This window comes from Somniosus microcephalus, chromosome 5 (assembly GCF_052327205.1).
Source record: "Somniosus microcephalus isolate GS21.2 chromosome 5, FLI_Smic_1.0, whole genome shotgun sequence".
Taxonomy (NCBI): domain Eukaryota; kingdom Metazoa; phylum Chordata; class Chondrichthyes; order Squaliformes; family Somniosidae; genus Somniosus; species Somniosus microcephalus.
Genome location: NC_140991.1, coordinates 4,614,601 through 4,736,272, shown reverse-complemented (window position 1 = coordinate 4,736,272; position 121,672 = coordinate 4,614,601). Strand labels below are relative to the sequence as shown.

The window sequence follows — 121,672 nt, the reverse complement described above, 5'->3', positions numbered from 1 at the left end:
TAAAATGATTGCTGATCTGATCTGGTGTAACAAGGAAACGATCAACAAGGACCAAAGAGCCACCTGCAGCCCATCCAATGGACAATATCCCAGAGAGACAGGTGAATGGCAACAGGTGAAGCAGCGCCATCCTGTGGAGAGAACAAACAATGCAATCAGTGCCCCTCACCACAGTTGGTGGAAGGATTGGCCAGGTACTATTCCCAGCATCGTGCACTCTCACCAAACTCTTTCATCTTCTCGGAAGGGCAATGAATAAAGCAGGAAAGCTTCCAGGATGATCTTGTGTACTCTTTTTGGAGGGTGGACAAACAAATTGACTGTACATTTAGTACTGTAGATTTAGGAACAGCTTCTTTCCCAGGGCTGTCATCCTACTGAACTCCACAATAAACTCTAAAGCCTGCACATCTGCCAATGCACTTTATTATGGTTATATTTATGTTAATGTATTACAAGCCAAATGTATGTTGAATGTTTAAATGTCTTAATCTAAATGTACACTCTCGGGAGCTGCAAGCTTACATTTCGTTGTACTGCACTTGTGCACTAACAATGACAATAAAAGTTGATTTGATTTGATTAATAAAACTTTAAAGAAAATTTAACAAATTAAATTATAATTCTGTTCTCCGAATTGAAAATGCACTCCAGTCCCCGTGGCGCCCACCGGTCGCGGAAGAACTTAAGCGTGCCGGCGGAGACCGCGTGCTCCATCCCCAGGGCCACGCTGGCACGAACATAGCCGCGGAAGAGAGGCAGGCAATCGGGCCAAACGACCCCCTTGACCACCCGCTGCCTGGACCAATTGATGGATTTTTTAGCCAGGCCCAGGAGCAGTCCCACGAGGAGGTCCTCCGACCCACCCTCTCCCCTCTGCACCGGGTGACAAAGATCAGGAGCGTGGGACTGAAGTGCAGCCAAAAATCGAGGAGCAGCCCCTTCAAGTCGTGAAAGCGGGGCTGCAACCCCTCACACTCCAGGCAAACGTGAAACACGGACTCCTCCAGGCCGCAGAAAAGGCAGGCAGCCTGGGAGTACGTGAACCTATTTAAAACCATGTTTCACGGGTCTGCTCTGTGCAACACCCTCCAGGCCAAGTCCCCAATAGAACAAGGGAGGACTCCCGCATAGAGAGCCCTCCATTGGGGACCTCCACCTCTGCCAGACGGCAAGATGGCATGCCAAGGCGTGTCCGGATGGCAGGCGAAGATGGCAAAGTGGTGATTGTGCAGGAGCAGCCTATACAGGAAACGCGTCCGTGCGGAATGAAAAGGCACGGAGGGCATTTCCCCGAGACGGCTCAAGTTGTGAGGCGCCGGTTCCCAAGAGGGGTTTCGGGGCCGGGCACTGATGAGGAATTCCGTCCGAACGGGGGTCAGTTCAGACGGGATCACCCCACATGCTTGAGCCTCCTCGATACACCTAGTGGAGTCGGGGCCCAGTGCCACTTTCAGCGACTCGATGGCTTTGACCGCGAGCCGGACGTTGGCCCAAGACAGGCACTGCGCCAGCTGCTCCGGCGCCATACAGCCCGCTCTTCTGCCATCGAGCAGGTCCCCGACTCTAGTCACCTTGCCAGGCACAGCTCTGCCCTCTGCCAGCCACCCGAATCCGCGGTCGTGGAGGTGTGGATTCCTGAGCAGCGGCTCCCGGAGGAGAGCCGCCACTCCTGACGGGGGAGAACTGCGCCTGGAGGCGACGCTGTTCCAGACCCATAGCAGTTCCTCGTAGAAGACAGGTAGCTCCCGCAGGCAGGCACGCGCACCGCCCACTTTCACAAACAGGAGCTGCGTGTCGTAGTTGAGGCCGTGCAGCTGACGGAAGAAATACGTCACCAGCGCACACCATCGCGGAGGATTATTGACATACAGGTATCTCTGCAGCGTCTGAAGACGGAGAGTCGCAGCCTGGCTGCGAAGGCACACCAGTGCCTGACCACCCTCCCTAAGTGGGAGACACAGAACCGCGGCAGAGACCCAGTGCTTCCTTTTGTCCCAGAAGAAGTCGATGAGCTTCTTCTGCATCTTGGCGACAAACGCAGGGGGAGGGATCAAAGTGACCAACCGGTACCACAACATGGCGGCCACCAGCTGGTTTATGACCAGCGCTCGACCCCTATAGGACAACACTCGGAGCAGTCCTGTCCAGCGTCCTAGGCGAGCGGTGACTTTGGCCTCCAGCTCTTGCCAGTTCGCCGGCCAGGCGTCCTCGGCAGGGCTAAGGTAACTCCCAAATATAGGAGGTGCATGGTGCTCCAGGCGAAGGGCCTGAACTCCTCCGGCAGGGAGTCCACCCGCGACTGGCCCACCAGGAGTCCGGAACATTTCTCCCAGTTGATCTTGGCGGATGATGCATCCGAGTAAATCTGCTGGCATTCCCGCATCCTCCGCAAGTCAGCGGGATCCATGACCGTGAGGAGCACGTCATCTGCGTAAGCCGAGAGGACCACCTCCACGCTCAGCCCTTGCAGAGCCAGTCCCATCAACCTCTTCCGCAAGAGGCGCAGGAAAGGCTCCACGCAGACGGCGTATAACTGGGGCATGGGGCATCCCTGACGCACCCCCCTCCCGAAGCGAAGGGGCACCGTCAAAGACCCGTTAACTTTAATCAGACACTCTGCGGCGGCGTACAGAAGTCGGATCCGGGCGATGAAATGCGTCCCGAACCCGAACGCGCGCAGAGTCCCGAAGAGATACTCGTGATCCACCCTGTCGAACGCCTTCTCCTGATCCAGGGAAAGGAAGGCGACCGACAGACCAGCCTTCTGGGAATGGTGGACCAGGTCCCGGACCAGATGGATGTTATCATGGATGGTCCGGCCCGGGACCGTGTAGGACTGGTCGGGGTGGATCATGTGGGCCAGCACGGCGCCAAGGCGAGCAGACATGGCCCTGGCAAAGATTTGATAGTCCGTGCTGAGGAGGGAGACCGGGCGCCAGTTCTTAAGGAGGCAGAGATCGCCCTTCTTAGGCAGCAGGACAATAACCGCCCTGCGCCAAGAGAGGGGCATCTCCCCGGTCGCCAGACTTTCCCCCAGGACCCGCGCGTAGTCGCCCCCCAAGACATCCCAGAATGCCCTGTGGAACTCCAGGGTCAGCCCGTCCAGCCCCGGGGACTTTCCCCTCGAGAGCTGGCTGAGGGCGCCGGCCAGCTCCACCGAGCTTAGCGGAGCGTCCAATTTTTCGGCGCCCTCCAGGCCGACCTTCAGCAGGTCCTCCCACAAAACTCTGCACGCATCCTCACTGGACGGATCCGGAGAGAACAGAGCCCCGTAATAGGCGCGGGCCTCCGCGCTGATCCCCTCTGGATCCGAGACCAGAGATCCGTCGTCGGCCAGCAGCCCCAAGAGCTGCTTACGGACCCCCCGTCTTTTCTCCAGCGAGTAGAAGAAGGGGGAGCCGCGATCCAGGTCCCGGAGGATCTGGATCCGTGACCTCACGTACACACCTCGGGACCCGACGAGCTGCAGGTCCTTCAGCGCGCCCTTCTTCTCTTCATATACATTCCGCAGGGCCGGGTCCTCGACGACTTGACCGAGACAGGACTCCAGGTCGAGCACCTCCCTCTCCAACCGCCCGACCTGGGCCTCCCGCTTCTTGGTCGACCCCCTCGCGTACTCCTGACAGAAGAGATGGACGTGAGCCTTGCCCACATCCCACCATAGCCTCAAGGAGGGGAAGTCCCTCCGCTTCCTTCTCCAGTCGGCCCAGAACTGACGAAACGAATCCCGGAACCACGCGTCCTCCAGCAGCAGGTTGTTAAAATGCCAGTACGCGGACCCCCCCCCACCCCGCGCGCGCAGCGGAATGAGCTCCGCCCACACCAGGTGGTGGTCCGTGCACGGCACCGGCCGCATGGAAGCCGCCAGAACGCAGGAGACATACGTCCGGGAAATGTAATGGCGGTCGATTCTGGACCTTCCTCCTCCAGACCTCACGCTAGTGAAGGCGCTGGAGTCGGGATGGAGATTTCGCCAGACGTCCACCAAGTCGAAGGACCCGACCAGGTCCCTCAACTTCTCCATCACCGCCGGGCATCGCGGGGGACCCGAACGGTCCCTCGCCTCGAGGGTGCAGTTAAAGTCCCCCCCGAGGATGACGCACTCGCCCACATCGACGGAGCCCAGAAGAGCGGACACTTCTTCAAAGAAGCACACTTGCTGCGCAGCGATCTGGGGGCCGTACACGTTCACTAAATGGAGCGGCACGCCCCCCAGGCGAACAGTGACCTGGAGCAAGCAGCCTGGCACGTGCTCCTTGACCCCCAAGATCTCCGGCTGAAAATGTGGGGCCAGCAAGATGGCCACCCCGCTGGACCTACTAGAGAGGTGACTCATGCTGACCCCTCCTTGCCACTCCAGGAGCCACGTGGCCTCGTCCTCTGAAGCGGTGTGGGTTTCTTGCAGGAAGCACACCACATACCTCCCAGCCCGGAGGACAGAGAAGTTATAAAATCTACGGCGTGCTTCATTGCTGCCATTGATGTTGAGGCTGGCTATGGTTATCTTCAGGTCAGAAGCATAGTGCAGCCTCTACATTAACCTAATGGGAGGAGGCAGCGCGGCCGCTAGTTGACATCCACTCCCTTCGCAACCCAGCGAGGAACTTCTGGATCCAACACCGCTCGGCCGGGCTCCCGCCCTCGCCTGCGCCCATGGTTTTGACGACAGCGCGGACGGAGTTGACCAGCAGCGCCAGATCCGACCACCTGTCGAGGGCCAGCCGAACTATGTCTTGGCGACCCTGGCACATGGCCACAAAGTCCCGGAGTTCCACAACGGGGATGAGGGGGGCCCGCAGGGGGGCACAAGGATATCCGCCTCCTCACTGGCGACGGAGTCCGACTCATCCTCCATGCCTTCCGCCGGGTCCCCGTCCTCCTCCGAGAGGTCACCGCCAGCCGGCCCCGCCTCTGCCCCGATCCCACCCCCAGGATCGGCGGCAGAGGGTTCCTCCCTGGGTGCCTCCGGGGGCGCTGGGTCAGGAGGTGGCGGCGGTTCGGGGCCCCCCTCCGCCCCAGGCACCGGGGTGCACGGGGAAACCGGGGAGAACACTATGCCCAGTTCCCCCAACACCTCCGGCGCCAGTGCTGAGGACGGAGTCAGGGGGCTTTCCCCTTCATCGCCACCAGCCACCGACCCAGCAGACTGGGGAGTTGAGTCAGAAATTCGACCATGTCGAGCAGCTCCTGGGAAAAGTCCTGATCGATTTGGGCAGGCTCAGCCTCAATGGCCTCGCTCGCCCCAGTCTCCAGGGCGCTCGACATGGCGGGACATAAAAGTGACCCTTCGGAGGTCGCGTCTGCGGGTAGTTCCGCAGCCCCCCCCGCGAGCAGGGCCTCTTCCCCGTCCTCAGGAGGCACAGACCGGACAGACTCTTTCGTCGTTCCCTCCAGAGGGACAGGCGGCTCCTGCCGGATGTCGATGGAGACGACCGTGGGGGGGGGTGCGCAGCCCCCACGGCGGACGACGATCCCCCCGCGAGGAGGGACCTCGTCTCTCGTGCCCCTCCTCTTCTCCCAGGGACTCGCGCCTCCTTTTTGGTATGGTGGGACACGAAGGCTGGGAGACCTCCATACCTACCGAGGCCTCCTCCTCCGCTCCCTCTCATCGCGCGGGTTGCTCGGGTCCCTCGAGCCCGTGCCCGGTCGCAGGTCTGGATTCCCCCACCTCAGCGGTTGCGATCACGGGCCCGGGCACGAGGCCCCCCAAACTCTGAGACTCCGCCACCACCTGCGCAAGGTAAGCGGGCGTAAGTTCCACCAGATCATCTGTATCTGTGCGCTCACCAAGGGGACCCACCCCAAGGTGCTTCGTCTTCTTCCGCACCTTCCCTCCATGCAGAAGCTCTCCCTCCCCCCACCGGAGGGGTGATGGCGTTGGCCTCCGACGTCGATCACGCATCAGGTGTTGAGGACGTGCGAACAGGATCGGGGGGAGGAGCAGCAGCGGCGCCAGCCTTGGCCGCCTCCGATGTTCTGGCGGCCTTGAAGACAGGGCAGTTCTTCTGTACGTGCCCCACCTCCTTACAGGCGTGGCACCGCACACCGTCCGACGTCAAAAGACGCGGTGGGCAGCCCCCTCGTGCCACACGACAAAAGTGCCCTCGGTGTCCTCCTCCCGCGCCAGCTGAACAAAAAGCTGGCGCCGGAAGGAGAAGACGTGCCGGAGACTGGCCTCCCTGCAGCTGAGCGGGATGTGCGTGATCCCCGACCTCACCTCCCCCAGTTGACGTAGGTGGGGGAGGAAGAGCTCAGCCGAAACAAAGGGCGGGACATTTGATAGGACGATCTCTGCACAGTTGCCTCGAGAGGATCCACTGGCAGGAAGGTCCCGCCCACAGTGAGCCCCTCTGTGATGGTCAGGGACACCACCCGCTCTGACCCCAGGAAGAACACCGACTTTCTGTACATTTTTGAGGCGGCGATGATGGCTGAAGGGCTGACAACCACAGCCATGGCCCTCACGCATGCCTCGATGGTCATGTTGGGGAGAGTGTAGCTCTTCACCCCGTGTTTCTGGTGATGAGGCGGAACGGTGACGGGGCAGCAGAAGCAGTGGGATGAGCTGGAGCCGTGACTGCCACACTGGCATACGATCTCGCTTGCCCCGTCACCGGCGATGATGAACTCGCTGTCATGGGGTGCTTTTATGAAAGACTACACTCACCCCTGGTCTCAGGCCTAATGTTGGTAATAGCCTCGGTGGGTTTCTTTGTTTTCCCTGAGCAGAGGGAGCTTGTTATAAATGAAGGCTCACCTCTCCCCTTGTGGACTGAAATTGGGAGAGGGGCCTTCTCCCCTCTGCTCAACGGACAATTAGTATAAAGGAGTTGCCTGTTTAAAGAAAGAGGCAGAGAGAGAAAAAGAGAGGGAGAAAGCGGGTGAGAAGGAGGGAGGCCGCAGCAGCGGGGTCGCTACCCTCCGATGGTTGGTGGGTGGGTGATGTCAGGGGGTGCACTCTCCTGGTGGTAAAGAATGCAAAGTCTCTGATGGCGGTCTCCTCTTCTGGTTGGGGGAGAAGATGTCTTCACCTGGGGATAGCTGGAGATGCCCAGGCACAGTCCCACACCAGGAGAGGCCCAGGCACAGTCCCCCACCAGGAGAGGCCCAGGCACCGTCCCCCACCAGGAGAGGCCCAGGCACAGTCCCCCACCAGGAGAGGCCCAGGCACCGCCACCACCAGGAGAGGCCCAGGCACCGTCCCCCACCAGCAGAGGCCCAGGCACCGTCCCCCACCAGGAGACGCCCAGGCACCGTCCCCCACCAGGAGAGGCCCAGGCTCAGTCCCCCACCAGGAGAGGCCCAGGCACCGTCCCCCACCAGGAGATGCCCAGGCACTGTCCCCCACCAGGAGAGGCCCAGGCTCAGTCCCCCACCAGGAGAGGCCCAGGCACCGTCCCCCACCAGGAGAGGCCCAGGCACCGTCCCCCACCAGGAGAGGCCCAGGCACCGTCCCCCACCAGGAGAGGCCCAGGCACCGTCCCCCACCAGGAGAGGCCCAGGCACAGTCCCCCACCAGGAGAGGCCCAGGCACCGTCCCCCACCAGGAGAGGCCCAGGCACAGTCCCCCACCAGGAGAGGCCCAGGCACCGTCCCCCACCAGGAGAGGCCCAGGCACCGTCCCCCACCAGGAGAGGCCCAGGCACCGTCCCCCACCCGGAGAGGCCCAGGCACAGTCCCCCACCAGGAGAGGCCCAGGCACAGTCCCCCACCAGGAGACACCCAGGCACTGTCCCCCACCAGGAGACACCCAGGCACAGTCCCCCACCAGGAGACACCCAGGCACCGTCCCCCACCAGGAGACACCCAGGCACCGTCCCCCACCAGGAGAGGTCCAGGCACTGTCCCCCACCAGGAGACGCCCAGGCACCGTCCCCCACCAGGAGAGGCCCAGGCACCGTCCCCCACCAGGAGAGGCCCAGGCACCGTCCCCCACCAGGTCTTAAGGATGTGTTTAAATGAGGACTTCACCTGGGCAGCTCCGGCTATCCCGGGCCAGGCAATGGGGGGGCTCCCGGGAGTGGTGTGTGCTGCCCAGTTGCTGGCAAGGCCACACACACTCACAGGAACCCCCGTACGGTGCTCCCGCCTTTCCTTCTTTCCTCCCCCCACCTACAGTAACACAAAGGGGTGAAATTGGGTATAGCCCCGCTTGGGGTGCTAGAATTGGCGCTGCGCAAATTCTATCGCCAGGCGCAACTTATCGCCACCTCGAGCGATATTGGGTTGCATCGCCCCTAAAGGTGATTGCAGCGTAAAATCAGGCGCTGCACGGGACTCCTAAGGCACTAACCTGGTGGCGCTACTCAATATCTGGGCGGCCGGGCGCAGCGCAGGTGCTGTCAATAATCGATTACCCCGAGACATGCTGGCGCCGGCCAGCTCTTAAAGGGGCGGGTCATTTAGGATCAGCAGCCACACTCATGCCCTGTAGGCCTCAAAATCGGCGCTGTGCATTCTGTGGCGTTACAAACTTTGACCAGATGGAGAGGGTGAGGCAGAGAGCGGAACGCTTTACCGATGGGGCATTGGATGCTTTGGTTGGCGCAGTGGAGCGCTGGCGAGCAGTGCTGTACCCTGACAATGGCAGGAGGCCTCATCAGAACGAGTACTGCAGAGCTTGGAGGGAAGTTTCGCAAATAGTCAAATCCAGCAGCGTGGTGGCCAGGACTCCTGTGCAATGCAGGAAGAAGTTCAACGATCTCACTCGGGTCGTTAGGGTGAGTGGCTTTTTGGCAATCTTCTTCATCCCTCCATCTGCACCTGACTTTATGGCCAGAGGGTGTGCGATGCCCCAATGGCCATCTGTCAGCCAGCACCCATGGCCCTTTCTGGGAACGCACATGCACATTCAACTCAGGGCATAATGTAAGGGCTGTTCCACCATGGGGGGCATGAGATGACAACTCAGGGCATACTGTAAGGGCTGTTCCACCATGGGGGGCATGAGATGACAACTCAGGGCATACTGTAAGGGCTGTTCCACCATGGGGGGCATGAGATGACAACTCAGGGCAGCATGTTTCATCACTTCCCGTCCTTTCTCCTGCAGGCCAAGCTGGCCAAGAACCGGAGGGAACAGATTCGGACCGGAGGAGGCCCTCCTCAGCTGCAGACACTGACGGACCTGGAGGAAAGAGTCCAGCAGATTGTTGGAGGCCGGATGAGTGGTCCTGTCACCACTGGAGCTGCCGACCCCATTGTGCACAGCGATGGTAAGGTCATCACCTTTTTGAACTGCCTCCTTCCACTTGTTCCCCCAACCAGCATGCTTTTCCACTCTGGACCCATGTCAGAGCATTGCAGCACTCTTGCATCCCTTGCTGCCACCCTGTCCTTTCGCTAAAGCCAGTCTTCAACCTCCCTGCTTTCAGATGCTGCATCACCAGCTCGGGAGCCGGGCCATGAAGCTGCCAGGGACACTGACCCCGGAGGCGACGAGCAGGAGGAAGCCGGACCATCCGTACTACCCTCAGGCGAGCCAGCCCATCTGCAGACTGGGGATAGTGCTTCCCTGGAGGGGAGCGGGGGGGGATGACTCTGAGGAGGAACCAGTTGCAGGAACCAGCGGGCTCCAGCAACGCAAGGGGGGTAGGAAAGCTCGGGAGCCATCTCCCCGGAGGGGGAGTCAGGCCATGATGACTGCTGCACAGAGCGCAGAAGAGGTGCGTTCCCTCACAGAAATGAGTGCCCAGGCTCGGCTCAGGCACACTGAGTTGATGGCTGCAGTGGCAAGGATGCCTGAATCCATCGAGACACTGGCAAGGAGTGTGCAAGACTTCGGGGCAGCACAGTCGAGGAGTGTACAAGACTTCGGGGCAGCACTGGAAAGGAGTGCCCAGGGCTTCGGTACATCACTGGAAAGGACTGTCCAGGGCTTCGGTGCATCACTGGAAAGGACTGTCCAGGGCTTCACCGAAGCATTGGCACCTGCCACGCAAGTGCTGAGTGCTGCCATGCCGTCACTCGCTGGCCTCATGCAGAGGCAGATTGAGGCCACGCAAGCACTGACTGCTGCCACCCTCGATAGATCAGGCAGGATTACCCGGGGTCCTTGCAGCACCACAGCAGGTCAGCAATCTGTGGACCAACCGATTGGTTCGCATGCTGCGGTGCTGCCCCGTCAGAGTGCCAGTGTGTCGGCCGACCACGGAGCAGGTGTCCACTCTCAGGATGTCTGTATTCCTGATGCCACCGCTGGCACGTCTCCACTGCAGCTGCCATCACCTGCAGGACAGACTGCTTCCACCCATGCCCAGTTGGAGCAGTCAGCAACCGGGCCCTCCAAGCCCAGAGTCCATCCAGGCCGTCCCTCAGGGGCTTCAGTGCTTTCGGACAGTCAGCAGGCGTCCCCCAGCCTTCATGCAGCCACTGGGGTCCCATTACGGAGGAGCTGCAGGGAGGGAAGGGGCCGTTCTCGCAAGAGAAGTAGATCACCATCAAAGAGGAAAGAGTAGAAGGTGCTGCTGAGATGTCTTATTTCTAGAAATCAAGGCCGTGGATGCTGGTCTGAATGTTAGTAATGTTTTGGATAGTCTCCCGGGTGTGCATGTCACTTGGTCTGAATGTTAGTAATGATTTGGATAGTCTCCCGGGTGTGCAAGTCACTTATGTGTTAGTTTGTTAGTTAAGCTTTCTGGTGCCATTGCTTTGTCATGTTGGAAGGAAGCACATTTTTCAAAATAAACAAATTATTTTATTGACATTGGCCATGTCTGCTATTTACATTCATACTGGCCTTCATAGGCTTTGGGTTATCCGAATGGTTCCATTCCTGGTCTTTGATTGGCACCAAGCATTCCGTGAGAGGGGCCTAGAACCGACTCCTTATCAGCCTCTGACGGACGGCCCTTCCAGTTTCTGGGACCCTCCCAGCTTGGTCTTCCTCCTCCTCCTCCTCCTGCTGCTCCTCCTCCTCCTGCTCCTCCTCCTGCTGCTCCTCCTCCTGCTGCTCCTCCTCCTGCTCTGCTGGTCCTTCAATGTCTGCTGGCATTGGCTGGGTGCGCAGGGTGGCGAGGTTATGGAGCATGCAGCAGACAATGACGAAGTGGGAGACTCTCTCTGGTGAGTACTGCAAGGCTCCTCCCGAATGGTCCAAACAGCGGAACTGTTGCTTCAGCATGCCGATTGTGTGCTCCACAATGTTCCTCATCGCCTGATGGCTGATGTTGTAGTGCTCTTCTGCAGGGGTGCTGGGCGAACGGAGCGGGGTCATCAGCCATGGGCACAGAGGATAGCCCTTGTCACCGAGAAGCCAACCTTCTGGGTGAGCCGGGGCCTCGAAAAGGTCTGCTACTGAAGTCTGGCACAGGATGAATGCGTCGTGGCTGCTGCCTGGGAACTGAGCATTGACTGCCAGGATCAGCTGCCGGTGGTCACAGACCAGCTGCACATTCAAGGAGTGGAACCGCTTGCGGTTGCGGAAGTCCTCAGGATTCAAAACAGGCACCCGCAAAACCACATGCATGCAGTCAATGGCGCCCTGCGCCATGGGGAAGTCCGCTATTGCCGCAAAGCCCTCTGCGCGCTCCCGCTGCTCTTCCGATGTCGCAGTGAAAGAGATGTACTGCTGTCGTCTTTTAAACAGGGCATCTGTTACTTGCTGGATGCAGCTATGCACCGCAAACTGGGAGATATTGGCAATGTCCCCAGTTACTGCCTGAAAGGAGCCGGTCGCATAGAAATTCAGTGCTACTGTAATCTTGACAGCCACCGACAGAGAGGTCCTGCACCTTATCTGTGGCTGAAGATCTGCCTGAAGCAGGTGGCACAGCTCAGTCACCACCTCCTTTCTGAATCGCAGCCTCCTAAGACACTGCTCCTCCGACATGTTGAGGTAAGAGAACTGCTGCCTGAATACCCTGGCAGCGTAAGGTCTGGTGTGGCGACGTCTGTTGGCCCTCCTCCGTCTGGCCATTCCTGGCCCTCTCTCCCTCCGTCTCTGTGCCCTTTCCAGATGGTCGAGCAGCAGGACGTTCCCCTCCAAAGCAGCCCCCATAATAATAGGCAACAAGAAATTATACAGGGTGTAAACACTCACCAGCAGCAGGGTGATGGTCTGAAGGTCCTCTGGCAGCACTGGGTCACTAGTGATATGGCTCTCAGAGTGCAACTCTGTGAAAATCTCAAAGAAGTTGTGCTCCCAAAATGGCTGCTGCATTTATACCAGTGCAGTCCCCGTTAAAGAGCGCCCCCCTAAGCCCGAGAGTGACTGGGGAACATTCCAGTAAGCTGTCCTTATTAGCGCCAGGCGGAACGAAGGGGCGCACCACTGAATTTCCGGTCCGGGGCGCCAAAAAGGCGTTGCACACTGAAATTATGTCATGATCTGGCTGCGCCCACGAGCGGACGCTAAGATTTAGCGCCGGCACTAAAACCCACTCAATATGACAAGAGGCGCTGTGTTCACTGCGCCCGGCCAAAAATTGGCTAACGCCCCACTTCTCGGCCTCTTTAGGCGCTAATCGCTGGCGCTATCAACCGAATTTCTCCCCCAAAGTCTCTTATGGAGAGTTCACCAGAACCAGCCACCTGTTGCTTGTAGATGGCCGTCCCTCCTTCCAAACAGATGGTTGGACAGAAACGAATGGTGGGGGAGCCAGTTGGTTGATGCTCCCCTCTGATGTTTCTCCTCCCTCCCCTCTCTCTCTCTCTCTCTGTCTCCAACAGCAGCGCCTGTAGAGTAAAGAAACAAGACAAGTCCCTAACACACTGAGGGAGCTCCTCTCCAAGGGCAACTGCTCCAGAGCTCTGCAGCCAGGAGATGGACAGCCAACAAGGCCTCCTCCAGACCCCAATATCTCCGTGTGTCCCGTGGGAATGCGGGTTGACATGGGGAGCCCGTGGGCCAATGAGACCATTCATTCCCAGGTGCTGCTCGACCTCGTCGAGGGGTTAACTGAAATTACCCCATCCGCTGGGTCGGAGGCCGGTGGCGCGGAAGAGGAGGGCCCTCTGTCTCTGTCTCCGGCGCCGGGCGGCATGGAGCAGTTCGTTTTTACGTACTCTCTGATCTCTCCGGTCGTTCTGGCGCCTGGGGCGGAGGGGGGCTCTGAACTGCCGCCGTCTTCTGGCCCGGCGCCCCTAGAGGAGCCCAGGGAGGAATCCTCCGCTACCGATCCTGGGGGTGGGATCCGGGCGGAGGCGGGGCCGGCCGTCGCGGCCGAGCCGCTCGCTGCGCTCCGCGTGGCGGACGGGTCGGCCGCCGGTGGCGACCCCCCGGAGGAGGAGGGGGACTCGGTGGTGGGGGCGGAGGAGGAATGCGATTCCATCGCTGATGAGGAGATGGAGGACCTCGCGCCCCTCGCCGGGACCCCCCTCATTCCCATTGAGGATCTCCGGGACTTTGTGGCCACGTGCCAGGGTCGTCAAAAGACCCGGCTGGCCCTCGATAGATGGTCGGGGCTGGCGCTGCTCGTCGGGTCGGCCCGCGTCGCCTTCAAGACCATGGTCGCGGACGCGGGCGTGGACCCGCTCGAGCTGCGTCAGTTCCGGTCCTTCCTCACTGGGCTGCAAAGGGAGTGGCGGTCGACTAGCGGCCGCCCTCCCTTCCCCCGTTAGTGTTAAGTAGGGGTTGGATTATGCTTCTGAAATGAAGATAACCATAGCCAGCCTCAACATCAACGGCAGCAGGGAAGCTATCCGCAGATTTAATAACTTTTCGGTCCTTCGGGACGGGAAGTATGCGGTGTGCTTCCTGCAAGAAACCCACACCGTTCCGGGAGACGAGGCCACGTGGCTCCTGGAGTGGCAAGGAGGGGTCAGCATGAGTCACCTCTCCAATGTTTCCAGTGGGGTGGCTATTTTGCTGGCCCCGCATTTTCAGCCGGAGATATTGGGGGTCAAGGAGCTCGTGCCGGGCCGCTTGCTCCAGGTCACTGTTCGCCTGGGGGGCGTGCCGCTCCATTTAGTGAACGTGTACGCCCCTGGGGCCGGTGCGCAGCAAGCGCGCTTCTTTGAAGAAGTGTCCACTCTTCTGGGCTCCATCGACGCGGGCGAGTGCGTCGTCCTCGGGGGGGATTTTAACTGCACCCTCGAGGCAAGGGACCGCACCGGCCGCCTGCGATGCCCGGCGGTGGTGGAGAAGTTGAGGGACCTGGTCGGGTCCCTCGACTTGGTGGACGTCTGGCGAAATCTCCATCCCGACTCCAGCGCTTTCACTTGCGTGAGGCCTGGGAGAGGAGCGTCCAGAATCGACCGCCTCTACATTTCCAGGGCATACGTTTCCTGCGTTCCGGCGGCTTCCATGCGGCCGGTGCCGTGCGCGGACCACCACCTGGTGTGGGCGGAGCTCGTTCCGCTGCGCGCGGGGGGGGGGTCCGCGTACTGGCACTTTAACAACCTGCTGCTGGAGGACGCGTGGTTCCAGGATTCATTTCGTCGGTTCTGGGCCGGCTGGAGAAGGAAGCAGGGGGGCTTCCCCTCCTTGAGGCTATGGTGGGACGTGGGCAAGGCTCACGTCCGTCTCTTCTGTCAGGAGTATGCGAGGGGGTCGACCAAGAGGCGGGAAGCCAGGGTCGGGCGGTTGGAGAAGGAGGTGCTCGACCTGGAGTCCCGTCTCGGTCAAGTCGTCGAGGACCCGGCCCTGCGGTTGGTGTACGAAGAGAAGAAGGGCGCGCTGAAGGACCTGCAGCTCATCGGGTCCCGAGGCGCGTTCGTGAGGTCGCGGATCCAGTTCCTGCGGGACCTGGACCGCGGCTCCACCTTCTTCTACTCGCTGGAAAAAAGACGGGGGGTCCGTAAGCAGCTCCTGGAGCTGCTGGCCGACGACGGATCTCCGGTCTCGGATCCGGAGGGAATCCGCGCGGAGACCCGCGCCTATTACGGGGCTCTGTTCTCTCCGGATCCGTCCAGCGAGGACGCGCGCAGAGTTTTGTGGGAGGACCTGCCGAAGGTCGGCCTGGAGGGCGCCGAAAAATTGGATGCTCCTCTGTGTCTGGAGGAGCTGACCGGCGCCCTCCGCCAGCTCTCTAGGGGGAAGTCCCCGGGGCTGGACGGGCTGACCGTGGAGTTCCACAGGGCGTTCTGGGATGTCCTGGGAGGCGACTACGCGCGGGTCCGGGGGAAAGTTTGGCGACCGGGGAGATGCCCCTCTCGTGGCGCAGGGCGGTGATTGTCCTGCTGCCTAAGAGGGGCGATCTCTGCCTTCTTAAGAACTGGTGCCCGGTCTCCCTCCTCAGCACGGTGATACGCTTATCAATTACTTCATAAAAGGTGATGAGTCGAAGAAGAGATGATGAGTCGAAAGAAGAGATGAATAAGGCTTTTATTAGCTAAGAAGAGACCATGCTTCTTCGTGAGTGACTGAACAAGTCTGAACGAAACCCACACAGTGGTGGGTGGAGTCAGCTGAGGCATGCCTCCATACATAGCGCCACCCAGAGGTGGCAATATACAATACAGTGGTTTACCACATTCACCCCTTGTTTAATGTGAAGTCCGGCGGGGTGAAGGGTACTACAAGTTAAGTCTATCAGGAGGCCTTGTCTGACGTCCTGATCGTCGTGGTGGCGGCGGTGGTGTTGCAGCATCCGACGTCGGGTCTGGTGTCTGGGTGGTTGGCGAAGATTCCTGGGGCTTTGGCATGCCGTCTGCAGGGGTTGGGTTGGGAGGGGTGGTGGGGGATAACAGTGGTAAGGGGGATAACGGTGGTAAGGGGGATAACGGTGGTAATTCAGGGGTACCCGAGGGTGCGAGATCTCGTATGGAGACCGTGTCCTCCCGCCCGTCTGGGTATGTCACCCAGGCATACTGGGGGTTGGCGTGTAGGAGGTGCACCCGCTCGACCAGGGGGTCCATTTTATGCGTCCTCACGTGCCTCCGCAGTAGGACGGGCCCAGGAGAAGTCAACCATGCCGGTAGCGAGGTTCCCGATGTAGACTTCCGGGGGAAAACGAACATTTTCTCATGAGGGGTCGCATTAGTGGCAGTACAAAGCAGTGACCGAATGGAGTGAAGCGCTGCAGGGAGGACCTCCTGCCAGCGGGAGGTCGGAAGGCCCTTAGATTTTAGTGCTAAGAGGACTGCCTTCCAAACCGTCGCGTTCTCCCTTTCCACCTGGCCGTTCCCCCGGGGGTTGTAACTGGTGGTCCTGCTCGTGGCGATACCTCTTGTTAGCAGGTACTGCCGAAGTTCGTCGCTCATGAACGATGAGCCCCTGTCGCTATGTATATAGCTGGGGAACCCGAACAGAGCGAAGATGTCATTCAGACACTTGATGACCGTGGTACTGGTCATGTCTGGGCAAGGGATGGCAAAGGGGAAACGGGAGTACTCATCAACTATGTTGAGGAAGTACACATTGCGGTCAGCGGAGGGGAGGGGCCCTTTAAAATCGACGCTCAGGCGTTCGAAGGGGCGGGTGGCCTTGATCAGGCTTGCTCTGTCCGGCCTATAGAAGTGCGGTTTGCACTCGGCGCAGATTTGGCAGCTCTTGGTCATGGTCCTGACCTCCTCGATGGAGTAGGGCAGGTTACGGGATTTGATAAAATGGAAAAACCTGGTGACCCCCGGGTGGCAGAGGTCATTGTGGAGGGACTGCAGCCTATCACTCTGCGCGTTGGCGCATGTACCACGTGATAGGGCATCTGGGGGCTCATTGAGTTTCCCTGGCCGATACAAGATATCATAATTGTAGGTGGAGAGTTCGATTCTCCACCTCAAGATCTTGTCATTCTTGATTTTACCCCTCTGCTTATTATTAAACATAAAAGCTACTGAACGCTGGTCAGTGAGCAGGGTAAATCGTTTCCCGGCCAGGTAATGCCTCCAGTGACGCATCGCTTCTACAATAGCCTGGGCCTCCTTTTCGACGGAGGAGTGTCTCGTCTCGGGGCCCTGGAGGGTCCTTGAGAAAAAGGCCACGGGTCTGCCCGCCTGGTTAAGGGTCGCGGCTAGGGCGAAGTCGGAGGCATCGCTCTCCACTTGGAAGGGGATGGACTCATCCACCGCGTGCATTGCGGCCTTCGCGATATCGTTCTTGATAAGAGTGAAGGCTGCACACGCCTCTGGTGTCAGGGGGAAGGAGGTGGCTTTGATGAGGGGCCTGGCTTTGTCTGCATAGAGGGGCACCCACTGGGCGTAGTAGGAGAAAAACCCCAGGCATCTCTTCAGTGCTTTTTGGCAGTGGGGAAGGGGTAGCTCCATTAGGGGGCGCATTCTGTCGGGGTCGGGCCCGATGACTCCGTTCTCCACCACGCAGCCGAGGATGGCCAGGCGCTTGGTGTGAAACATACATTTTTCCTTATTGTACGTTAGGTTCAGCCGTTGGGCCGTACGGAGGAAATTTGCTAGATTAACGTCGTGGTCCTGCTGGTCGTGGCCGCAGATGGTGACGTTATCCAAATAGGGGAAGGTTGCCCGCAGCGCGTTCTGGTCAACCATTCGGTCCATTTCCCTTTGGAAGACCGAAACCCCGTTGGTGACGCCGAAGGGGACCCTAAGGAAGTGGTAGAGGCGGCCGTTTGCCTCGAAGGCAGTATACTGGCGGTCCTCATGGCGGATGGGCAGCTGGTGGTACGCTGACTTAAGGTCGATGGTGGAGAATACTTTGTATTGCGCAATCTGATTGACCATATCAGATATGCGAGGGAGGGGGTACGCGTCCAGCTGGGTGTACCGGTTTATGGTTTGGCTGTAGTCGATTACCATGCGGCGTTTTGCAGTGGTTTTAACGACTACAACCTGGGCTCGCCAGGGGCTAGTGCTACCTTCGATAATGCCCTCCTTCAAGAGCCGCTCCACCTCAGAGCTGATAAAAGCTCTGTCCCCGGCACTGTACCGCCTGCTTTTGGTAGCGATGGGTTTACAGTCGCGGGTGAGGTTAGCGAACAGGGGAGGGGGGGGGACTTTTAATGTGGAAAGGCTGCAGGTGGTTTGCAGCGGGCGATTTAAAAGTTGTTGGTTGCAGACTGTGAGTGGGGGGAGGGGTCCACCGTATGCTAGTGTGACACTCTTAAGGTGGCACTGAAAATCCAACCCTAGCAGGACGGCAGCGCAAAGACGGGGCAGGACTAGCAGTTTAAATTTTTGATATTCAGTGCCCCCTACTGACAGGGTCACCACACAGTAGCCGCTGATGTCCATTGACTGGGACTTGGACGCCATAGAAATGCGATGGTGCGTTGGCAGAATCGTGAGGGAGTGGCTACGTACCGTGTCGGGGTGGACGAAACTCTCTGTGCTCCCGCTGTCGATCAGGCAACTGGTGGCGCGGCCGTTTACCGCGATATCCATCATGGAGCTGGATAGATGGTGAGGGTGGCCTTGATCCAGCGTCACGGAGGCCAGTATGTGGCTTAGTGAGTCGCTATAGTCATCCGCCGAGACGGTGGTCGGTTCCGGTGACGAAATGGCGGTTGAGTGCGTTGGATACGATGGCGGCGGATGCCATGCGGCCGGGGGTACACAAAATGGCGGATAAGATGGCTGCTCTCACGGCCCGCACGCTGCGCTGCTGGCTGGCTTCCCCTTGCAGGCGTTAGCGTAATGGCCTTTCTTCCCGCAGCCCGAGCAGGTAGCTGTCTTAGCTGGGCAGTGCGCTCTGGGATGTTTTAACTGGCCACAGAAATAGCATTTTTGGGCCTGGTTACTGGGCATCGAAGCAGTTCTTACCCGAGGCTGCTGTCTCGGTTGGGTCGCTGCAGCGGTTGGTGCCGGGGGCGGCGGTCCCGTGTCCCATGGTTTCGATTGCCATGTCTCGGCGCCGTTACGGGGGTATGCCTCGAGGTTTCGGTGGGCCTCCTCTAACGAGAGCGCAAGGGCAATGGCCGTCTTCAGGTCGGGTTCCTTGCTTTCTAGCAGTCTCTGCCGGGTGTGGTCTGACTGGAGGCCCCTGACGAAGGCATCACAGGCGAGTCCCTGCGCGTGCTCCACAGCCGTTACCGCTTTACAATCGCAGTCTCTGCAGAGTGCCAGTAGCGCCCGTGCAAATGCCCCTACCGATTCTCCCGGTTGCTGCCTGCGGGATCCCAAGAGGTGTTGGGCGTAAATTGTGTTCACTGGGCGCGTATATTGCCCTTTTAGTAGCTCGAGGGCCGCCACGTACGTATTAGAGTCCCGGATTAGCATATATACTTGATGGCTTACCTGGGCGGTCAAAATTTTCAGTTTGTGATCCTCCTCTGTAACCTGTGAGATTGCGAGGAAGGATTCAAAGCAGCTCAGCCAGTGTTCAAACTTGGCTGATGCACCCACATCTTGAGGGTCGAGGTCCAGGCGTGGTGGTCTGAGGGCTCTCAGCAATGTCTGCTGTATCCGTTGCTGTTGTTGCTCCTCAGGTGTCGCCATTTAACTTTTAGCTAATAAAATTGATACGCTTATCAATTACTTCATAAAAGGTGATGAGTCGAAGAAGAGATGATGAGTCGAAAGAAGAGATGAATAAGGCTTTTATTAGCTAAGAAGAGACCATGCTTCTTCGTGAGTGACTGAACAAGTCTGAACGAAACCCACACAGTGGTGGGTGGAGTCAGCTGAGGCATGCCTCCATACACAGCGCCACCCAGAGGTGGCAATATACAATACAGTGGTTTACCACACACGGATTATAAAATTTTTGCCAGGGCCATGTCTGCTCGCCTTGGCGCCGTGCTGGCCCACATGATCCACCCCGACCAGTCCTACATGGTCCAGGGCCGGTCTATTCATGATAACATCCATCTGGTCCGGGACCTGGTCCACCATTCCCAGAGGGCTTGTCTGTCGGTCGCCTTCCTTTCCCTGGATCAGGAGAAGGCGTTCGACAGGGTGGATCACGAGTATCTTTTCGGGACTATGCGCGCATTTGGGTTCGGGACGCATTTTGTCGCCCGGATCCGACTTCTGTACGCTGCCGTGGAGTGTCTGATTAAAGTTAACGGGTCCTTGACGGCGCCCCTTCGCTTCGGGAGGGGGGTGCGTCAGGGATGCCCCATGTCCGGCCAGTTATATGCCATTTGCGTGGAGCCTTTCCTGCGCCTCTTGCGGAAGAGGTTGACGGGACTGGCTCTGCAAGGGCCGGGCGTGGAGGTGGTCCTCTCGGCTTACGCCGATGACGTGCTCCTCATGGTCACAGATCCCGTTGACTTGCGGAGGATGCGGGAATGCCAGCAGATTTACTCGGACGCATCCTCCGCCAGGATCAACTGGGGGAAATGTTCTGGACTCCTGGTGGGTCAGTGGCAGGTGGACTCCCTGCCGGAGGAGTTCAGGCCCTTCGCCTGGAGCACTACGCACCTCCTCTGCTTGGGAGTCTACCTCAGCCCGGCCGAGGACGCCTGGCCGGCGAACTGGCACGAGTTGGAGGCCAAAGTCGCCACTCGCTTAGGACGCTGGACGGGATTGCTCCGAGTGTTGTCCTACAGGGGTTGGGCGTTGGTCATAAACCAACTGGTGGCCGCCATGTTGTGGTACCGGTTGGTTACTCTGATCCCTCCCGCTGCGTTTGTCGCCAAGATACAGAAGAAGCTCGTCGACTTCTTCTGGAACAACAGGATGCACTGGGTCTCTGTCGCGGTTCTGAGTCTCCCGCTTAGGAAGGGCGGTCAGGCGCTGGTGCGCCTTCGCACCCAGGCTGCGACTTTCCATCTTCAGACGCTGCAGAGATACATGTACGTTGAGATTCCTCCAAGATGGTGCGCGCTGGCGACGTATTTTTTCCGCCAGCTGCGCGGCCTCAATTATGACACGCAGCTCCTGTTTGTGGAAGTGGGTGGCACGCGTGCCAGCCTGCGAGAGCTGCCTGTCTTCTACCAGGAACTGCTATGGGTTTGGAACCGGGTCGCTTCCAGGCGCAGCTCTTCCCCGACAGCAATGGTGGCTGTCCTTCGGGAGCCACTGTTCAGGAATCCACACCTCCACGTCCGCAGGTTCGGGTGGCTGGTGGAGCGCAGAGCTGTGGCTGGTAAGGTGACTCGAGTCGGGGACCTGCTCGATGGCGGAGGAGTGGGCTGGATGGCGCCGGAGGAGCTGGCGAGGCGCATGTCTTGGGTAAACGTTCAGCTCGCGGCCGATGCCATTGAGTCGATAAAGGCGAAAGTGCGCCCCGGCACCACTAGGTGTATCGAGGCGGCTCAAGCGTGTGGGGCGATCCCGTCTGAGCTTTCCCCCGTTCGGACGGAATTCCTTGTCGGCGCCCAGCCCCGAACCCCCCCTCGGGAGCCGGCGCCTCACAACTTGAGCCGTCTCGAGGAAATACCCTCCGTGCCTTTTCATTCCGCACGGAGGGGTTTCCTGTACGGGCTGCTCCTGCACACCTTCCACTTTGCCATCTTCGCCTGCCGTCCGGACACGCCGTGGCGTGCCGTTTTACCTTCAGACGGAGGCGGAGGTCCCCAATGGGGGGCTCTCTATGCGGGAGTCCTCCCTTGTTCTATTGGGGACTTGGCCTGGAGGGTGTTGCACAGGGCAGTCCCGTGCAATAGGTATTTAAGTAGGTTCATGGACTCCCAGACCGCATGTTTGTTCTGCGGTCTGGAGGAGTCCGTATTTCATATTTATATCGAATGTGAGAGGTTGCAGCCCCTCTTTCATTATTTGAAGGGGCTGCTCCTCAAGTTTTGGTTGCACTTCAGTCCCACGCTCTTGATCTACGGTCACCCGGTGCGGAGGGGAGCGGACAGGTCGGAGGAACTCCTCGTGGGTCTGCTCCTGGGCCTGGCCAAGAAGGCCATTAATTGGTCCAGGCAGCGGGCGGTCGAGGGGGTCGTCCGGCCGGATTGCCTCCCTCTCTTCCGTGGCCATGTTCGCGCCTGGGTGGCCCTGGAGCTGGAGCACGCGGTGTCCGCCGGCGCGCTAGATCACTTTCGTGACCGGTGGGCGCCGCGGGGACTGGAGTGCATAATTGGGCTGGAGAACCAAATTTTAATTTGATTATTAAGGTTTATTTGAAGTTTTATTGGTTTATTACAGTTTTATTGGTTTATTTACAGTTTTAATGGTTTATTTACAGTTTTTATGTGTCTAAATTTATGGTTTCACCAAAAGAGGATGAGACCATTAATTTACTGCGGGTTAAACAGGGGATAAAAAGGGGGAGTCGGCTCTACAGCCTCACTTACCTGGGAGCCTCGCTTGTTAGAATGGAGGGGCTGCAGGTTCTGGGCTTGTTCTTTGTTACAATCTGTTCATCTCAGCCGCCCTCTCTCCTTCTCCCCGCCGATCAATGTTGGCTGTCTCCCAAATTCCGCCAAGACTGCGGGTTTGGGGGAATTGAAGGCAGTGAGTGTGTGCGGAGAGGCTGCTGCTTTGATGCCGGGAGCCGGGATGTGCCGCCGTGTTTCTATTCACTCCACAATCTGCCAGGTGGGTGTATTCTCGGCTCGCCTATATTCTGGGCCAGGGCTTCCCAGGACCAGCCGCAATCCAACTGCACTGGGGATTCCATGGACAGTATCCTCTCTCTCCTCCTGTCCTGAAACATCAGCTGGAGTCTCCAACCTCTCCAGTCCGGGAGCTGGCGGGTTTAGGAACTGTGTTCAGTTCTACAGTTTGAAAGTCTGATCATTGAGATCCTGACCCAGGATCTCTCCTTCCTTCTCTATGCGACTTGGGACTTCTGATGGTTGAATTGCGCCCCAGGATAGGAGGGCAGAGTGAAGATCAGTCCCTGGCTGGCACTGACCGGACAGGCTGTGGATTTGATGCCGGTCTTGTGTATCCAGTCCAGTAGGGATGGAGTTGGTGACCCGTCTCCATTAGATGGAGAATTGGGGTGTGGACGGGGAGAGAAGGAAACTAGAAGCTGGTGCTGAGCTGGGCGGAGTTTCTCCCCCTCCCGGTAACGGTTCCCTTGCCATTCCCCGTGCATCAACTAACCGCCTTTCATTGACTCTCTCCTGCAGTGTGCACCAAGGATGGGCGGGTCCTGATCGCCATCTCCAAGGATTTGACGCTGCCTCCTGTAAACCTGACAACGGTCCATCTGAAGGATGGACACGGAGCGGAGTGCAGTCCGACCGTGGCCTCTGCAGACACTGTGCTCTTTCAGTTCGCAGTCACTGAGTGTGGCACTACTCAGCGGGTAGGTATTGTGGGCTGGGAGCCCCATCAATGGCTGTCAGTCGGGTGGGAAAGAGGGGGTCTAAAGGGCAATGGGGGCCCTTAAAGACACTACATGTGATAAGGCAATGGCAGACTTGCTCAATTTCTCTGTAATGATGGTCTTCTGTCTCTTGTAGCTGGACGGGGTGAACGCCGTCTATGAAACGGATGTGTTGGGTCAGTTTGAGATCTTGGATGGAGCTTTGGGATCGGTGACCCGGGACAGCCCCTTCAGGTGAGACTGGGAGCACATGGAGCGGGTAGAGAAGGTGAGGAGCTGAATTCTCCAGCCGTGTCCGTTCTCTTGCAGGCTCCATGTCCAGTGCAGTTACAAGGGGAGCCAGGAGTCTGACCTGCAGGTGAAGCCCAGAGTTTACAGCCTTTCTCCGCCACTGCCTGCCACTGAGGCCGGGATCCTGGTTCTGGAGCTGAGAATAGCGAGAGGTAGCGAGTGCTGCTGATGGTTAGTGTCCAACTTCAGGCTCTCTCTCCAAATAGTGGCCGTCCTTCATCGTCTTCTCTTTCCAGATGGTGGCTACCGGAGCTGGTACGTGGCCAGTGACTACCCGATCCTGAGTGTGCTCCGGGACCCCGTGTTTGTGGAGGTTCGAGTCCTGAACCGGAACGATCCATCCCTTGTGCTGGTGCTCAATGACTGCTGGGCGACCCCCACCCCCGAGCCGCATTCGGGGCTCCGATGGGACCTCCTGGTGGGCAGGTAAGGCAGCGAGTGAGGGACCTTGGGGCAGGCTGGTGATCGGGGAGGGGGGCGACATGGACTGGGTGAAGGAACGGCCAATAATCAAACCAATCTGAGCTCCAGTTGACGATTGGTGACTTGAATGGACTGGTTTCTTTATCTAGTCTAATCTCGGGACTTTGCTTTGATGTGCCGCTGTAACTCTGTAGTTGGGAGTTCCAGGTGCCCTCTCCATATAACCCGCTCTTTCTCTGTTCCAGGTGCCCCTTTACTGGAGACAATTACAAAACCCGCCTCCTCCCGGTAGACGCCGCTTCCCATTCGCCGTTCCCAACTCACCATAATCGGTTTGTAGTCAGCACTTTCGCTTTCTGGGACCGAGTTTCGGGCCGGGCTCTGAGCGGGGAGGTGAGTTTCCTTCAGTCTTTCTCTCTGGCTCTCTTGGTTGAACTTGTTCCCTGGGTCTTGCTCACAGTGAGGAGGCCCCTGTTGACCCTTTGACTGGGAGCTGTGGCACTGACCAGACCGCACTGTCTCTTTCCAGGTTCACTTCCACTGCAGTGCTGAGGTTTGCTTCCCTTCCACCCGAGAGAACTGCACGGCTCCCTGCAGCCCCAGTAAGTAGCTGGGATCTGACTAGAAACTGAACCCTGATGGGGAAGGGTGGGTGTGGGGCATCTGGACACTGGGCCCAACACTGGGCACAGGAGCAGTGTCCTCAATCTGCCCGCTCAACTCTATCCCAGTTAGTCTACAGCAGAATAGCAATCTGGCTCAGCGGCTCTGAGCACATCTTGCACTGGTTCTGAATGGACATCACCTCTGGCCTTGAACATTGATCTAGCATCCTGCTGTCACCAGGAGTTCCAGGCTGGAACCGAACCGATATCTGGGGGCGGGGGAGACCTAGGGTATGTATGTCCAGTGTAACCGCTGGTCAAACTAGTGCTTAAAACTGGTCTCTTCCACCCAGGAGACCAGCCTGGCCATTGGACCCATCAACGACTGCAAACTTTGCTGTGTTGAAGCGGGTCCTTCTGAGAATAGGGAGTGAATCTTAGTCTGACAGTGAGGGAACCGTATTTAACTACAGTCCAATCTCTCTTCAGTACTCACTGCCCGAGGGTTTTTGCATTGGGCCATCGGATTGACCACCTGATTTGGGGCTTCAGACAGCTGCACATTGAATTGCCCACCTTTAACTCTTGTCTCTGTCTCTTGTCTCCCCCAGAGAGGCGAAGAAGTGCCGATGACCGGGCTGGGTCCTTGGTGACCGCTGATGGCGCCATCATTTTCCTGGAAGATGAGGAGACATTGGCTGCTGGGATCCACCAGGAAGAGAAAGGTAAAGGAGGCCCCTGCCACTGTCTAGTGATGGAGTAACTGGTGCCCATCTAACCCTCCCTTCTCCCCACAGATGCTGCTGCTGATTCCCCCTCCCGTGTTCTTCCTGGAGTAGCGGTTGGGGTAGCTCTGCTCTCCGTGGCCCTGTTGGTCGGGACTGTTGCCATGTGGAAAATGGACCATCGCCGCGGGGTGGGCTCCGAGTGCAGCTCCATGGAACGGTAGATGTGTCTGTTGGACAATAAACCCCTGTTATACATGAACCCTGGTCTCGTTATGTTCCAAATTCTGGGTGGATTTCACTGTCCTTTCCTGTGTTAATTGAGTATCTGTTTTGCGAATCTATTAGGCTGCTTCTCACAGCAGCCTCCGCAATTGTGCCTCCCAAAGAAAATCAGCCAAATTTGTGAGTTCCAGAGCAGTTTTGTATTCACTCCTGGGATGTGGGTGTCACTGGCAAGGCCAGTGTTTATTCTCCATCCCTGATTGCCCTTGAGAAGGAGGTGGTGAGCTGCTGCCTTGAACCGTTGCAGTCAGTGTGGTGAAGGTAGTCCTACAGCACTGTTAAGGAGGGAGTTCCAGGACCTTGACCCAGTGACTGAAGGATCGATAATATATTTCCAAGTCGGGGTAGTGTAACTTGGAGGGGGTGGTGGTCCCATGTGCCTGCTGCCCTTGTCCTTCTCGGTGGAAGAGGTCGTGGGTTTGGGAGGTGCTGTCAAAGAAGCCTTGGTGAGTTGCTGCAATGCATCTTGTAGATGGTACACACTGCAGGCACGGTACGCTGGTTTCAGCCCAATAACCTCTCTACACTGTCCCATCAGTCACTTCCAGGTGGAGTATGGCACAGGGCTTTGTACCTTGGACTTGCTGTCCATTGTGTCCAGTGGATGGGAAATCTGCTTTCAAGCTCCCTCTTCAGCATCATCTACCCTCCTTTCCATTTCCCACACCAGCGTTCCTAGTGGTCTCCCTAAGGGAGGATTGTAGTGCCACCAGGTTTTTGCTGCACCCATTGGGACAGGCTCCAAATCCCTGATCTTTCTCATGGGACCTGTGTAAGTAGTGGAGAGAAGCTACACGCCCCTACACGTGGGCAAGGGGGAGCTCTTGTGAGAAGCGCAGAGAGAATGCTGTTAATGCAAAGAATGTGTGAAATTTAAAAGTGCAAGCTGAGAATTTGACCTTGTTTGTCCATGTGCAGGGGCTTCAGCCTCACTGCTGTATAATTCAGGAACCAACTCCCTCAGAGCTCTGCTGGTGAGTGTCCGGGGCCCCCAAGAGAAAGCTAGGTGTGTTAACTCATTGACCCCTGCCCGCTGCTCCCTAAACCCCCCCCCCCACCCCTCCAGTCTGCTAATCATCCAAGTTACTGCTGGAGACCCCAGCCTGGGGCTACCTGAGGCTGCAGGGTGAAGGACTGATGCTGGTCTCACTCTGACTGGTGAACAATAAGGGTCCTTGCAGGAAAGGGGCAGACTTGCATTTCTACAGCACCTTTTGCAATGTCCCAAGTGATTTACAGCCAAGAGAAGTACTTTTATTTTACAAGTGTTGTCACTGTTGAAGTGTAGGTAACGCAGCTTCCAATTTGTGCACAGCAAGCTGCCACACACAGCAATGAGAGAATCTGCTTTCACAATGTAGGTCGAGGGGGTAAATGTGTGGCCAGCACACCTGGGTGAACTCCCCTGCTTTTGGTTGAAACAGTGCCCTGGGATCTTTTATGTCTACCTGAGAGGGCACCATCAGAGAGATGGCCCTTCCCACAGTGCAGCACACCCTCAGTACTGCCCTGAAGTGTTAGTCTGGATTATAGGCTTCAGTCTCTGGAGTGGGGCTTGAACCCGCAACACTCTGACTCAGGGGTGAGGGAGCTACTCACTGAACCAAGGCTGACAATAGGGGTACTTGGGACTCGATGGGATTATACCAGGGAAAAGTGTTCCTTTGTTTGTGGATATTTGAACCTTATAGACTTAATGATAAAACTATTAGGACACGATTGGTCTGGTACAGCACATTCAAGATGTTTATTTTGGATTAGTTTAGAGTCAGTCAGTGTTACACTAAATTATTTAAATGCAGCTGCTGTTAATGGTCTTTCCAACGCAAGCCAATCAGCTGCCTGTGAGAAATCGCACCCCGAGATCTGAAATGAACAAATAGAGCATTATAATTGGCTTCCTCAATTCCAGAAGAAAGAACAGACATGCAGTGATGCAGGATTTCACCAGCATCGCCCAACATCGCAACCACTGGCTCACTTTGGAAGTATTTACACTGGTGCAGTTAAACCTGGCAGTCATTGGTGCACAGCAAGATCCCAAAGATAACAAAGTGATGTAAAACGAGTTGGTCTGTATTTGCTTTGTGGTAATGGAGAGCAGAATGTTCCCTATCCTTCCAATAGTGACCTTTACCTGAACCATAAATGGAACCTTCGGCTACGGTCTCATCAAAGAGATAGCACCTCCGACAATGCAGCAGTCCCTCAGTGCTGCCTCTTCTGAAAGTGCAGTGCTCCCTCAGTACTGATTCGCCGACAGTGCAGCGCTCCCTCTGTACTGACTCTCTGACAGTGCAGCGCTCCCTCAGCACTGACCCTCTGACAGTGCGGTGCTCCTTCAGTGCTGACCCTCTGACAGTGCGGTGCTCCCTCAGTAATGTACTGGTGTGGTAGCTTGTATTATGGGCTCTCGACTCTGGAGTGGGACTTGAACCCACGACGTTCTGACTGAGGTGCTGAAGACTGAGGCAAGCTGCCACTTTACCTCTGACCAAGCTTTCAGTCCCCCTCCTAATATGATCTTCTTTGGCTCAGTGAACATTGGTTTGATTCTGCAATGAGCCATGGGATAATTCTCTACATTAAAGGCACTATATAAAGGCAAGTTGTTGAATTGGACGCAGAGGATAAATGTAATACGATGAACAATAAAAATGGGACGTACCAGAAATGATTCACTAACAATGTCCGCTCACTGGGACCTTCGACCCATAGACCTCAACCTCACAAAGGGTCAGAATTTTTCTATTTCCTGGGATGACGATAAACACATATTGACCCTCCATTCCATTGCAGGAAAAAGAAAATGTTTTTATCTCTAAACTGGAGCTGATCGTTCCACATCTGAAAGAGATGAAGTTAAGCACTATTAGCAGTCAAATGCACCTGGAGTTCCAGATTTTTAAGAAAATCCATTCTCGGGCTATGGGCGTCGCTGGCAAGGCCGGCGTTTATTGGCCGTCCCTTGTGCTGAGAAGGTGGTGGTGGGCCGCCTTCTTGAACCATTGCTGTGCAGTTTGATCCAAACTGAGGGCTCGCTGGGTTACTTCAGAGGGCAGTTAAGAGTCAACCAGACAAAAAGAAAATACTGCAGCTGCTGGAAATCTGAAATAAAAACAGACAATGCTGGAGATACTCAGCAGGTCAGGCAGCATCTGTGAAGAGAGAAACAGAGTTAACGTTTCAGGTCGATGACCTTTCGTCAGAACTGGAAAAAAGCAGGAAATGGAACAGATTTTTAAGCAAGGGTAGGGGCTGGAAAATGGGGGAGGGGATGAAAGAACAAAAAGGAAGGTCTGTGATAGGATAGAAGGCAGGAGAAGTTAAGAGACATTAAGAGATATTCAAGGCAAGAGGAGATGGTAATGGGGCAGGTTAAGAAACAAAGGATGGCTTGAGATGAAGTATAAATTGCGCTGGTAGAATGAAAGACAGCTGCCATGTGGGAGAGAAGAATAAGAGGCACAAACAAAAAGTGAGGATAATAAATATATATATGATAGGGGCCGGGGTTATGATCTGAAATTGTTGAACTCTATGTTGAGTCCAGAAGGCTGTAAAGTGCCTAATCAAAAGCTAAGGTGCTGTTCCTCGAGCTTACGCTGAGCTTCCGTGGAACAATGCAAGAGGCCGAGGGCGGTGAGGTCTGAGTGGGAATGGGGCGGTGAATTAAAGTGACAGGTGACCGGAAGCTCGGGGTCCCCCTTACGGACTGAACGGAGGTGTTCCCCAATGCGGTCACCCAATCTGCGTTTGGTCTCCCCAATGTAGAGGGGACCACATTGTGAGCAGCGAATACATTTCACTAAATGGCAAGAAGTACAAGTAAATCGCTGTTTCACCTGGAAGGGGTGTTTGGGGCCCTGGACAGTGGGAAGGGCGGAGGTATAAGGGCACGTGTTGCATCTCCTGCGTTTGCACGGGAAGGTGCCGGGCGAAGGGGAAGGGGTGTTGGGGGTGATAGAGGAGTGGACTAGGGTGTCATGGAGGGAGCGGTCCCTACAGAATTCTGAAAGGGGAGGTGAGGGGAAGATGCATTTGGTGGTGGGATCATGCTGGAGGTGGCGGAAATGGTGGAGGATGATCCGTTGAATGTGGAGGCTGGTGGGGTGAAAGGTGAGGACAAGTGGAACTCTATCGTGGTTCTGGGAGGGAGGGGCAGGGGTGAAGGCAGAAGTGCAGGAGATAGAACGGGCACGGTCAAGGGCCATGTCAACCACTGTAGAGGGGAATCCTCGGTAGAGGAAAAAGGAAGACATGCCGGAAGCACTGGTATGGAAGGTGTCATCGTCAGAGCAGATTCGGCGGAGATGGAGAAACTGGGAGAATGGAATAGAGTCCTTACAGGAAGCGGGGTGGGAGGAAGTGTAGTCCAGGTAGCTATGGGAGTCAGTGGGCTTATAGTGAATGTTTGTCAGTAGCCTATCCCCAGCGATGGAGACGGAGAAGTCGAGGAAGGGAAGGGAAGAGTGGGAGATGGACCATGTGAGGGTGAGGGAAGGGTGGAAATTGGAAACAAAGTGAATGAAATTGTCTATTTCAGGGCGAGAGCAGGAAATGGCACTGATACAGTCATCAATGTACCGGAAAAAGAAGTGAGGGAGGGGACCCGAGTAGGACTGGAACAAAGAGCGTTCCACATATCCCACAAAAAGGCCGGCATAGCTCGGGCCCATGCGGGTTCCCATAGCAACACCTTTGATTTGGAGGCAGTGAGTGGAGAGCAGGGCTGGGGAGGCAGTGGGTGGAGAGCAGGGCTGGGGAGGCAGTGGGTGGAGAGCAGGGCTGGGGAGGCAGTGAGTGGAGAGCAGGGCTGGGGAGGCAGTGGGTGGAGAGCAGGGCTGGGGAGGCAGTGAGTGGAGAGCAGGGCTGGGGAGGCAGTGAGTGGAGAGCAGGGCTGGGGAGGCAGTGAGTGGAGAGCGGGGCTGGGGAGGCAGTGAGTGGAGAGCAGGGCTGGGGAGGCAGTGAGTGGAGAGCAGGGCTGGGGAGGCAGTGGGTGGAGAGCAGGGCTGGGGAGGCAGTGGGTGGAGAGCAGGGCTGGGGAGGCAGTGAGTGGAGAGCGGGGCTGGGGAGGCAGTGGGTGGAGAGCAGGGCTGGGGAGGCAGTGGGTGGAGAGCAGGGCTGGGGAGGCAGTGGGTGGAGAGCGGGGCTGGGGAGGCAGTGGGTGGAGAGCGGGGCTGGGTAGGCAGTGGGTGGAGAGCGGGGCTGGGTAGGCAGTGGGTGGAGAGCAGGGCTGGGGAGGCAGTGGGTGGAGAGCGGGGCTGGGTAGGCAGTGGGTGGAGAGCAGGGCTGGGGAGGCAGTGGGTGGAGAGCAGGGCTGGGGAGGCAGTGGGTGGAGAGCGGGGCTGGGGAGGCAGTGGGTGGAGAGCGGGGCTGGGGAGGCAGTGGGTGGAGAGCAGGGCTGGGGAGGCAGTGAGTGGAGAGCGGGGCTGGGGAGGCAGTGAGTGGAGAGCGGGGCTGGGGAGGCAGTGGGTGGAGAGCGGGGCTGGGGAGGCAGTGGGTGGAGAGCGGGGCTGGGGAGGCAGTGGGTGGAGAGCGGGGCTGGGGAGGCAGTGGGTGGAGAGCAGGGCTGGGGAGGCAGTGGGTGGAGAGCAGGGCTGGGGAGGCAGTGAGTGGAGAGCGGGGCTGGGGAGGCAGTGGGTGGAGAGCAGGGCTGGGGAGGCAGTGGGTGGAGAGCAGGGCTGGGGAGGCAGTGAGTGGAGAGCGGGGCTGGGGAGGCAGTGAGTGGAGAGCGGGGCTGGGGAGGCAGTGGGTGGAGAGCGGGGCTGGGGAGGCAGTGGGTGGAGAGCGGGGCTGGGGAGGCAGTGGGTGGAGAGCGGGGCTGGGGAGGCAGTGGGTGGAGAGCAGGGCTGGGGAGGCAGTGGGTGGAGAGCAGGGCTGGGGAGGCAGTGGGTGGAGAGCAGGGCTGGGGAGGCAGTGGGTGGAGAGCGGGGCTGGGTAGGCAGTGGGTGGAGAGCAGGGCTGGGGAGGCAGTGGGTGGAGAGCAGGGCTGGGGAGGCAGTGGGTGGAGAGCAGGGCTGGGGAGGCAGTGAGTGGAGAGCGGGGCTGGGGAGGCAGTGAGTGGAGAGCGGGGCTGGGGAGGCAGTGGGTGGAGAGCGGGGCTGGGGAGGCAGTGGGTGGAGAGCGGGGCTGGGGAGGCAGTGGGTGGAGAGCGGGGCTGGGGAGGCAGTGGGTGGAGAGCAGGGCTGGGGAGGCAGTGAGTGGGAGAGTTAACCATGTTGGTGTGGGACTGGAATCACACGAAGGCCCAGACCGGGTAAGGACGGCAGGTTTCCTTCCCTAAAGGACATTCGTGAACCAGTTGGGTTTTTATGACAATCCGACAGTTTCAAGGTCACTTTTACTGATCCCAGCTTTTTATTTCAAATTCAATTCAAATTCTCAGTGTCACGGTGATATTTGAGCTCACGTCCTCTGGATTATTAGTCCTGGCCTGTGGCTGTAAAGGATTCCTGGTAACAAACTCTCTGGTCCTAATAAAGGGAGCTCGGGGCAAAGTCCATAAACATAGTGGGACCACATTTTAGGAATGATGTCCAGGTCTTGGAGAAGGTGTGGAGGAGATTTACTAGAATGGTACCAGGAATGAGGAACGTCAGCTATGTGGAGAAGCTGGGATTGTTCTCACTAGTGCAGAGAAGGTTAAAGGGAAATTTAATAGAGGTTTTCCAAACCTTGAAGGGTTTTGATAGAGTAAATAGGGAGAAACTGTTTCCACTGGCAGAAGGGTGGGGACGGTATGACCAGAGGACAGAGCAGGAATTTGATAGAAATCAGAAGGCAGATTTCCCACCCTCTATCGTCCTGCTAGTGCCCCAAATGTTGGAAGATGGAAATCTAACTATCGATCTAATCTATGAACAAAGACAGGTGGCCACAGCATTCTATTGGCATTGCGCCTGTAGGTGTTACTCTAAGGGTAACGTTATGTGACTCATTAAAGTGCCCTCCCCCCGCCAATTCTTACGTGACCGTCAATCAACTGATGTTACCCCGTTTATTCGAAGCTTCCTGGCAGTTTCAATATTTGCCCCAGGGTGGCGCTGCTCTGATACATTTGCTGGATTATGCTGGACACCTTGGTAAAGGAGAGTAACTAAGGGCTAGATTTTCAGTATAGGCAGTTTTGGGGCGCTAACCTTAGCGCCCGCCCGAAGTTAGCGCCCGCCCCAAAGTAGCGCCCCGTTGCCGGGAATTCAGTGGCTTCGCCCTAAGAGGTTGGTGGAGCGCTAAAAGAGGCGTTCCACTACTCTCTTTAGGCGCTAAGCCGGCGGTCCAGAGGGATAGCGCCCAGGCGGGGCGCAGCACGGGTGCGGTCATTTTTGCACTGACAGCAGACCCCGTGGTGCCAACCAGCTCTTAAAGGGGGAAGGGACGAATTGGTCTGCTGCCACGCCCTGCACACTGCAGCCTTGCAAAGAGGCCTCAACACTACTGCTCAGCCCCAGGGAGTCATGGCAACGCCAGAGAAGGCCCGTCAGCATGCCCTGCGCTTCTCAGAGGGTGATCTGGACATCATGGTCACAGCTCTGGAGGTGAGGCGCAAGATCTTGTTTCCAGACAGTGGGAGGAATCCAACCCACCACGACTACACCAAAGCCTGGAAGCAGATCGCCCAGAGGGTGACGTTCACCGGCGAGGCCCCCAGGACCCACACACAATGCCGTAAGAAATACAACGATCTGACCAGGATTGTGAGGGTGAGTAGCCTTTCCAGTCTCCTCCTCATTCTTGCATGTACACCTGACATGATGGGCAAAGGGACCTGAAAGTCCTTTTGGCCAGCCCTCAGCCAGCAGCATTGGGACAGTCATGAGCATCAAATGGCCATTCGGCACTCTACACTTTGGCCAAGCTATTCCACCATGGGAGGCAGTGGACAGTACATCAGGGCTTCACTCTGTCCAAGCTATTCCACCATGGGAGGCAGTGCACACTACATCAGGGCTTCACTGCGCACTTACAGCCCGTCCTTTCTCTTGCAGGCTAAAGTAGCGTTTAATCGCCAGGCCCGTGCCAGGGGTGGCCGCGCCAAGCTGCAGAAGCTCACTCGGCTGGAGGAGCGCGTGTGTGTGCTCATGGGAGCACGTGTGATTGTCCCCACAGCGTGCGGTGTATCCGACCCTCCACTGCCCGGCAATGGTAAGGACCTCGCCTTTTGGCCCTCTCGCGTCGCACTGGCCCATCCGAGCTACCTCCTTTGCCACTGTCCCACCAATGCGCTGAATCCCACCAGTCCTAACTCCCTCGCTGACGCCGTCTCCTCACTCTGAAGCTACTCTTGTGCATTCCTGCTTTCAGCTGGTGACGACCAGGACCCTGAGGCTGCCAGTGACAGCACCTCCAACCAGGAGGAGGAGGAGGAGCAAGCCGGACCTTCGGGGGAACAGTCACGTCCCGCAGGAGAGGAGGAAATGCTCGACACCTCCTCACTGGACGAGTGCCTGGAGGAACTGTCGCAGGGCAATGCAGCTTCTGGGACCAGTGGCGTCCAGCCACCCAGCAGCCGTGCGCGTGGCCCGCGGCCTTCCCCCCAAAGGGGGGAAGGATCAGAGGGGAGTGCTGCTGCTCGGCACACTCGCCGTCACCAACGCGGCAAGGGTCCCCTAGTTCGGCCCCCTCCTCCCCAGCGGGAGAGTCGCGACTCCAGTCCGGACACCTTCACTTCGGAGGAGGTGCGGAAGCTCGATCAGATGGCCGACGACTCGGACCGGCGCCACACGGAGCTCATGAGCGTGGTGGGGCGCATGCCTGAGGCCATCGAGTCGCTGGCGACCAGTGTGCGCGAGTTCGGGGCAGCAACTGCCGCGACTGGCCGCATGCTAACTGATGCCGTCAAGACCCTGGCGGATGTGATGCGCGCGCACACCAGGACCACAGGGCCACTCACTGCTGCCACACGCGCTGTCTCAGGCAGGCATCGCCAGGGCAGGCGCCGCGCTGGACCATCCCAGCAAGCCGGCCGTCGGCTGATTGCTGCGGATCCTGCAGTGCGGGCCCGGCCGAGTGCCACCGCGCCACAGCACCAGCCAGCGCATCCCAGACGCCTGCTGGCCCACATTGCGCCATCCGTCGCCGCCATTCCCCCTCTGGGCCGTCAAGGGCAAGCGGCTGCAGCTGATGGTGGCCAGGCTCAGGTGCGCCACTCAGGAGACGGCCCCTCGAGGCCCAAACGCCGTGTAGGCCGCCCCCCAGCGGCATCTGGCGGAAGGGCATCTGAGCCTCAGGCGCCTTCCCCCAGCCTCGCAGCAGCCACTGGGCAGAGCTTGCGAAGGAGCAGCAGGCAGGGCAGGGGAGGCAAAATGCTGGCCAAGGTCTCGCCCTCGCGGGCCACTCAGTAGAGGGTGTGGCCAGCTTTCCTTTAATATGGCGGTGGCCATCTTTATTTTGCCCATGGTTGTGCTTTTGGAGGGCTTTTTTTTTGCGTTAGGCCGACGTTGAGGCCCGGTTTCAATAAAGGTGGAGTGGCTCCTCCCCAGTTTGTGGGAGTGAGTCGTTTGTTGGGCTTTTTGTGGGGCCCGTTTATTGTTTTTGGGGATTCATGTGGGAAGGGCTTTTCATTTTTGTTTAATAAAAAATTATCTTTATTCATGCAGTCTCCATGGTTGTTCTTCTTAGTGTTTGTTGGCTTCGCCGGCTGAGGGCTTGCGGAGCGGCTGCATTCATCTTCCCTCATGGCCCCTGGCCATTCCCTGACAGGGGGCTTAGAAGTACCGTGTAATAAGGTGGCGTCGTGCGGCCCTTGGCCCTGGTCGCTCCCTCCTGGGAACGTACACCTGCTCCTCCTCCTCCTCCTCCTCCTCCTCCTCATGCTCCTCCTGCTCCTCCTCCTGAGGTGCTGGTCCAACGTCAGGTGGCAGTGCCTGAGTCCTGCGGATAGCCAGGTTGTGTAGCATGCAGCAAACCACCACAAATTGGGAGACCCGGTCCGGCGAATACTGGAGAGCTCCTCCGGAGCGATCAAGGCAGCGGAACCGCTGCTTGAGGACCCCAATAGTTAGCTCGATGATGTTGCGGGTGGTTTGATGGCTCTCGTTGTAGGCCTCTTCAGCAGCGGTCCTGGGCGCGCGGAGCGGGGTCATGAGCCAGGTGCACAAAGGATAGCCTTTGTCCCCGAGTAGCCATCCTCTTGGGGGAGGCTGTGCCTGGAACATGTCATGCACAGTACTCTGCCGCAGGATAAAGGCATCGTGGCTGCTGCCTGGGAAGCTGGCATTGACTGCCATGATGCGCTGCTTGTGGTCACAGACCAGCTGCACATTCAGAGAATGGTAGCCCTTCCTGTTGCGATACTGCTCGCCATGCTCCAGAGGGGCCCGCAAAGCCACATGCGTACAGTCAATGGCGCCCTGCACCAAGGGGAATTCCCCGAGTCTGGAAAATCCCAATGCGCGCTGATGCTGGCTCTCCAGGGCCATGGGGAAGGAGATGAATTGGCTTCTCCTTCTGAACAGTGCTTCGGTCACCTGGCGGATGCAGCGATGCGCGCCGTACTGGGAGATGTTTGCTATGTCCCCAGCAGCGTATTGGAAGGAGCCGGTGGCATAGAAGTTCAATGCCACTGTCACCTTCACTTCCACCGACAGAGACGTCCTGCACCTGAGCTTTGGCCGCAGATCTCGGCGAAGCAGGTGGCAGATCTCTGCAATCACCCCCTTCCGGAATCGGAGCCTTTTAACACATCGCGCGGCACTCATGTTTAGGTAGGAGCGCTGCTGGCGGTATAGCCTGACTGGGTAAGGCCTACGTGGCCGACGCCTGTAGCCCCCTCTGCCTCTAGCCAGGGCTGCCCCTCTCACAATGCGTCTGCGAGCCCTACGGACATGGAGCTGCAGCTCCGCGTTGGCACCCCATGCAACCCCCATCAAATCCTGGCAAACACTCTAATTTCCAAATGGCCACTTGCAGCGCTGTTGCCTGAGTCCAAAAATACCTGGCTCTTGCTGCTTGAAACCAGTTAGCTATCCTCCTTGTTGTGTCTCCAGAAATGCGTTGCACAAGACTGTTTTCTGAAATAATGGATGGCCTTTATACTGGAGAGGACGTTCCCTTTAATTAGCGCCCCCCGGGGCCCGCGCTGGTTGTGTTGCGTTCCTTTTTCCAAACGCTCCGGCCGCCCGCCGCACAATGGGGCGGTCCGACTGAAGTTTGCAATCGGGGCGGCCAAAGGGCGTTGCACGAGGATGTGACTTCATTTTCTGCGCGCGCATCCGGGCGGGCGCTAAACTTTGCGCCGGCGCTAACGGGCAACTTAATTTGGGGCGGGGCGCAAACTGCGCTGCGCCCGGGCGCTACACGCATAGCGCCCGGAAATCACTTCTCTTAAGGCGCTAACTGCTGGCGCAAGCAACTGAAAATCTAGCCCTGAGTGTTTTTACTCTTTCTACCCAGCCCTGCTGTCCACACGCCCACCCGGACCCCAAAAATATTACTGCTCCACTGCTCTTCACCCTGACCTGTCTCCCAGCAGCATTGAGAAAATTCCTTCCCTCCATTGAGAGATTATGTGGTTGGAATCTCTCTCACTTCATCTCCTCCCCTCCCTCTCTCCCCTTCTCGTGCTCTCCAACTCGTCCTCTTCCCTCTCTCCCCCTCGCTCGCCCTCTTCCCTCTCTCCCCCTCGCTCGTCCTCTTCCCTCTCTCCCCCTCACTCGTCCTCTTCCCTCTCTCCCTCTCACTCGGCCTCTTCCCCTCTCCCCCTCGCTTGTCTTCTCCCCCCTCTCCCCCTCGCTTGTCCTCTCCCCCCTCTCCCCCTCGCTCGGCCTCTTCCCCCTCTCCCCCTCGCTTGTCCTCTCCCCTCTCTCCCCCTCGCTCGTCCTCTCCCCCCCTCTCCCCCTCGCTCGTCCTCTCCCCTCGCTCCCCCTCTCCCCCTCGCTCGTCCTCTCCCCCTCGCTCGCCCTCTCCCCCTCGCTCGTCCTCTCCCCCCTCTCCCCCTCTCCCCCTCGCTCGTCCTCTCCCCCCTCTCCCCCCTCTCCCCCTCACTCGTCCTCTCCCCCCTCTCCCCCTCGCTCGTCCTCTCCTCCCTCTCCCCCTCGCTCATCCTCTCCCCCCTCTCCCCCCTCTCCCCCCTCTCTCGTCCTCTCCCCCTCGCTCGTCCTCTCCCCCCTTGTGGTAAACCACTTTTATACCTGTCTGTATGTGTATGTGTATTCCACTAGGTACAGGTCTGGACATGCCTCGGCTGACTCCTCCCACTATTCCAGGTATATAAGTGACTACCTCCCAGTCCCTTAGTATTCTGGACGGGTCGACCACTCGAGACTAGACCTTCATTCTTTAGTTTATAAAAGCCTGGTTGTTACTCGCTTAACCTCAGTCTTTTGAGTAATTGATGGCGCATCAATTTTATTAACTAAATTTTTTATAATGGAGAAGATCCTCACACCAGCATGCTTGGACCTGGACAGTCGGGAAGCGGACGCTTCCACCAAGTTTGCTCACTGGCTCATGTGCTTCGAGGCATTCCTGACTGCCTCCACTGCGGTCGTAACGGATGCGAACAAACTGTCTGTCCTGATCTCCAAGGTGAACCACCGAGTGTACTCAGTCATCCGGGACGCGACCTCGTACACAGCCGCCCTCCAGCTCCTCAAGACCCAGTACACGCGCCCTGTGAACAAAGTTTACGCCAGGCACCTCCTGGGGAGTCGCAAGCAACATCCTGGGGAATCGACTGAGGAATACCTCCAAGCACTGTCCGTGCTTGGTCGGGCCTGTGGGTGTAAGGCGGTAACGCCCACTAAGTACACGGAGAAACTGATCCGGGATGCCTTCGTAGCGGGCCACAGGTCCAACTACACCCAACAGCGACTGCTGGAGCAGAGTGACCTCACCCTCGACAAAGCCTCCGAAATCGCACTAACGCTGGATGCAGCCTACCGGGGCATGGATGCCTACTCCTCTGCACCGTGGACACCGCGGAGAACGACAACCTGGGACACGGTAGGACAGCCCCATAGCACCGTGCCACCCCAGCCACAGCCCAACAATGGCCCAACCACCGCAGCAGTGTCCCAAAGCCAGACAGCTGTATCCCAAGGCCAGAAATGCTACTTCTGTGGCCAGGCCAAACACCCCAGAGCGCGCTGCCCGGCGAAGAATGCGACCTGCTCGGGCTGCGGGAAAAAGGGAAACTACGCTAGCGTCTGCAAGGCCAAAGCCACCCCGAACGCCAGCAGCGCCGCGTGTGGGCCGTGCGAGCCGCCATCTTGGGCCCCCAACAGCGCCGCGTGTGGGCCGTGCGGGCCGCCATCTTGGGCCTCCCCAGCCATGTGCGAACCACCGCAGCAGCAGCCATCTTGGACAACTCCAGCCACATGGGAATCATGGATGCCACCATCTTGGACACCAGCCGGGACGCAGCAGGCCGCCAACCCCCCCCCATCTGATACCCGCAACGACACACCGACCCCTACGCTGGCCTCTGTTACGCTGGACCAAATGAGACCGCACCAACTAGCTCGGTCCAAAATGGACGTTAAGGTAAACGGCCATGCAATAAACTGCCTTTTTGACTCCGGGAGCACAGAGAGCTTCATCCACCCCGACACGGTGCGGCGTTGGTCTCTCCCAGTCCTGCCTGCGCACCAGCGGATTTCTATGGCCGCCGAGTCCCAGTCAGCGGACATTGGTGGCTACTGCGTGGTGACACTAGTAGTAGACGGGACTGTGTTCAATAATTTTAAACTCCTGGTCCTGCCCCAACTTTGCGCTGCCGTTTTACTGGGGTTGGATTTCCAGTGCCACCTCAAAAGCGTTATTACGATGGCGTACGGTGGCCCCCTCCCCCCACTCACAGTCCGCAGCCAGCAGCCTCCAAATTGCCCGCCGCGCACCAGATGCAACCTCTCCACACTCAGAGTCCCACCCCCCCCACTGTTTGCTAACCTCACCCCCAACTGTAAGCCCATCGCCACAAAGAGCAGGCGATACAGTGCCGGGGACAGGGTTTTCATCAAAACCGAAGTGGAGCGGCTCCTGAAGGAGGGGATTATTGAGGGCAGCTCCAGCCCCTGGCGAGCCCAGGTTGTGGTCGTTAAGACCGGCGAGAAACAACGCCTGGTCATCGACTACAGCCAAACAATAAACCGCTACACCCTGCTGGACGCCTACCCACTCCCCCGCATAGCTGACATGGTCAACCAGATCGCGCAGTATCGCGTCTTTTCGACCATTGACCTGAAATCAGCGTACCACCAGCTCCCCATCCACCCCGAAGACCGCCAGTATACTGCTTTTGAGGCAAACGGCCGCCTCTATCACTTCCTTTGGGTTCCCTTTGGCGTTACCAATGGGGTCTCCGTCTTCCAAAGGGAGATGGACCGGATGGTCGATCAAAACGCGCTGCAGGCCACTTTTCCTTACCTAGACAATGTGACCATCTGCGGCCATGACTTGCAGGACCATGACGCAAACCTCGAGAAATTCCTCCGCACCGCCCAACTCCTGAACCTGACATATAACAAGGAGAAGTGCATATTCCGCACAGACCGCCTCGCCATCCTTGGCTGTGTTGTGGAACACGGGGTCATCGGTCCCGACCCGGACCGGATGCGTCCCCTTATGGAACTCCCACTGCCCCACTGCCTAAAAACTCTGAAGAGGTGCCTAGGGTTTTTTTCCTACTACGCCCAGTGGGTCCCCTACTATGCAGACAAAGCCCGTCTGCTGATCAAATCCACCTCTTTTCCCCTGATGGCAGAGGCCCGCTCAGCCTTCCACCGTATCAAGGAGGACATTGCCAAAGCCACCATGCACGCAGTGGACGAATCCATCCCCTTCCAGGTGGAAAGCGATGCGTCCGACTTCGCTCTGGCCGCCACCCTTAATCAGGCGGGGAGACCTGTGGCATTCTTCTCACGAACCCTCCAGGGCCCGGAGACCAGACACTCCGCGGTCGAGAAGGAGGCCCAGGCTATTGTGGAGGCTGTGCGTCTTTGGAGGCACTACCTGGCCGGAAAACGATTTACCCTGCTCACTGACCAGCGTTCAGTTGCTTTTATGTTCAACAACAAGCAGAGGGGCAAAATCAAAAATGACAAGATCTTGAGGTGGAGAATCGAACTTTCCACCTACAATTATGAGATCTTGTACCGGCCTGGGAAGCTCAATGAACCTCCAGATGCCCTATCGCGTGGCACCTGCGCCAGCGCGCAGATCGATAGGCTGAGGGCCCTCCACAATGACCTCTGCCACCCGGGGGTCACCAGGTTCTTCCACTTCATCAAGGCCCGCAACCTGCCTTACTCCATCGAGGAAGTCAGGACCATGACCAAGAACTGCCAAGTCTGTGCTGAGTGCAAACCGCACTTTTATAGACCAGACAGAGCCCACCTGATAAAAGCCACTCGCCCTTTCGAACGCCTGAGCGTCGATTTTAAAGGGCCTCTCCCCTCCTCCGACCGCAATGTGTACTTCCTCAATATCATTGACGAGTACTCCCGTTTCCCGTTCGCTATCCCCTGCCCGGACATGACCAGTGCCACGGTCATTAAATGTCTGAACAGCCTCTTCACCCTGTTCGGTTTCCCCAGCTATATCCATAGCGACCGGGGCTCATCGTTTATGAGCGACGAACTCCGCCAGTACCTGCTCGCTAGGGGTATAGCCACAAGCAGGACCACCAGTTACAACCCCCGGGGGAACGGACAGGTGAAAAGAGAGAATGCAACAGTTTGGAGGGCCGCCCTACTAGCCTTAAAGTCTAGGGGCCTTCTGACCTCCCGCTGGTAGGAGGTGCTCCCCGATGCGCTCCACTCGATTCAGTCACTGCTCTGCACTGCCACCAATGCCACCCCTCGCGAGAAAATGTTTGTCTTCCCAAGGAAGTCCACATCGGGGACAGCGTTACCGCCATGGTTGACATCCCCAGGGCCGGTACTACTGAGAAGACACGTGAGGACCAATAAAACGGACCCCCTGGTCGAGAGGGTCGACCTCCTCCACGCCAACCCCCAGTACGCTTACATTGCGTACCCGGACGGGCTGGAGGACACAGTCTCCATACGAGACCTCGCACCCTCGGGGACCGCTGTAACCCACTACCCATTACCACCCCCCCCCCCACGACACCCTCGGGGACCGCTGTAACCCACTACCCATTACCACTCCCCCATGACCCGATATCCAACCCCAGCAGCCGGCACGCCTGAGCCCGTCACCCACGAGGACTACACTCCAGGGCCCCAGCCTACACGGGACGCGACACCGGAAGCTCCACCACCCCTGCCGTCGCCACGTCGATCACAGCGGCAGACAAGACCTCCGGAGAGACTCCAATACACGAACTTTTAAATAAACTTCACCCCGCCGGACTCATTTTTAAACAAGGGGTGAATGTGGTAAACCACTGTTATACCTGTCTGTATGTGTATGTGTATTCCACTAGGTACAGGTCTGGACATGCCTCGGCTGACTCCTCCCACTATTCCAGGTATATAAGTGACTACCTCCCAGTCCCTTAGTATTCTGGACGGGTCGACCACTCGAGGCTAGACCTTCATTCTTTAGTTAATAAAAGCCTGGTTGTTACTCGCTTAACCTCAGTCTTTTGAGTACTTGATGGCGCATCACCCCTCTCCCCCTTTCCCCCTCACTCATCCTCTCCCCTTCGCTCGTCCTCTCCCCCTCGCTCGTCCTCTCCCCCCTGTCCGCCTTGCTCGTCCTCTCCCCCTCGCTCGTCCTCTCCCCCTCGCTCGTCCTCTCCCCCTGTCCGCCTTGCTCGTCCTCTCCCCCTCGCTCGTCCTCTCCCCACTCGCTCGTCCTCTCCCCCCACTCCGCCTCGCTCGTCCTCTCCCCCCTCTCCCCCTCGCTCGTCCTCTCTCCCTCACTCGTCCTCTCCCCCCTCTCCGCCTTGCTCGTCCTCTCCCCCTCGCTTGTCCTCTCCCCCCTCTCCCCCTCGCTCGTCCTCTCCCCCTCGCTCGTCCTCTCCCCCTCGCTTGTCCTCTCCCCCCTCTCCGCCTTGCTCGTCCTCTCCCCATCGCTCGTCCTCTCCCCCTCGCTCGTCCTCTCCCCCTCGCTCATCCTCTCCCCCCGTCCGCCTTGCTCGTCCTCTCCCCCTCGCTCGTCCTCTCCCCCCTTGCTCGTCCTCTCCCCCCACTCCGCCTCGCTCGTCCTCTCCCCCTCGCTCGTCCTCTCCCCCCTCTCCCCCTTGCTTGTCCTCTCTCCCTCACTCGTCCTCTCCCCCCTCTCCGCCTTGCTCGTCCACTCCCCCTCGCTCGTCCTCTCCCCCCTCGCTCGTCCTCTCCCCCTCGCTCGTCCTCTCCCCCCTCTCCCCCTCGCTCGCCCTCTCTCCCTCGCTCGTCCTCTCCCCCCTCGCTCATCCTCTCCCCCTCGCTCGTCCTCTCTCCCCCTCGCTCGTCCTCTCCCCCCTCGCTCGTCCTCTCCCCCTCGCTCGTCCTCTCCCCCTCGCTCGTCCTCTCCCTCTCACTCGTCCTCTCCCCCCTCGCTCATCCTCTCCCCCTCTCCCCCCTCGCTCGTCCTCTCCCCCCTCTCCCCTCACTCGTACTCTCCCCCTCGCTCGTCCTCTCCCCCCTCTCCCCCCTCGCTCGTCCTCTCCCCCCTCTCCCCCCTCGCTCGTCCTCTCCTCCCTCTCCCCCCTCGCTCGTCCTCTCCCCCTCTCCCCCTCGCTCGTCCTCTCCTCCCTCTCCCCCTCGCTTGTCCTCTCCCCCCTCGCTCGTCCTCTCCCCCCTCGCTCGTCCTCTCCCCCCTCGCTCGTCCTCTCCCACCCGCTCGTCCTCTCCCCCCCTCGCTCATCCTCTCCCCCCTCTCCGCCTCGCTTTTCCTCTTCCCCCTCGCTCGTCCTCTCCCCCCTCTCCGCCTCGCTCGTCCTCTCCCCCTCGCTCGTCCTCTCCCCTCTTGCTCGTCCTCTCCCCCCCCGCTCGTCCTCTCCCCCCTCGCTCGTCCTCTTCCCCTCGCTCCTCCTCTCCCCCTCTCCGCCTCGCTCGTCCTCTCCCCCTTCTCTGCCTCGCTCGTCCTCTCCCCCTCGCTCGTCCTCTCCCCCCTCGCTCGTCCTCTCCCCCCCTCTCCCCCCTCGCTCGTCCTCTCCCCCCTCGCTCATCCTCTCCCCCTCGCTCGTCCTCTCCCCCCTCGCTCGTCCTCTCCCCCCTCTCCACCTCGCTCGTCCTCTCCCCCCTCGCTCGTCCTCTCCCCCCCTCCCCCCTCTCCACCCTCTCCCCCCTCTCCCTCCTCGCTCGTCCTCTCCCCCCTCACTCGTCCTCTTCCCCCTCTCCCCCCTCTACCCCCTCGCTCGTCCTCTCCCCCCCTCGCTCGTCCTCTCCCCCCTCTCCCCCTCGCTCGTCCTCTCTCCCTCACTCGTCCTCTCCCCCCTCTCCGCCTTGCTCGTCCTCTCCCCCTCGCTTGTCCTCTCCCCCCTCTCCCCCTCGCTCGTCCTCTCCCCCTCGCTCGTCCTCTCCCCCTCGCTTGTCCTCTCCCCCCTCTCCGCCTTGCTCGTCCTCTCCCCATCGCTCGTCCTCTCCCCCTCGCTCGTCCTCTCCCCCTCGCTCATCCTCTCCCCCCGTCCGCCTTGCTCGTCCTCTCCCCCTCGCTCGTCCTCTCCCCCTCGCTCGTCCTCTAACCCCACTCCGCCTCGCTCGTCCTCTCCCCCTCGCTCGTCCTCTCCCCCCTCTCCCCCTCGCTTGCCCTCTCTCCCTCACTCGTCCTCTCCCCCCTCTCCGCCTTGCTCGTCCACTCCCCCTCGCTCGTCCTCTCCCCCCTCGCTCGTCCTCTCCCCCTCGCTCGTCCTCTCCCCCCTCGCTCGTCCTCTCTCCCTCACTCGTCCTCTCCCCCCTCTCCGCCTTGCTCGTCCACTCCCCCTCGCTCGTCCTCTCCCCCCTCGCTCGTCCTCTCCCCCTCGCTTATCTTCTCCCCCCTCTCCCCCTCGCTCGCCCTCTCTCCCTCACTCGTCCTCTCCCCCCTCTCCGCCTTGCTCGTCCTCTCCCCCTCGCTCGTCCTCTCCCCCCTCGCTCATCCTCTCCCCCTCGCTCGTCCTCTCTCCCCCTCGCTCGTCCTCTCCCCCCTCGCTCGTCCTCTCCCCCCTCGCTCGTCCTCTCCCCCTCGCTCGTCCTCTCCCTCTCACTCGTCCTCTCCCCCCTCGCTCATCCTCTCCCCCTCTCCCCCCTCGCTCGTCCTCTCCCCCCTCTCCCCTCACTCGTACTCTCCCCCTCGCTCCTCCTCTCCCCCCTCTCCCCCCTCGCTCGTCCTCTCCCCCCTCTCCCCCCTCGCTCGTCCTCTCCTCCCTCTCCCCCCTCGCTCGTCCTCTCCCCCTCTCCCCCTCGCTCGTCCTCTCCTCCCTCTCCCCCTCGCTTGTCCTCTCCCCCCTCGCTCGTCCTCTCCCCCCTCGCTCGTCCTCTCCCCCCTCGCTCGTCCTCTCCCACCCGCTCGGCCTCTCCCCCCCTCGCTCATCCTCTCCCCCCTCTCCGCCTCGCTTTTCCTCTTCCCCCTCGCTCGTCCTCTCCCCCCTCTCCGCATCGCTCGTCCTCTCCCCCTCGCTCGTCCTCTCCCCTCTTGCTCGTCCTCTCCCCCCCGCTCGTCCTCTCCCCCCTCGCTCGTCCTCTTCCCCTCGCTCCTCCTCTCCCCCTCTCCGCCTCGCTCGTCCTCTCCCCCCTCTCTGCCTCGCTCGTCCTCTCCCCCTGGCTCGTCCTCTCCCCCCTCGCTCGTCCTCTCCCCCCCTCTCCCCCCTCGCTCGTCCTCTCCCCCCTCGCTCATCCTCTCCCCCTCGCTCGTCCTCTCCCCCCTCGCTCGTCCTCTCCCCCTCTCCCCCCTCGCTCGTCCTCTCCCCCCTCTCCACCTCGCTCGTCCTCTCCCCCCTCGCTCGTCCTCTCCCCCCCTCCCCCCTCTCCACCCTCTCCCCCCTCTCCCTCCTCGCTCGTCCTCTCCCCCCTCACTCGTCCTCTTCCCCCTCTCCCCCCTCTACCCCCTCGCTCGTCCTCTCCCCCCCTCGCTCGTCCTCTCCCCCCTCTCCCCCTCGCTCGTCCTCTCTCCCTCACTCGTCCTCTCCCCCCTCTCCGCCTTGCTCGTCCTCTCCCCCTCGCTTGTCCTCTCCCCCCTCTCCCCCTCGCTCGTCCTCTCCCCCTCGCTCGTCCTCTCCCCCTCGCTTGTCCTCTCCCCCCTCTCCGCCTTGCTCGTCCTCTCCCCATCGCTCGTCCTCTCCCCCTCGCTCATCCTCTCCCCCCGTCCGCCTTGCTCGTCCTCTCCCCCTCGCTCGTCCTCTCCCCCCTTGCTCGTCCTCTCCCCCCACTCCGCCTCGCTCGTCCTCTCCCCCTCGCTCGTCCTCTCCCCCCTCTCCCCCTCGCTTGTCCTCTCTCCCTCACTTGTCCTCTCCCCTCTCTCCGCCTTGCTCGTCCACTCCCCCTCGCTCGTCCTCTCCCCCCTCGCTCGTCCTCTCCCCCTCGCTCGTCCTCTCCCCCCTCTCCCCCTCGCTCGCCCTCTCTCCCTCACTCGTCCTCTCCCCCCTCTCCGCCTTGCTCGTCCTCTCCCCCTCGCTCGTCCTCTCCCCCCTCGCTCATCCTCTCCCCCTCGCTCGTCCTCTCTCCCCCTCGCTCGTCCTCTCCCCCCTCGCTCGTCCTCTCCCCCCTCGCTCGTCCTCTCCCCCTCGCTCGTCCTCTCCCTCTCACTCGTCCTCTCCCCCCTCGCTCATCCTCTCCCCCTCTCCCCCCTCGCTCGTCCTCTCCCCCCTCTCCCCTCACTCGTACTCTCCCCCTCGCTCGTCCTCTCCCCCCTCTCCCCCTCGCTCGTCCTCTCCCCCCTCTCCCCCCTCGCTCGTCCTCTCCTCCCTCTCCCCCCTCGCTCGTCCTCTCCCCCTCTCCCCCTCGCTCGTCCTCTCCTCCCTCTCCCCCTCGCTTGTCCTCTCCCCCCTCGCTCGTCCTCTCCCCCCTCGCTCGTCCTCTCCCCCCTCGCTCGTCCTCTCCCACCCGCTCGTCCTCTCCCCCCCTCGCTCATCCTCTCCCCCCTCTCCGCCTCGCTTTTCCTCTTCCCCCTCGCTCGTCCTCTCCCCCCTCTCCGCCTCGCTCATCCTCTCCCCCTCGCTCGTCCTCTCCCCTCTTGCTCGTCCTCTCCCCCCCCGCTCGTCCTCTCCCCCCTCGCTCGTCCTCTTCCCCTCGCTCCTCCTCTCCCCCTCTCCGCCTCGCTCGTCCTCTCCCCCCTCTCTGCCTCGCTCGTCCTCTCCCCCTCGCTCGTCCTCTCCCCCCTCGCTCGTCCTCTCCCCCCCTCTCCCCCCTCGCTCGTCCTCTCCCCCCTCGCTCATCCTCTCCCCCTCGCTCGTCCTCTCCCCCCTCGCTCGTCCTCTCCCCCTCTCCCCCTCGCTCGTCCTCTCCCCCCTCTCCACCTCGCTCGTCCTCTCCCCCCTCGCTCGTCCTCTCCCCCCCTCCCCCCTCTCCACCCTCTCCCCCCTCTCCCTCCTCGCTCGTCCTCTCCCCCCTCACTCGTCCTCTTCCCCCTCTCCCCCCTCTACCCCCTCGCTCGTCCTCTCCCCCCCTCGCTCGTCCTCTCCCCCCTCACCCCCTCTCCCCACTCGCTCGTCCTCCCCCCCTCTCCCCCTCCTCTCCCCCTCTCCCGCTCCCCTCAATTCAATTCAGTTCAATTCAATTCAAATCGCTTTATTGGCATGACAAGTTACATCTTATGTTGCCAAAGCATCTAAAAACATTCATGTTTGTTCACAAAAATACAGATCTATCCATACAGTGTATAAACAGATATATCCCTGAGTGTATAAATATACTTTCATATAATTTATATATACTCTTTTCTTATATTTAGTAGTTGTCCCTCTGTTTATGGCAAGCTGTAACATAGTGTGCCGCTAGTGTTACACAATTTCTCTCTTCCCCTGGTAGGTATGGGAGTTTTTGGTCGTCATTCAAATTTCTGAATTCCGGGCATATTTTTGTGAATTTTGGGTAGAAATTCTCCCTTATGCCCTGATATTTTCTACAAGCTGTGAAGAAGTGCATCTCTGTCTCCACCACTCCCTGACTGCAGTGAGAGCATATCCTGTCCTCTCTTGGTAGCCGGGTCTGCCTGTGTCTACCTTTTTCGATCGCCAGGTTATGTTCACTAAGTCTGTACATTGTCAAAGTTTTTCTCAGTTTGCTATCCTTTTCCATGGTCAGGTAATCAGCCATGTTGTATTGTCTGTTTAGGGCCAAGTAGCAATTGAGTTTGCTTTGGGTTTTTGTTGTTTCTGCCCAATATGACAGATATTTTTCCTTTTGCTTAGCGACGATTGTGTTGGGTCGAATTTTTTGTGTTACGCTGTCACTGTCCTGGGGCTGGTTATTGTTAGTAGTGTTAGTAGTTACTTCACTGAGTCCCAGGACTAGTTGACTGAGGGTATTCTTCTTTATGGTCCTCTCTTGGCATTTCTGGGCTTCGTAATGATAGCATTGGGGGTTGCTCATTTCTAGGTGTTTCCAAAATTTGGTGGCTCTTTTTTGGATGGTGATTATTAATGGATATTGGCCTAGTTCTGCCCTGCATGCATTGTTTATGGTTTTCCTTTGAGTCCGGAGGATACTTTTACAGAATTCTGCATGTAGGATCTCAATTGGGTGTTTGTCCCATTTTGCAAATTCTTGTTGTGTTAGCAGTCCCCACACCTCACTGCCATAGAGTGCAATTGGTTCAATTACTGATTTGAAAATTTTGAGCCAGATGCTAATTCGGATTTCTATTTGGATTGATTTTTTAATGGCATAGAAAGCCCTTCTTGCTTTCTCTTTCAGTTCATTCACAGCCAGTTTGAAATTTCCCATATAACTGATTTTTAAGCCCAAGTATGTGTAGTTAGTGGTTTGTTCAATTTTGGTTGTTCCTGGTGTGAAATTTATTTTGGGTCCCTGATGTCTGGATCTTTGCTGGAACACAAGGACTTGGCTTTTTGGGGATTTATTGTCAGGGCCCAAGTCTGGCAGTACGACTCCAGCAGATCCAGGTTCTGCTGTAGACCCTCCTTAGTTGGTGACAGCAGAACCAGGTCGTCTGCATAGAGGAGGAATTTAACCTTGGATTCATATAGGGTGAGGCCGGGTGCTGTAGATTGTTCAAGTAGTTTTGCCAATTCATTTATGTAAATATTAAAGAGTTTCGGTGAGATGGGCGAGCCCTGCGTCACCCCCCGCCCCTGTGGGAAGTATTTTGTTTGTTTGTCTCCAATTTTAACTGCACATTTGTTGTTTGTATACATTGATTTAATTACGTTATATGTTTTTCCCCCTACCCCGCTTTCGATAATTTCAGGAATAAACCGTCATGCCAGATGGAATCTGTGGTAAACCACGTTCACTATCGTATCACTGTTAGTAGTTAGCACTGTTCACCACTGTTCATTATAACTGTATCACTGACCACTATTGTATCACGGTACGAGGTCGCCTCTTGCCACACTGCTATACCTGGGATGACCACTGCCGACTCCGCCTTGGCTCCACCCACCAGGCCAGGTATAAAGGTGAGCGACTGGCTGGTATTTCTCCTGCTTGGATCGGATCACCCACGAGAGTGGGCTCTGTTATTTAGTCAATAAAAACCTTTAGTCACCTTCGTAACTCTTCGCCTTTTATTGGAGGAATTGATAGGTATATCAATTTTATTGACTAAATTTAATGATGTCCGACAACGAGTCACAACCGGCGGAGGAGCCACCAGCGCAGCTCCCAGGAGCACAGCCACACCAGCCAGCTTGGCTGCGAGCCCTCAGACCGCCGTACCTGGACCTGAACCCACGACGGGCGGGAGGACACTGTCTCCCTACGAGACCTCGCACCCTCAGCCGATCCGGAAACACCGCCGCCACCCCCCCCCAACCTCAGTCCAGGTAGATGGCATGCCGGAACCCCACGAGCCCTCGCCGACCACGCAAACACCAGCATCAACACCGGATAAGGCACCAGCACCGGATAAGGCAACACCACCGCTGCGGCGATCGGAGAGGCTTGCGAAGCCTCCGGACAGACTGACCTACCAGAATTGGTAGTACACTTCACCCCGCCGGACTTAATTCTAAACAAGGGGTGAATGTGGTAAACCACGTTCACTATCGTATCACTGTTAGGTATATCAGAATCGAAAGCCTTCTGGAAATCTATAAAGCATGCGTAGATTTTGCTTTTATTTTGATGAACGTGTTTGTCAATTAGGGTCTGTAGGGTGAAGATATGATCTGATGTTCTATAGTTTGGCAGGAATCCAATTTGGCTTTTACTCAAGACATTGTGCTCCTCAAGGAAGTTTATAAGTCTTTTGTTTATGATACTACAGAATACCTCCCCCAGGTTACTGTTTATACAGATGCCTCGATAGTTATTTGGGTCGGCTTTGTCCCCACTTTTGTATATGGGCATTATGAGTCCTTTGTTCCAGGTATCAGGGAAGTAACCGACACTCAGAACCAAGTTGAAGAGTTTTAGGATAGCCAGTTTCATTTTATCGTCTGTGTGTTTAATCATCTTGCATAGTATGCCGTCTGCCCCGCAAGCTTTTCCTGGTCGCAGGTCCTTGAGTTTTTCAAAAAGTTCTTTTTCTGTTTTTATGGAGTCTAGCGGGTTTTGGTTATCTTTTATGGCCATTTCGAGCTTTTCCAGTTTTTTGCATATTTGGTGTTGCTCTGGCCTTAGTGTGTTTTTCTGGTATAATTTTTCAAAGTGGTTTTCCCATGTGTCTCCATTTTGAATGGCCAATTCATCATGTTGTTTTTTGTGTAGTGTATTCCAGTTGTCCCAGAAACAATTGGAATCAATGGATTCCTCAATGGAGCTGAGTGTATTCTTAATATATTGCTCTTTTTTGGTTCTGAGTGTGCTTCTGTATTGTGTTAGTGTCTGACAATAAGTAAGGCATAATTCCTCGTTTTCTGGATGTCTGTGTTTTTGGTTTGATATTTTTCTAAGTTTTTTCCTCATGTTATGGCAATCTGGGTCAAACCATTTTTCATAGTTTTTTGTTTTGGGTTTGTTCTTGCGAGCTTTCAAGTTTGACCTTGTTGCCAAATTATCAAAAATATTGTTTAGGTTATTCACTGCCCGGTTTACGCCTTCTTTATTGTGAGTGTATATGTTATCCAGAAAGGTGTCCAAGAGAGCTTGAGTTGATTCATTGCTAATTGCTTTCTGGTATTTTTCCGTGTCGTTTTTGGCCCATCTGTACGATTTTTTGGTGTTGTACAGTTTACTGGGTTGTGTTTCTATGTTGTTTGTTTCTGTCTTTTTAAGATACATAGTAATTTGACTGTGATCTGACAGTGTTGTTTGTGGTTTGACTGTGAATGCTCTGAAAGAGGATGGGTCCAAATCCGTAATCATATAGTCTACGGTGCTGCAGCCAAGAGGTGAGCAATAGGTCGATCTTCCTAGGAGGTCTCCTATGAACCTACCATTGACAATGTACAGACCCAGGCTTCGACAGAGCTGCAGGAGCTGTTTTCCATTGGTATTTGTCTGCTTGTCGCAGTTTGCCTGTATGGAAGGGAAGGGATATCGAAGTGGTTATTCCCGAATATGTAATTGTTTCCCTGATTATTGGTGAAGTCTGGTTCTTCGCCAGTTCTTGAATTGAGGTCACCACAGATCAACACGTTCCCCTGGGCCTGGTATTGGATAATTTCCCCCTCAATGTTGGAGAAGGTGCCCTCTTTAAAGTACGGGGATTCCATTGGGGGGATATATAGTGCGCAAATGAAAACATCTTGGGTGTTAGAGATAATCTCCCTCTCAATTTTGAGCCACATGTGGTTTTCGCCCTTCTTTATAAATTTGATGCAATTCTTAAGCTCTGTTTTAAACAAAATCAGTATGCCTCCGGAGTCTCTGCCTTGGGTTACTCCTGGTAATTTATTGGACGGGACCACCAGCTCTGTGTACCCTTGGGGACGGCCAGTGTGTCCTTTTCCTTTATACCAAGTTTCCTGTAAAATGATAATATCTAGATCTTTAGTTTCATCTATGAACTCTGGGGTCCTACTCTTCACGTCGAGCACCGAAGAGCGTAGACCTTGGATATTCCAGGTCGAAATATATAAGGATTTCATGTTAAGTTTGATCTTTTACTATGATATGTTAAAGAATGATATGTGTTTGTCGTGTCTAAATGTGGGAAAAAAAGATCATCTCAGTTGTCTATAAATGCTAATACTACTTGGTTACAATTCTTTCTATTAATTAGTCCTTGATTTTTTTCATTTTCTGATCCATAAGGCGGAAGTAGATGCTGCTGCACGTCTGCTTATTGTCTCTTAATGGATTGTCTCTGTCTGAGGTATTGCGTACGCCCTGTGCATCTCTCCCTCTGTCTGGCTGGGAGCGGTCCTGTTCCCCTGTGGGACAGGAGTGGTGCAGGTCTGATATTGTTGTTGTGCATGGGGATCCTCTCTGGTCCCGGTTGGTGTGGTGGTGGTCTCTGTAGTGGTCCTGGTATGTACCCCGCTGATCTCTGGTGGTCAGGGGGGGTCCTCTTGGAGTCTGGGTATGGACCCGGTTAAAAGCAACGTCCTTCAGGGCTTTAGCAAAGATCGATATTCGTTTCTTGTGGATGTGGACGCGGTCGTAAAGACATTTCTCATCGAGGGTGGGGTGTTGGGCCAGGTGCACGTTGTGTTTTGATTCACAGTCTCTTGCTATGCTGGCATTTATCTCATGAATTGTGTTGCTGTTAAAGTCTGTTCTCGGCAATATTGTGGAAACAGTGATTCTAGTGTTTGGAAATGTATTGCTTGCCTTCCTAATCACTGCTCTGAGCGATGTTGCTACCTCTTTCTGCTGGGCCTTTAGGTCATTTGTGCCCATGTGTATTATTATGTGTTGGGGGGAGCCTAATCGGGTTTTGGTCAGCCATTCCATGGCTCTGTCTGTTGTTGGGCACCAGATCTTTTCTACTTTACTTCTAGGGAAGAACTTTTTCTCCCATAGAAATTTCCCATTTGAGTCTATGAGTATTACGATGTCAGCCTTGTTTGTAAGAAATCACACAACACCAGGTTATAGTCCAACAGCTTTATTTGAAATCACAAGCTTTCGGAGCGCCGCTCCGAAAGCTTGTGATTTCAAATAAAGCTGTTGGACTATAACCTGGTGTTGTGTGATTTCTTACATTTGTCCACCCCAGTCCAACTCCGGCATCTCCACACCAAGCCTTGTTTGTGTTTACTGTCTGGTGGCTTTCGCCTGGACTCATTGCATGTGTGTTGGGCTGGGGTGGTCGTGTCTCGTGTGTGCGCTCCTCTTGTGAGCGGCTCGCTTGTGGTTCCACGGTGGTTGGGGAAGACTGAGCTTCAGTATGCTGGTCAGTCTGTGTGGCACCCCTTGTATTGTGTGTCTGCTGCTGTTGTTCATAGAAACATACATAGAAAACATAGAGATAGGAACAGGAGTAGGCCATTCGGCCCTTCGAGCCTGCTCCGCCATTCAATGAGATCATGGCTGATCTTCGTCTGAGATCTTAGCTGATCTTACCAGTTCAGTACCCCGTCCCCGCCTTTTCTCCGTAACCCTTAATCCCCTTAGCCTTCAGAAATATATCCAATTCTCTCTTGAAAATATTTATTGAATTAGCCTTCACAGCCCTCTGTGGCAGGGAATTCCACAGGCTCACCACTCTTTGAGTGAAGAAATTCTTCCTCATCTCTGTTTTAAATGATTTGCCCGCTATTTTTAGACTGTGGCCCCTGGTTCTGTGCTCCCCGGCCATTGGAAACATTCTCTCTGAATTCAGCCTGTCCAGGCCTGCCATAATTTTATATGTTTCGATGAGATCCCCTCTCAATCTTCTAAACTCCAGTGAGTACAAGCCCAAACTATTTAATCTCTCTTCGTAGGTCATTCCCGCCATTCCAGGTATCAGCCTGGTGAATCGCCGTTGCACTCTTTCCATGGCAAGAACATCCTTCCGCAGATGGGGCGACCAAAACTGTACACAATACTCCAGATGCGGTCTCACCAGCACCTTGTACAGCTGTAGTAAGGTATCCCTATTCCTATACTCGAACCCCCTTGATATGAAGGCCAACATACCATTTGCCTTCTTGATCGCCTGTTGCACCTGCATGCTCTCCTTCAGTGACTGGTGCACAAGAACACCCAGGTCCCTCTGCACTTCCCCATCTCCCAATCTATTGCCATTTAGATAATAATCTACCCTCCTGTTTTTACCCCCAAAGTGGATAACCTCGCATTTATCCACATTATAGTGCATCTGCCACGTATCCGCCCATTCCCCCAACCTGTCCAAATCGCACTGTAGCCTCCTGACATCCTCATCAGAGCCCACCCCTCCTCCTAGTTTAGTGTCGTCAGCGAATTTGGAAATATTGCATCCAATTCCCTGATCCAGATCATTTATATATATTGTGAACAGCTGGGGTCCCAGGACAGATCCTTGCGGCACCCCGCTGGTCACTGCCTGCCACTCCGAAAACGAGCCGTTTATTCCAACTCTCTGTTTTCTATCCGCCAGCCAGTTCTCTATCCACGTTAATACTTTGCCCCCAATCCCATGAGCCTTAATTTTGCATGATAATCTTTTGTGTGGAACCTTATCGAAGGCTTTCTGGAAGTCAAGGTACACCACATCCACTGGCTCTCCCCCATCTATTTTACCAGTTACTTCCTCAAAAAATTCCAGCAGATTAGTCAAACACGATTTACCCTTTGTAAATCCATGTTGACTCTGTCCGATCCTTTCCCCATTTGTCAAGTGCTCCGCTATTTTATCCTTAATAATGGACTCTAGCATTTTGCCCACAACCGATGTAAGGCTTACTGGTCTATAATTCCCTGCTTTCTCTCTACCCCCCTTTTTAAATATTGGGGTAACATTAGCTACCCTCCAATCCACGGGTACTGTTCCCGAGTCAATGGAGTTCCGGAAGATGATCCTTAGAGCATCTGCTATCTCCAGGGCCACCTCCTTAAGTACCCTAGGATGTAGTTTATCAGGCCCCGGGGATTTGTCGGCCTTCAGTCCCCTCAACTTACCCAACACCATATCCCTAGAGATACTAATTTCTGTCAGCTCCTCCCTCTCATTAGTCCCTATGTTTGCCGATATTCCTGGGAGGTTATTTGTGTCCTCCTTTGTGAATACAGAACCAAAGTATGAGTTTAATTGGTCTGCCATTTCCTTATTCTCCATTATATATTCTCCCGAATCGGACTGCAAGGGACCGACTTGGGATTTTACCAGTCTTTTCCTCCTGATATACCGATAAAAGCTTTTGCAGTCTGTCTTTATGTTTGCTGCAAGTTTACTTTCGTATTCTATTTTCCCCTTCCTGATTAATCCCTTTGTCCTCTTTTGCTGTATCCTGTACTGCCCCCAATCTTCCGGTCTGGTGCTTTTTTTTGCCAGTTGATATGCCCTTTTTTTTGATTTTATGCTGTCCCTAATTTCCCTCGTTATCCACGGTTGAGCCACCTTTTTAGGTTTATTTTTATGCCAAACCGGTATAAATATGTTCTGGAATTCTTCCATTCTATCTTTGAATGCTTGCCATTGTCTATCCACTGTCAATCCCCCCAGAAACACCACCCAATCAATCTTACCCAATTCCCGTCTCATACCCTCGTAATTCCCTTTATTTAAGTTCTGGACCTTAGTCTCTGATTCAATTTCCTCACTCTCCATCTCGACTGAGAGCTCGATCATTCCGTGTGGGAGTGCAGCTGTTCAGTCGGGCTCTGTATTGTCTTATCTCTAGCCTCTGGCTGCTGGTCTAATGGTGCTATCTCTCTTCTAGGGCTCTCTTTGTTTTCCTGCAGCTCTTTCACCTGATTCCCAAGTAGATTCACCTGATTCCCAAGTAGATTCAGCTCTCTCCTGTATCTCTCCCTCTCTTGCTTTTGTTCATGTTTCAGTTTACGGACCTCCTCTCTAAGTTTAACCATCTCTGTCTCTAACTGATTAAATTTATCCTTTAGTTGTATCTGGCTGTGTGATCCCGGGGTATGTGTCTGGTCGGCCCTGGAAGGCTCACTCACTTCCTGGCTAGGCTGCTCTTCTCTTGGTGAGCTGGAATTGGTAGGGGGACTATGTGTGGCTTCCTCCCTGGTAATTACGCTGGGGTTAGTCTATTGTATCATGTGGCTGTGGGTCCCCGGGGTTAGTGTCTGGTTAGAACTGTGTGGCTCATTCACCTCCTGACCAGGCTGATTTACTCCTGGTGAGTTGTCAATGGTGGGGGGAGTGTGGGTCGCTTTTCCACTGTTAGCCACTCTGGGGCTGTTCCTTCCCCTCTCAGTTATTTCTTTCAGTGTCTTGAAGGCCGTTTCAAAGTTGTCGAGGTTGCCTTGCACTAATATTGTTCCGTTATCGTACATGTTGACAGTCGTGGTTGTCCTGTCCCCTGGTTTCTTAACTTTCATTTTGGACCCATTAGCGGTTCTTTCCTGCTTAACCCTGGTATAGTGTGATTTTATTGCTGTGATCCAAGCCGCTGGCTGATCTGAGTAAAAAATGAGATTACATTTTTTCCCAGTGCTGTACCGGTCAGCAAAAGGATTTTCTGGTTTTTCTCTCAGCTGCTCATGCTTGATCGATTTTATAGCATTTTTTCTGGTGTTGGGGGGAATCTGGAAGAGGTTGCTCTCAGTGTGCCTCGGGAGCTGCTGTGGCTCCTCTGATTCGCTCATTATTGGTAGTGTAGAGGTAGAAAGTATTGTTGATCTTAGAATAAGCTTTTCTGGGGCGCCGGATTTGGTGTTTCCCTCTCCCTGCTCGTGACCTTTCCCAGTCCCCGGACTAGCTCGCTCTCCAGGCCCTCCCCAGGCCCTGTACTCACTGTCCTGGTCTGTGTCTGGGATTTGTTGATTCCCGGTGTCTCCCGGCTGCTCCCCTCCCTCTCAGAGGTCTCTGGGCCTCTGTTTTGGCCCGGCTCCTCGGGTCTTTCCCTGGCTTCAGGCTCCCTCCCCAGGACCCGTACTCACTGTCTGCGCCTGGGAGCCGCTGCCTCACGGTGCCCTCGGGCTGCACCCCTCTTCCTCAGAGGTCTCCAGGCCTCTGTCTCGGTCCGGCTCCTCTGGCCCACGGTCCTGTGTTCCGGCCGCCGCTCTGGAGTCGCGCTCCGACCCCCTGCCGCTGTGGCCCCGTGCGGCCGCTGTTGAGTCGCCGCTCTCCTGCTGCTGCGGCCTCCCCGAGTCACCTTGCCTCGGTTGCCGATGCGCTCCCGTGCGACCGCTGTTCGGATTCTTCTTTGGTTTGTATATTCCTCTCCTTCTTTCTTTTTGCTTTGGCTTTTCTTTGTTTTCTACTTTTCGCTTTTTTATTTTTCCTTTCTTTTTTCGGGTCCCGTCTTTGGCGCTCTTTTTTTTCTCCGGGTTTTTTTCTTCTTTTCTTTCTGTGTTTAAACTAACCTTAAACTTAAACTAAATTAAACTAAACTAAGCTGAACTAACTTAGCAAAAATGAATACTTCTTAAAACTTGAAATGTAACCTTTTTTCCCCACTTTAGACACTAAAAAACATTAAAACTCAGCAGCTCATCTTTTGTGTGACCTCTCATTAGTCTCACTAACTAACTAACTCCCCCTCTCCCCCTCACTCCCCTCTCTCCCCCTCCTCTCCCCCTCTCCCCCCCTCTCCCCCCTCTCTCCCCCCTCACTCCCCCCTCTTCCCCCCTCTCCCCCTCCTCTCCCCTTCTCCCCCTCGCTCACCCCTCTCCCCCCTCTCCCCCCCTCTCCCCCTCTCTCCCCCTCCACTCCCCCTCGCTCCCCCCTCTTCCCCCCTCTTCCCCTCTCCCCCTCCTCTCCCCCTCGCTCACCCCTCTCCCCCTCACTCCCCCTCTCCTCCTCGCTCCCCCCTGCTCCCCCCCTGCTCCCCCCTCTCCCCCCTCTCCCCCCTCTCTCCCCCTCCTCTCCCCCTCTTCCCCTCTCCCCCTCTCTCTCCCCCTCTCTCCCCCTCCTCTCCCCCTCCTCTCCCCCTCGCTCCCCCCTCTTCCCCTCTCCCCCTCCCCTCCTCTCCCCCTCGCTCCCCCCCTCTTCCCCCCTCCTCTCCCCCTCCTCTCCCCCTCGCTCCCCTCTCTCCCCCTCCTCTCCCCCTCTCTCCCCCTCCTCTCCCCCTCCTCTCCCCCTGTCCCCCTCCTCTCCCGCTCCTCCCCCCTCTTCCCCCCTCTTCCCCCCTCCCCCTCTCTCCCCCTCCTCTCCCCCTCACTCCCCCTCCTCTCCCCCTCGCTCCCCCCTCTCCCCCTCGCTCCCCCTCGCTCACCCCTCTCCCCCTCACTCCCCCTCTCATCCTCGCTCCCCCCTCGCTCCCCCTCGCTCACCCCTCTCCCCCTCGCTCCCCCCTCTCCCTCCTCACTCATCCTCTCCCTCCTCGCTCGTCCTCTCCCCCCTCGCTTGTCCTCTCCCCCCTCGCTCGTCCTCTCCCACCTCGCTTGGCCTCTCCTCCTCGCTCGTCCTCTTCCCCCTCTCCCCCTCGCTCGTCCTCTACCCTCTCTCCCCCTCACTCGTCCTCTTCCCCCTCTCCCCCTCGCTCATCCTCTTCCCCCTCTCCCCCTCACTCATCCTCTTCCCCCTCAACCCTCGCTCGTCCTCTACCCTCTCTCCCCCTCGCTCGCCCTCTTCCCCCTCACCCCTCGCTCGTCTCTACCCTCTCTCCCCCTCACTCGTCCTCTACCCTCTCTCCCCCCCACTCATCCTCTTCCCTCTCCCCCTCCCCTAAACCTTTCTCTCTCTCTCTCCCCTGATTGTTTCTGTCATCCTCCACTTCCTCACTTCCTCCTCTTACCCTCCCCTCATAAAGCCCATATCTGCGGTAACTATTTTCTAAACGAACATTATTTGACATACTGTACTGTCAGATCTATCAGTCGCACCTACAGCTGTACCTCGTATTAAGCAGCTGCCTCAGTTCATCTGCTGTCTGTGTTAACTCCAGATGTGACTATTCCTCCGCTCTCCTGTCTGCACTCCCACTTTCTGTAAACTTCAGCTCATCCAAAACTCTGCTTCCCCATGTCCCAACTCGCACCAAGTCCCGTGTCCCAACTCGCACCAAGCCCCGTGTCCCAACTCGCACCAAGCCCCGTGTCCCAACTCGCACCAAGCCCTGTGTCCCAACTCGCACCAAGTCCCGTGTCCCAACTCGCACCAAGCCCCATGTCCCAACTCGCACCAAGCCCCGTGTCCCAACTCGCACCAAGTCCCCGTGTCCCAACTCGCACCAAGCCCCGTGTCCCAACTCACACCAAGCCCCGTGTCGCAACTCGCACCAAGCCCCGTGTCCCAACTCGCACCAAGCCCCGTGTCCCAACTCGCACCAAGCCCCGTGTCCCAACTCGCACCAAGCCCCGTGTCCCAACTCGCACCAAGCCCCGTGTCCCAACTCGCACCAAGCCCCGTGTCCCAACTCGCACCAAGCCCCGTGGCCCAACTCGCACCAAGCCCCGTGTCCCAACTCGCACCAAGCCCCGTGTCCCAACTCGCACCAAGCCCTGTGTCCCAACTCGCACCAAGTCCCGTGTCCCAACTCGCACCAAGCCCCGTGTCCCAACTCGCACCAAGCCCCGTGTCCCAACTCGCACCAAGCCCCGTGTCCCAACTCGCACCAAGCCCCGTGTCCCAACTCGCACCAAGTCCCGTGTCCCAACTCGCACCAAGCCCCGTGTCCCAACTCGCACCAAGCCCCGTGTCCCAACTCGCACCAAGCCCCGTGTCCCAACTCGCACCAAGCCCAGTGTCCCAACTCGCACCAAGCCCCGTGTCCCAACTCGCACCAAGCCCCGTGTCCCAACTCGCACCAAGCCCCGTGTCCCAACTCGCACCAAGCCCAGTGTCCCAACTCGCACCAAGCCCCGTGTCCCAACTCGCACCAAGCCCCGTGTCCCAACTCGCACCAAGCCCCGTGTCCCAACTCGCACCAAGCCCCGTGTCCCAACTCGCACCAAGCCCCTTGTCGCAACTCGCACCAAGCCCCGTGTCCCAACTCGCACCAAGCCCCTTGTCGCAACTCGCACCAAGCCCCGTGTCCCAACTTGCACCAAGCCCCGTGTCCCAACTCGCACCAAGCCCCTTGTCGCAACTCGCACCAAGCCCCGTGTCCCAACTCGCACCAAGCCCCGTGTCCCAACTCGCACCAAGCCCCGTGTCCCAACTCGCACCAAGCCCCGTGTCCCAACTCGCACCAAGCCCCGTGTCCCAACTCGCACCAAGCCCCGTGTCCCAACTCGCACCAAGCCCCGTGTCCCAACTCGCACCAAGCCCCGTGTCCCAACTCGCACCAAGCCCCGTGTCCCAACTCGCACCAAGCCCCTTGTCGCAACTCGCACCAAGCCCCGTGTCCCAACTCGCACCAAGCCCCGTGTCCCAACTCGCACCAAGTCCCGTGTCCCAACTCGCACCAAGCCCAGTGTCCCAACTCGCACCAAGCCCCGTGTCCCAACTCGCACCAAGCCCCGTGTCCCAACTCGCACCAAGCCCCGTGTCCCAACTCGCACCAAGCCCCGTGTCGCAACTCGCACCAAGTCCCGTGTCCCAACTCGCACCAAGCCCCGTGTCCAAACTCGCACCAAGCCCCGTGTCCCAACTCGCACCAAGCCCCGTGTCCCAACTCGCACCAAGCCCCGTGTCCCAACTCGCACCAAGCCCCTTGTCCCAACTCGCACCAAGCCCCGTGTCCCAACTCGCACCAAGCCCCGTGTCCCAACTCGCACCAAGCCCCTTGTCGCAACTCGCACCAAGCCCCGTGTCCCAACTCGCACCAAGCCCCGTGTCCCAACTCGCACCAAGCCCCGTGTCGCAACTCGCACCAAGCCCCGTGTCCCAACTCGCACCAAGCCCCGTGTCCCAACTCGCACCAAGCCCCGTGTCCCAACTCGCACCAAGCCCCGTGTCCCAACTCGCACCAAGCCCCGTGTCCCAACTCGCACCAAGTCCCGTGTCCCAACTCGCACCAAGCCCCTTGTCGCAACTCGCACCAAGCCCCGTGTCGCAACTCGCACCAAGCCCCGTGTCCCAACTCGCACCAAGCCCCGTGTCCCAACTCGCACCAAGCCGCGTGTCCCAACTCGCACCAAGTCCCGTGTCCCAACTCGCACCAAGCCCCGTGTCCCAACTCGCACCAAGCCCCTTGTCGCAACTCGCAACAAGCCCCTTGTCGCAACTCGCACCAAGCCCCGTGTCGCAACTCGCACCAAGCCCCGTGTCCCAACTCGCACCAAGCCCCGTGTCCCAACTCGCACCAAGCCCCGTGTCCCAACTCGCACCAAGCCCCGTGTCGCAACTCGCACCAAGCCCCGTGTCCCAACTCGCACCAAGCCCCTTGTCGCAACTCGCACCAAGCCCCGTGTCGCAACTCGCACCAAGTCCCGTGTCGCAACTCGCACCAAGCCCCGTGTCCCAACTCGCACCAAGCCCCGTGTCCCAACTCGCACCAAGCCCCGTGTCCCAACTCGCACCAAGCCCCGTGTCCCAACTCGCACCAAGCCCCGTGTCCCAACTCGCACCAAGCCCCGTGTCCCAACTCGCACCAAGTCCCGTGTCGCAACTCGCACCAAGCCCCGTGTCGCAACTCGCACCAAGTCCCGTGTCGCAACTCGCACCAAGCCCCGTGTCGCAACTCGCACCAAGCCCCGTGTCCCAACTCGCACCAAGCCCCGTGTCGCAACTCGCACCAAGCCCCGTGTCGCAACTCGCACCAAGCCCCGTGTCGCAACTCGCACCAAGCCCCGTGTCGCAACTCGCACCAAGCCCCGTGTCGCAACTCGCACCAAGCCCCGTGTCGCAACTCGCACCAAGCCCCGTGTCGCAACTCGCACCAAGTCCCGTGTCCCAACTCGCACCAAGCCCCGTGTCGCAACTCGCACCAAGTCCCGTGTCCCAACTCGCACCAAGCCCCGTGTCCCAACTCGCACCAAGCCCCGTGTCCCAACTCGCACCAAGCCCCGTGTCGCAACTCGCACCAAGCCCCGTGTCCCAACTCGCACCAAGCCCCTTGTCGCAACTCGCACCAAGCCCCGTGTCGCAACTCGCACCAAGCCCCTTGTCGCAACTCGCACCAAGTCCCGTGTCCCAACTCGCACCAAGCCCCGTGTCCCAACTCGCACCAAGCCCCGTGTCGCAACTCGCACCAAGCCCCGTGTCCCAACTCGCACCAAGCCCCGTGTCGCAACTCGCACCAAGCCCCGTGTCCCAACTCGCACCAAGCCCCGTGTCCCAACTCGCACCAAGCCCCGTGTCCCAACTCGCACCAAGCCCCATGTCCCAACTCGCACCAAGTCCCGTGTCGCAACTCGCACCAAGCCCCGTGTCCCAACTCGCACCAAGCCCCGTGTCGCAACTCGCACCAAGCCCCGTGTCCCAACTCGCACCAAGCCCCGTGTCCCAACTCGCACCAAGCCCCGTGTCCCAACTCGCACCAAGCCCCGTGTCCCAACTCGCACCAAGCCCCGTGTCCCAACTCGCACCAAGCCCCGTGTCCCAACTCGCACCAAGCCCCGTGTCGCAACTCGCAACAAGCCCCTTGTCGCAACTCTCACCAAGCCCAGTGTCCCAACTCGCACCAAGCCCCGTGTCCCAACTCGCACCAAGCCCAGTGTCCCAACTCGCAACAAGCCCCGTGTCCCAACTCGCACCAAGCCCCTTGTCCCAACTCGCACCAAGCCCCTTGTCGCAACTCGCACCAAGCCCCGTGTCGCAACTCGCACCAAGCCCCGTGTCCCAACTCGCACCAAGTCCCGTGTCCCAACTCGCACCAAGTCCCGTGTCTCAACTCGCACCAAGCCCCGTGTCCCAACTCGCACCAAGCCCCGTGTCCCAACTCGCACCAAGCCCCGTGTCCCAACTCGCACCAAGCCCCATGTCCCAACTCGCACCAAGCCCCGTGTCGCAACTCGCACCAAGTCTCGTGTCCCAACTCGCACCAAGCCCCGTGTCCCAACTCGCACCAAGCCCCGTGTCCCAACTCGCACCAAGCCCCGTGTCCCAACTCGCACCAAGCCCCGTGTCCCAACTCGCACCAAGCCCCATGTCCCAACTCGCACCAAGCCCCGTGTCGCAACTCGCACCAAGTCTCGTGTCCCAACTCGCACCAAGCCCCGTGTCCCAACTCGCACCAAGCCCCTTGTCGCAACTCGCACCAAGCCCAGTGTCACAACTCGCACCAAGCCCCTTGTCGCAACTCGCACCAAGCCCAGTGTCACAACTCGCACCAAGCCCCGTGTCCCAACTCGCACCAAGCCCCGTGTCCCAACTCGCACCAAGCCCCGTGTCACAACTCGCACCAAGCCCCGTGTCCCAACTCGCACCAAGCCCCTTGTCCCAACTCGCACCAAGCCCCGTGTCCCAACTCGCACCAAGCCCCGTGTCCCAACTCGCACCAAGCCCCGTGTCCCAACTCGCACCAAGTCCCGTGTCCCAACTCGCACCAAGCCCCGTGTCCCAACTCGCACCAAGCCCCTTGTCGCAACTCGCACCAAGCCCCGTGTCGCAACTCGCACCAAGCCCCGTGTCGCAACTCGCACCAAGTCCCGTGTCCCAACTCGCACCAAGCCCCGTGTCCCAACTCGCACCAAGCCCCGTGTCGCAACTCGCACCAAGCCCCGTGTCCCAACTCGCACCAAGCCCCGTGTCCCAACTCGCACCAAGCCCCGTGTCCCAACTCGCACCAAGCCCCGTGTCGCAACTCGCACCAAGTCCCGTGTCCCAACTCGCACCAAGCCCCGTGTCCCAACTCGCACCAAGCCCCGTGTCGCAACTCGCACCAAGCCCCGTGTCCCAACTCGCACCAAGCCCCGTGTCCCAACTCGCACCAAGTCCCGTGTCCCAACTCGCACCAAGCCCCGTGTCCCAACTCGCACCAAGCCCCGTGTCGCAACTCGCACCAAGCCCCGTGTCCCAACTCGCACCAAGCCCCGTGTCCCAACTCGCACCAAGCCCCGTGTCCCAACTCGCACCAAGCCCCGTGTCCCAACTCGCACCAAGCCCCGTGTCCCAACTCGCACCAAGCCCCGTGTCCCAACTCGCACCAAGCCCCGTGTCCCAACTCGCACCAAGCCCCTTGTCGCAACTCGCACCAAGCCCCGTGTCCCAACTCGCACCAAGCCCCGTGTCCCAACTCGCACCAAGCCCCGTGTCCCAACTCGCACCAAGCCCCGTGTCCCAACTCGCACCAAGCCCCGTGTCCCAACTCGCACCAAGCCCCGTGTCCCAACTCGCACCAAGTCCCGTGTCCCAACTCGCACCAAGCCCAGTGTCCCAACTCGCACCAAGCCCCGTGTCCCAACTCGCACCAAGCCCCGTGTCCCAACTCGCACCAAGCCCCGTGTCCCAACTCGCACCAAGCCCCTTGTCCCAACTCGCACCAAGCCCCGTGTCCAAACTCGCACCAAGCCCCGTGTCCCAACTCGCACCAAGCCCCGTGTCCCAACTCGCACCAAGCCCCGTGTCGCAACTCGCACCAAGCCCCGTGTCCCAACTCGCACCAAGCCCCGTGTCCCAACTCGCACCAAGCCCCGTGTCGCAACTCGCACCAAGCCCCGTGTCCCAACTCACATCAAGCCCCGTGTCGCAACTCGCACCAAGCCCCGTGTCCCAACTCGCACCAACCCCCGTGTCGCAACTCGCACCAAGCCCCGTGTCCCAACTCGCACCAAGCCCCGTGTCACAACTCGCACCAAGCCCCGTGTCCCAACTCGCACCAAGCCCCGTGTCCCAACTCGCACCAAGCCCCGTGTCCCAACTCGCACCAAGTCCCGTTCACCCATCACCCTGTGCTCGCTGACCTACATTGGCTCCCGGTCCAGCAACATCTCGATTTTAAAATTCTCAGTCTTTTGTTCAAACCCCTCCATGGCCTCGCCTCTCCCTATCTCTGTAACCTCCTCCAGCCCTACAACCCTCCGAGATCTCTGCGCTCCTCCAATTCTGGCCTCTTTCGTCTCCCCGATTTTACTCCCCCCACCATTGGCGGCCGTGCCTTCAGCTGCCTGGGCCCTAAGCTCTGGAATCCCCTCCCTAAACCTTTCTGTCTCTCTACCACTCTCTCTTCCATTAAAACGCTCCTTACAACCTACCTACCTGTCCTATTATCTGCTTATGTGGCGCGGTTTCAAACATTGTTTGATAATCGCTCCTGTGAGGCGCTTTGGGTGGTTTTGCGATATTACAGGCGCTACACAAATGCAAGCTGTTACTACAGTAGATTTAAAATGCATTTTGCCGTAGACAGGGTCTGGGAGTTTACAATACAGATTCCAGCTGAATGTTGTGAGCCACTCTGAGTTTCAGAGATCGATCGATGTAATAACACAACGGGCTCCTAGAACGGGATATGGACTCTTCAATAAATCAGTCACGATTAAACTTCCTGAACAAACATACAACACATTCCACTAATGCCCAGCTTTAACAGTCCCGGCGCTCGCTGCTGGATAGTTACAGTGTGTTGGAATTTCCTTTCTCCTCCAGCAAGTGGACGATGTGAATCTGGGCTCCTGAGAACCGTCCCGAGCAGCAGTCTGCTCTGTTAGTGATGATAACTGAAGACACCAGGTACTTCTGCTTTAAATCCAGTCTCCACCACGGGGCGACCATTGTTGGGGTGTGTGAGCACGAATCCTTACTCCAATCCATGGCTACATTGCTGTCAATGGCTCGAGATGCCTCTCCGGAGTGAGCTGTGCCAGATTGGGTCGCAGTCCCCCTCAGGGCCACATTTTCTTCTGTGGGAAAACATAAGAATATAAGAATTAGGAGCAGGAGTAGGCCGTTCGGCCCCTCGAGCCTGCTCCGCCATTCAATAAGATCATGGCTGATCTTCAACCTCAACTCCACTTTCCCGCCCGATCCCCATATCCCTGGATTCCCCACAAGTCCAAAAATCTATCGATCTCAGCCTTGAATATACTCAAAGACTCAGCATCCACAGCCCTCTGGGGCAGAGAATTCCAGAGATTCACAACCCTCTGAGTGAAGAAATTCCTCCTCATCTCAGTCTAAAATGGCCGACCCCTTATCCTGAGACTGTGACCCCTGGTTCTAGACACTCCAGCCAAGGGAAACAACCTCTCAGCATCTACCCTGTCAATCCCCCTCAGAATCTTGTATGTTTCAATGAGATCACCTCTCATTCTTCTAAACTCCAGAGAGTATCGGCCCATTCTACACAATCTCTCATCATAGGACAGCCCTCTCATCCCAGGAATCAATCTAGTGAACTTTCGCTTAACCGCCTCTAAAGCATGTATTTCATTTCTGAGATAAGGAGACCGAAACTGTGCCCAGTGCTCCAGGTGTGGCCTCACCGAGGCCCTGTACAGTTGGAGCAAGACTTCCTCACTCTTGTACTCCAGGCCCCTTGCTACAAAGGCCAACATGCCATTTGCCTTTCTTATTGCTTGTTGTACCTGCATGCTAGATTTCTGTGTCTCCTGTCAGAGGGGGAGTTATCAGGGAGTGCTGCACTGTCGGAGGGTCAGTACTGAGGGAGCGCTGCACTGTCGGAGGGGCAGTACTGAGGGAGTGCTGCACTGTCGGAGGGGCAGTACTGAGGGAGTGCTGCACTGTCGGAGGGGCAGTACTGAGGGAGTGCTGCACTATCGGAGGGGCAGTACTGAGGGAGCGCTGCACTGTCGGAGGGGCAGTGCTGAGGGAGCGCTGCACTGTCAGAGGGGCAGTACTGAGGGAGTGCTGCACTGTCGGAGGGGCAGTACTGAGGGAGCGCCGCACTGTCGGAGGGGCAGTACTGAGGGAGCGCTGCACTGTCGGAGGGGCAGTGCTGAGGGAGCGCTGCACTGTCGGAGGGGCAGTGCTGAGGGAGCGCTGCACTGTCGGAGGAGCAGTACTGAGGGAGTGCTGCACTGTCGGAGGGGCAGTACTGAGGGAGCGCCGCACTGTCGGAGGGGCAGTACTGAGGGAGCGCTGCACTGTCGGAGGGTCTTGTAGGTTGCGCTATCAGGCGGCCCAAAGGCACTGAATTTCATCCCCTTTATCTGCTTATTATCTCGTTGCTGTTTTGCGGATCTTGCTGTGCACAATGGGCTGCCGTGTTTCTTACATTACAACAGTGACTACACTTCAAATGTACTTCATTGGCTGTAAAGCGCTTTGGGACGTCCTGAGGCCGTGAAAAGTGCTGTAGAAACGCAAGACTTTCGTTTTCTTTTGAAGTGTAAAATGATTGCTGATCTGATCTGGTGTAACAAGGAAACTATCAACAAGGACCAAAGAGCCACCTGCAGCCCATCCAGTGGACAATATCCCAGAGAGACAGGTGAATGGCAACAGGTGAAGCAGCGCCATCCTGTGGAGAGAACAAACAATGCAATCAATGCCCCTCACCACAGTTGGTGGAAGGATTGGCCAGGTACTATTCCCAGCATCGTGCACTCTCACCAAACTCTTTCATCTTCTCGGAAGGGCAATGAATAAAGCAGGAAAGCTTCCAGAATGGGAAAACCCCTGCATTGGTCTTCCCAGCTCTTTGATGCATTTAAGGGGAAGCTGGATAAGTAGCCGAGGGTGAAAGGAGTAGAAGGATATGTTGATAGGGTTAGAGGAAGGAAGGTGGGAGGAGGCTCGTGTGGTGCACAAACCCCGGCACAGACCAGTTGGGACGAATGGCCTGTTTCTGTGCTGCACATTCTATGGGATTCTATGTAACTCCCAGAGAAAACAAGCAAAACATTCAAAGATCCCAAACTGGATCAACTCTGATTAAAGTAAGACCAGCTCTGAGCGTTCCTGACACCATCGGAGTGGAGAAGGTATCTGCAGCAGATACCGCACCATGACCCAGGGAATAAGAGAGGGCACCAGACACTGACCACCGGCTGGCCTTGCAATCTGAGGACTTTGATTGAATTTAAAGAGGTCACTTTGTAGATCATTGGTCCAGTGAGTGTTGAGGGTAAAATCACAACCCACCCAAACTCGGAGCCAGTACAATGCTTTGCTCCGATTGTACTTCCCACACTGCCCCAGCCCAGGATTTCCCTTAACCCCAGCGCCGTGTAACCCCGAATATTGTCCTGTGTTGGAAGGGGAACCATGCAGACCGCACACTCCAACATCTGTGCTGTGCTCCTTGTAAAGGTGACAATCTCAGGCAGGAGACCTTCGGTCTGTCTAGCCCTCCTATCCCACGCTTCTCTTGGTGCATTTCCAATAACCCTGAATCCCATTTGTTGACAAGACCTTGCCTGCATCCTCCTGAAACACACGAAGGTTTCTTGCTCCACCCACCATGTCAGGAATCGCTTCCACTTATTTACCACACGTCTGTAAAAATATCTCCTCCTGCATTTCCCACTTCCTTTTGTTCAACTTAATTTGTAAATATGACCGCTTGTGTTTAAATCCTGTACACAACAGAAAATTCTTACTTAGTGTGTCAGCCATGGCTCAATGGGGTAGCGCTCTCACCTCGGAGTCTGAAGGTCATGGGTTCAAGTCTCACTCCAGAGACTGGAGCACGGAAAACGCTCCTTAAAACCTGCCCCTTCCACCAAGCTGTTGGTCACCGTCCCTAACTTCTCCTTATGTGGCTCGCTGTCACATTGTGACTTATAATACTCCCGCAAAGCACCTTGGGACGTTTATTACACTAAAGGCACTATATAAACACAAGTTGTTGTTGTTGATGGGGCAGTGTAGAGAGACAATGTACAGACTTAGTGAACATAGCCTGGCGATCGAAAAAGGCAGACACAGGCAGACCCAGCTACCAAGAGAGGACAGGATATGCTCTCACTGCAGTCAGGGAGTGGTGGAAACAGAGATGCACCTCCTCACAGCTTGTAGAAAATATCAGGGCATAAGGGAGAATTTCTACCCAAAATTCACAAAAATATGCCCGGAATTCAGAAATTTGAATGACGACCAAAAACTCCCATACCTACTAGGGGAAGAGAGACATTGTGTAACCTTAGCGGCACACGATGTTACAGCTTGCCATAAACAGAGGGACAACCACTAAATATAAGAAAAGAGTCTACAAATTATATGAATGTATATTTATACACTCAGGGATATATCTGCTTATACACTGTATGGATAGATCTGTATTTGTGTTCAACCATGAATGTTTTCCGATGCTTTGGCAACATAAGATGTACCTTGTCATGCCAATAAAGCGATTTGAATTGAATTGAATTGAATTGAGAGAGAGAGGGAGCTTCACTCTGTATCTAACCCATGCTGTACCTGCCCTGGGAGTGTTTGATGGGACAGTGTAGAGGGAGCTTTACTCTGTATCTAACCCGTGATGTACCTGTCCTGGGAGTGTTTGATGGGACAGTGCAGAGGGAGCTTTACTCTGTATCTAACCCGTGCTGTACCTGCCCTGGGAATGTTTTCTGGGACAGTTTAGAGGGAGCTTTACTCTGTATCTAACCCGTGCTGTACCTGCCCTGGGAGTGTTTGATGGGACAGTGTAGAGGGAGCTTTACTCTGTATCTAACCCGTGCTGTACCTGCCCTGGGAGTGTTTGATGGGACTGTGTAGATATAGCTTTACTCTGTATCAAACCCGCGTTGTATCTGCCCTGGGAGTGTTTGGTGGGAGAGTGTAGAGGGAGCTTTACTCAGTTTATTACTCCGTGCTGTACCTGCCCTGGGAGTGTTTGATGGGCCAGTGTAGAGAGAGCTTTACTTTGTATCTAACCCGTGCTGTACCTGCCCTGGGGGTGTTTGATGGGACAGTGTGGAGGGAGCTTTACTCTGTATCTAACCAGTGCTGCACCTGCCCTGGGAGTGTTTGATGGGACAGTGTAGAGGTAGCTTCACTCTGAATCTAACCCATGCTGTACTTGTCCTGGGAGTGTTTGATGGGACAGTGTAGAGGGAGCTTTACTCTGTATCTAACCCATGCTGTACCTGCCCTGGGAGTGTTTAATGGGACAGTGTAGAGGGAGCTTCACTCTGTATGTAACCCGGGCTGTACTTGTCCTGGGAGTGTCTGATAGCAAAGTGTAGAGGGAGCATCACTCTGTATCTAACCCCTGATGTACCTGCCCTGGGAGTGTTTGATGGGACAGTGTAGAGGGAGCTTTACTCTGTATCTAACCAGTGCTGTACCTGCCCTGGGAGCGTTTCATGGGACATTGTAGAGGGAGCTCGCTCTGTATCTAACCCGTGCTGTACCTGCCCTGGAAGTGTTGGATGGGGAAGTGTGGAGGGAGCTATACTCTATATCTAACCCATGCTGCACCTGCCCTGGGAGTGTTTGATGGGAAAGTGTAGAGGGAGCTTAACTCTATATATAACATAAGAACATAAGAAATAGGAGCAGGAGTAGGCCATTCGGCCCTTCGAGCCTGCTCCACCATTCAATGAGATCATGGCTGATCTTCTGCCTCAACTCCATTCACCGGCCCTATCGCCATATCCCTTGATGCCATTACTAGTCAGAAATCTATCGGCATCTGTTTTGAATATACCTAATGACTGAGCCTCCACAGCCCTCTGGGGTAGAGAATTCCAAAAATTCACCACCCTGTATGTGAAGATATTTCTTCTCATCTCAGTCCTGAATGGCCTCCCATTTATCTTGAGGCTGTGGCCCCTGGTTCTAGACTCCCCAGCCAAGGGAAACATTCTCCCAGCATCCATCCTGTCAAGCCCTGTAATAATTTTGTATGCTTCAATGAGATCCCCTCTCTTTCTTCTGAATTCAAGAGAATACAGGCTTAGTTTAATCAATCTCTTCTCATACGACATTCCCGCCATCCCAGGAGTCAATCTCGTGAACCTTCGCTGCACTCCCTCTATGGCAAGTATATCCTTCATTTGGTGAGGAGACCAAAATTGTACACAGTACTCCAGGTGTGGTCACACCAAGGCCCTATATAATTGGAGTAAGACTTCTTTACTCCTGTACTCAAATCCTCTTGTAATGAAGGCCAGCATTCCATTTTCCTTCCTAATGGCTTGCTGCATCTGCACATTCACTTTCAGTGACTCATGTACAAGGACACCCAGGTCCCTTTGAGCATCTGCATTCCCCAATCTTTCACCATTTAGGAAATACTCTGCCTTTTTGTTTTTTCTACCAAAGTGGATAAATTCACATTTCTCCACATTATATTCCATCTGCCATGTTCCAGTATGATTTGGACAGGTTGGGTGATTGGGCAGATGCATGGCAGATGCATTTTACTCTTTTATTGGGGTGGATAAACAAATTATCTGTAACTTAATAAAACTTTAAAAAAACTTATCAAATTAAATTAAAATTTGGTTGTCCGGATTGATGATGCACTCCAGACCCCGCGGTGCCCACCTGTCTCGGAAGGCCTCAAGCTTGCCGGCGGACACCACGTACTCCATCTCCAGGGCCACCCGGGCGCGAACATGGCCGCGGAAGAGAGGCAGGCAATCGGGCCGAACGACCCCATCGACCGCCCGCTGTCTGGACCAATTGATGGATTTTTTGGCCGGGCCCAGCAGCAGTTCCACGAGGAGGTCCTCCGATCTGCCTACTCCCCTCCGCACCAGGTCAGTTGCAGTGTAATGTGGGTAAATGCGAGGTTATCCACTTCGGTGGCAAAAACAGGAAGACATAAGAACATAAGAAATAGGAGCAGGAGTAGGCCAATCGGCTCCTCGAGCCTGCTCCACCATTCAATAAGATCATGGCTGATCTGATCCTAACCTGAAATCTTCTATCACTCTCCATCCCACCCGAACCCATGTGATCTCCCGGGAGAGGTGAAAAGCCAGGTAAAAAACCCAATGGCCAATTTGGGAGAATAGATCTGGGAAATTCCTCTCCGACCCATCTAGGCGATCGAAACTCTTCCAGGAGATCACTCTGTCCCTATATTTTCTACAGTACTTACCTTCTGTAAAGGCGATCTCCACCCCAGCCAGGAACAGGAATAAAACCATCTCCTGAAATCTAACACAGAATTAGAACACAAGAAGTAGGAGCAGAACCAGGCTACACGGCCCCTGGGCCCGCTCCACTACCCACAGGGCCATGACCATTCCGAACCTAGACTCATGTCCAATTTCCTGCCCGCTCCCCGTAACCCTTAATTCCCTTTACTTCCAGGAAACTATCTATTTCTGTTTTAAATTTATTTAATGATGTAGCTTCCACAGCTTTCTGGGGCAGAAAATTCCACAATCTTACCACCCTCTGAGTGAAGAAGTTTCTCCTCATCTCAGTTTTGAAAGAGCAGCCCCTTATTTTAAGATTATGCCCCCTAGTTCTAGTTTCACCCATCATTGGGAACATCCTCACCGCATCCACCCGATCAAGCCCCTTCACAATCTTATATGTTTCAATAAGATCACCTCTCATTCTTCTGAACTCCAATGAGTAGAGTCCCAATCTACTCAACTTCTCCTCATATGACCACCCCCTCATCCCCGGGATTAACCGAGTGAACCTTCTTTGAACTGACTCGAGAGCAAGTATGTCTTTTCTTAAGTATGGACACCAAAACTGTATGCAGTATTCCAGGTGCGGTCTCACCAATACCTTGTATAACTGCAGCAATACCTCCCTGTTTTTATATTCTATCCCCCTAGCAATAAAAGCCAACATTCCATTGGCCTTCTTGATCACTTGCTGCACCTGCATACTAACTTTTTGAGTTTTGTGCACCAGGACCCCCAGATCCCTTTGTACTACAGTATTTTGCAGTTTCTTGCCATTAAGATAATAACTTGCTCTATGATTTTTCCTGCCAAAGTGCATAACCTCACACTTTCCAGTATTGTATTCCATCTGCCAAATCTCTGCCCACTTACTTAGCCTGTCTAGGTCACTTTGCAGGTTTTTTATGTCCTCCTCACTCACTACTTTCCCTCCCATCTTTGTATCATCTGCAAACTTTGATATGTTACACTTGGTCCCTTCCTCCAAATCGTTAATATAGATTGTAAAGAGTTGGGGACCCAGCACTGACCCCTGCGGAACACCACTAGTTACTGATTGCCAGTCTGAGAATGAACCATTTATCCCAACTCTCTGCTTTCTGTTAGAGAGCCAATGCTCCACCCACGCCAGAATATTACCTCCAATCCCGTTATTTTTTATCTTGAGCAATAATCTTTTGTGTGGCACCTTGTCAAATGCCTTTTGGAAGTCTAAATACACTACGTCCACTGGTTCTCCTTTATCCACCCTGAATGTTACTTCCTCAAAGAACTCAAGCAAATTTGTCAAACATGACTTCCCCTTCATGAAACCATGCTGAGTTTGTCCTATTAAATTATGTTTATCCAAATGTACTGTTACTGTCTCCTTAATAATGGACTCTAACGTTTTACCAACCACAGATGTTAGGCTAACAGGTCTATAGTTTCCAACCTTCTGCCTATTACCCTTTTTAAATAAGGGTGTTACATTAGCAGTTTTCCAATCTGCCGGGACCTTTGCTGAGTCCAGGGAGTTTTGGAAAATTATTACCAATGCATCCACAATCCCTACCGTCACTTCCCTCAAGACCCTAGGATGCAAGCCATCAGGTCCAGGGGATTTATCTGGCTTAAGTCCCATTATTTTACCAAGTACCACTTCCTTAGTGATTTAAATCATATTTAGCTCCTCTCCCCCTAGAGCCCACTGTTTGTCCAGTGTTGGGATATTCTTAGTGTCCTCTACCGTAAAGACTGATACAAAATATTTGTTCAGCGTTATTGCCATCTCCATGTTTCCCACCATTAATTTCCCAGTCTCATCCTCTAAGGGACCAACATTTACTTTAGCCACCCTTTTTCTTTTTATATAACTATCGAAACTTTTGCTATCCGTTTTTATATTTTTTGCTAATTTACTTTCATAATCTATCTTCCCTTTCTTAATCAATCTTTTAGTTATTTTTTGCTGTCTTTTAAAGACTTCCAAACTTCTATCCTCCCACTAGATTTGGCTACCTTATATGCCCTTGTTTTTAGTCGGATACTATCCTTAATTACTTTACTTAGCCACGGATGGCTATCTTTTTTACACCCTTTTTTCCTCAGTGGAATATATATTTTTTGGAAGTTGTAAAATAACTCCTTAAATGTACACCACTGATCATTTACCGTCTTACCCTTTAATCTATTTTCCCAGTCCACTCTAATCAATTCCGCTCTCATACCTTCATAGTCTCCTTTATTCAAGCTCAGCACGCTTGTTTGAGATCCAACCTTCTCACCTTCTACTTGAATATGGAATTCAACCATGTTATGGTCACTCATTCCAAGGGGATCCTTTACTAGGATATTTTTAATTAATCCTGTCTCATTACACAGGACCAAATCTAAGGTTGCTTGCCCCCTGGTCGGTTCAGTTACATACTGCTCAAGAAACCCATCCCTAATACACTCAACGAACTCATCCTCAAGGCTGCTCTGCCCAATTTGATTTGTCCAGTTAATATGATAGTTAAAATCCCCCATAATTATAGCTGTTCCCTTATTACAAGCCTCAACTATTTCCTGATTAATACTCCATCCCACAGAGTTGCAACTGTTCGGAGGCCTATAGACTACGCCCACTAGTGTTTTTTTCCCCTTATTATTCCTTATCTCTACCCAATCTGTTTCACTATCCTGCTCCTTTGACCCAATATCATTTCTCTGTATTATAGTGATTCCTTCCTTTATTAACATAGCCACCCCACCTCCCCTCCCTTCCTGCCTGTCCTTCCTGATTGTTAAATAACCTGGTATGTTTAATTCCCAGTCATGGTCACCCTGCAGCCATGTTTCTGTAATGGCCACAAGATCATACCCATATGTAGTTATTTGTGCCGTTAACTCATTCATTTTGTTGCGAATGCTACGTGCATTCAGATAAAGAACTTTCAAATATGTTTTGTGACACTTAGTTCCTGTTTTTTCCCCATTTACTACTTTACCTATTACTCCATACCTTCTGTCCCTTCCTGACATGTTCTGTTTTTTAATTTCCCCACTGCTACCTAAGTCTATGACCTTCTCCGTTGTCATTTCTGTTATTTGCTCTCTAGAAACCTCCCCCCCCACTAATAAGTTTAAAGCCCTCTCTACAGCCCTAGTTATATGATTCGCCAGGACTCTAGTCCCAGCACTGGCCAAGTGGAGCCCGTCCCAATGGAACAGCTCCCTCCTGTCCCAGTACTGGTGCCATTGTCCCAAGAAGCAAAACCCATTTCTCCCACACCAGTCTTTGAGCCACGCGTTTAACTCTTTAATTTTATTTATCCTAGCCAAATTCGCTCGTGGCTCCGGTAATAACCCAGAGATCATTACCCTTGAGGTTCTGTTTTTTAATTTGACCCCTAGCTGCTCATACTCCTTTAACAGAACCTTCTTCCTTGTCCTATCTACGTCGTTTGTACCAACATGGACCACGACAACTGGATCCTCCCCCTCCCACTCCAAGTTTCTTTTCAGCCCAGAAGAGATGTCCTTAACCCCGGCACCGGGCAGGCAACACAGCCTTCGGGACTCCTGATCTTGACTGCAGAGAACCCTATCTATCCCCCAAATGGTACTATCCCCTAACACTACAACATTTCTTTTTACTCCCTCCACTTGAATGGCCCCCTGCACCACGGTGCTGTGGCCAGGTTGCTCATCCTCCCTGCAGTCCCCAATCCTGCCCTCACAGGGAGTAAGAACTCCAATCCTGCTTGACAAGAGCAAGGGCTGCGGCTTCTTCAACACTACATCCTGGATCCCTGTACCTTCCTCACTCGTAGTCACACCGTCCTGTCCCTGACCATGGACTACATCTGCAGTAATTAATTTCATAGGTGTGACCACCTCCTGAAACATAGAGTCCAGGAACTTCTCCCGCTGCCTGATGTGTCACAGTGTCTGAAGATCGGTCTCAAGCTCTTTAACATGGAGCTTGAGTTCCTCTAGCAGCAAACACTTATCGCAAATGTAATCACCGTGAGCCTCAATGGGGTCCACCAGCTCCCACATTTCACAACAGTGACACATCACCTGTTCACCCATATCACGCAGATTATTATCTGAACGGCAATAGATTGGGAGAAGGGGAAGTGCCCATTCTCCACAGTCTCTCATCATAGGACAGCCCTCTCATCCCAGGAATCAATCTAGTGAAACTTCATTGTCTCCAAGGCAAGTATATCCTTCCTTAGAGAAGGAGACCAAAACTGTGCACAGTACTCCAGGTGTGGTCTCACCAATGCCCTGTACAATTGTAACAATTCCTCCTTACTCTTATACTCCAATCCCCTTGAAATAAAGGCCAACGTCCCATTTGCCTTCATTATTGCTTGCTGTACCTGCATGCTAGCTGTCTGTGTTTCTTGCATGAGGATATTCAAATCTCTCTGAACACCAATATTTGAAAGTTTCTCACCATTTAAAAAATATTCTGTTTCTCTATTCTTCCTACCAAAGTGAATAGCCTCACATTTCCCTACATTATACTCCATCTGCCACCTCACTGCCCACTCAGTCCACCTATACCCCTTTGCAGACTCTGTGGGCTCGATTTTAGTTCAGGTGCGGGGAATTGGCGGTTTCCCCGAATTTAGTGATTCTGACACGATTGAACATAAGAACATAAGAACATAAGAAATAGGAGCAGGAGTAGGCCAATCGGCCCCTCAAGCCTGCTCCGCCATTTAATAAGATCATGGCTGATCTGATCCTAACCGCCAATCTACTATCACAGAACCATCTCCTGAATCTAACAGAATTAGACACACGAAATAGGAGCAGGATCAGGCTACATGGCCCCTGGGCCCGCTCCGCTACCCACAGGGCCATGTCCGATCCGAACCTAGACTCATGTCCAAATTCCTGCCCGCTCCCCGTAACCCTTAATTCCCTTTACTTCTAGGAAACTGTCTATTTCTGTTTTAAATTTATGTAATGATGTAGCTTCTACAGCTTTTTGGGGCAGCATATTCCATGGACCTACCACCCTCTGAGTGAAGAAGTTCCTCCTCATCTCAGTTTTGAAAGAGCAGCCCCTTATTCTAAGACTATGCCCCCTAGTTCTAGTTTCACCCATCATCGGGAACATCCTCCCCGCATCCACCCGATCCAACCCCTTCACAATCTTATATGTTTCAATAAGATCGCCTCTCATTCTTCTGAACTCCAATGAGTAGAGCCCCAATCTACTCAACCTCTTCTCATATGTCCATCCCCTGATCCCCGGCATTAACCGAGTGAACCTTCTTTGTACTGACTTGAGCGCAAGTATGTCTTTTCTTAAGTATGGACACCAAAACTGTATGCAGTTTTCCAGGTGCGGTCTCACCAATACCTTGTACAACTGAAGCAATACCTCCCTATTTTTATATTCTATCCCCCTAGCAATGAAAGCCAACATTCCATTGGCGTTCTTAATCACTTGTTGCACATGCATACTACAGGTAGACTACCCTTTATCCGGACTTCCGAAAACCGAAACCCTCTAAAAACCGAAGGTTTTTTCGTTCAGCGTAAGTCGTGCGTACGACTTACGCCGAACGAAAAAACCTTCGGTTTTTAGAGGGTTCCGGTTGCGGAAGTTCGGATAAAGGGTAAGTCGTGCGCACGACCCCCCGCCAGCCCCGACAACCGCCGACCCTGCCAGCCCCGACAACCGCCAGCCGCCGACCCCGCCAGCCCCGACAACCACCGACCCCCCGCGGACCCCGCCGGCCCCGACAACCGCCGACCCCCCCCGCGGACCCCGCCGGCCCCGACAACCGCTGACCCCGCCAGCCCCGACAACCGCCGACCCCCCCGCGGACCCCGCCAGCCCCGACAACCGCCGACCCCGCCAGCCGCCGACCCCCCCGCGGACCCCGCCGGCCCCGACAACCGCCGACCCCCCCGCGGACCCTGCCAGCCCCGACAACCGCCGACCCCGCCAGCCCCGACAACCGCCGACCCCCCCCGCGGACCCCGCCAGCCCCGACAACCGCCGACCCCGCCAGCCCCGACAACCGCCGACCCCCCCCGTGGACCCCGCCAGCCCCGACAACCGCCGACCCCCCGCGGACCCCGCCAGCCGCCGACCCCCCCGCGGACCCCGCCAGCCCCGACAACCGCCGACCCCCCCCGCGGACCCCGCCAGCCCCGACAACAGCCGACCCCCCCGCGGACCCCGCCAGCCCTGACAACCGCCGACCCCCCCCGCGTACCCCGCCGGCCCCGACCCCCGCCGACCCCGACTGACTTACGCTGAGCGTCAGCGTAAGTCGTGCGCACGACCCCCCGCCGACCCACCTTCCAAAATCCGAAATTCTCCTTTATCCGAAACTCGGCTGGTCCCGAGGTTTTCGGATAAAGGATAGGCTACCTGTATTGTAAATGGATCTGTGAGATTGATGCAAATTTAACACAATTGGCCAATTGATTTACAGCGTGTGGGAAGCCTTGGCAATTGAGTATTTCCAGTCAGAAAGTCGCAGAATATGACGTCATCATTGCTGCTGCACTTAAGTTTCACAGCAAGCCTTGCTTCCTCTGCAGGCTTCCAACCTTCAATATTAAGATGGCACAGGAGCCTGCAGGAGGAACAGCCAGCGGGAGGGCCAGATCTGCGCCCAAGTTTGATGAGGCTTCACTACAGGCATTATTGGATGGTGCTAGGGCCCACAGGGAGGTCCTCTTCCCTTCTTCAGGGAGGAAGAGGCCTCCCAGTCAGACCAAGGCTGTGTGGCTAGAGGTGGCAGGCCAAGGCAACTGCTTGGGGCTCACACGAAGAACGTGGTTGCAGTGCAGGAAAAGTTCCATGGCCTTCTTCGCACTGGAAAAGTAAGTACTGTATGATGTTTCCATCACCCTCAATCTGATCCCCATTGCCTTTCCTCACAAGCACTCAGCTTTAGCAATCCCTTCCTGCACATCCCACTAGACACTCACATCCATGCACCCTTACCCATTCCCTCTCTCTCTATGCTCACAATCACAGAACTATGCCACCATGCAGCCCTCACACTCCCTCTCACTCTGATGTTTTGAAAACAACTGACAACACACATTGAGGGCCCTTGGTATTGCAACCTCACTCCATCTTTGTCTCCTTCTAAGTATCTATGCTATGCAATCTCTGCACTCACTCCTTCATTCTCACTCAACCTCCACTTGTCTCCCTCATTGCAGGAAAAGAGAGCTCACAACAGGAGAGAGCGAGCCAGGACAGGAGGAGGGCCGCCCTCATTAGCCCAGCTCACCCCCTGGGAGGAAGGCGTCCTGGACATTGCCAAGTCTGACAGAGATGTGGACATTGGGGAAGGACAGGCAGGAGCATCCCCGCAAGCTGGTGACAGAATAGTTTTCCATCTCTCTCATTGGCATTGCATGAGTCACTGATAATGATTCTGAAGCTACATCATATGGACTTATGATCATCTGCAAAATGCAATGTGCATGTAACCTTGGCATCACATCTCTAACTTTTTCCTTGACTCCCCCACAGGACCATCGAAAGCCCCCATCCCCACGGTGCAGGAGGAAGAGCCTGAGCAGCCGGACGCCTCAGAGGAATCTGCAACTTCTGAGGGCGCAGCATCATCAGAAATAAGCGCACCCAGCACCAGCGCAGACACTCACACCTTGGTGGGACCTTCGGGACATAGAGTAGAGTTGTCACCTGGTGTATCACCGCTCACAAGTGAGCATCAGCAGATTGTGGAGACAGGTACAGCAGTGGAGAGTCCTCGTCGAAGGGCACAGGACTCTGCCAGCTCGGCTCAGCTGCATGTCGACCCTCTGCCTCTAGGGTCGCTGCAAGTGTGGAGCGAATGGACGAGTCCATAGCGAACATGAGCAGAGCCTTTGTGGAGTCATTGGCGCATGAACGCATCAACACGGAAAGGATGGCTACAGTAGAGGAGAGGTTGGCTACGGCCATGGAGGAGCTAAGTCGCCAGAGTGTTGAAAACATGATGAGTGTTCAGAATAGACTGACATCTCTGGAGGAGCGATGGTCAGCTATTGAACAGAGAAACCAGACCTTCATGGCAGGCCCTCTGAGTAGCACTGCCATTGTAGAAACGGGTCCCCATGGCCCCCCTGATGTGCAGCAAGGTGCTCTCAAGCCACTTGCAGGCACTGAGGGGGACCTGACCCATGAGAGGGAGGTTGGTGGTAGACCTCAAGGAAGTGGGGGCTCCTCTCCAAGCGCTCACACTTCCATGCCACTGCAGAGCCCTCGGTCAGAGCCCCGCCGGAGTACACACCCAACGGAGATGGAGGTCTCAACCCCTGCACAGCCGCAGGAGCAGCAGACTGCTGGTGAGCCCTCACAGGCTCGCCATCCCAGAGGACGCCCGCCAAAGGTGTTGAGACAGGAGCAGCAGGAAAGTGAGCAAGGGGCCTCCACATCTGCTGAAGCCACAGGGGAAGCACTATGTAGGAGCACACGTAAGAGGAAAATAAAGCGCTAATAGTCACAAAGGTAGTCACTTGGGTGAAATGTTGTGTTTATTTTAAAAATGCCATCAGTTGGTTAATGTAAATAAAATTTCTGATGGCCACTTCTGCAGTTGTGGCGTGTGTCATTTCGCGAATGGGGCTGGAGGTCCTCTAATGCCAAGAGGGGAAGGAAAAAACAGGCCTCCCATGCTTCTGGTAGGTGCCTCAGTTGAGGAAGCGCTGAGTGAGGGTGGCGAGATTGGTCTCGCAGGAGGTCACACTGGAGAAGTCTGTGAGGCTCCAAACTTCCACAGCTGTGGTTAGGCCTGGTAAAAGTTCCCCCAGACCTGAGACAACAAAGTCCTGCCACCTGCAAATGATGACTGATCAAATATCCTCTTTAATGCTGGTCCTGCAGCTGATAGTAAGCAAGCCAATAGTGTTCATGCCAGGTTTCACAGGCGTGATCCCCACCAGGCGCGTTTTGCATGGGAAAAGGGTTAAACAGGCAAGGGCCTGTTAAAATGGGATTATAAAGGCCAGTCAGTGCTGCTTAAGGGCCCTAAAGACCAATCCCGCCTGTTGCAGGTGGGACTGATTCGGGTCAATCAGACACACCTAGGTTAACATGGCGTGGAGGCGGGAACCAGGCGGGGGGATCACGACCCCTAGGTTTTGTGATTTTAACCCCCCCAACGCACGCCTAAAAGCCCGCCTCACGGCCCAATGAAAATCGAGGCCTTGGTGTCTAAATTCTATTAGTGCTGCCTCCTTAAGATGGACACTTGTGGAGCTGACTCTTCTTATTACTGGCAATTGCCAATTTAAAGTCAACTACAATTTCCACACTTTTGTACTCTATACCTCCATTGATGAAGCCCAGAATCCCGTAAGCCTTTTTAACTGCTTTCTCAACCTGTCCTTCCAACTTCAACGATTTGTGCACACATACCCCCAGGTCTCGCTGTTCCTGCGCCCCCTTCAGGATTGGACCATTTAGTTTATATGTCCTCTCCTCATTCTTTCTACCAAAATGTATCACTTCACACTTTTCTGCATTAAATTTCCTCTGCCACGAGTCCACCCATTTCACCTGCCTGTCCATGTCTTCCTGACTTCTATCACTCTCCTCCTCACTGTTCACTATACTTCCAAGTTTTGTCGCATCTGCAAATTTCGAAATTGTGCCCTGTACACCCATGTCCAAGTCATTAATATGTCTTCTTCTTAGGCAGTCCCTCGGAACCGAGGATGACTTGCTTCCACATTAAAAATGAGTTCATAGGTGACTGATGAGTCCAATGTGGGACCTACAGCCTCTGTCACAGGTGGGGCAGACGGTGGTTGAAGGGGCGGGTGGGTGGGGTGCTTGGGTTGACGTGCGCTCCTTGCGCTGCCTGCGCTTGGGTTCCGCTTGCTCCCGGCGAAGGGACTCGAGGTGTTCAGCGCCTTCCCGGATGCTTCTCCTTTAAGATGTATCAAGAAAAGCAGTGGTCCTAGAACCGACCCCTTAGGAACACCACTGTATACCTTCCTCCAATCCAAATAACAACCGTTCACCACTACTCTCTGTTTCCTGTCACTCAGCCAATTCTGTATCCATGTCCACTGTCCCTTTTATTCCATGGGCTTTAACTTTGCTGGCAAGCCTATTATGTGGCACTTTGTCGAAAGCCTTTTTGAAATCTATGTTCACTACATCAACTGCATTACCCTCATCAATCCTCCCTGTTACCTCATCAAAAAACTCGATCAAGTTAGTTAAACACGATTTGCCTTTAACAAATCCGTGCTGGCTTTCCTTAGTTAAACCACACTTGTCCAAGCGACTGTTAATTTTGTCCCTGATTACTGTTTCTAAAAGCTTCCCCATTACCGAGGTCAAACTGAATGGCCTGTAGTTGCTGGGTTTATCTTTACACACTTTTTTGAACAAGGGAATAAAATTTGCAGTTCTCCAGTCCTCTGGCACCACCCCCGTATCTAAGGAGGATTGGACGATTATGGCCAGTACCGCCGTGATTTCCTCCCTAAATTCCTGCCGCATCCTAGGATGCATCCCATCCGCTCCTGGTGATTTATCTACTTTAAATACAGCCAGCCTTCCTAATACCTCTTTTTTCTCAATTTTTATCCTATCAATATCTCCACTACCTCCTCCTTTACTATGTCTATGGCAGCATCCTCTTCCTTGGTGAAGACAGATGCAAAGTACTCATTTAGTACCTCAGCCATACCCTCTGCCTCCATGAATAGTGTTACGTCCGTGTATAATAAGAAACGTACTGCGGAGAACGGTACAACAGGTGTTTACTCAACATGGCTCAAACTGCAACTGATCTGTACAGATTACTACTCAGTGTTATATACACGTGTGGTCACTGCCGGTACTGCAGTATACATGAGCTGTAAAACATAGTTCCCCCCTTAAAGGTATATACATTACAATTCCTCCCCTTTTAGATTAACAGTACCATAACACTCATTTAACAATTAAATATCAAACTAATTACAATTAACACTTCTAACATGCAACATTAGCTGAAAATAGTCTATTTATATATTCAGTCTTTGGGGAGGCTTCCTGATCCTTTCTGGATAGCGCCTTTCCCGAGTGTCTTGCTCTTGGTGCGGAGGCGATTCTGGCCCCCTGTCGTCGGTTGGTTCATCAGCTTCCGATGCTACTGTTTCTGGGGTAGATGTGACCTGTACGTCGGGTTCATCACCAGGTACGTATGGACGAGGCATGGGGTTGACTTGTTCCTGTGACGCTAGGATCTGGTCAGCATGGCGTCTCACGATGCTCTCCCCAACGTCCACTGTGTACATTAGTGGGCCCTGCCATGTGCATATCGTTCCTGGCTGCCATTTTTCTGTTCGGTAGTCACGGGCCAAGAATGGTTGCCCTACATTGAAGCTCCTTGTTGGCTTCTCATGGATGTGCTGGAATTGCTTACTCTCAGCATCTCTTCGTACGTTTGGTCTGAGCAAATCCAGGCGAGATCTTAACCTTCGGTTAAAGAACATCATGGCTGGGGCCTGGTTGGTGACTGCATGTGTCGCATTCCGGTAGGCGAACAGGAAATTGTCCACCTTGTGCTGCAGCGGAATGTTGTCATTGTACATAGCCTTTCTTGCCTTCGTAAAGGTTTGTACAAACCTCTCAGCCAATCCATTTGTGGCTGGATGATACGGGGCGGATGTGTAATGCCTTACCCCATTCTTTTTCAAGAACCTCCGGAACTCTTCGGACACAAACTGTGGTCCGTTGTCGGAGCAAATCTGTTCTGGCAAGCCATTCCTGGCAAAAATGGTCCGTAGGACTGCAATAGTTTTCTCCATGGTGGTGGAGGACATTTTGATGACATTAGGCCATTACGAGTGCGCATCCACGGCTATTAAAAACATTGAGTCCATGAATGGACCAGCAAAATCAATATGCACCTGTTGCCATGGAGATGAGGGCCACTCCCATGGGTGTAGAGGGGCCTGTGGTGGTGCATTTTGGACTTTCTGGCATCCTGAGCAGCTCTTGGTCAGGTCCTCGATTTGTTTATCAATTCCTGGCCACCACACATAAGCCCTGGCTAGGCTTTTCATTTTCACTCCTCCCAGATGACCCTCATGAAGCTCATTGAGCACTCTATCCCTTAACTTGTGCGGAATTACCATTCGGGATCCACACATCAAGGTCCCCAGGCACACTGACAGCTGTTCTCTCCTTGTCGAGAATGCTGGCAACAGTGAGTCGCCATGTGCTGGCCATCCCTTTGTAGTGTATGTACCTTTAAGAGGAACTATGTTTTTGAAGCCCCTGTATACTGTAGTACCAGTAGTGACCACTCGGGTATATAAGCCTGTGTAGCGTCTTGTGTAGTTAGTTCACCTCCAGACTTTGTTCAGTAAACACTTGTTAAATCAACTCCTGCATTCCATGTCTCCATTAACACATGGATCTAACAGTGGCGACGAGTTAGAAACGAACTTACCTGCAATTCGGCAGCACCTCAAGGGGATCGATTCCTCAGACGAAGGTCGAAGCAAGAAGAAAAAAAAAACTGTGGTTTCACCAGCTAAACGGGCTGGTGGCAGGTAGTGCACTGGTCCTTCCTGGGCTGCGGCGGGCTAGAGCTCGATCCGGTGGCTCTGCAACGGGGCCGGGCAGCGAGTCGGGAAGCAGAAGCAAAGAGAGAGGGTGGAGCACTCAGGGCGCGGCCGGTGCTGCAAAGCAGGTCGGCGTTCGGACCGAGCAGAGGGAGGGGAAAGTCCCAGAGGGTCTGCTCCACGACGGGAACTGTTCTCCAAGTAACGGAGAAACTATTGAAGTGATATATAAAAAAAAATAGAAATACCGCAAAAAGCTGCAGGTCGCAACGGGAACCACAGAGAACAGCGTTGGCAGCAGCGGCAGTGGCGGGAAAACACGGGAGGTGCCATCTTAACTCGCTGGGGTTAGAAAGAAAAGCATGGGAGGCGCCATTCTGATCCATCGGGGATGGAGGAAAAGCGCGGGAAGCGCCATTTTAGATTTTCAAAATGCCGAAGACTGGCAATATTACTGCTTTCGATAGTGATATAGAAGATTGGACCACATATGTGGAAAGAGTGGAGGTATATTGCAAGGCGAATGAAGTAGCGGATGATAAAAAGGCATCGGTACTTCTAAATCTGATGGGCACAAGGACATACGGGCTGTTACGAAACTTGATCACTCCAGCCAAACCAATGGACAAGAATTTTAAGGAGATTGTTGATACCTTACAGGAGCACTTAAACCCAACACCGCTGCTGATAGTGGAACGATTCAAATTCTTCAGGAGGAATCAGCACAAGAATGAAAGTAACGCTGATTACCTCACCGAATTACGAAAGCTGTCAAAGCACTGCCAATTCGGGGTAGGACTGGCAGATTCTCTACGAGACAAATTCGTCTGCGGTCTCCTAAGCGAAGGAACACAGAAAAGACTACTTTCTGAGAAAGATTTGACACTGGACAAGGCTTTCAGTGTGGCTGTATCATATGAAGCAGCAGCAAGAGGAGCTGCAGAGATACAGCAAAAGCCACAGGACTTCGGCACCCATGAAATGACACGGGGTTTCGAGAGATGTTATCGCTGCGGCAGATCCACCCATGACCAGAAGGACTGCTGGTTCAAGGACAAAGCATGCAGGCAATGCGGAAAGATGGGACACATTGCACGTGTATGCAGATCTGGAAAGAAATCCGCTGATAGTAAAAAGGTCAATAAGGAAAAGTACAGAAAGGTACAAATGATGACGGACAGTAGCTCCGAAGACCAGAAGAGTGATAGCGACTCCGGAAAAAAGAGACTAAGCTGTCTCAAATTACATAATGTAATTGCCAAAGAAGATTACCAGACCATTTGGGTTACCCTCACGATAGCGGGGTCCCCAGTCAAAATGGAGCTAGATACAGGATCAGCTCTGACCATCATGAGTCGACGGGATTACGAGCGGCTATTTCTGCATATACCTTTGAAAGACACATCCATTATCTTGAAGACATATACGGGGCAGAAAGTATACCCCAGAGGGAATATAAGGGTGCCTGTTGTATACAACGGCAAGGAAATACAGAAGTTGTATTTATACGTTCTACAAGATGGTGGTCCACCGTTGTTGGGACGTGAATGGATCAGAAAGATACGTTTAGACTGGCACTCCATTCAGGCACTGACGGTGACCAGTAAGAAAAAAAACTATGATGACGTCATACCTGGACGATTAAAAGAAATCTTGGCTAACACCAAAGAAGTGTTTCAACAGGAACTAGGAACCCTGAAAGGCGCCACCGCCTCAATAAAAGTGGAAGATGCGGCAATTCCCAAGTTTTTTAAGGCAAGGCCGGTGCCATACGCAATTCGTCCAGCCGTCGAGGCAGAGTTGGAGAATTTGGAAAAAGCAGGTGTGTTATCCAAGGTAGATTGGAGCGAGTGGGCAACACCCATCATCCCTGTCATGAAGAAAATGTTGAATAATGATAAATCTGAAGAACAGAGAAAAGTTTGCATCTGTGGGGACTTCAAAGTGACTGTAAACCCGGTTCTTCACACGGTACAGTATCCTCTTCCGAGGATAGAAGATATTTTCGCCTCACTATCCGGAGGGAAACGTTTCACCAAAATTGACTTTGCACAGGCATATCTACAGATGGAGGTTGAGGAGGCCTCTAAAAAGTATCTCACGATAAACACACACAAAGGCCCGTACCAGTACAATCGACTGGTTTTCGGAGTGGCATCAGCTCCGGCTATCTGGCAAAGAGCTATGGAGCAAGTCCTGCAAGGGATTCCGGGGACTCAATGCTACCTAGACGACATCCTTGTAACAGGAGAAAACGACAACGAGCACCTTGCCAACTTGGAGCAGGTGCTCACGAGGCTGAGAGAACGGGGCCTACGAGCAAATCGCCCCAAGTGCAAATTTTTCCAGAAACAAATATCATATTATGGCCACGTCATTAACGAAGAAGGGTTGCATAAGTCACCTGAAAAAATTGAAGCGGTCGTAAAGGCCCCTGCGCCTGAAATTGTCTCACAATTAAGGTCGTTCCTGGGATTAGTAAATTACTATCATAAATTTTTACCAAACTTGTCGACGGTTCTGCACCCTCTTAATGCACTGCTACAAACTGGAATAGTTTGGAAACGGAGCGAAGACTGTAAACGTTCCTTCCATAAATGCAAAGGCTTGATCACGTCCAGGGAAGTGTTGGCTCATTACAACCCATCACTGCCAATCAGACTGGCGTGCGATGCATCCCCTTACGGCGTGGGAGCGGTATTATCGCATAGATTCCCTGATGGCTTGGAGCGGCCGATAGCTTTTGCGTCACGCTCATTGAACTCAGCTGAGCGTAACTATGCCCAGATCGACAGGGAGGCACTCAGCCTGGTGTGGGGGGTGAAGAAATTCAACCATTACCTACACGGACAAAAATTTACCTTGTTGACTGACCATCAACCCCTCGTCTCCATATTCAACCCTAAAAAGTGCGTTCCCATTATGACAGCGCAAAGGCTACAGAGGTGGTCCCTTTTCCGAGGGGCACACCAATATGACATAGAATACAAAGGAACAAAACAGCATGGGAATGCTGATGGGTTATCGCGCCGACCGTTGCCAATGGTGGAAGAGGCACTTACAGTGGACCCAGTGGAGATGTTCCACTCGACCATAGTGGAATGTCTACCGGTGACAAATTCTACCATTGAAAAGGAAACGCGAAATGACCCGACTCTCTCACGAGTCTACGATTTAACGGTGAAGGGATGGCCAGCACATGGCGAACCACTGTTGCCAGCATTCTCGCAAAGAAGAGAACAGCTGTCAGTGTGCCGAGGACACTGTGCCAGTGTGCTGGGTACTGTGCAATGAGAAGGGACTAATCAGTAATCTTGTTGTACGGGGACCCTTGGGTCAGAGCGATCATAACATGATCGATTTCTCACTCGAAATGGAGAGCGAAGAAATTGACTCAGAGACTAAGGTCCTGAATTTAAACAAGGGGAATTATGATGCCATGAGACGGGAACTGAGTAGGTCTGATTGGACAACGTTCCTGGGAGGACTGGAGGTAGATAAACAATGGCAAACATTTAAAGATAGAATGACAAAATTGCAAAAATTGTTTATACCAATCTGGCATAAAAGGAAATCTAAAAAGGTGACTCAACCGTGGATAACAGGGGAAATTAGAGACAGCATAAAATCCAAAGATAGGGCGTATAAAATAGCCAAAAAAAGCGCCAGAGCGGAAGATTGGGAACAGTTTAAGATAGAGCAAAGGAGGGCAAAGGGCATAATCAAGAGGGGCAAAATAGCTTACGAAAACAAGCTGGCGGAAAATATAAAAACTAACTCCAAAAGCTTTTATAAGTATATCAAAAGGAAAAGACTGGTGAAAACCAAAGTTGGTCCATTGCAGTCAGATACGGGGGAATATATAATGGGAAATAAGGAAATGGCAGATCAACTAAATGCATACTTTGGGTCAGTCTTTACGAAGGAAGACACAAAAAACCTCCCTGGGATATCGGGAAAAATAGGGACATTGGCAAAGGAGGAACTGACGCAAATCAATATCTCTAAGGATATGGTGTTAAGGAAGCTAAAGGGATTGAAGGTGGACAAATCCCCAGGGCCTGATAACATGCATCCTAGGGTACTGAAGGAGGTGGCCCTAGAGATAGCGGATGCACTAAGGATGATTTTTCAGAATTCATTAGACTCGGGAACAGTGCCGATGGATTGGAGGGTAGCTAACGTTACCCCACTATTCAAAAAGGGGGGTAGGGAAAAAGCAGGTAATTACAGACCTGTAAGCCTTACATCAGTTGTGGGCAAAATGCTGGAGTCCATCATTAAGGATGAAATAGCGGAGCACTTAGCAAATGGGGACAGGATAGGACAGAGTCAACATGGATTTACAAAGGGTAAATCGTGCTTGACTAATCTATTGGAATTTTTTGAGGGAGTAACTGGTAGAATAGATGGGGGAGAGCCAGTAGATGTGGTGTACCTGGACTTCCAAAAGGCCTTCGATAAGGTCCCACATAAAAGATTAGCATGGAAAATTGAGGCTCATGGGATAAAGGGGAAAGTTTTGGCGTGGATAGGGAACTGGCTGTCAGATAGAAAACAGAGAGTTGGAATAAACGGCTCATTTTCTGAATGGCAGGCAGTAACAAGTGGGGTACCACAGGGATCTGTCCTGGGCCCCCAGCTGTTCACAATTTACATTAATGACCTGGATCAGGGAGTCGGATGCAGCATTTCCAAATTTGCAGACGACACTAAACTAGGAGGTGGGGTGGGCTCAGAGGAAGAGACCAGGAAGCTCCAGAGCGATTTGGACAGACTGGGCGATTGGGCGGATAAATGGCAGATGCACTATAATGTGGACAAGTGCGAAGTTATCCACCTTGGGTGCAGGAACGGGAGGGCAAATTATTATTTAAATGGCAATAGATTGGGAGAGGGGGAAGTACAGAGAGACCTGGGTGTTCTTGTACACCAGTCACTGAAGGCGAGCATGCAGGTGCAACAGGCGGTCAAGAAGGCAAACGGTATGCTGGCCTTCATAGCAAAAGGGTTAGAATACAGGAACAGGGATACCTTGCTGCAGCTGTACAGGGCACTGGTGAGACCACACCTCGAGTACTGTGTACAGTTTTGGTCGCCTCATCTGAGGAAGGATGTTCTTGCCATGGAGGGGGTGCAGCGGCGATTCACCAGGCTGATACCAGGAATGGCGGGAATGACCTATGAGGAGAGACTATGTAGTTTAGGGATGTACACACTGGAGTTTAGAAGATTGAGAGGGGACCTCATAGAAGTGTATAAAATTCTGACAGGTCTAGACAGACTGGATGCAGAAGGAATGTTTCCCTTGGCGGGTGAGAACAGAACTAGAGGACATAATTTAAGGATAAGGGCTAAACCATTTAGGACAGAGATGAGGGGGAATTTCTTCACTCAGAGAGTGGTGAACCTGTGGAACTCATTGCCACAGAGGGCAGTGTACGCCAGCTCATTAAATATATTTAAGAGGGAATTAGATATATTTCTACGGGCAAAAGGGGTTAAGGGTTACGGAGAGAAGGCGGGGACGGGATACTGAATTAAAGGATCAGCCATGATCTCATTAAATGGCGGAGCAGGCACAAAGGGCCGAATGGCCTACTCCTGCTCCTATCTTCTATGAACCTTGATGTGTGGATCCAGAGTGGTGATTCCACCCAAACTCAAGGATAAAGTGCTAAAGGAGCTTCATGAGGGGCATCTGGGTGGAGTGAAAATGAAGAACTTAGCCAGAGCGTTTGCGTGGTGGCCAGGTATCGATGGAGACATCGAAGAAATGACCAAGAGCTGTCTAGGATGCCAGAAGGTCCAAAAGGCCCACCACAAGCCCCTCTACATCCATGGGAGTGGCCCTCATCTCCATGGCAAAGGGTACATATCGACTTTGCTGGTCCATTTATGGACTCAATGTTCTTAATCGCGGTGGATGCACACTCCAAGTGGCCGGAAGTAATAAAGATGTCCCTCACCACCACGGAAAAAACCATCACAGTATTAAGGAGCATATTCACCAGGAATGGGCTGCCTGAACAGATCTGTTCTGATAATGGACCGCAATTTGTATCCGAAGAATTCAGGAAGTTCTTAAAAAACAATGGGGTTAAGCACTACACTTCCGCCCCATACCATCCCACCACCAATGGATTGGCTGAAAGGTTTGTCCAGACCTTCAAGAAAGCCATAAAGGCCATGGGTAATGAAGACATAAATCTACAACATAAGGTAGATAACTTCTTGTTTGCGTACAGGAATGCAACACGTGGTTACAAACCAAACCCCCGCCATGATGTTTTTCAATAGAAGCCTAAGATGCCGGCTGGATTTGGTCAAGCCAAACGTCAGAAGGGACGTAGAGAACTGGCAATTTCAAAGCATGAATGAAAGGCCAACTAGAACCTTCCAGATAGGTCAACCAGTTTTGGCCCGGGACTACCATACCAAGAAATGGCAGCCTGGAACTATTTGCACACGACTAGGACCGCTGATGTATACCGTGGACATTGGAGAAAGCATAATAAGGTGCCATGCTGACCAGATCATAGAGTCATCCAAAAAAGGACAACCTACACCACAACTCTATACGCCTAGTGATGAAGCAGAGATACCCATAGTATCTACCGCCGATCCGGTGATACTGGAACCAGATGAACCCGACACTGGCATTGAAGCCGAATCAACCTTGCCAAAAGAACCTACTACACCATCGAGGCATTATCAGGACCGAGTCAGTAAGCCTCCAGAGAGACTGAATTTGTAATTGATTAACTTCAGCAAATGTGTATATTATTGTTCTTGTAAAAATGTTATTTAATGATTACTTAAAATGTTATGTACTATTTATCTAAAAGGGGAGGAATTGTAGTGTATGTACCTTTAAGAGGAACTATGTTTTTGAATCCCCTGTATGCTGTAGTACCAGTAGTGACCACTCGGGTATATAAGCCTGTGTAGCGTCTTGTGTAGTTAGTTCACCTCCAGACTTTGTTCAGTAAACACTTGTTAAATCAACTCCTGCATTCCGTGTCTCCATTAACACAGGGATCTAACACCCTTCACCGTCAAATCATATACCCAAGACAGTGTTGGGTCATTTCAGGTTTCCTTTTCGATACAAGTGTTAGTTACCGGTAGGTATTCAACTATAGTCGAATGGAATATTTCAACAGGATCCACTGCTGGTGCTTCCTCCGCAGTAGGCAGTGGCAGGTGTGATAGCCCATCGGCATTTCCATGCTGTTTCGTGCCCTTATTGTGGTAAACCACTGTTATTGTTGTTCACCGTTGTTGTTGCACACTGTTGTATCTATGCATTCCTCAGCTGGCTCTGCCCCTGGCTCCACCCACATGCCCAGGTATAAAGGTGACTGCTCTGCAGCCCCCTGCCTTCTTGGAAACCAGTCAACCACGAGAGGCATGCTCTGTTCTTTGCTAATAAAAGCCTTTTAGTTACTCTCCCAAATCTCAGTCTTTTATGAGTAATTGATAGCGCATCAATTTTATTAGCAAAGACAAAATGTCGGCACCAAACGCTGAGCAGCAGGCGCTGCAGCAAACGACGGCACCAAATGCTAAGCAGCAGGCGCTGCTGCATGCCCTCAGACCAACATGCCTGGACCTAGACCCTCAAGAGGCGGGTTCATCTACCAAGTTCGCACAATGGCTGCGTTGCTTCGAAGCTTACCTGGAAGCCTCAGCCATGACACTAGATGGAAACAAACTAAAAATCCTGGCCTCCAAGGTAGGCCACCAAGTCTACACGCTCATCCAGGACGCGACTACCTACGTGGCGGCTATCGATCTGCTAAAAGGACAATTCACACACCCGGTAAATACGGTTTATGCCAGGCACCTCCTGAGATCCCACAAACAGCAGTCCGGGGAATCGGTGGAGGCATTCCTACGGGCACTACAGATACTCAGCTGAGCCTGCGATTGTAAAGAGGTATCGGCCGCGACACACACGGAGGGACTTATCCGAGATGCTTTCATTGCGGGCCTCAAGTCCGACTACTCCTGGCAGAGACTGCTGGAGAAGGGCGAAATTGACCTGAAGAAGGCAGTGTCCCTCGTGCTCTCGCTCGACGCGGCCCACCGGAATATGGACGCATTCTCCCCTAACCGCTCTGCACCGTGGATGCCGCAACCTTGGGTCATGGGACCGCCACCCCCAGCACCAACTGCTGCAGCGATGTCCAAGGGCCCGAAATGTTACTTTTGTGGCCAGGCAAAACACCCCAGAGCACGCTGCCCGGCGAAAAACGCTACCTGCTCTGGCTGCGGGAAGAAAGGACACTACGTCAGCGCCTGCAAAGGTGAAACCGCTAATGCCAGCAGCGCCGCATGTGAACCGTGGGGGCAGCCATCTTGTCTGCCATCTTGGACACCTCCAGCCGCGTGGGGATCGGGATCATGGGCGCAGCCATTTTGTCCGCCATCTTGGACGCCTCCAACTCCAATCGCGGGTGACCCGGACTCAACCACCACCTCGTCTGACGACCACAGCGACTCGCTCGATCATACGCTGGCCTCCGTGATGCTGGACCAATCTCTCCCTCACCAACTGTCCAGGTCCATGATGGACATTACGGTAAACGACCGCACCACTACCTGCCTTTAAGACAGCGGGAGCACGGAGAGCTTTATCCACCCCGACATGGTGCGCAGTTACTCTCTCCCGGTCCTGCCAACGCGCCATCGGATCTCTATGGCTTCCAAATCCCATTCAGCAGACGTCGGTGGCTACTGTGTAGTGACCCTTTCAGTAAGGGGCACAGAATACAAAAATTTTAAACTTCTTGTCCTGCCCCACCTCTGCGCTGCCGTTCTACTGGGGTTGGAATTTCAGTGCCACCTTAAAAGTGTCACATTAGCGTATGGCAGACCCCTCCCCCCACTCACAGTCTGCAGCCAGCAGCTTTTAAATCGCCCGCCGCGCACCATTTGCAGCCTCTCCGCGCTTAAAGTCTCACCCCCGCCTTGTTCGCTAACCTCACCCGCGACTGTAAGCCCATCACTACCAAAAGCAGACGGTACAGTGCCGGGGATAGGAGCTTCATTAAATCCGAAGTAGCAAGACTCCTGAAGAAAGGGATTATTGAGGGTAGCACTAGCCCATGGCGAGCACAAGTGGTGGTAGTGAAGACTGGTGAAAAACAGCGCCTAGTTATTGACTACAGCCAGACGATCAATCGCTACACCCAGTTAGATGCATACCCACTCCCCCGCATATATTCAATCTCATAGTGGTGCGCCCCTAGAAAAAGTGACCATCTTTGTAGTCATTGCGCAGTCATCACTGGAACGCCCTTCTTCGGATTAAAAATGGAGACAAGAGGCTGGTGATCAGTCAGCAAGGTGAATTTCTGCCTGTGCAGATAGTGATTGAACTTTTTCACTCCCCACGCTAGGCTGAGTGCCTCCCTGTCAATCTGGGCGTAGTTACGCTTGGCTGAGGTTAGTGATCGTGACGCAAAGGCTATTGGCCTCTCTGAGCCATCCGAGAATTTGTGCAACAGCACCGCTCCAATGCCATAGGGTGACGCATCACATGCCACCCGAATTGGTAATAGAGTCATAGAGTCATAGAGTTTTACAGCACAGAAAGAGGCCCTTCGGCCCATCGTGTCTGCGCCGCCCATCCATCCCTGTCCAGTCTAATCCCATTTTCCAGCATTTGGTCCATAGCCTTGTATGCATGGCATTTCAAGTGCTCATCCAAATGCTTCTTGAATGTTGTGAGGGTTCCTGCCTCTACCACCCTTTCAGGCATTGAGTTCCACATTCCAACCACCCTCTGGGTGAAGAAGTTCCTCCTCAAATCCCCTCTAAATCTCCTGCCCCTTACCTTGAATCTATGCCCCCTTGTTATTGACCCCCCTACTAAGGGGAAATGTTCCTCTTTATCTACCCTATCTGATGTAAGAAAAAGGAGACTTACCATCAAGTAACTTTAAAGTAAGCTTTAAGTAACTTATAAACACACTATATACAAGAGAGGTCTTTACCATGCCTCTGGTAGAAGCCTCTTACAATACTGAACAGACCAGTATTTATACCAGTCCAACAGGAAGTGACACATGACAGGAAGTGAGGTATGTACACAGTTCATAGTTCATAGTTCACAGTTCACAGGAAGTGATGACATAACTCCCCGGAAGTTATTATTTTTATCACATTCTTCCCTCCTGCAGGTTTAGGAGGCTGTGGTCTACCTTTTGGTCCGCAGCCGCCGAACAAGGAAGAGTCGCACCCGTTTGGATTCCCGTCGTAGAGGGTCGCTGGTCCGCTTACATCCGGTTGGCCATTGGCCAGAGTCCATGTGGCCTGGATTGCCCTGTGAAGGGTCGGGGAGATCATGGCTTTGAGTACGAGCCCCAATAGGTTCAAAGTCAGACTGCCTCTGTTCAGAGGGAGGTGCAGAGCTGGTCTGTGGCGGACCAGTACTTTCATGCGTGGTACTGGGAGGGTCGCAACCTTGAGCACGGGGTTCTACCGGCACCAAGCTAGTTGGTGTCCGATCAGGATCCTGGAGAGGGGTACCCGATAGGTCCCAAGAGTTTCCTGGTGAAATGCCATCACCCGATGTCCCACTAGGTCCTGGTGGGCAGGGAGCCAGATCCCGTAATGATACGGTAGATTCTCGGCCGTCGGAATATCGTATGTTTGCATAGGTGGGGTTGGCATCGGTTAGTTCGACCTCGTCTACAAGAGGGTCATTTTTAGACGTCCGAACGTATCTTCAGAGTAATACAGGTCCAGGAGTAGTTAGCCATGATGGGAGTGATGTCCCATGAGATGAGCGACGCTGGAATCCAAAGAACCGCTCATGAGGTGTAGTATTTGTGGCTGTAGAAAGCAGGGACTGTATAGGGTGCAATGCATCCGGAAGCACTGTTTCCCATTGCTGGTCTGGTAGGCCCCGAGATCTTAAAGCGAGACGTACGGAATTCCAGATGATACCGTTATACCTCTCTACCTGCCCATTTCCGATGGGATGGTATGGTGTTGTTTTGCTTGTAGCAATTCCCCGTTCTGAGAGGTAGTCCTTGAGTTCCCTCGACATAAAGGATGGACCCCGATCTGAGTGAATATAAGCCGGCATGCCACAGAGAGAAAATACCTGCTCAAGGCAGCAGATTACTGTGGACGCCAGCATATTGGAGCAGGGGAAGGCAAACGGAAAACGTGAATATTCGTCGATCATGGTGAGCAAATATGTGTTCCGAGTTGAAGAGGGCACTGGGCCCTTAAAATCGATGCTAAGTCGTTGCATCGGTTGGGTTGCATGTATGAGTATACCATCTGAGGGGCGGAAGAACTGAGGTTTTAATTCCGCACAAAGCCGGCATTCTGAGCATATTTTCTTTACATCTCCAATGGAAAAAGGGAGATTCCGTGATCGTACGAAATGTAGCATGCGCGTAACGCCAGGATGGCACAAACCATTGTGGACATCCATGAGGGTGGAGGATGACATAGTGGAGCAGAATGCCCGTGTGAGGGTGTCTGGGGCCACATTCTCCTTGCCAGGCCGATAGAGAATGGTATAACCAAAAGAGGCCAGTTCCATCCTCCAAAGTTGTATTTTATTATTCTTAATTTTGGTTCGTTTTCGATTATCGAGCATGAAGGCGACCGATTGTTGGTCCGTGATCAATGTAAAGTGCTGGCGAGCTAGAAAATGGTTCCACTTCCGCACTGCCTCTATGATGGCTGTGGCTTCTTTCTCAACCGGAGGATAATGTAGCTCGGCACCTTGTAAGGTCCTGGACATAAATGCTACAGGACGACCTTCCTGATTCAGAGTAGCCGAGATCGCCACCTCCGAGGTATCACATTCAACCACGAAAGGGAGATTCTCATCAATGGAGTGAAGAGCCGCTTTCTCCAACTGTTTTTTGAGAAGGTTAAAGGCTGCAACAGCCGCTGTTCCCAGTGGAAATGATCTAGCATGCAGCAAGGGTTGGATTTTGTCCGAAAAATGAGGAATCCATTTAGCGTAGTATGCAAACAGACCGAGAGCCCGACGTAAAGAAGCTGGATTCTTAGGTGACGGGAGCTCTTGGAGCGGGCGAAGTCTTTCTGGGTCTGGCTTAATGATACCATTGCCTACGCAGTAGCCAAGGATGTTGATGGTCGGTCGCGACTCAACAGATTTGGATTCATTCAGGGTCAAATTACGGCGATGGAGGGCATCCCGAAATTTTTGGAGGTTGGAGTCGTGTTCCTGTTGATCGTGACCTGCAATGGTAATGTTATCAAGATAGGGAAAAGTGTCCCTTAGGTTTTCCTGCTTAACCAGGCCATCCATTGCCCGTTGAAAGACAGCCACTCCATTAGTAACCCCGAATGGGAGGCGACGAAATTGGTACAGCCGTCCATTAGCCTCAAAGGCTGTGAACTGCTTATCTGAGACCTTCAAGGGTAACTGATGATAGGCACTTTTTAAATCGTAAGTTGAGAACACTTTGTATTCGGCCAGTTTATTAACCATATCATCAATGCGTGGCAATGGGTAGGCGTCCAAGTCGGTATATTGATTGATGGTTTGCGAATAATCGATGCATAGTCGCTGTTTGTGAGGTTTTAGAGGGTTCTTGACAATGACAACTTGAGCCCGCCAGGGCGACGAACATGGTTCAATGATATCCTCTGCTCGAAGTCGAGAGATTTCAGCCGCAATAAAAGATTGGTCTTCCTGATTAAAGCGCCGCGATTTCGTTATTATCGGTTGGCATTGAGGCGGAATACTGGCAAATAATGAGGGTTCATCAAGTGAAGCTGCTGATAATGCACAAAATGGTAATTTAGACGGTATATTAGAAATAGTAAGTCCGGGTTTGGAGCCACCAAACTCAATGGTGAGTTTCTTATGCTGTTTTTGGAAGTCCAGCCCTAAGAGGAGATCACTACATAAGTCTTTGAGCACCGAAAGTCGGGTGGAGGGATACACACGACCATGAAGTGTCATATCAACAACACAAAAGCCGGAGATTCTGGTATTAAGTGATGACTGGGCCATCGCAATTGCCTGGTCCGATGGGAAGACATGTAGTTTCAATTTCGCAACAATCTGTTCCTTAATGAAACTATCAGTACTTCCTGAGTCAATTAAGGCATCTAAGGTATGCCCTTTAATTGAAATTTTTGTGGCTGCCTGAGACAGGTTCTGTGGGCAAGCAGCTGTAATTGGTGTCGTTGCACAGAGAGTGGCTAAAACTCTCGGTGTGCTTCTTCGGGAGAGAGCTCGAGAGGAAGCTTGATAGGTCCTAGCTGGAGCATCTTGATAGGCCCTAATTGGGGCAGTTCGGTAGGTCTTAGCTGGATTGGCCCTCGTAGAGGCCCTTGATAGGCAAACTTTAGCAAAGTGTCCTTTTTTCCCGCAATAAATGCAGATTGCATTGCGAGCAGGGCAGGTTTTCCTAGGGTGAAAAGCATCTCCACAAAAGAAGCATTCCTTCCTAGATTGCCAAGAGGCTGCTAAAGTGGGGTCGTCCTCCTCTTCTTCATCAGAATTATCAGAATTAGATTCCCCCATGATAGGGTTCACCTGAGACTGCTTGAATTGTCTGGTTGCAGCTACAGCAGCAGATCGAGATCTGGGCAGCTGATAGAGGTCTGCATTTCTCTTTGCCAAATCCAGTGAACAAGCTAGGTCAAAAGCTTTTTGTAGCTCAAGTGTTTTACTTTCTAGTAGACGCTGGCGTATAAATGGAGAGGCAATCCCGCAGATGAAAGCATCACGAATCATTTCTTGGCGGTACAGCTCAGCTGAGGCTGCCTGAAAGTTACAATCTACGCTGAGCCTGCGAAGTTCTTGCAGGAATTCGTCAATTGATTCCCCTGGCCCTTGTCGGGCTGTGGCCAGTAGATGTCTAGCATAGACCTCATTTGGGGTCTTCGCATACAGTTTCTTAAGTGCCCGAATCACCTCTTCGTAATTATCCCAGTCATCAACATATTCGAACACTTTTGGGGTCACATAATTGACAAGTATCTTCAATTTAGCAGGAGCATCCGCTTTACATTCATCCAGTAAATTCTCAAAAGTACGATACCAATGCTTCCATACCCTGCCAGCTGCTGGTGTATTCGGGTCCAAGTCCAGATGAATAGGTCTAAGGATTTTCTCCATGATGGGTGGTTCCCTGGATCCTTAACTTCCGAGTTTGTCTGAAGGTCTAGTATTTGTCAGTGTAAATATTAAGTTACTTAAATTGATGTAAGAAAAAGGAGACTTACCATCAAGTAACTTTAAAGTAAGCTTTAAGTAACTTATAAACACACTATATACAAGAGAGGTCTTTACCATGCCTCTGGTAGAAGCCTCTTACAATACTGAACAGACCAGTATTTATACCAGTCCAACAGGAAGTGACACCTGACAGGAAGTGAGGTATGTACACAGTTCATAGTTCATAGTTCACAGTTCACAGGAAGTGATGACATAACTCCCCGGAAGTTATTATTTTTATCACACTATCTATGCCCCTCATCATTTTGTACACCTCAATCAGGTCCCCCCTCAGCCTTCTTTGCTCCAAGGAAAACAACCCCAGCCTGTCCAGCCTCTCTTCATAGCTGAGGCGCTCCATCCCAGGTAACATCCTGGTGAATCTTCTCTGCACCCTCTCCAAAGCAATCACATCCTTCCTATAGTGAGGCGACCAGAACTGCACACAGTACTCCAGCTGTGGCCTCACCAGCTTTTTGTACAGCTCCATCATAACCTCCGTGCTCTTATATTCTATGCCTCGGCTAATGAAGGCAAGTATCCCATATGCCTTTTTAACCACCTTATCTACCTGTTCCACTGCCTTCAGGGATCTATGTACATGTACACCAAGGTCCCTCTGACCCTCTGTACTTCCTAGGGTCCTACCACTCATTGTGTATTCCCTTGCCTTATTTGTCCATCCAAAATGCATCACCTCGCACTTTTCAGGGTTAAATTCCATTTGCCACTTTTCCGCCCATCTGACCAACACGTTTATATCGTCCTGTAGCCTGAGGCTTTCCTCCTCGCAATTTACCACCCCACCAATTTTCGTGTCATCTGCGAACTTACTGATCATACCTTTTACATTCTCATCCAAATCATTTATGTAGATCACAAACAACAAGGGACCCAGCACCGATCCCTGAGGTACCCCACTGGACACAGGCTTCCAGTCACAAAAGCAACCTTCGACCATCACCCTCTGCCTCCTGCCACTCAGCCAGTTTAGGATCCAACGCGCCAAGGCACCCTGGATCCCATGGGCTCTTACCTTCTTGACCAGTCTCCTATGCGGGACTTTGTCAAAAGCTTTACTGAAGTCCATGTAAACCACATCCACAGCATTTCCCTCATCCACCCCACTAGTCACCCCCTCGAAAAATTCAATCAGATTTGTCAGACATGATTTACCCTTGACAAAGCCATGCTGACTATCCCCGATTAATCCTTGCCTCTCCAAGTGGAGACTAATTTTGTCCCTCAGAATTTTTTCCAATAATTTCCCTACCACAGATGTTAGGCTCACTGGCCTGTAATTCCCTGGTTTATCCCTGCTACCCTTCTTGAATAATGGTACTACGTTAGCTGTTCTCCAGTCCTCTGGTACATCCCCTGTGGCCAGAGAGGTTCTGAAAATTTGTGTCAGAGCCCCTGCAATCTCCTCCTTTGCCTCCCACAGCAGCCTGGGATACATCTCGTCCGGGCCAGGGGATTTATCCACTTTTTGGCCTGCTAAAACCGCTAGCACCTCCTCCCTCTCAATGCTAATATGTTCAAGTATGTCACAGTCCCCTTGCCCGATTTCTATGTCTGCATCGTCTTTCTCCATAGTGAACACAGATGCAAAAAATTCATTTAAAACCCCGCCTACCTCATCTGGCTCTACACACAGATTGCCACTTTGGTCCCTAATGGGCCCTACCCTTTCCCTGGTTATCCTCTTGCCCTTAATATACTTATAGAACATCTTAGGATTTTCCTTTATTTTGCTCGCCAGTGTTATTTCATGGCCCCTCCTCGCCCTCCTAATTTCTTTTTTAAGTACGCCCCTGCACTTTTTATACTCCTCTAGGGCTTCTTCCGTCTTTAGTCTTTTGTAACTGCCAAAAGTCCCCCTTTTATTCCTAATGCATTTTTGTATATCCCTTGTCATCCAAGGTTCCCTTTGCTTGTTGGTCCCACCCTTGACCTTTACAGGAACATGTTGGCGTTGTACTCTCTCTATTTCCCTTCTGAAAGTCTCCCACTGTTTTGATGTGGATTTTCCTATAAGTAGCTGCTCCCAGTCCACTTTGGCCAGATCCTGCCTTATCATATTAAAATCGGCCTTCCCCCAATTTAGAACCCTTATTTCCGGGCCGTCTTTGTCCTTTTCCATGACCACCTTAAATCTCACCGAATTATGGTCACTGTCGCCAAAATGCTCTCCTACTGACACTTCCACCACTTGCCCGGCTACATTCCCTAGAATTAGGTCCAGTACCGCCCCCTCTCTTGTAGGACTTTCTACATGTTGGCTCAAAATGCTCTCCTGGATGCACTTTAAGAATTCTGCACCCTCTAAGCCTTTCACACTCTGACTATCCCAATTTATATTGGGGAAGTTGAAATCCCCCACTAATATTACCCTATTATTTTTGCACTTTTCTGAGATTTGCCTACATATCTGTTCCTCTATCTCCCCCTGACTGTTTGGGGGCCTATAGTACACTCCCAGCAAAGTGCTTGCCCCCTTTTTGTTTTTAAGTTCTACCCATATGGCCTCATTAGAGGAACCCGCTAATATATCATCCCTCCTTACAGCAGTAATTGACTCCTTAATTAATATTGCAACGCCCCCTCCCCTTTTACACCCCCCTCTGTCTCGCCTGAAGATTCTATACCCCTGAATATTGAGCTGCCAGTCCTGACCCTCCCTCAACCATGTCTCCGTGATAGCAACAATATCGTACTCCCATGTGTTCAACAACAACTTCAGTTCATCCACCTTATTTGCAAGACTCCTTGCATTAAAATAAATGCCTTCCAGCCCTGCCATATTCTCTTTTGCCTTCACATATTTGCTCTGCCTTCCCAGCTGACTTGTATTTCCCTCTGTATTTGGCTGTAAATCAACCCCTACTATAGCTCCACTCTGTACCCCATCCCCCTGCCAAGTTAGTTTAAACCCCCCCCCAGCAGTGCTAGCAAACCTCGCCGCAAGGATATTGGTTCCCCTCTGGTTCAGGTGTAAACCGTCCGACTTGTACAAGTCCCACCTTTTCCAGAAGCAGACCCAGTGATCCAGGAAACTAAAGCCCTCCCTCCTGCACCATCCCTTTAGCCACGCATTCATCTGTTCTATCTTCCTATTCCTATACTCACTAGCACGTGGCACCGGGAGTAATCCAGAGATTACAACCCTTGAGGTCCTGCTCCTTAATCCTTCATCTAGCTCCCTAAATTCTTGCTGCAGGATCTCATCCCTCTTTTTACCTATGTCGTTGGTACCAATGTGGACCACGACCACTGGCTGTTCACCCTCCCCCTCCAGAATGCCCTGCAGCCGCTCAGTGACGTCCTTGACCCTGGCACCAGGGAGGCAACAAACCATCCTGGATTCACGTCTACAGCCACAGAAACGCCTATCTGTTCCCCTTACTATAGAATCCCCTACCACTAATGCTCTCCCACTCTTTTTCCCCCCTTCCTGGGCAGCAGGAGCACCCCCAGTGCCAGGAAGTTGGCTGCTGCTGCCTTCCCCTGGTGAGTCATCCCCCTCCACAGTATCCAAAGCGGTATACTAGTTTGAAAGGGGGATGTCCACAGGGGTTCCCTGCACTATCTGCCTGCCTTCGTTGCTCCGCCTGATGGTCACCCCCTGTGCTACCCTACCCTGAGGCGTGAACAACTCGCTAAACGTGCTATCCAGGAGACTCTCAGCATCGTGCATGCTCCAAAATTCATCCACCCGCAGCTCGAGCGCCACAATGCGGTCTACAAGTAGCTGCAGCTGGATGCATTTCCCACACACATGGTCGTCAGGGACACTGGCAGCATCCCTGACTTCCCACATGGAGCAAGAGGAGCAGAACACGGGTCTGAGCTCTCCTGCCATGACTTACTCCTTTAATTTATTAAAAAATGTATTCAATACCCCAGTTACAGGTATACTCTAGGGCGCTTTATTTACCAACTGTCCCCACTACACCACAGAAATTTAACACCACAGAATTCAAGCTTGTATTGAAAAGAGAGAAATACCCACCAACCAATCACTTACCTGCTCCCTGGTGACGTCACACTTGGATTACTTTTTACCTCTCTCCTGGAACCTGGATTGGTCGGTGCCTCTGACTGCTCCCTCTCAAGCCTTTAAGCTCTCCCGCCTCGGGCTGCTCCCGCGCAGGTTCGCTGCTTCTCCGGTCTCGGGGCTGTGTGCCTCGGTGCCTCTGACTGCTCCCTCTCAAGCCTTTAAGCTCTCCCGCCTCGGGCTGCTCCCGCGCAGGTCCGCTGCTTCTCCGGTCTCGGGGCTGTGGGCCTCGGTGCCTCTGACTGCTCCCTCTCAAGCCTTTAAGCTCTCCCGCCTCGGGCTGCTCCCGCGCAGGACCGCTGCTTCTCCGGTCTCGGGGCTGTGGGCCTCGGTGCCTCTGACTGCTCCCTCTCAAGCCTTTAAGCTCTCCCGCCTCGGGCGGCTCCCGCGCAGGTCCACTGCTTCTCCGGTAATGCTGGGTTGTAATGGGCCAATACCTCTTTTGATGTGGTTAGTGTTTTGCTCTTCTGGAAAGCTCGTCTACATTCGTCATTCCACTTCCATGGCACCCCAGTTTGCAGTAGGGTGTTCAGTGGGTGTAGTATTGTGGACAAATTTGGCAAGAACTTATGGTAGTAGTTTACGAGCCCGAGGAACGACCTCAGTTGTGACACATTTTCCGGTGCTGGAGCCTTGACTACTGCCTCAATCTTTTCTGGGGACTTATGTAACCCCTCTTTATCGATAACATGGCCACAATACGAGATCTGTTTTCTAAAAACTCACATTTGGGGCGATTAGCTCGGAGCCCATATTCCTGCAATCTAGTGAGTCTTATGTTCATTAATAACTAGACATTCTTATTATTATCACAGCTAGCTTTTGCTAGACACTTTATTGAGCCCATGTGGACCAGGTACAGTATCTGTAGAGGCATCCATCTTGACTGCTGCCTTGTGGGTAGCCTAGTGCCTCATGGGTAATGTAGTCTTAATATACATACAGCTGGGTAGTGTAGTCTTATATACATACAGCTATATACAGCTCTACACAGCTCTACGGCTCCACCTAGTGTCCACTATAGAATGACATGTTATTGATCATTACAGTGAGCACCTGCTCCAGGTTGGCAAGATGATCATTGTCATTTTCGCCCGTGACCAGGATGTCGTCCAAATAACACTGGGTCCCTGGGATCCCTTGCAGGACTTGTTCCATTGCCCTCTGCAAAATAGCTGGAGCTGATGCTACACCGAATACCAGCCCATTGTATTGGCAGAGACCTTTATGGGTGTTGATTGTGAGTTTTTTTTTTTTGATGCTTCTTCTACCTCCATTTGCAGATACGCCTGGGCCAGATCAATCTCAGTGAAGCGTTTCCCTCCAGATAGCGAGGCGAAAATATCTTCAATCCGCAGAAGTGGATACTGTACGGTGTGAAGGACCGGGTTCACTGTTACCTTAAAGTCCCCACAGATGCGAACCTTCCTTGGGTCCCCAGGTGTGCTGCTCAATGACTTTTTCATCACAGGGACGATGGGTGTAGCCCACTCGCTCCAGTCTACCTTGGACAGTACACTTGAACGTTCCAGACTCTTCAGCTCTGCTTCCACGGCTGGGTGGATCGTATAAGGTACCGGTCTGGCCTTTACTATGCCTATGGCAGCATCCTCTTCCTTGGTGAAGACTGATGCAAAGTACTCATTTAGTACCTCAGCCATACCCTCTGCCTCCATGAATAGTAACATAGTAACATAGAGATAGGAACAGGAGTAGGCCATTCGGCCCTTCGAGCCTGCTCCGCCATTCAATGAGATCATGGCTGATCCTCGTCTGAGATCATAGCTGATCTTACCAGTTCAGTACCCCGTCCCCGCCTTTTCTCCGTAACCCTTAATCCCCTTAGCCTTCAGAAATATATCCAATTCTCTCTTGAAAATATTTATTGAATTAGCCTTCACAGCCCTCTGTGGCAGGGAATTCCACAGGCTCACCACTCTTTGAGTGAAGAAATTCTTCCTCATCTCTGTTTTAAATGATTTGCCCGCTATTTTTAGACTGTGGCCCCTGGTTCTGTGCTCCCTGGCCATTGGAAACATTCTCTCTGAATTCAGCCTGTCCAGGCCTGCCATAATTTTATATGTTTCGATGAGATCCCCTCTCAATCTTCTAAACTCCAGTGAGTACAAGCCCAAACTATTTAATCTCTCTTCGTAGGTCATTCCCGCCATTCCAGGTATCAGCCTGGTGAATCGCCATTGCACTCTTTCCATGGCAAGAACATCCTTCCGCAGATGGGGCGACCAAAACTGTACACAATACTCCAGATGCGGTCTCACCAGCACCTTGTACAGCTGTAGTAAGGTATCCCTATTCCTATACTCGAACCCCCTTGATATGAAGGCCAACATACCATTTGCCTTCTTAATCGCCTGTTGCACCTGCATGCTCTCCTTCAGTGACTGGTGCACAAGAACACCCAGGTCCCTCTGCACTTCCCCATCTCCCAATCTATTGCCATTTAGATAATAATCTATAATCTACCCTCCTGTTTTTACCCCCAAAGTGGATAACCTCGCATTTATCCACATTATAGTGCATCTGCCACGTATCCGCCCATTCCCCCAACCTGTCCAAATCGCACTGTAGCCTCCTGACATCCTCATCAGAGCCCACCCCTCCTCCTAGTTTAGTGTCGTCAGCGAATTTGGAAATATTGCATCCAATTCCCTGATCCAGATCATTTATATATATTGTGAACAGCTGGGGTCCCAGGACAGATCCTTGCGGCACCCCGCTGGTCACTGCCTGCCACTCTGAAAACGAGCCGTTTATTCCAACTCTCTGTTTTCTATCCGCCAGCCAGTTCTCTATCCACGTTAATACTTTGCCCCCAATCCCATGAGCCTTAATTTTGCATGACAATCTTTTGTGTGGAACCTTATCGAAGGCTTTCTGGAAGTCAAGGTACACCACATCCACTGGCTCTCCCCCATCTATTTTACCAGTTACTTCCTCAAAAAATTCCAGCAGATTAGTCAAACACGATTTACCCTTTGTAAATCCATGTTGACTCTGTCCGATCCTTTCCCCATTTGTCAAGTGCTCCGCTATTTTATCCTTAATAATGGACTCTAGCATTTTGCCCACAACCGATGTAAGGCTTACTGGTCTATAATTCCCTGCTTTCTCTCTACCCCCCTTTTTAAATATTGGGGTAACATTAGCTACCCTCCAATCCACGGGTACTGTTCCCGAGTCAATGGAGTTCCGGAAGATGATCCTTAGAGCATCTGCTATCGCCAGGGCCACCTCCTTAAGTACCCTAGGATGTAGTTTATCAGGCCCCGGGGATTTGTCGGCCTTCAGTCCCCTCAACTTACCCAACACCATATCCCTAGAGATACTAATTTCTGTCAGCTCCTCCCTCTCATTAGTCCCTATGTTTGCCGATATTCCTGGGAGGTTATTTGTGTCCTCCTTTGTGAATACAGAACCAAAGTATGAGTTTAATTGGTCTGCCATTTCCTTATTCTCCATTATATATTCTCCCGAATCGGACTGCAGGGGACCGACTTGGGATTTTACCAGTCTTTTCCTCCTGATATACCGATAAAAGCTTTTGCAGTCTGTCTTTATTTTTGCTGCAAGTTTACTTTCGTATTCTATTTTCCCCTTCCTGATTAATCCCTTTGTCCTCTTCTGCTGTATCCTGTACTGCCCCCAATCTTCCGGTCTGGTGCTTTTTTTTGCCAGTTGATATGCCCTTTTTTTTGATTTTATGCTGTCCCTAATTTCCCTCGTTATCCACGGTTGAGTCACCTTTTTAGGTTTATTTTTATGCCAAACCGGTATAAACATGTTCTGGAATTCTTCCATTCTATCTTTGAATGCTTGCCATTGTCTATCCACTGTCAATCCCCCCAGAAACACCACCCAATCAATCTTACCCAATTCCCGTCTCATACCCTCGTAATTCCCTTTATTTAAGTTCTGGACCTTAGTCTCTGATTCAATTTCCTCACTCTCCATCTCGACTGAGAGCTCAATCATATTATGATCGCTCTGACCCAAGGGGCCTCGTACAAGAAGATTGGTGATAAGTCCCTTCTCATTGCACAATACCCAGTCTAAAATGGCCTGATCTCGAGTCGGCTCCTCGACATATTGGTCCAGATAACCGTCCCGAAAACATTCCAGGAATTCCTCCTCTCAGAATTTTTACTAATTTGGGTAGTCCAATCAATATGTAAATTAAAGTCACCCATGATGACAGCTGTGCTCTTATCGCACGCTTCTCTAATTTCCCTTTTTATGCCTTCCCTCACCTCCATATTACTATTTGGAGGCCTATATATCACACCCACTAACGTTTTCCTCCCCTTGCTATTTCTCATTTCTACCCATACAGATTCCGTTTCATCCGAGTTAATATCCTTCCTTTCCATTGCATTAATCCCCTCCTTTACCAGCAATGCTACCCCACCTCCCCTACCTTTTTGCCGATCCTTCCTAAATATTGTATATCCCTGGATGTTAAGTTCCCAGCCTTGCCCACCCTGCAGCCACGTTTCTGTAATCCCAATCAAATCATACTTGTTTACCTCTATTTCCACAACTAATTCATCCACCTTGTTCCTAATGCTTCTAGCATTAAGATACAAAGCCTTCAGGCTTGCTTTTTTCACACTCTCATTATGAATTAGTTTGGCCCTTTGTGTTTCTCTCCTTTGCTTATTGCTTCTCACCTTTCTACCATCTATTTCTGACTTCATATGACTTCCCTCTTTTCCACTACCTAGGTTCCCATCCCCCTGCCAAATTAGTTTAAATCCTCCCGAACCGTCCTAGAAAATATTACCCCGAGGACATCGGCTCCCTCACAGTTCAGGTGTAGACCGTCCCCTTGGTACAGGTCACTCCTCCCCAAGAACTGGTTCCAATGCCTCAAGAATTTAAATCCCTCTCCCTTGCACCACTGCTCAAGCCACGTATTTAGCTTATCTATCTTACTCTCTCTAATCTTATTAGCTCGTGGCACTGGTAGCAATCCAGAGATTACTACCTTTGAAGTCCTACTTTTCAATTTAGCTCCTAACTCCCTAAATTCAGCTTGTAGGACCTCCTCCCTCTTTTTACCTACATCGTTGGTACCTACATGTACCACGACAACTGGCTGATCCCCCTCCCCCTTCAGAATGCTCTGCACCCGCTCCGAGACATCCTTGACCCTTGCACCAGGGAGGCAACATACCATCTTGGAGTCTCGGTCTCGGCCACAGAAACTCCTATCTATCCCCCTTACAATTGAATCCCCTATCACTATAGCCCTATCCCTCTTTTTCCCTCCCTTCTGTGCAGCAGAGCCAATCATGGTGCCCTGAACCTGGCTGCTGGTGCCTTCCCCTGGTAAGTCATCTCCCCCAACAGTACCCAAAACGGTAAACCTGTTTTGGAGGGAGATGACCACAGGTGACTCCTGCACTACCTTCCTGCCTTTACCCTGCCTTTTGGTCACCCATTTACTGTCTGAGCTAGCCTTTACCTGCGGTGTGACCAACTCACTGAATGTGCTATCCACAACATCCTCAGCATCGCGTATGCTCCAGAGTGAGTCCATTCGCAGCTCCAGCGCCGCCATGCGGTCCGCTAGGAGCTGCAGCTGGACACACTTCCTGCACACATAGTTGTCAGAGACAGTGTCCCTGATTTCCCACATGGCACAGGAGGAGCATGACACGGGTCTGAGCTGCCCTTCCATGACTTAACCCTTACAATACCCTTTTATTTACTACGATTTAGCTTAATTATTGAATTCTACTTAGAATAAGTTTGTGAAAGTACTCACCAACCAGTCACCTACCTGTTTTCTGGTGTTGTATTTTCACTGCCGCCTCCTGTCCTGGAACCTTTTCCACCGAGGTTAGGCTCCTGAAATAAAATAAATTGAACCTACCTTTTCAACTTCCCCTAACCCTTAAAGGTTAGAGGAGGTGGAAGGGTGGGAGACACTACACTGTAGTGTTTCGGGTTTAGCAACAGCTCCACCTATATAAGAGTTACTGGCCTCCTGCTCTCCCGACTGCACCAGCTGTGAAAGAAAAAGCCCGCGAAAGGTGAGCTTTTAAACTCACCAGTTACTGGCCTCCTGCTCTCCTGACTGCACCAGCTCACTCCCCGCTGCTGAGTTGGTACGCCTCGCCTCTCTCCGGTTTTTATACCGGTCTCACACTGCTCCCGACTGGTCTCGGGCCTCGCTTGTCGCCGGGTTTCCTGCCGAGCTCCTCCTCGCTGCTCCCACTGGACCCGACTGGTCTCGGGCCTCGCCTCTCTCCGGTTTTTATACTGGTCTCACACTGCTCCCGACTGGTCTCGGGCCTCGCTGGTCGCCGGGTTTCCTGCCGAGCTCCTCCTCGCTGCTCCCGCTGGTCCCGACTGGTCTCCTTTTTGGTCCCTAATCAGCCCCATCACTCCTCTTACTACCCTTTTACTATTTATATGCCTATAGAAGACTTTTGAATTACCTTTTATGTTGGCTGCAAATCTATTCTCATACCCTCTCTTTGCCCATCTTATTTTATTTTTCACTTCTCCTCTGACCTTTCTATATATAGCCTGATTCTCAGATGCATTTGCAACTTGACAGCTGTCATACGCGCTCTGTTTCTGCTTCATCATATTCTCCATCTCTTTCATCATCCAGCGAGCCCTGACTTTAGTAGTCCTGCCTTACCCCTCGTTGGAAAGTACCTCAACTGCACCTGAACTATTTCCTCTATAAAGGCAGCCTATTGTTCATTACAGTTTTGCCTGCCAATCGTGGATTCCAGTTTACCCGGGCCAGATCCGTTCTCATCCCACTGAAATTGCATTTCCCCCTGTTAAACATTTTTATTCTAGATTGCTCCCTGTCCTTTTTCATAGCTAACCAAAACCTTCTGATACTATGATCACTGTTCCCTAAATGTTCACCGATTGAAACTTGCTCCACCTGACCAACCTCATTCCCCAGTCTGGAGTACAGTTACGTTGAAAGACTGAAGAAGTTGGCGCTGTTCTCCTTGGAGCAGAGAAATTTGAGAGGAGATTTGATCGAGGTGTCCAAATCCATGAGGGGTCTGGACAGAGTAGATAGAGAGAAACTGTTCCCATTGGCAGTTCGGGGGAGAGCAGCAGCGGAGGAGGAGCCCGGCTTGAAAACCGGCGGCAGCTACAAGGCCCGACCAGTTCGGGGGAAAGCAGCAGCGGAGGAGGAGCCCGGCTTGAAAACCGGCGGCAGCTACAAGGCCCGACCAGTTCGGGGGAGAGCAGCAGCGGAGGAGGAGCCCGGCTTGAAAACCGGCGGCAGCTACAAGGCCCGACCAGTTCGGGGGAGAGCAGCAGCGGAGGAGGAGCCCGGCTTGAAAACCGGCGGCAGCTACAAGGCCCGACCAGTTCGGGGGAGAGCAGCAGCGGAGGAGGAGCCCGGCTTGAAAACCGGCGGCAGCTACTAGGCCCGACCAGTTCGGGGGAGAGCAGCAGCGGAGGAGGAGCCCGGCTTGAAAACCGACGGCAGCTACAAGGCCCGACCAGTTCGGGGGAGAGCAGCAGCGGAGGAGGAGCCCGGCTTGAAAACCGGCGGCAGCTACAAGGCCCGACCAGTTCGGGGGAGAGCAGCAGCGGAGGAGGAGCCCGGCTTGAAAACCGGCGGCAGCTACAAGGCCCGACCAGTTCGGGGGAGAGCAGCAGCGGAGGAGGAGCCCAGCTTGAAAACCGGCGGCAGCTACAAGGCCCGACCAGTTCGGGGGAGAGCAGCAGCGGAGGAGGAGCCCGGCTTGAAAACCGGCGGCAGCTACAAGGCACACCAACTCAGCAGCGGGGAGAGAGGTAAAAAGTAATCAGTGTGTGACGTCACCAGGGAGCAGGTAAGTGATTGGTTGGTGAGTATTTCTCTTTTTTAAACTTTAACTCTGTTGTTTAGAGTTACTAGGGTCTTTTCTGGTGTAGCAGGGACTGTTGGTAGACTACAAGCGCCTTAGAGATAATTTTAATTGGTGATAGTAAATAAATTTAAATTAAGTAAAGGGAAGGTCATGCCAGGTGAGCCCAGCCCCGTGATATGCTCCTCTTGCGCTATGTGGGAATTCAGGGACCCCGGTGCCCCTGATGACCACGTGTGCCAGAGATGCATCCATCTGCAGCTACTAGCAGACCGCATTGAGGCGCTGGAGCTGCGGGTGGATGGGTTGTGGAGCATTCACGATGCTGAGAGGGTCGTGGATAGCACGTTTAGTGAGTTGGTCACACCGCAGGGAAGGGCTGCACAGGAAGACAGGAAATGGGTGACCACCAGGCGGAGCAATAGAAGCAGGCAGGTAGTGCAGGAGACCCCTGTGACCATTCCCCTCTCAAACAAGTATACCGCTTTGGATACTGTTGAGGGGGATGACTCACCAGGGGAAGGGAGCAGCAGCCAACTTCCTGGCACTGGGGGTGCTCCTGCTGCCCAGGAAGGGGGGAAAAAGAGTGGGAGAGCAATAGTGGTAGGGGATTCTATAGTAAGGGGAACAGACAGGCGTTTCTGTGGCCGTAGACGTGAATCCAGGATGGTTTGTTGCCTCCCTGGTGCCAGGGTCAAGGATATCACTGAGCGGCTGCAGGGCATTCTGGAGGGGGAGGGTGAACAGCCAGAGGTCGTGGTCCACATTGGTACCAACGACATAGGTAAAAAGAGGGATGAGGTCCTGCAGCAAGAATTTAGCGAGCTAGGTGAAGGATTAAAGAGCAGGACCTCAAAGGTTGTAATCTCTGGATTACTCCCGGTGCCACGTGCTAGTGAGTATAGAAATAGGAAGATAGAACAGATGAATGCGTGGCTAAAGGGATGGTGCAGGAGGGAGGGCTTTAGTTTCCTGGATCACTGGGTCTGCTTCTGGGAAAGGTGGGACTTGTACAAGTCGGACGGTCTACACCTGAACCAGAGGGGAACTAATATCCTTGCGGGGAGGTTTGCTAGCATTGCTGGGGGGGGTTTAAACTAACTTGGCAGGGGGATGGGGTACAGAGTGGAGCTATAGTAGGGGGTGATTTACAGCCAAATACAGAGGAAAAAACAAGTCAGCTGGGAAGGCAGAGCAAATATGTGAAGGCAAAAGGGAATATGGCAGGGCTGGAAGGCATTTATTTTAATGCAAGGAGTCTTGCAAATAAGGTGGATGAACTGAAGTTGTTGTTGAACACATGGGAGTACGATATTGTTGCCATCACGGAGACATGGTTGAGGGAGGGTCAGGACTGGCAGCTCAATATTCCGGGGTATAGAATCTTCAGGCGAGACAGAGGGGGGTGTAAAAGGGGAGGGGGTGTTGCAATATTAATTAAGGAGTCAATTACTGCTGTAAGGAGGGATGATATATTAGCGGGTTCCTCAAATGAGGCCATATGGGTAGAACTTAAAAACAAAAAGGGGGCAAGCACTTTGCTGGGAGTGTACTATAGGCCCCCAAACAGTCAGGGGGAGATAGAGGAACAGATATGTAGGCAAATCTCAGAGAAGTGTGAAAATAATAGGGTAATAATAGTGGGGGATTTCAACTTCCCCAATATAAATTGGGATAGTCAGAGTGTGAAAGGCTTAGAGGGTGCAGAATTCTTAAAGTGCATCCAGGAGAGATTTTTGAGCCAACATGTAGAAAGTCCTACAAGAAAGGGGGCGGTACTGGACCTAATTCTGGGGAATGTAGCCGGGCAAGTGGTGGAAGTATCAGTAGGAGAGCATTTTGGCGACAGTAACCATAATTCGGTGAAATTTAAGGTGGTCATGGAAAAAGACAAAGACGGCCCGGAAATAAGGGTTCTAAATTGGGGGAAGGCCGATTTTAATATGATAAGGCAGGATCTGGCCAAAGTGGACTGGGAGCAGCTACTTATAGGAAAATCCATATCAAAACAGTGGGAGACTTTCAGAAGGGAAATAGAGAGAGTACAGCGCCAACATGTTCCTGTAAAAGTCAAGGGTGGGACCAACAAGCAAAGGGAACCTTGGATGACAAGGGAGATACAAAAATGCATTAGAAGTAAAAGGGGGGCTTTTGGCAGTTACAAAAGACTAAAGACGGAAGAAGTCCTAGAGGAGTATAAAAAGTGCAGGGGCATACTTAAAAAAGAAATTAGGAGGGCGAGGAGGGGCCATGAAATAACACTGGCGAGCAAAATGAAGGAAAATCCTAAGATGTTTTATAAGTATATTAAGGGCAAGAGGATAACCAGGGAAAGGGTAGGGCCCATTAGGGACCAAAGTGGCCATCTGTGTGTAGAGCCAGATGATGTAGGCGGGGTTTTAAATGAATTTTTTGCATCTGTGTTCACTATGGAGAAAGACGATGCAGACATAGAAATCAGGCAAGGGGACTGTGACATACTTGAACATATTAGCATCGAGAGGGAGGAGGTGCTAGCGGTTTTAGCAGGCCAAAAAGTGGATAAATCCCCAGGCCCGGACGAGATGTATCCCAGGCTGCTGTGGGAGGCAAAGGAGGAGATTGCAGGGGCTCTGACACAAATTTTCAGAACCTCTCTGGCCACAGGGGATGTACCAGAGGACTGGAGAACAGCTAATGTAGTACCATTATACAAGAAGGGTAGCAGGGATAAACCAGGGAATTACAGGCCAGTGAGCCTAACATCTGTGGTAGGGAAATTATTGGAAAAAATTCTGAGGGACAAAATTAGTCTCCACTTGGAGAGGCAAGGATTAATCGGGGATAGTCAGCATGGCTTTGTCAAGGGTAAATCATGTCTGACAAATCTGATTGAATTTTTCGAGGGGGTGACTAGGGAGGTGGATGAGGGAAATGCTGTGGATGTGGTTTACATGGACTTCAGTAAAGCTTTTGACAAAGTCCCGCATAGGAGACTGGTCAAGAAGGTAAGAGCCCATGGGATCCAGGGTGCCTTGGCGTGTTGGATCCTAAACTGGCTGAGTGGCAGGAGGCAGAGGGTGATGGTCGAAGGTTGCTTTTGTGACTGGAAGCCTGTGTCCAGTGGGGTACCTCAGGGATCAGTGCTGGGTCCCTTGTTGTTTGTGATCTACATAAATGATTTGGATGAGAATGTAAAAGGTATGATCAGTAAGTTTGCAGATGACACGAAAATTGGTGGGGTGGTAAATTGCAAGGAGGAAAGCCTCAGGCTGCAGGACGATATAGACAGGTTGGTCAGTTGGGCGCAAAAATGGCAAATGGAATTTAACCCTGAAAAGTGCGAGGTGATGCATTTTGGACGGACAAATAAGGCAAGGGAATACACAATGAGTGGTAGGACCCTAGGAAGTACAGAGGGTCAGAGGGACCTTGGTGTACATGTACATAGATCTCTGAAGGCAGCGGAACAGGTAGATAAGGTGGTTAAAAAGGCATATGGGATACTTGCCTTCATTAGCCGAGGCATAGAATATAAGAGCCGGGAGGTTATGATGGAGCTGTACAAAACGCTGGTGAGGCCACAGCTGGAGTACTGTGTGCAGTTCTGGTCGCCTCACTATAGGAAGGATGTGATTGCTTTGGAGTGGGTGCAGAGAAGATTCACCAGGATGTTACCTGGGATGGAGCGCCTCAGCTATGAAGAAAGACTGGACAGGCTGGGGTTGTTTTCCTTGGAGCAAAGAAGGCTGAGGGGGGACCTGATTGAGGTGTACAAAATGATGAGAGGCATAGATAGGGTAGACAAAGAGGAACTTTTCCCCTTAGTAGGGGGGTCAATAACAAGGGGGCATAGATTCAGGGTAAGGGGCAGGAGATTTAGAGGGGATTTGAGGAGGAACTTTTTCACCCAGAGGGTGGTTGGAATGTGGAACTCAATGCCTAAAAGGGTGGTAGAGGCAGGAACCCTCACAACATTCAAGAAGCATTTGGATGAGCACTTGAAATGCCATTGCATACAGGGCGATGGACCAAATGCTGGAAAATGGGATTAGACTGGACAGGGATGGATGGGCGGCGCAGACACGATGGGCCAAAGGGCCTCTTTCTGTGCTGTAAAACTCTATGACTCTATGACTCTAAGGGTGGAGAACCGGAGGACACAGATTTAAGGTGATTGGCCAAAGAACCAAAGGCCACGTAAGAAAGATTTTTTTACGCAGCGAGTGGTTAAGATTTGGAATGTTCTCCCTGAAAGGGTGGTGGAGGCAGATTCAATCACAGCTTTGAAAAGGGAGTTGGATAAGTATCTGAAGGGAAGAAATGTGCAGGGCTACGGGGAAAGGGCGGGGAGTGGGACTGGCTGAAGTGCTCTTGCAGAGAGCCGGCACGGGCTCGATGGGCCGAATGTCCTCCTTCCCTGCTGTAACCATTCTATGATTCGATGATTCTATGACCATGTGCTGTAACTTTAAAAATGGTTAAAAGGAAATTGAACCAATTAAATTAAAATTTGGTTGGCCGGGGGGATGATGCAATCCAGTCCCTGCGGTGCCCACCGGTCTCGGAAGGTCTCGAGCGTGCCGGCGGACACTGCGTGCTCCATCTCCAGGGCCACCCAGGGGTGAACGTGGCCGCGGAAGAGAGGCAAGCAATCGGGCCGAACGACCCCCTGGACCGCCCGCTGCCTGGACCAGTTAATGGCCACTTTGGCCAGGCCCAGGAGCAGCCCCACGAGGAGGTCCACCGACCCGTCCGCTCCCCTCCGCACCGGGTGACTGTAGACCAAGAGCGTAGGACTGAAGTGCAGCCAAAAATCGAGGAGCAGCCCCTTCAAATAATGGAAGAGGGGCTGCAACCTCTCACACTCTGTATAAACATGGACAATCTGGGTCTATGGGAACGGGACAAGTTCAGCTTTTCTTTATTGATGTACTGAAACAGAATATAAGGAAAGAAACATGTACCGCCTCTTAAAGAACAGACATTGTATTCAACCGATTTCAATGTAATCATACTTTACAACTTCAAATAAATACAGATCTATATTTTGTTAAAAAAAAGTTCCCTCTAATCAAGGAGCAGAAAACACAAGGCCCCAGTCCGTGTGCCCCGTGGGAATGCGGGTTTACATGGGGTGCCTGTGGGCCAATGAGACCATTCATTTACTGCGGGTTAAACAGGGGATAAAAAGGGGGAGTCGGCTCTACAGCCTCACTTACCTGGGAGCCTCGCTTGTTAGAATGGAGGGGCTGCGGGTTCTGGGCTTGTTCTTTGTTACAATCTGTTCATCTCAGCCGCCCTCTCTCCTTCTCCCCGCCGATCAATGTTGGCTGTCTCCCAAATTCCGCCAAGACTGCGGGTTTGGGGGAATTGAAGGCAGTGAGTGTGTGCGGAGAGGCTGCTGCTTTGATGCCGGGAGCTGGGATGTGCCGCCGTGTTTTGGCCCATGCCAGTTATATGCCATTTGCATAGAGCCTTTCCTGCACCTCTTGCGGAAGAGGTTGACGGGACTGGCTCTGCAAGGGCCGGGCATGGAGGTAGTCCTCTCGGCTTACGCCGATGACGTGCTCCTCACGGTCACAGATCCCGCTGACTTGCGGAGGATGCGGGAATGCCAGCAGATTTACTCGGACGCATCCTCCGCCAAGTTCAACTGGGAGAAATGTTCCGGACTCCTGGTGGGTCAGTGGCAGGTGGACTCCCTGCCGGCGGAGTTCAGGCCCTTCGCCTGGAGCACCACGCACCTCCTCTACTTGGGAGTCTACCTCAGCCCTGCCGAGGACGCCTGGCCGGTGAACTGGCACGAGTTGGAGGCCAAAGTCACCACTCGCTTAGGACGCTGGACAGGACTGCTCTGAGTGTTGTCCTACAGGGGTCGAGCGCTGGTCATAAACCAACTGGTGGCCGCCATGTTGAGGTACCGGTTGGTCACTCTGATCCCTCCCCCTGCGTTTGTCGTCAAGATACAGAAGAGGCTCATCGACTTCTTCTGGGGCAAAAGGATGCACTGGGTCTCTGCCGTGGTTCTGAGTCTCCTGCTTAGGGAGGGCGGTCAGGCGTTGGTGTGCCTTCGCACCCAGGCTGCGACTTTCCATCTTCAGACGCTGCAGAGATACCTGTACGTCGAGAATCCTCCGAGATGGTGTGCGCTGGCGACGTATTTTTTCCGCCAGCTGCACGGCCTCAATTATGACATGCAGCTCCTGTTTGTGAAAGTGGGCGGCACACGTGCCAGCCTGCGGGAGCTGCCTGTCTTCTACCAGGAATTACTGTGGGTTTGGAACTACATCGCCTCCAGGCGGAGCTCTCCCCCATCAGGAATGGTGGCTGTCCTTCGGGAGCCGCTGTTCAGGAATCCGCACCTCCACGTCCGCGGGTTTGGGTGGCTGGCGGAATGCAGGGCTGTGCCTGGCAAGGTGACTAGAGCCGGGGACCTGCTCGATGGCGGAGGAGTGGGCTGGATGGCGCCGGAGGAGTTGGCGCGGCGCATGTCTTGGGCCAACGTCCGGCTCGCGGTCAATGCCATCGAGTCGGTGAAAGCGATGCTGCGCCCCGGCGCCACGAGGTGTATCGAGGCGGCTCAAGCGCGTGGGGCGATCCCGTCCGAGCTTTCCCCCGTTCGGACGGAATTCCTTATCGGCGCCCAGCCCCGAAACCCCCCTCGGGAACCGGCGCCTCACAACTTGAGCCGTCTCGAGGAAATACCCTCCGTGCCTTTTCATTCCGCACGGAGGGGTTTCCTGTACGGGCTGCTCCTGCACACTTTCCACTTTGTCATCTTCGCCTACCGCCCGAACACGCCGTGGCATGCCGTCTTGCCTTCCGGCGGAGGTACCCAATCAAATCAAATCAAATCAAATCAACTTTTATTGTCATTGTTAGTGCACAAGTGCAGTACAACGAAATGTAGGCTTGCGGCTCCCGAGAGTGTACAATTTGGATTAGGACACTTAAACAGTTCAACATACATTTGTACATATATATTAGCATAAATATGACCATAATAAAGTGCATCGGCAGATGTGCAGGCTTTAGTGTTTATTTGTGGAGTTCAGTAGGATGACAGCCCTGGGAAAGAAGCTGTTCCTAAATCTGGTCGTACGGGTGCGAATGCATCTGTAGCGTCTTCCAGATGATAGGAGGGCAAACAGACTGTGGCTGGGGTGGGTAGGGTCCTTGATGATGGACCGTGCCCTCCGTAGGCAGCGTTTCTGATATATATGTTCTATGGTCGGTAGCCGGGTGCTGGTAATGCGGGAGTCCTCCCTTGCTCTATTGGGGACTTGGCCTGGAGGATGTTGCACGGAGCAGTCCCGTGCAATATTTTGTTAAGTAGGTTCACGGACTCCCAGACCGCCTGTTTGTTCTGCGGCCTGGAGGAGTCCGTTTTTCACACATATGTAGAATGTGAGAGGTTGCAGCCCCTCTTCCATTATTTGAAGGGGCTGCTCCTCGATTTTAGGTTGCACTTCAGTCCCACGCTCTTGATCTACGGTCACCCGGTGCGGAGGGGAGAGGGCAGGTTGGAGGACCTCCTCGTGGGTCTGCTCCTGGGCCTGGCTAAAAAAGCCATCAATTGGTCCAGGCAGCGGGCGGTCGAGGGGGTCGTCCAGCCAGATTGCCTCCCTCTCTTCCGCGGCCATGTTCGCGCCCGGGTGGCCCTGGAGATGGAGCACGCGGTGTCCGCCGGCGCGCTAGATCACTTTCGTGACCGGTGGGCGCCGCGGGGACTGGAGTGCATAATTGGGCTGGAGAACCAAATTTTAATTTGATTATTAAGGTTTATTTGAAGTTTTATTGGTTTATTTACAGTTTTTAGTTGTCTAAATTTGTGTTTTCTCAAAAGAGGATGAGACCATTCATTTACAGCGGGTTAAACAGGGGATAAAAAGGTTGAGTCGGCTCTACAGCCTCACTTACCTGGGAGCCTCGCTTGTTAGAATGGAGGGGTTGCGGGTTCTGGGCTTGTTCTTTCTTACAATCTGTTCATCTCAGCCTCCTTCTCCCTGCCGATCAATGTTGGCTGTCTCCCAAATTCCGCCAAGGCTGCAGGTTTGGGGGAATTGAAGGCAGTGAGTGTGTGCGGAGAGGCTGCTGCTTTGATGCCGGGAGCCGGGATGTGCCGCCGTGTTTCTATTCACTCCACAATCTGCCAGGTGGGTGTATTCTCGGCTCGCCTATATTCTGGGCCAGGGCTTCCCAGGACCAGCCGCAATCCAACTGCACTGGGGATTCCCTGGACAGTACCCTCTCTCCTCCTGTCCTGAAACATCAGCTGGAGTCTCCAACCTCTCCAGTCTGGGAGCTGGCGGGTTTAGGAACCGTGTTCAGTTCTACAGTTTGAAAGTCTGATCATTGAGATCCTGACCCAGGATCTCTCCTTCCTTCTCTATGCGACTTGGGACTTCTGATGGTTGAATTGCGCCCCAGGATAGGAGGGCAGAGTGAAAATCAGTCCCTGGCTGGCACTGACTGGACAGGCTGTGGATTTGATGCCGGTCTTGAGTGTAACCAGTCCAGTAGGGATGGAGTTGGTGAACCGTCTCCATTAGATGGAGAATTGGGGAGTGGACGGGGACAGAAGGAAACTAGAAGCTGGTGCTGAGCTGGACGGAGTTTCTCCCCCTCCCGGTAACGGTTCCCTTGCCATTCCCCGTGCAGCAACTAACCGCCTTTCATTGACTCTCTCTTGCAGTGTGCACCAAGGATGGGCGGGTCCTGATCGCCATCTCCAAGGATTTGACGCTGCCTCCCGTAGACCTGACAACGGTCCATCTGAAGGATGGACACGGAGCGGAGTGCAGTCCGACCGTGGCCTCTGCAGACACTGTGCTCTTTCAGTTCGCAGTCACTGAGTGTTGCACTACTCAGCGGGTAGACATTGTGGGCTGGGAGCCCCATCAATGGCTGTCAGTCGGGTGGGAAAGAGGGGGTCTAAAGGGCAATGGGGGCCCTTAACGACACTACATGTGATAAGGCAATGGCAGACTTGCTCAATTTCTCTGCAATCGGTCTACTCCTGTTCCTCTGTAATGATGGTCTTCTGTCTCTTGTAGCTGGACGGGGTGAACGCCGTCTATGAAACTGATGTGTTAGGTCAGTTTGAGATCTTGGATGGAGCTTTGGGATCGGTGACCCGGGACAGCCCCTTCAGGTGAGACTGGGAGCACATGGAGCGGGTAGAGAAGGTGAGGAGCTGAATTCTCCAGCCGTGTCCGTTCTCTTGCAGGCTCCATGTCCAGTGCAGTTACAAGGGGAGCCAGGAGTCTGAACTGCAGGTGAAGCCCCGAGTTTAGTCTTTCTCCGCCACTGCCTGCCACTGAGGCCGGGATCCTGGTTCTGGAGCTGAGAATAGCGAGAGGTAGCGAGTGCTGCTGATGGTTAGTGTCCAACTTCAGGCTCTCTCTCCAAATAGTGGCCGTCCTTCATCATTCACTTTCCAGATGGTGGCTACCGGAGCTGGTACGTGGCCAGTGACTACCCGATCCTGAGTGTGCTCCGGGGCCCCGTGTTTGTGGAGGTTCGAGTCCTGAACCGGAACGATCCGTCCCTTGTGCTGGTGCTCAATGACTGCTGGGCGACCCCCACCCCCGAGCCGCATTCGGGGCTCCGATGGGACCTCCTGGTGGGCAGGTAAGGCAGCGAGTGAGGGACCTTGGGGCAGGCTGGTGATCGGGGAGGGGGGCGACATGGACTGGGTGAAGGAACGGCCAATAATCAAACCAATCTGAGCTCCAGGTTGACGATTGATGACTTGAATGGACTGGTTTCTTTATCTCGTCTAATCTCGGGACTTTGCTTTGATGTGCCGCTGTAACTCTGTAGTTGGGAGTTCCAGGTGCCCTCTCCATATAACCCGCTCTTTCTCTGTTCCAGGTGCCCCTTTACTGGAGACAATTACAAAACCCGCCTCCTCCCGGTAGACGCCGCTTCCCATTCGCCGTTCCCAACTCACCATAATCGGTTTATAGTCAGCACTTTCGCTTTCTGGGACCGAGTTTTGGGCCGGGCTCTGAGCGGGGAGGTGAGTTTCCTTCAGTCTTGCTCTCTTGGTTGAACTTGTTCCCTGGGTCTTGCTCACAGTGAGGAGGCCCCTGTTGACCCTTTGACTGTAGAAGCATGAATCTCCTGACTGGGAGCTGTGGCACTGACCACACCGCACCGTCTCTTTCCAGGTTCACTTCCACTGCAGTGCTGAGGTTTGCTTCCCTTCCACCCGAGAGAACTGCACGGCTCCCTGCAGCCCCAGTAAGTAGCTGGGATCTGACTAGAAACTGACCCTGATGGGGTGGGTGTGGGGCATCTGGACACTGGGCTCACTCAGCAAGGGCCCAACACTGGGCACAGGAGCAGTGTCTTCAATCTGCCCACTCAACTCTCTCTATCCCAGTTACAGTCTACAGCAGAATAACAATCTGGCTCTGAGCACATATTGCACTGGTTCTGAATGGAAACCACCTCTGCTCTGAAACATTGATCCAGCATCCTGCTGTCACTGGGAATTCTAGAGTGGAACCCAACCGATATCTGGGGGCGGGGGAGACCGGGGCGGGGGAGACCTGGGCAATGTTATGTCCAGTGTAACCGCTGGTCAAACTAGTGCTTAAAACGGGTCTCTTTCCCCAGGAGACCAGCCTGGGCATTGGACCCGTCAACGACAGCAAACTTTGCTGGGTTGAAGCGGGTCCTTTGGGAATAGGGAGTGAATCTTAGTCTGACAGTGAGGGAACCATATTTAACTTCAGTCCAATCTCTCTCTGGTACTCACTGCCCAAGGGATTTTTGCATTGGGCCATCTGATTTGGGGCTTCAGACAGCTGCACATTGAATTGCGCACCTTGAGCTCTTGTCTGTCTCTTGTCTCCACCAGAGAGGCGAAGGAGTGCCGATGACCGGGCTGGGTCCTTGGTGACCGCTGATGGAGCCATCATTTTCCTGGAAGATGAGGAGAGATTGGCTGCTGGGATCCACCAGGAAGAGAAAGGTAAAGGAGGCCCCTGCCGCTGTCTAGTGATGGAGTAACTGGTGCCTAACTAACCCTCCCTTCTCCCCACAGATGCTGCTGCTGATTCCCCCTCCCGTGTTCTTCCTGGAGTAGCGGTTGGGGTAGCTCTGCTCTCCGTGGCCCTGTTGGTCGGGACTGTTGCCATGTGGAAAATGGACCATCGCCGCAGGGTGGGCTCCGAGTGCAGCTCCATGGAACTGTAGATGTGTCTGTTTGGATAATAAACCCCTGTTAAACATGAACCCTGGTCTCATCATTTTCCAAATTCTGGCTGGATTTCACTGTCCTTTCCTGTGTTAATTGGGTATCTGTTTTGAGAATCTATTGGGCCGCTTCTCACAGCTGCCTCAACAATTGTGCCTCCCAAAATCAGCCAAATTTGAGTTCCAGAGCAGTTCTGTATTAATTCCTGGGATGTGGGTGTCACTGGCAAGGCCAGTGTTTATTCTCCATCCCTGATTGCCCTTCAGAAGGTGGTGGTGAGCTATTGCATTGAACCGCTGCAGTCAGTGTGGTGAAGGTGCTCCCACGGCACTGTTCAGGAGGGAGTTCCAGGACTTTGACCCAGTGACTATGAAGGATCGATAATCTATTTCCAAGTCAGGGTAGTGTAACTTGGAGGGGGGTGGTGGTCTATGTGCCTGCTGCCCTTGTTCTTCTAGGTGGAAGAGGTCGTGGGTTTGGGAGGTGCTGTCAAAGAAGCCTTGGCGAGTTGCTGCAGTGCATCTTGTAGATGGTACACACTGCAGCCATGGTACGCCAGTTTCAGCCCAATAACCTCTCTACACTGTCCCATCAGTCACTTCCAGGTCGAGTATGGCACAGCTGTCCACTGTGTCCAGTG

General features: G+C 53.7%; 1 protein-coding gene across 1 annotated transcript; it reads left to right on the top strand.

The window, feature by feature from the left end:
• The first annotated feature begins 12,834 nt into the window (after window positions 1-12,834).
• On the top strand, window positions 12,835-121,031 carry LOC147116823 (zona pellucida sperm-binding protein 4-like). The gene is given in 16 exon segments (XM_085987174.1): window positions 12,835-12,930; window positions 23,160-23,257; window positions 23,333-23,466; window positions 23,551-23,740; window positions 23,983-24,130; window positions 24,267-24,339; window positions 24,954-25,067; window positions 118,519-118,697; window positions 118,880-118,977; window positions 119,053-119,115; window positions 119,117-119,184; window positions 119,267-119,456; window positions 119,700-119,847; window positions 119,999-120,071; window positions 120,694-120,807; window positions 120,922-121,031. Coding segments are annotated over 16 exon segments (1,896 nt in total).
• The last annotated feature ends 641 nt before the right edge of the window (window positions 121,032-121,672 follow it).